The 144,179-nt window shown below is 41.0% G+C and overlaps 4 protein-coding genes across 7 annotated transcripts; 2 read left to right on the top strand and 2 right to left on the bottom strand.

Annotated features, from left to right (window-relative positions):
- Nucleotides 1-6,752: 6,752 nt before the first annotated feature.
- On the top strand, nt 6,753-78,754 carry ZDHHC20 (zinc finger DHHC-type palmitoyltransferase 20). 4 transcript variants are annotated; one of them, XM_061171175.1, is made up of 13 exons: nt 6,753-6,820; nt 34,085-34,111; nt 38,074-38,177; nt 43,770-43,890; nt 52,213-52,282; nt 53,592-53,624; nt 54,215-54,335; nt 63,434-63,566; nt 66,576-66,702; nt 70,779-70,868; nt 72,266-72,381; nt 73,769-73,846; nt 75,260-78,754. In XM_061171175.1, exons 3-12 carry the CDS (start codon nt 38,118-38,120, stop codon nt 73,804-73,806), a joined length of 909 nt encoding a protein of 302 aa, XP_061027158.1. In that variant the 5' UTR covers nt 6,753-6,820; nt 34,085-34,111; nt 38,074-38,117; the 3' UTR covers nt 73,807-73,846; nt 75,260-78,754. The 4 variants fall into 4 exon arrangements, with proteins under 4 accessions (XP_061027158.1, XP_061027155.1, XP_061027156.1 ...); XM_061171172.1 differs by lacking the exon at nt 6,753-6,820 and adding an exon at nt 7,555-7,811; XM_061171173.1 differs by lacking the exons at nt 6,753-6,820; nt 73,769-73,846 and adding an exon at nt 7,555-7,811.
- MRPL57 (mitochondrial ribosomal protein L57) lies at nt 78,488-80,156 on the bottom strand. Its single transcript, XM_061171177.1, has 2 exons — nt 80,044-80,156; nt 78,488-79,933 (listed from the first exon to the last, which is right to left on the bottom strand). The coding sequence occupies exon 2, from the start codon at nt 79,926-79,928 to the stop codon at nt 79,620-79,622; it is 309 nt and encodes a 102-aa protein (XP_061027160.1). The 5' UTR covers nt 79,929-79,933; nt 80,044-80,156; the 3' UTR covers nt 78,488-79,619.
- Nucleotides 80,157-80,244: 88 nt separating this feature from the next.
- SKA3 (spindle and kinetochore associated complex subunit 3) lies at nt 80,245-101,751 on the top strand. Its single transcript, XM_061171171.1, has 9 exons — nt 80,245-80,363; nt 83,512-83,573; nt 83,681-83,846; nt 86,997-87,396; nt 90,953-91,038; nt 96,795-96,880; nt 98,128-98,331; nt 99,745-99,875; nt 101,585-101,751. The coding sequence occupies exons 1-8, from the start codon at nt 80,261-80,263 to the stop codon at nt 99,871-99,873; spliced, it is 1,236 nt and encodes a 411-aa protein (XP_061027154.1). The 5' UTR covers nt 80,245-80,260; the 3' UTR covers nt 99,874-99,875; nt 101,585-101,751.
- Nucleotides 101,752-105,687: 3,936 nt separating this feature from the next.
- SAP18 (Sin3A associated protein 18) lies at nt 105,688-112,137 on the bottom strand. Its single transcript, XM_061171176.1, has 4 exons — nt 111,999-112,137; nt 111,759-111,868; nt 107,727-107,849; nt 105,688-107,465 (listed from the first exon to the last, which is right to left on the bottom strand). The coding sequence occupies exons 1-4, from the start codon at nt 112,125-112,127 to the stop codon at nt 107,309-107,311; spliced, it is 519 nt and encodes a 172-aa protein (XP_061027159.1). The 5' UTR covers nt 112,128-112,137; the 3' UTR covers nt 105,688-107,308.
- Nucleotides 112,138-144,179: the final 32,042 nt, after the last annotated feature.

The raw sequence follows: 144,179 nt of genomic DNA on the forward strand, positions 1-144,179 counted from the left end.
TGTGGGATCTTCCTGGACCAGGGCTCAAACCCTTGTCCCCTGCATTGGCAGGCGGATTCCTAACCACTGCGCCCTCAGGGAAGCCCCTTAAAGAAGCTATTTTTTTAAAAACAATGTATGATATGGACAAGGTTAACCAGGGGGTGAATAGTTGAGAAAAAGTATTTGGAAATGAGAAAAGCCAAGAAGGGATTCATATCTACATCTTGGTTCTCCACCAAGTGAGACCTAATATCGTTTCCCCACCACCACCATTTAAAAAAAAATTCTTTTTGTAATGCCCTTATACTATCCTGAAATGAAATTTATATGTAACATAACCTTACATATTTTTAATAACATAAAGCACTAACCTATATTTTTTAATTTACAATAAAATAGCATATAATCAATATGCACATGTTCAGACACTACTATACTAAAAGACCCACCGGGGCCCGCACCACCGTTTGCTCTGTCTGTGCGTCGCTTCCATCCTCTCTGGCTGCGCCAGGCCCAGCGCAGGACCAGGGAAGTGCTGCTTGGCTGCCACCGGGATCAAGGTCCACCCCTGGCCAATCACGTGTGCCCCGAAGGGTGGTGTCTGTACGAACGTGCAGCTTCCTTGACCCCCCCAGGGCTGGAGGGGGCAGAGGAGGATGCTTATGAAAAGGGGGGTGCTGCTCCCACAGAGGGGCGAGGGTGGGCGCTTCCTCCCCACGTGGAGAGTCTAACGGCTGAGACCAGTTTGGGGGTCTCCGGGGGCACGCAGGGCCTATGACTCAGCGCCAGAGATCAGGGGCGATTTCAAGAAGTCGGCTGCCCACTGAGGACTTGCTCCAAGAATTCTCCATATGTAACCCTTTGTCACCAGTATATTTGAAAGTGTTCCCTAAATTAACAGCTACGGAAAAGATTCTCATTTGATTTGTATATTTTATTTTCTCCTCCTTTTACTGGGGCACGTTTTAGACTTTCGTGAGACTTGGGTAAGCAGAGAGGAGCCGGCCAGGCCCTGTAGCCCCGTGTCTTTTCCCTTTGCTAAGCCTCCCAGTGTCCCGTATCCTGCCACCCCTCATCTCCGCCCGCGTGCTGATGAGCGGGGGGAAGAAGGGAGAAAAGGCAGCACCTGCCCTGCAGTACGGGCGCCTGAATCTCCTCTCAGTGACCCGTGAGGCCTTTCTCCAGACGCCGCCCTCTCTGCCGACCTCGTACCGAAGGAAAGCACAAGGTGAGCAGCTGAGCCGACCTCCGGGAACTCAGTCAGTCCGGGACAGAGGCTGGAGCTCAGCGGAGGGTTCCTGATCTCTGGAGGGCTGTTCAACTCCACGGTCTCCCCGCTCTCCTCCTAAGCGACAGGTATTTCCCTCTAAATGGTAACGGTTACGTGGATTTTTAAAGAAATTTCCCCGATCTTCCCTGGGGAGGTACAAAGCAAACAGCAAAATCAGAGTTTGATGCTAAGAAGGAAACAGAGAAGTAGATAAAGGCAGCGCAGGGCAGACGAGGAGCTAAGGTGTGTTTAAGGGAAACGGCACGTCCTCAAAAGCTGGGGGCAAACTGACACCAATAGCATCTCAGTGCCGTAGAATAAATGAGACAGAAAGATGAGATTCAGGGAGAAAATGAGGAGAACCCTGCCCGTCCGGTGAAGTAGCCCCGCAGCTCCTTTAAAATAAAAGAACTGCAACACAAATGTTCCACAAGATGGCACTCTCGCTTTTCCAAAATAGTTTACCTTCCTTGCGCACCAAGCGTGACCTTTAACAGAAAAACCAAGCAAATACCCAGAAAATTACAGAGTATTTCCAAAATGACTTACTTATTAAAGGAGCCCCGTAGGAGACTTTGGCCGGACGAGCCTTGGTTAGATATCCACCAGCTCGTAGAGAAATGAACACAGGGCGCTACCATGGTGCCCATTCACATGAAATTTGTGTTTGGTTATGTTCAGTGAGGAAGGAAGTTAATCTTTGGAGTCTCTAGGTGACACATTGTATTTGGGGTAGGTTATTTCTTCAGCAGCATCAGTATCAAATCTCTATTGAACCTGCTCTATCCAGTGTACTCTGCGAGGTGCTAGTCTTCCTTGTATGGAAGCTTTCTTTCCAAGAGGATGAAACAGGAGAAAATATTTTGCTTATAACATTTATAACACGTGGATTTACATAATATTTAGACATTCAATCTTGGGAGGAAATAGTATTAATTAATAACTCCTTTATGGTTTACAGCATGTCATACAAGCTCTCCCCAGTGACAAAATGTTACAATCCAAAGTGAATTGAAGGAATTTTCATTGCAGCATCATTTCAATTAATACAAATTTAATTTGTATTCATTTGAACTAGCTTGAATGTCCAGCACCATGAAAGTGGTAAATAAATTGTGCTAGAGTTGTACAATGGAATTCCAGGCAGCGGTTAACGTGATGAACGCATCAAATTAAGTTCCGTGATTTTGCTAGTTGCTAAGCTGTTGTCTCTGTTCCCAGCCCTCCCTCCCTCCCGTACACAGTCAGCCTTGTGATGCTGGGTTGGGCCATGCTCCCATCTGCTGCTGTCCTGCCAATGTCCCCAGAGCCCCAGCCGGCACCCTCGCAGCCCTTGGTACCAGTCTCCCACTGTTCTGGTTGCTGTGAACGTCCTGGCACTCCCAGAACCAGATCACTGTGTTCTCCTGGAGAACCAGGACCACTGGCAGGCGTCCCTCACTAAGCAGCCCGGGGCCTTTCCTGAAAGCTCTGGGTCCTAACACACTGCCCCTCTTCTCTTTGTGCCCCAGCCTCAGGGGTGGGGGGCTCTTCCTGCAGGTGCTTCCTCTGTGGGACCTCAGTCCCCTTTGCTGTTTGCTTCTCTAACACCTGTTTAACCACGTCCTTGTAGTAAATTTTCTCTGTCGAAATACTTAATGTGAATCCTAACTGATAAAATGACCATATGTCAGGAACTACAGATACACAAGATAGGTAGACGAGCATACGTATATTCATACTAGTATATATACACACAGTAGATGTATAGGTTCATGTATACATACAAGTACATATATACATATTTTTACATATACTACATATATACCTATATATACATACATTGTATATAAAATTTCATCTAGCCCTCCCACCGTGAGATTGATGCTATTATCTCTGATAGACAGAAGAAACTGAATCTCAGGGAACTTAGATAAATCCCACGATATTATATAGCTAACAAGTGAGGAAGCTGGGGCTTGAATCCAAATATCACTGACACCACAACTCATCTTTTTTCCACTATGCCCAAGTCTATTTATCCTTACTAGTGTTCCACATCATGGTTCCTTCCCTAGGCTGGTCCACAAATGTTTCTTCACCTCATAATATAAATAAGCTTTAACGCTTTTCTAATAATACTAAGAATTTCACCACCATATACAAGACTGGTTCTGTGATCAAAGTTATGGGGAGTTTGAGAAAACTGTGGGGAAAGCATGGACAGCCCTAATTCCAGGTTATGTCAATTAATATGATTCAGTGCCTCTTCTGTGCCTATGTGCTGGGCTCACCATGGAAGCAAAACAGACCTAGTCCCTCTTCAGAAAGCTCACAGTCTGGGGAAACTATCTTTAATTAAATAATCATACATAGGAGAGGTACCTGAGTGTATCATACAGGGGTTTAACATAGAGAGGCTGAATGACTACAGGGCAGTTCCAAATACTGACACCCCCTCACACACACACCCACCTACACACGCATAGACACACACTCAAGAGCTTGGCCTGTGCCCCTCTCCTGTCTGGAATGGCGTGTCCACTCTGCCTTTGCTTGCCAGAAACTTGTCAGTTCTCAATCCAGAGCAATCATAGAGAGATCACAGCAATGCAGACAGTAGAGCTGCGTAATGTTTCCTAAAAACCTGTTCTTTCCTGGTAGGGAGTCGATGTTTCCTGAGGCAGCAGCCAAGCCCAGGCTTTCCCTGTAGCCTAAATGCCGTCAGTAACATGTGCCTGGACTGATCAGTGAACCAGTGGCCCGGAAGCTTTCTGGGGACAGATTCCAGATGAGCAAACACAGATCTAACCAAACCAGAAACTCTTGCAGTCATCAGGGTCAGGAATCTATTTGTCATCCCACCGTGACAGCTAAGTCTCTGGACACACTTTTTGGCTGCATTTCATTAGTCAACAAACAGATCATTAGTCAACTACCCAGCAAAGAAAAAGAAAAAGGCCTGGTGCAGCCAAGGTCCACCGATGGATGTTCAAATTAGTGGGAGAAACTTTGCAGAGAAGCAGGATATTTGCAGAGTCTCAAAGTACCTCCCCCAAAATTGAACAGATGGCCACAAAGTCCTTGACATTCCTCCCTGCAGGAGGTAGAATTTAATTGCTTTCCCTTTGAATGTGGCTGGACTTGACGACTGTTTTCTAATGCATAGTGCAGGGAAAGGGAAATTGTGACTTTACGGTGGACACGGTACCTTAAGCAAGTGATGAAGGTTAATGTCAACAGTAGGCTTGTCGACATCACATCCACCTGCCATGATGAGAAAGGCACACATCTCTGTGCTTTTCTTCCCCAAATCCATAACCGCAGTCTAGTCATGGGAAAACATCAGACAAACCCAGACTGAAGGACATTCTGAAAAATACCTGACCAGTACTTTTTGAAAGTGTTTTTCCATGCAAAGCAAGGAAGACAGACTGGAGGAGACTAAGAAGATGTGGCGACTAAATGCAAAGTGGGATTCTGGGGCAGAAAAGGATATTCGTGGGAAAACTGGTAAAAATCAGTCTGTAGTTTAAAGTGTTGTATCCATGTTAATTTCTTAGTTTTGATAAATACATCATGGTTTTATAAGATGTTAACATTAGGGAGGCTGAGTGAAGGCTATATAGGAACTCTACTATCTTAAAAACTCTTCTGCAAACTTAAAATTGTTTCAAAATAAAAAGATTAAAAAAGAAAAGGGCGGAAAAGCCACCATAAACTGGAACCCATCTCTGCGGATGGATGGAGCATTTCTGATGTTTAAGGGATGGGTAGTGGAAATGTTACTTTTACATTCGGTAAAGTCAAGGTCTGGGGATAAGTTGGTCCTGTGAGATTGGGACCAACTCCTTAGCAGCCAGGCAAGGACAGGCATTAAGGGAAGGCTCCCCTGAGGCAGAGATGGGCCAGGTCTGACGGCGGGGTGGGAGATGCCAGGGTAAGGGGAAGGGCCGGTTCTTTACATTTTCTGCATAGCAATCCCTTATCAGATATATGATTTGCAAATGTTTCTCCCATTCCATTGGTTGCCTTTTCACTTTGCCTTTGCTCTTAAGTGATCATTTCTCTGGCTATAAAATTTAGGGGTATTAATTACTTTCTCTCAGCACTGAAAATACCACTTTGTTGTATTCTGGCATTTGTTATCACTGAGAGGAAGTCAGCTGCCAGTCTAGTTAGTGTTCCTTTGGTTACCAAAGGAAATTTGATTTCTATCTCTGGAATCTGAAAAATCCTAAAGATTTTTCTCTTTATTCTAAATGTTTATAGTTTCACTACTCTCTGTCTAGGTTTTAAGGACTTATGTCTTTCTTCAGTTCTGGAATATTCTCATACTTAACCTTTTCAAAACTCATTTCTTTGACATTCCTCTCATCCTCTTCTTCTGGAACGCTTATCATAAATGTACGTTTAAGTCTGCCAGTATATCTTCCATGCTTTTCATATTTAAAAATTATTCTCTGTGCTGTGTTCTGGATGAATTAGAACCATCTTCCAACTTGCTAAGTCCCTCTTCTCCAGTGTCCAGACTAGAATCTGTCTATTCAGAGTTTCTGACAATATTTTAATATTCTGAAGATTTCTAAATGGTTACTTTTAAAATCCACCTGTTCTTTTCCCAATTTTTCTTATTTTGTTTCAAAAATTTTTGTTATTTTCAGATGGAAATTATTTTTTCATTTACCTCTTTGGGCATGCCATATACTGTTTTTATTATTTTATTTTATTTTATTTACTTTCTGGCCACACCACACACCCAGGCCACGGCAGTGAAAGTGCTGGATTCTAATCACTAGACCACTAGGGAACTTGTGCCATATACTGTTTTTAAAAGCCTTTGTAAAACTGCTTCATAAAATTATTTTCAGTGAATTCAAGTTCTTTTTTTTTTTGGCCACACCACGCGGCATGTGGGATCATAGTTCCCCGACCAGCCCTCCTGCATCGGAAGTGCAGTCTTTACCGCTGGACCACCAGGGAAGTCCCAAATTCAAGTTCTTATTGTTAATTTTTTTTTTTCTTTTTTTTGCGTTCTCTCGTAGTATTAGATTTGTATGTGTGTTTTGGAATTGTGGTTTAATTCTAAATTTATGAGTTTGTGGGTTTTTTTCTTCTTCACTCTCCATATTTACAGCTACATGGCTTCCGGAAACCGTGTCTAATGGTTTCACAGCTACCTCTAGTTGCCCTTATTCTTCCCCAGCCCTCAGCTCAGAACCGGAACTTAAAATGGCATTTTGGAGTTCCTGGGTGGCGGTGACAGTGGGGACTCTGCAGACGCAGTCCTCAGGGCAGCTGCACACTTCCGGGACGGGGAGCTGCCCTGTGCCCTCCAGGCTCTGTTGAAAGCCACGGTCCTGAAGGAAGAAGCTGTCCTACAAGGCGGTATGGGGGAGCCGCCTTGGCTGGGACATGATTTGTCCCCTTTACATGAACTAGAACACATGGTTTAGTGCCTGGCAAACAGGCGTTGTCCATCTGCTTTCGTCACTAAAGAGGAGAACGCGGTACGGGGAGGTGAACGTCCACGCCCTGGGCAGGGCCTGCCCTGTGATGAGTGCCTGCCCTTCCTGTGCTCCCTCCGCGGTAAGGTCCAGCCCAGAGGCCAAGGTCGCGGACTCACTCAACAGGGTCGTCTGTCTCCCTTGAAATCTGCAAGCAGCGAAACTTGAAGGTTCTTTAATGATTACAGGCGTCAATGACTACAGCCGTTGTTACAGCCGTTGTTTAGATTCGCCAGGTATAAACAAATTCTGGAAATTTCAGTAGTTTTTGCCGGGCACGGAGAAGGTTGTTACCCGTTCACAACGCAACCTTAAATTTGGGTTTCAAATCAAACTGACACACTACACGGCTTTCATCCTAAATCACACGCACCTACGGTTTCCATCTCCGAAAACGGAGGGCTTCCGCCCGAAACACGAGCAAATTATTTCAAAGCGCGGGGGTCCCAAGAGGAGAGGCACGTGGGGCCCCTGAGGCCACAGCTCGGGTGGGCGCAGTCGCCGCGCAGGGAGCCTCCCCCGGGAGCCTCAGTCCGCCCCAGCCGCGCCACGCCCGAGCCGGCCGCCAGGAGGCGCTGCGCACCGCGCCTGCGCGCTCCCTCCGCTCACTTCCGCCGCCCGCTACCCCGCCCCTTCCGCCGCCTGCCCAGCAGGCCGCGCCCGTTCATGCCCCGCCCCCACGGGGCGGAGACCCCGCCCCCGGCGGCGGTCGACGCGGACGCAATGCGGGGCGGGGCCGGGCGCGGCGCGGGGCGGGGAGGGGTCGGGGCGGAGGCGAGGGCGGGGCGCCGAGCAGCGGGGAGTGCCCGAGTAGACGCCGCCGCTGCCGCCGCTGCTGCTGTTGCTGTTGCTGCCGCCGCCGCCGCCGCCGTCGTCGCCGCCGCCGTCGCCGCCGCCGGGGGTCTGGCGTGCCCCGCCACCCCGGGCCGCTGGGTGCCGAGGCCGCCGGCGGAACATGGCGCCCTGCACGTTCTGGCGCTGCTGCCAGCGCACCGTGGGCTGGGTGCCGGTGCTCTTTATCACCTTCGTGGTCGTGTGGTCCTACTACGCGTACGTGGTGGAGCTGTGCCTGTGTGAGTACCGGGCGGGGCGGGGGGAGGCCCCTCGGCGCGGCCTCCGGCGCCGGGCAGGCGCGCTCGGTGGGCAGGGCGCTCCCCCGCGCCCGCCGTGTGTCCGCCCGAGCCCGGCCGCGGGGTCCGGTTCAGCCCGTGTGTTTCGGGTCGGTGTCCAGCCTCTTAGACACAATGTGCTTCTGAGGTGAGGGAGCGGCGGCCGCCGGGCCCGGCCTCTGTGTCCCGGCTGTTTGTGGGGTTGACGTTCCCTCCGCCTGGGTTCCGAGGGCGTTCTCCTCGGCCCTGGGCCCTGAGCGCGGGCGGAGGGTCGCCGCGGAGCGCCCGCTCGGGGGCCGTGGTCCAGCCGCCGCTCCCCGGACCCGCCGGCCTCCTCCGCGTCGCTCGGCGTGTCTGCCGCTCCTGTCGGTCCTTGCTGGGAGCTCAGGACCAGAGGCTCCGTGCTGTCGGTAAACCCGGTCCCTTGGTCCCCCAGAATGATCTCGTCTGGGTCTACGCTGAGTCCGCAGTTTTCTGAAGGGCCCAGCAGTGTATACCTTAAGCGGAGAAAAGGCACAGGAGGTAGATGCTAATTGTCTGAATGGGAAGAAGTGGCACCACCCACTACTTGGAAGGGCAGAATCGGGACCCTCGGGTCAGGGCCCTGCGCTGGTACAGCTCGCGAATAAGTACTTGGTTAAAACCGAGTTCTGCACGTGGAAGAGACTGCTTTGGCTCAGAAGTTTTGAGGGTAGGTTTTTAAATGAAAATATCCACCTTTGAGAAAGTTATTTTGTACCTATAAAACACTTAATTTTCAGCGAAACTATCCCTGCAAGTAGATCCAGAATAAATTAGTTGTGGAATACGTTTCCAAATAATAATGGAGTTCATCTGTTGCATATGATTGTTTAGTTTCAGCCTTTTGGATACCGAAATGTTTGCCGAAAATGTTTGCATCAATTAAAATTGACCAGGTTTAGGTATTTCTTAAAGCTACTTCCAGAAAGTGGTCATGGTCATGGGACTCTCAACAGCTTGTGATGATACTTTACCTTCTTTTTTCGACTGCACCCCTCTGGCTTGCGGGATCTTAGTTCCTCCACCAGGGATGGACGCCGTGCCCCCTGAAGTGGAAGCCCAGAGTCCTAACCATTGGACTGCCAGGGAAGTCCCATACCTTATTTACTCCGAAGTGGGAAAAAGATTTATTCCACCAATCTTATTTAATTCTATCAGAAGATTATTCCCTCCCTCTTCTAATTCCATAGTGGTTTTAAAGTAAAGGTTCTGAAGCTTTACTTGAAAATGTGTGTTTATGTTGAAATTGCACATTTAACCTGTAGATGGTTATCATACATATCAAAAGGTGACATCAAACACAAAGGGAGGGACTTCCCTGGCGGTCCAGTGGTTAAGACTTCACCTTCCAATACAGGGGGTGCGGGTTCCATCCCTGGTCGGGGAGCTGGGATTGGGATCCCACATGCCTTGCAGCCAGAAAACCAAAACAGAAGCAATATTGTAACAAATTCAATAAAGACTTTAAAAATGGTCCACATCAGGACTTCCCTGGTGGCGCAGTGGTTAGGAATCTGCCTACCAATGCAGGAGACACAGGTTCGAGCCCTGGTCCAGGAAGATCCCACATGCTGCGGAGCAGCTAAGCCTGTGCCCACAAATGCTGAGCCTGCGCTCTAGAGCCCGCGAGCCACAACTACTGAGCCATGTGCCACAAGTACTGAAGACTGTGCGCCTAGAGCCCGTGCTCCGCAACAGGAGAAGCCACCACAATGAGAAGCCCACGCGTCGCAATGAAGAGCAACCCCGCTCGCCACAACTAGAGAAAGCCCGTGCGCAGCAACGAAGACCCAACGCTGCCAAAAATAAATAAAAAATAAATAAATGTATTTAAAAAAAAACAATGGTCCACATCAAAAAAAAAAAATCTTTAAAAAAAAAAAAACATGAAGGGAAAGGAACATGCATGTGCTAGTAGGGGGAAACATTCCATCGCTCTCCCCTTTACCCCTTTCATGCCTCTGAGCATAGGTGTCTCTACAGATGAAGGGAATGAGACTGGTCCTTTGGTCGGTCACACAGCTGTTGAGTAGCTACAGGGGTGTGACCCACATCTTTCCACTCTGCATATAACTTCTCGTGAGCCAAGAGGGTCACTGGAACTGTAATTGTTCCGTCCACAATGGGGAATTGGGGCGGAGCTAAGTGGTTGCCCTCTTAGGAGATCAATTAGGCTTTAGGCCCGTCATTTAGAGATTACACCCCCAGGATTTCATTAAGTTAAAACATTCTGCAACAGTTAAGGCCCTAATGCTTGGCAGAATTTTAAAATACTCAGTGGTGACAGGTCTTACATAGGGACTGCGTTTACGGCTTCTAAGTTATCAGACTTTAACTAGGGAGCGTTTGGGAGCTCTGCAGTGTCACTGGCCTACATGGTGGAGCATAAAAGCTCATTCACTCTCATATTAAAACGATCCTTTATACTACTTACGTATAATTTATGTTTTCATAAGCACAGATCATCCTACTGAGATATATCAATGTATAACTTTATAGGAGCTTTAAACTGAGTGAAGTGTGAGTTTTCTTTAAAGTGCTGTTTCAATAATTTTTACAGAATTTTCTCAGTTTCTGGTGTTATTTATCAAATTAGATGGGAGAGAATGATAATTGTATCTTTAGTTGTGTTAATTTATTTAATTCTCATAATAACAAAAGTTAAGTGATTTGTGCAGGGTCATACAACTAGTAAATGGCATAACCAGAATTGGAACTCAAGTGGTTTGGCTCCAGGGTCCATGCTTTTATATTTAACTACTGTGCAAGAGTAGTGTACTTGATTATCCAGATCTGGACACTCAGGGCAGATTTCAGTCTTATCTATAGTTATTTATATAAGGTAATTTTTTCCTGAAAGATAGTAGCTGAAGGTTCCTAAATATCTCAGATGGTAAAAATGCATGGCCCACTGTAGGACATTTGAAAAAATAAATTGTTTATGAGAGGCCCTTGTTCCAGCCTAGCCTCTATAACTTCTTAATTCTGCAATTCCATACACATAGACACACACATACACATACACGTAGAAATATATATAATCAGCAATTCCTATTACTGGTAGGAGTAATATTGAGGATAAAGTTGAGTAAGAAGTAATGCATCTGAGATGGCCATCTCACAGGGGTGAAAAGCGGAGAAGTAACGATGGAGTAATTAGTAATATTGGTCCTTGATTTTAAATTAAACTGAAATTCTTCATTTTTTTCCTCAAGGCTAATATTCAGACATATGAGTTTAGTTATGGGTGGATTGACCAACTTTTCCAGCTTGGTGAAGCTGGTTATTGTTGGGGAAAGTGCTAATACAGTTTCCTAGGATTTTATCAGGTCGATTGGAGCTGTTAGTAGTAGATGTGTACCTCTTATTTGGCATTTAGATGATCTGAGACCTTGAAGAGATTTTAGAGATGATCTAATTCAATCCCTTTATTTTACTTCTGAGAAAACTATTACTTGGAAGAGCTGTATGGTTTGTCCAAGGATGGATATGCCTTTTATCTTTTCTCAGAGAGGATACGTAGGATAGAACGGTAACCTCTGAATCTATGTATCTAATAATTCCTATGTCTCCTGCATAGTTTCTTCAGATTTAGAAAGAGACAAGATGAATAGCTTAAACATCAACCTTGAGCACACTGTCTTGACACAGTTGACTCCAGTGTATTTTATTGATTTCAAAAGAACCAGCTTTTGATTTCACTTATTTTTCTCTACTGTTTTTCTGTTTTCTATTTCACTGATTTCTTGTCTGGTATTATTTCCCTTTCTCTTTTACTTTGGGATTAACTTGCTCTTTTTCTAGTTTCTCAATATGCAAATTGAACTAATTGATTCGAGCCCTTTTTTAAGTGTTTACTCCTATATATCTACCCCAAATACTGCTTTATTCACATCCCGTGAATGTTGATATATTGTATTTTCATTTAAATTCAATTAAAATTATTTTCTAATTTCCTTTTTCATTTCACTTTTGACCCATAGGTTATTTTATAAGTGTGCTGTTTAGTTTGCAGTTACTTGGGGATTTTTCACATCTCTTTTTGTTACTGATTTCAAATGTAATTCCATGTGGTCAGAGAACATACCTTTATGACTTGTCCTTTAAAATGTATTCAGCCTTGTTTTATGGCCCAGAATGTGGTCTGTCTTTGAAGCATTCCATGTGCATTTGAGAAAAATGTATTCTGTATTCAGCAGTGTATTTTGCTGTTTGTTGTTGGGTATTCTGTTATGTCATAATGCTCCATAAATGTCAGTTAAGGCAGGTTGGTTGATAGAGTTCGAATTTTCTGTGTTCTTGCTGATTTTCTATTTGTTTTATCAGTTAATTACTCAGAGAGGTATAACAATAATTGGATTTGTCTCTTTCTCCTAGTAGTTCTCTCAGTTTTTGCTTCATGTATTTTGCAGCTCCGTAATTAGGTACATAAAATGTTTAGGATTGTTGTGTCTTCTTCATGAATTGACCCTTTATCATTATGAAGTGACTTTCTTATCCCTGGTGATATTGTTTGCTTTGAAATCTACTTTGGCAGATATTAACATGTCCACTAATCTTTCTTTTGATTAGTATTAGCATGATATGTCCTTTTACTTTCACCTGTTTAATCTTTTTATTTAAAATGCATTTCTTGTAAGCAGCATATAGTTGGGTCTTGCTTTTTTAATCCAGTCTGAAAATATCTGCCCTTTCTTTTCTTTTTTTAAATTGAGCTTTAATTGACATATAACATTCATTTCAGGTGTCCAGCATAATGAGTCAATATATGTATGTATTGCAAAATGATCACCACAAGAAGATTAGTTAGCATCCATCACCACACATAGCTACAAAGTTCTTTCCTTGTGATGCGAACTTTTAAAATTTACTCTCTTAGCAACTCTCAAATACAACGATAGTCACCGTGCTGTACCATCTCTGCCTTTTAAGTGGCCTGTTTTGACCATTTGCATTTAACGTGATTGTTGATGTGGGTAACTTTAAGTCTTATCATTTGCTTTTTAAAAAATCTGTCCTGTCCTTTTTTCCCTTTTCCTCCTCGTCCTGCCTTCTTTTGAATTAATCAATTTTCAAAAGATTTTAAATTATTTTGTATGATTCTGTTTTCTCTCCTTTGTTGGCTTATTAGCTGTAACTCTGTTATTTTAGTGGTTGCTTTAAGGTTTATAGCATACATATTTAATTTATCATAATCTACCTTCCATTGATATACCAGTTCACATACAGTACCCTATAAAAACGTTCTATTTCTTCCCTCATAGCCTTTATGCTGTTGTTGTCAGCATTTTATATGCTTTGAAACTAACACTATATTGCTATTATTTTGTTTAGACAGTTTATTATCTTTTAAAAATATTTAAATAAGTAAACAAATCTTATATGTTTACCTATGTAGTTATCATTTCTGGTATACTTCATTCTTTTTTATAAATCCGTATTTCCAACTGGTGTCATTTTCTTCTGCCTGAGGGCTTTCTTTAACATTTGTTGTAATGCAGGTCAATTGGTGATAAGTTATTTCTGCTTGTGTATGTCTGTAAAAGTTTTTATTTTGCCTTTTTTTCAAAAAGCAACTTTATTGAAGTATAATTTACATACCATAAAATGTATTCATTTGTAGTGATTTTTAGAATACTTAACCAAGTTATGCAGTCATTACGACCATCCATTTTTGGAACATTTTTCATCACCCCAGTCAGATCCCTTGTGACCATTTGTGGTTAATTCCTGTTCCCATCCCCAGTCGCAGGCAACGCTAATCAACGCTCTGTCTCTGCATGCCTTTTCTGGACATCTCATATAAATGAAGTCAAACAGTAAGTGGTCTTTTGTGCCTGGTGTCTTTCACATGTTTTTGAGGTTCATCTGTATTGTAGCATATATCAGTATTTCTCCCTTTATTCTCTACTTCACATTCTAATTTGTATTTTTTTCTGTTTCTAAAATGCAGTTTTATTTAAGAATATATTTCTAGTAAGCCTCCATAGATCACTTGTGCATTGAATTAGAATATTAATAAAAACCGTACACTTTATTACGTTTAAGTATTTTAAAAATCCTGTTTTTAAGATTGATAGTATGGTTGGGTCCTATTCATCTTTGTATCCACTAGAGAATCTGGTTACTAGTAGACTTTCAATAAATATGTGTTGAATCGAATGGAATCATACTCCTATAAACTCACTTGAATTATGTTTGAATATGTTGAACAAACATCCACAATGACAATCAAATTATAATTACCAACATATATTTCAACATTCTTTGGGGTTAAAGGCTACATGATATTGCTTATCGGTTTTGCAGTCTCTGTTTTGGATTTTGAAACAGTGATTCTTTGAAATTATTATGATACTGTTTTGAAAAAATCTGGCTCCCTGAATCTCATCCTCAATAGAGGACATAATTATAGGAATGACATGAATTAGAGTATTTTTTAAAACGTTTTAATTTTGTTATTTCATATCTGTTTTTAGATATAGTGTTCTGCAGACTTCATTATTTACATTCTTCATTATCCTGGGCTTTTTCTTTTTTTTTTTGAAGAACAATTTTTTTTTCCTTATGACTGCTAGTGATTTAATCTGTCCTGGTAGCATTTTCTGTTGATGCTAGAAAGCAGATTGGTCTGAGAGAACTCTGTAGATAATACCCCAAAAAACCCAAGCCCAAACGAACAAAAAGAGCTTTTATATTTTCTTCCATATAAACTGAACCTTCTTTGGGCCTTTACTGCTTTCTTATAAGTCAAGGAACATGGAAGAGGTGCTGGACAACTTAGAAACCAGGTTAGACTATTTGGAAGAACAACATTATGCCCTAGTCACATGGATAAAACTTTTTTTCTCTGCTGGTCACTTCCACTTTGTGGCAAAGAAGACATCGCATGCTAAACTCCAGCCTCTAATGTCTGTTTTCTTGACATCTCTGCTCAGATATCTTAGAGGCATCTCAGACTTATTGTCCAAAACAAAACTCTTTTGAGTTTTTTTCTCTCTGCTGAACTGCTCCTCCTATCTTAGCTCAGTAAATGGCAGTTTCATCCTTTCAGTTCCCTGGTTGGAAAGTCATTTTACATCCCATTAATCAGCAAATCCTGTCATCAAGTGTACCAAAATCCCGTTGCTTCTCACCACCACCACTGCAGCTATATTTCTTCAAGCCACCATGATCTCTGTCATGTGTAGTAGATTGAAAAACGTGGCCACAATAATTTGTACTTCCTCCCCAGAGGTGGAGTCTTTTGCCCACCCAGTGAATCTGGGCTGGCTTTGTACCTGCTTTGACTAGTAGAACGTGGTGGGAGTGATGTGTGAGATCCGGAGCCTAGGCTCAAAACAGCATGCATTGTCCATGTTAACTCTTCTGGAACGTTCATGGAGACAGAGGCCAAGGCAAGATGAGTTAAGCACCAAAGCCCCTGATGCGTGGATGAGCTCCTGCCCCAGTCTAGCTGCCTGTTGACTGCAGCTGGTAGAAAAACAGCCCAGCTGATCACAGCCTGAACTGCCGATCCGCACGATTGTAGGAAATAATAAATGGTGGTTGTTTAAAGTCACTAAGGTTGGGGGATTTCCCTGGTGGTCCAGTGGTTAAGACTCCACACTTCTACTGCAGGGGGTGCGGGTTCAACCCCTGGTTGGGGAGCTACGATCCTGCATGCTGTGCTGTGCAGCCAGAGAAAAAATGATAATAAAGTCACTAAGTTTGAGGTGGTTTGTTATGCCATATTATCACTTATATTATTGTAGCACCCTTATGTCTTGTCTCTTCCTCCTCATTTCACCCCGATCTTCCCACCTGTACCCCGTCTTCCACAAAGCAGCCAGAATGATCCCTTTAAAACTAATACCAGAGGGCTTCCCTGGTGGCGCAATGGTTGAGAATCTGCCTGCCAATTCAGGGGACACGGGTTCGAGCCCTGGTCTGGGAAGATCCCACATGCCGCGGAGCAACTAGGCCCGTGAGCCACAACTACTGAGCCTGCGCGTCTGGAGCCTGTGCTCCGCAACAAGAGAGGCCGCGATAGTGAGAGGCCCGCGCACCGCGATGAAGAGTGGCCCCCGCTTGCCACAACTGGAGAAAGCCCTCGCACAGAAACGAAGACCCAACACAGCCACAAATAAATAAAAATTAAAAAAAAAAAAATTAAAAAAAAAAAAAACCTAATACCAGATTTGTCACTCCTCTAATGAAAACCTTGGCTGGCTTCCTCTCTTGTTCAGTGGAGCTCCTAACGTCCTTACCATGGCCTCTTCCCCTCATTACTTCTCTGATGTAATTTCCTTTCCACTCTTTTAGTTGTTCTGCAGCTGCCACACTGGCCTCCTTGCTGTACCTTTTTACTTGTTGAATGATCTTAATAACTTATTTATCCTCTCTGAATTTGTCCCTATGGTATAAAACGGGGTAATGCCTGTCTTACAGAATCATGTAACGTTCTTAGCAGAGTAGGCTTTCAAGTGTTACTGGTGGTGGGGAGAAATGTAAATAGCCGCGAGCATACTTTTTCTTGCCTTCCCTTTTTCGTCGGGAAGTGTTTTTGTTTTTTAATTCTTAGAGTTGTGTTCCCCCCATGCCCACACACAGTCTTAAGTGAGTGAAGGAGCACATTCTCACACTTTTTAAAAAACTGGCTGCATTTGAAGATCATATTGTAAAAGTGGGTTCCTGTTTTGCTATGAGCTTGTGGTAGTGTCAGTAGTGTGCATGTGGGAGAACTGTTGTCAAAGGGGGGGAGCCCGCCACACCGTCGTCACGTGGGACTTTAAGAAGATTAGTACCTGGTACTATTCCGGGGATCAGATAAGCTACACAGATTTACATACTGCTGAAACATGCAGCACATCTTCTTGAGCAGACGGGCACCTACACTTAAATAACTGAAATAGTCACAAATGATGGGGATTATGGTTTTATGAAGAATAGATTTCTCTAAGACAGAGATCCGTAAGTCTTGATGATAAAGATTTTTTTAAATTGTTTTTAAAACATTTCTATTCTCTCTGTTCTTCCACTCTTCCCGGTGCTGCATTATACACACTAACGTGAACTTTGGCCCACCCAGTTGGAATCATAGGAGGAACAGTTATTATTAACATACTAATTGAACAAACATGAGCTTATTAAATGTGAAGTCTTCAGGGAAGCTTTTTAAACTAAGTGCATGGAAACGATATCATCAGCACCTGAAGGAAATAATACTAACACACCAAAATGTTAGCAGTGTGTGTCATTGGTGTAAGCGTTAATAAAGGAGGTGTAGCGTTGTGGCTGTGGCACACATCATGGACACATGTGCCCTGGCCTCCTAACAGTCCGCTCTTCCCCCACCCTCCAGAAAGCCAGAGTGAATCTTTTAAGGCCCAAGTCAAGATCCTTAGTCCTCTGCATGCTCCAGTGGCTTCCTCCTTTGCTCTTAATGAAATCCAGAGCTCTTTCCGTAGCCTGTGAGGCCCTAAGTGCCTTGGCCCGCCCCTGCTTCTGACTCATCTCTTCCTTCACTCATTCTGCTTCAACCAGGCAGCCCTCCTTGCATCTCTCAGGCCTTGCATGGTCCCACCTGAGAACCTTTGTACTTACTGTTCCTTCTGCCTGGAATGCTTTCCTCCCAGATTTCCACAAGCCTAGCTCTCTCACTTCATCTAGATTTCTGTTGAGATATTCCCCCATCAAAGAGGCTTTCCTGACTACCCTATATAAAATAAGTACTTCCTCTTTCACTTTCTCCTTACCCTGCTTTGTGGTTCCTCATAGCACTTATTAATTCTTGACATGTAGTTGTTTGTGTTTCTCTCCTGATAAGTGTGTTCACTTATTTCCAGAACCTAGAACAGGTCCTGTGTAATATGTACTCAATAGATTCATTGAATGAGTGAATTAATTGTGTTTCTGCCACTTCCCGTCCTAGCACAAGAGGGAGAATTGGAATGTATTTACATAGTAGATAACCCACAATTTCAAATACAGATACTCTCCTGACCTTAAAAACATCTCTCTGTTTATTTCAACCTAAATAAAATGTGAATTTTGTTTAAGAAAAAAAAATCTCTATGTTATTTTAGTAATGTAACAAACATGGAATGTTTACAGTGTTCCAGGTACTGTATTTGACACTGTGAATTCAAAAATGTATAAATGCACATTGTCAGATTCATTTGGACTTTATATAATAGTCTCTATCGTTATTTTCACAGTGCTCATTTGCACATTACACATTTTAAGAAGCCCTGCTGTAACTAAGTATGTAACTTTGTTTAATCCAGTATTTTTCTAAATTCTAAATTTTTCTAAATTGCACACACACAAAATACTTAATTTCCACTAAAACCAGCAGTAAATACGTATCACTATGTCCATTGCTATGTTTTGAATAACGTTGTATTGACAAAACCAGTTACCACATTCAATCAAGAGAGAATAATTAGAAGCATAAGACATTGGAAAGGAAGAGGGAAAGCTGTTTCTACATGCAGATGACGTGATAGTATATGTTGAAAAGCCAAGAGAGTCAATAACAACAGAACACCTAAACAAAAGGAATTGAGTAAAATGGCAGGATATAGAATTAGCGAACAAAACCGAATATACGTACACAATAAAGAAAATAATGAATAATTGAAAATATGGTAGAAGTCAAGTCTCCATTTCCAATAACATCAAAAAGATAAAATACTTAATAAACTCAAGAAAAATGCCACGTCTATAGGAGGAAAACATTTCTGAAAAACATAGAAGTAGACGAACAAATGAAAAGACATTACGTATTTCATGTTCATGAATAGAATAACTCTGCATTACAAAGACTTCAGTTCTCCCCAAGTTAATGCATAAATCCCGTCCCAGTAAATGGTTTCTTGTTTTGTTTTGTTTTTTCTGGCACTAGACAAGTTGATCCTAAAGGTCACATGGAAAAATAAACAAGAAAGAGCAACCAAGAAATCCCTGAAAGAATGATAAAGAGCACAAAACCCCACCTGATTTTAAACCACAAATCTCTATAATTTAAATTGTGAGAGCAGGGGGTGTAAATAAGAACTCTCTCTACTTTCTGTTCAGTTTTGCTATGAACCTAAACTGCTCTAAAAAATAAAATCTGTGGGGCTTCCCTGGTGGCGCAGTGGTTGAGAATCTGCCTGCCAATGCAGGGGACACGGGTTCGAGCCCTGGTCTGGGAAGATCCCACGTGCCGCGGAGCGACTAGGCTCGTGAGCCACAATTGCTGAGCTTGCGCGTCTGGAGCCTGTGCTCCGCAACAAAAGAGGCCGCGATAGTGAGAGGCCCGCGCATCGCGATGAAGAGTGGCCCCCACTTGCCGCAACTAGAGAAAGCCCTCACACAGAAACGAAGACCCAACACAGCCATAAATAAATAAATAAATAAATAAATAAATAATTTTAATAAAATCTGTTATAAAAATTGTGTACCAATTGTATGGTATGATGTGTGGACAGACATATTGGCCAATGGAACAGAATAGAATGTCCAGAAATAGACAGTAAATATAGAAATTTAGAATAAAGTAGCACCTCAAATCACAGAGGAGAAGGTGGGACAACTGGATAGATATTTGGTAAGAGATAAAATTGGGTCCATATCTCACACTGTATTCCAAGATAAACTACAAATGAATAAAAAAATTTTTTTCTTATATTTTACACTTTTTATTTTAAAATAATTTTAGACTTGTGAAAAATAATACAAAGAATTTTCATATATCCTTCACCCAGATTCCCTAAAGGTTATCATTTGCTACATGCTTTATCATTTATTCATTCTGTCTCTGAAATATTTGAGAGTAAGTTGCAGACCTTATGTCCCTTTACCTGTAAATACATCAATGTTCTAAAAACAAGAGTGTCTTAGTCTGTTCAGGTTCTTTAACAGAATACCATAGACTTATGGTGGTGGCTTATAAACAGTAGAAATTTATTTCTCACACTTAGGGAGACTGGAAGTCTAAGATCAAGGTGCCAGCAGGGGTCTGGTGAGGGCTCACTTCTTGGTTCATAGATGGCCATCTTTTCACTGTATTGTCACATGACGGAAGGAGTGAGGGATCTCTTTCTTATTAGGGCACTAATCCCATTCATGAGAGCCTCACTCTCATGATGTCATCACGTCCCAAAGGCCCCACCTTCAAATACTATTACACTGGGCATTAGGATTTAACATGAATTTTGGGGGAACACAAACATTCAGTCTATAGCAGAGAACATTCTCTTATATAATCAGAGTACATATATCAAGATCAGGAAATTAGCATGATAAAATGCTACTCTCTAATCTGTAAGCCTTACTGGGACTTCTCCAGTTGTCCCACTAAACCATTGTTCTGCTCCACAGACCAGGCCAGGCTCACACATTGCAGTTAGGTGTCAGGTCTCTCTAGTGTCCTTTGATCTGGAAGAGCGCCTCAGTCTTGTTTTGTGTTTCATGACCGTGACATTTTTGAAGAGTACAGGCTTCTTGTGTAGAATGTCCCTCAAATTAGGTATGTCTGATGTTTCCTCATGTATACATTTTTAGCATGAATACCACAAAAGTAATACTGTATCATTGATTGTACTGTCTTGGGAACTGTTTACTTTGGTCACCACGTAAGCTGGTATCTGCCAGGTTTCTCCATTCTGTAAAGGTACAGTTTTCCTTGTAATTAATAAGTATTCTGGTAGACCCAGACAACCCACACATATCCCTCTTTGAGGAAGGACTTGCTCAGTTGTGGCACGTGCGGTCAGCAGACAGCTTCCAGCAGTCAGCTCTCAGCTCGTTCAGTGTGACTCAACTCACCCAAGGTCACACCCTTCCTGGGCAGTGGCATGCAGTGCTGAGTGAGAAGGGGTGGACTTCTTCAGAGCTCCCTGCCTGTGGCCAAAGCTTGAATAGGCCTGCACTATAGTGAGACGTCTACCTCTGCCCAATTCTGCTTCCCCCACTTCCTTTCACATGTGTTGATGCCTAGTGAGTACCTTGCACCCCAAACTCTGTCTCAGCACCTGATTCCAGAGAACCCAACCTACGACAGGTATCTTTGTGGGAAAATCTGTTCATGATTACTTGCACTTACTCTTTTTTAGCATCTGTTGAGGACTCTTGCTTGAAACAATTACTGTGCTGGTTGCCAAATGGTGATTTTTTAAATTCTATGAGTTCTTCTACATTTAATAATTAGAATTAAACTGAAAGGAAGAGCTTTCCCTCCTCCCCATTTATTTATTTATTCATTCATTTACATCGTCGTGCTCTCATGGATTCTTATTTTATGGGTTATAACGTATCATTTATTTTTTATAAATTTATTTTTTATTTATTTATTTTTGGCTGCATTGGGTCTTTGTTGCTGCGTGCGGGCTTTCTCTAGTTACAGCGAGCAGGGGCTACTCTTCATTGCGGTGTGCAGGCTTCTCTTTGAGGTGGCTTCTCTTGTAGTGGAGCACGGGCTCTAGGCGCACGGGCTTCAGTAGTTGTGGCACGCAGGCTTCAGTAGTTGTGGCTCACGGGCTCTAGAGCACAGGCTCAGTAGTTGTGGTGCACAGGCTTAGTTGCTCCGCGGCATGTGGGATCTTCCCAGACCAGGGCTCGAACCCGTGTCCCCTGCATTGGCAGGCCGATTCTTAACCACTGCGCCACCAGGGAAATCCCTGTATCATTTATTTTGTTGCTCAAATTGTCCCAGATTTAGCCAGTAGGAGCCCTTTTAGTTTGGTTTCTGTGTCCTTTTGACATGTCGCCATCATTTTTCTTTCCTTATCTTCAGGTGCCAGGAGATTTTTTTTAGGCTTATCTGATACTTTTCCTACCCCTGGAATCTGCCATTTCAAAATGGACCAAATCTGAATATAAAAAATAAACCTTCCAACACTAAGAGAAAACATGGCTGGACGATCTTACAACGAGGGAGTGAGGAAAGCCTGATTAAAAAAATTTTTTAAACGGATGTGACATAGACAGTTCATAGGGAAAAAAAACAAAAATGGCTTATAAACATATGAGAAGATGCTTACCCTAATTTATTTAATGCAAAGTAAAATTACCCTGTAGTATCAAAAGTCTGAAGATATTTTATTGTAGAGAAATAAGCAGCCTCATGCATTGCTTGTAGGAGTATCAAAATGGTACAACCCCTATAATTGAGTTTGGGGAAAGCAGACAGATTTACTTTCAGTCCAGTAATCGCACTGTTAGAAATCTACACTGAAGATAAACTTCCACAAGTAAACAACACATGCATAGGGTTATTCATTGCTGCACTGTTTGCAACAGCAGAAGATTGGAGACAACCCAGATGGCTATCAATAGAGGCCTGGTTGTATAACTGGAACACCCACACAGTGGAATACCATGAAGTGCTTTAAAAAGGAAACAATGGTTGTCTCTGTGTACTAATGTGTAGTGATTTCTAGGGTATAAGTGAAAAAAGCAAGGTGTAGACCAAGATATTTAAAAGAAGAAATTAGAAATACATACTTACTTGCTTATTTTGCTAAAAGAAGCAGTGGAAGGATAAAACAAACACTAATAAAAATGATTATCTGGGGTGAGGGGGTGAGGAATGAAAACCAGGCCTTTCTGAGTACCTTTTTACATAGTTTTTTTTAACTTTTAAACATTTATATTTGTTACATATCCAAAATAGAAATAAAACAAAGAGGGGTAAAAGCAAACTGTAAAATTTGAAATCATGAAACAAATGAACTTAATTTTATGAAGTTGGTACTACAACTACACAGAGGAGAGAATTCTTTCTAGTGAGTTTTGAAAGTAACACAGGACTCCTTAGTTGGATGTAGTTTAAAGCCAAAACAGAATAAAACAAAAAAACTGCAAAGAAATCTTAAACTAGTATGTAGTTTTTAAACTGTTTTATGTATATTTTAGGATAAACTGAATAAATAAGTAAATTACTTAGGAACTAAGATTTTCATTGTGAAAGTAAAGAGATACAAATATAATGCCAAGAAATTAAGAAAAAACTCTGTAATGTTCTATTTGAATTGGAAATATCAGTGTGAATATAAATATAAATATATAATACTCCTTCTGTAACCCAAAGGGCCTAAAAGCAATGAAACTCCAGTAGCTGTGAGCACCCTGAGAATTCAAAGCTTGGTTTCTAAATATCATTAAAAGAAACCAGTGGCCCTTGAAGAAGTGGCTAATGTCAGGTCCAGGGGAGGAAAATATAAAATGAGCCTGGGACATCTTGTGCTGTGCAAGGAACTGCTCAGAGTCTAATGGGATGATCAAGACGCTACAGGAGTCAGCTGGAAGAGGCATTAGCCAAGTGAGACAATTTGAACATAAAAATAACGAGTGCACTTGATGACACATCTAGTAAATAAAATCCATAAGTTTCTGTATTGATATTCAAGAAGAGAAAAACTCAGTGAACTATATTCAGAGTAGAATTTATTCATTTAATAAATATACATGGTACTTAGTATTTGCCAGGCACTATTATAAGTGATTTATACACAGTAATTAATTTAGCTAATATTTCCTCTCTATAGGGCTGAATAATCAGATCCTAGAAATAAAGTCTGAATAAAAAGAGGTGCATAGATTTCTATGGATATTTTGCAAGAAATGTGTAACATTTTTTCATAGTAATAACACCTTATTACTCATTCTAAAAGGCCCATTTTATATGCTTTATAAAATAAACCCCTTTCATCCTCAAAAAAAAAAAAAAGAAGAGAAAAACTAAATTTATTTGCTAACAATGGAGGTGAATTTTTAAAATTTATTTATTTATTTATGGCTGCATTGGGTCTTTGTTGCTGCGCGTGGGCTTTCTCTAGTCGCGGCAAGCTGGGGCTACTCTTGGTTGCAGAGCGCAGGCTTCTCGTTGCGGTGGCTTCTCTTGTTGCAGAGCATGGGCTGTAGGCGCAGGCTTCAGTAGTTGTGGCACACGGGCTCAGTGGTTGTGGCTCGCAGGCTCTAGAGCACAGGCTCAGTAGTTGTGGCGCACGGGCTTAGTTGCTCCGTGGCATGTGGGATCTTTCTGGACCAGGGCCCGAACCCGTGTCCTCTGCATTGGCAGGGGGATGCTTAACCACTGTGCCACCAGGGAAGTCCTGGAGGTAAATATTATACCAAATTTTTATTCTGAAAATGGGTAATTAAAGGGAAATAATTATGTTTTTGTACTGCCTTTTTAGAAGGACTCTAGTTCTTCTCCAGTGAAGGAAAGCTCTTTACAGAAGAATGCCAGCTTAAAACTATGGAAGTAAATAATAGAGGGCTTTTAATGGTGATTTTCTAATTCTATGAAATAATAGATTCAGGCAAGGCATATCAGTGATGCTAAAACCGTTAGGGGAAGAAGATATTCACATACCCTTAACGTTTTACTCCACAAAAGATTTCATGATTGTCAAAGTGAAAAATGGACCTTTACAAAGGAGACATTTGGTGGTTACTGCCTTACCAAATGGCCCAAACGTAGCATCACTGATAGTGACAAACTTAAATAATGTGTCTCCTGAGTATCTCCTTAAATACTATACAGTACCCAGATGAGTATTCTTGTCCATCCTCTCCCACCTGCTCCCTCAAATTATACTCAAGCCATTAGACTTTGAATGGAATGGTAGGAGGAGGAGGAGGTTGGGGTAGATGAAGAAGTGAAGGACACCAAAAAGAAACAAGTTCAGAATGTAGCACATTTCACAAGACATATGGCCTCCTCTCTTCAAAAAGTCACTGTCATTTGGGATTCTGGGAAGATGATGGTAACGGTTTATTATTTTTGAGTCTCCCCCAAATCACTGCATATAAACAGAACAACTTGAATTGTATCTACAACAAAACCAGTTTGCTAGGGAATGGGGATGAGCTTTAGACAGCCCAAATGACCACAGAGACAGCAACTTAAACTATGATATGAACATTAAATATGTACATATGTTCTTATAGACCTAAGTGAGGAGAGTTATAAGGAAGAGAAAAATATAATTTGTAATGGTTATTTGCTCTAACAAATTAGATATGGTACAGCTATTAGAGAATGTAGAGCATATATACAACAAATTATTTAAACCTTTCAGTAATCATATTACTGGCAGTACTAATGGTCTCATTGATTGAAATAATATCAGGCATCTTATCTGACCACAATACTATGAGACTAGAAGTCAACTACAAGAAAAAAACTGCAAAAACACAAGTGGAGGCTAGAAAATATGCTACTAGACAACCAATGGATCACTGAAGAAATAAAAAAAAATATGGAGACAAGTGAAAACAAGAACACAGTGATCCAAAATCTATGGGATGCAGCAACAGCAGTTGTAAGAGGGAAGTTTATAGTGATAAAAGCCTACCTCAGGAAACAAGAAAAATCTCAAATAAGCAACTTAACCTTACGAGAAAGGGTGAGAAAAACAAGAACAAAACCCAAAGTTAGTAGAAGGAAAGAAGTCAAAAATCAGAGCAGAAATAAATGAAATAGAGACTTAAGAAAATAGAACAGATCAATGAAACAAAGAGCTGGTTCTTTGAAAATATTTTTAAAAATTGATAAACCTTTAGTCAGACTCATAAGAAAAAAAGAGAGGGCCTGAATCAATAAAATCAGAAATTAAAAAGGAAGTTAAAACTGACACCACAGAAATACAAGAGGTCATAGTAGATTATTACGAACAACAATATGCCAATAAAGTGGATAACCTAGAAGAAGTAGACAGATTACTAGAAGTGTACAATCTCCCAAGGCTGAAGCAAGAAGAAATAGAAAATATGAACAGGCCAGTTACCAGTAATGAAATTGAATCAGTAATAAAAGAAATCCCCAACAAACAAACGTCCATGACCAGATGGCCTCACAGGTGAATTCTACCAAATTTGAGAAGACTTAACACCTATCCTTCTCAGACTATTCTAAAAAACTGCAGAGGATGGAGTGCTTCTGAACTCATTCTGTGAGGCCAGTATCACCCTGATACCAAAACCAGACAAAGATATCACAAAAAAGGAAAATCACAGGCCAGTATCACTGATGGACATAGATGCAAAAATCCTCAACAAAGTATTAGCAAGTCAAATTCAACAATACATTAAAAGGATCATTTACCATGATCAAGTGGGATTTATTCCAGGGATGCAAGGATAGATCAGTATCCACAAATCAATCAGTGTGATACATGATATTAACAAATTGAAGAATAAAAACCATATGATCATCTCAACATATGCAGAAAAAGCTTTTGACAAAATTCAACATCCATTTATGATAAAAACTCTCCAGAAAGTGGGTACAGAGGGAACATACCACAACATAATAAAGGCCATATATGATAATCCCACAGCTAATATCATACACAACAATGAAAAGCTGAAATCATTCCTCTAAGGTCAGGAACAAGACAAGAATGCCACTCTCACCATTTTTATTAAACGTAGTATTGGAAGTTCTAGCCACAGCAGTCAGAGAAGAAAAAGAAATAAAAGGCACCCAAATCGGAAAGTAAAACTGTCACTGTTTTCAGACTACATGGTACTATACATAGAAAATCCTAAAGACCCCAGCAAAAAAACTACTAAAGCTCATCAGTGAATTTGGTAAAGTTGCAGGATACAAAACAAATATCAGAAATCTGTTGCATTTCTATATAGTAACAACAAACTAACAGAGAAATTAAGGAAACTTGCATTTACCATCGCGTTAAAAAAAAACCCAAAAACCTAGGAATAAACCTACCTAAGAAGATAAAAGATCTGTACTCAGAAAACTATGAGATACTGATGAAAGAAATTGAAGATGACACAAACAGATGGAAAGATGTATTATTTTCATGGACTGAAAGAATTAATATTGTTAAAATGACCATATTACCCAGGGCAATCTATGGATTCAGTGCAATCCCTATCAAAATACCAAGGGCATTTTTCATAAGACTGGAACAAATAAGTTTAAAATTTGTGTGGAGACACAAAAGACCCCAAATAGCCAAAACAATCTTGAGAAAGAACAGAGCTGGAGGAATCACGCTCCCTGACTTCAGACTATACTACAAAGCTACGGTGATCAAAACTATGGTACTGGCACAAAAACAGACACATAAATCAATGGAACAGGATAGAGAGCCCAGAAATAAACCCACTCACTTATTGTTAATTAACCTATGACAAATGGGGCAAGAATATATAATGGGGAAAAGACAGTCTCTTCAAAAGTGGTGCTATAAAAACTGGACAGCTACATGTGAAAGAATGAAATTAAAACATTTTCTTGCACCAGGTACAAAGATAAACTCAAAATGGATGAAAGACCTAAATGTAAGACCTCAAACCATAAAACTCCTAGAAGAAAACATAGGCAGAACACTCTTTGACATAAATTGTGGCAGTATTTTTTTGGATCTATCTCCTAAGGCAAAGAAAATAAAAGCAAACATAAACAAATGGGACCTAATTAGGGGACTTTCCTGGCGGTCCAGTAGTTAAGACTCTGCACTTCCACTGCAGTGGGCACAGGTTAGATCCCTGGTCAGGGAACTAAGATCCTGCATGCTGTGAGGTATGGCCAAAAAAAAGGAAGGAGGGGGACTAATTAAACTTACAAGATTTTGCACAGCAATGGAAACCATCGATAAAATGAAGAGACAAGCTACTGCATGGCAGGAAATATTTGGAAATGTTATGACCAATAAAGGGGTTAATATCTAAGATATATAAATAGCTCATACAACTCAACATCAAAAAAAAACCTGATTAAAAAATGGGCAGAAGACCTGAATAGACAATTTTCCAAAGAAGACATACAGATGGCCAACATCTGGCACATGAAAAGATTCTCAACATTGCTAATCATCAGAGAAATGCAAATCAAAACCACAGTGAGATATCACCTCACACTTGTCAGAATGTCTATCATCAAAAAGACCACAAATGACAAATGTCGGCAAGGATGTGGAGAAAAGGGAGCCCCTGTACACTGTTGGTGGGAATGGAAATTGGTGCAGACACTGTGGAAAACAGTATGGAGGGTCCTCAAAAATTAAATATAGAGCTACCATATGATCCAGCAGTTCTACTCCTGGGTATATATTCTAAGTAAATGAAAACACTAATTTGGAAAGATACATGCACCCCAGTGTTCATAGCAGTATTACTTACAATAGCCAAGATATGGAAGCAACTTAAGTGTCCATCAACAGATGAATAGATAAAGAAGATGAGGTATATATATTACAATGGAATACCACTTCATCATGAAAAATAATGAAATTTTGCCATTTGCAATGACATGGATGGAACTGGAAGATATTATGCTTAGTGAAATAAGTCAGAGGAAGATACTAAATGTTATCCCTTATATGGGGAATCTAAAAGAAAAAAAAAACTAGTCAGTATAACAAAAAAGAAACAGACTTGGAGATATAGGAGAACAAACTAGAGGTTACCAGTGGGGAGAGGGAAGGAAGGAAGGGTAACAACTGATGGAGGATTAAGAGGTACAAATGACTATGTATAAAATAAATAAGCTACAAGGATATATTGTACAGCACAGGGAATATAACCAATGTTTTATAGTAACTATAAATGGAGTGTAATCTTTAAAAATTGTGAATCACTATGTTGTACACCTGAAGCATACAATATTGTAAATCAACTATACCTCAATTTTTAAAATGCTGATTTATAATTGGATCAAAAAATTAAATAAAAGGGATAAATCTAACAAAATATGTGCAAGGTTTGTGTATTGATCAGGTAAAATCTAAAGTGAAGAGATATGCTGTGATCATGGAATAGAAGACAATATTATAAAGATATCAGTTCTTTCTAAAGTGATCTATAGAGTCAATACAATACCAGCCAAAAATCCCAGCAGGCTTTTTTTTTTTTTTTTATCCATAAGATGAGCTTAAAATTTATATGGAAATGCAAAGGACCTAAAATAGCCAAAACACTTTTGAAAAAGAAGCTGGAGGAGTCATACTGTCTGATTTCAGGATTTTCTAAAGCTGCTTGGAATCAAGTCAGGGTGGTGTTAGAGTAGGAGTGGAGTATAGATCAATGGGGCAGAATAGAGACTTCAGAAATAAACCCTTACAAATATAGCTGATTAATTTTCATGAGACAATCCAGGGTAACTCAGTAGAGAAAGTATAGTTTTGTTGGCTAACGATATTGGAACTATTGTCCATCTCTAGGCAAAAAAATTAACCTCAATCCTCACTTCATACCATATTTTATTAAAATCAGCATTTAAAATCTATTACAGACCTAAATGTAAAACCTATAAACCTTACAGAAGTGAACATATGAGAAAGTCTGTGTGACTTTCGGTTGACAAAGATGTAGAGAAGAGCCATCTTTAGAACTGGAAATTTTAGAACTGAAAAATACAATAGCCAAATTAAAAAACTCATAAAAGTCTGCTCAGTAGCAGAATGGAGAGGGCAGAGGAAAGAATCAGTGAACTTAAAGATGGAATAAAAATTACCCAGGGTGAACAACAGAAGAAATTAAACTGAGAAATAAAGATGAATAGATCATCAGGGACTTGTGAAACTATTAAAAAAAAAAAATCTAAACTATGTGTCATCAGAGTTCCAGAAGGAGAGAAGAATGAGAGCGTGGCTGAAAAAGTACTTGAAGGAATAATAGCTTAAATTTTTGCAAATGTGACAAAAGACGTAAACCTACAGGTTCTAGAAGCTGAGTGAATGCTAAACAAGATAAAGAAATCCATGCCAAGACACATCATAACCAAACTTGTGAAAACTAAAGACAGATAAAATCTTGAAAACAGTGACAAAAGTTTACCTTACCTATGGGGGAAAATTAGAACAACAGCAGGTTTTTCATCAGAAACTGTGGAGGCCAAAAGGAAGTGCTATGGCATTTTTCAAGTGTTAAATGAAAAGAACTGTCAACCCAGAATCCTGTATCCAGCAAATATTCTTCCCTCAAGGTTGAACGTTGGCAGTTACAGATTGTCAGCACATCCTTACATTATAAGTATGCAAAGCAAAAACAGGATGAAGGCAGTAATAATGGCTTTCTCCTCACATGCTTCTCACTTGTCAAGGAAGAAAAAGTTTTTTCCACCATAACTTTTCCTTTTCCAAAGATGTATCCATTAGCCAGAACTGTATCACATGGCCACAGTAGATGCAAAGGATGGTGGTAAAGTGAGAGTATCTGGGATTTTCAATCTCAATTAGTGGGGAGTAGGTGAGAAAAGGGGGCAGTTAAGTGGAGAAGAGCATGTGGCCAGCTCTCAGGTTCACATAGAAACTTAAATTTAGATTAATATTATCTGCAAATGAGATTATACATGGTCACTGACATGATTGAAAAAAGGACATTCATTATACCTTTACAAGGCACATGTAACCATTAGTATGTGTAATGTTTTTTATAGTTCTGGCTTTATCATCAAAAGAACTTTTAAAACTATATTGGGATCCTCAGAAAATGGAATATCCCTCTGTGAGGCCAGAGGCTCTGCAGACGGCCCAGCGTTCGTTGTCCCTAACTGTCCTTTGTGTAGTCGGAGGGGCAGCTGACAGATCCTGGGGGCTGGTTCCACTCCACCGTGTGCCAGGCGTTGGTGACTCAGTCGCGTCCCTTCCTCCAAGAAAAATCTGGAAGGAACTACAGATTAGAAACGAGTAATTACATACCAGTGTCAGGAGTGTTATGATAAGGGAATTAAATAGTGCTGTGGGAATGTATGCTAAGGAGATTTATTTACCCCACTCCTGTGGTCAGGAAAGCCCTCTTGACGAACTAGTTCTGGTCATTCTTGGTTTGTGTAGCTTTGTTTTTGGTATGGAACAATTTTGTTGTTTCCTGTAGTTGCGTGCTGTCCTAGTGGGAAGTTGGAAGAGGCAGCCAGCAGAAACTGTTAGCCAGATGCAATTTAAATCAGAACTCTGCTCTGACAAGTGTGATCACACAGTATGTTATCAACTTTTGATCTTTACTAATGTGATTACTAAAAATGGTATCTTCATGTAGTTTTACTTTGGATTTCTGTTATGAATGAGGTTGACCATCTTTTTTATGTTTGAGATGTTTGTATTTCCTTTTCTGTGAAAAAGTGGGTTGTTTAAAAAAAAACTTATTGATTTGTCGTACTCTTTAAACAGAGAAATTAGTTTTTAGTCCATAGTAAGAATTGTGAGTATTTTTTCCTAGTTTCTTGTTGTCTTGTAGTGATTTTTTTCGAGCATTTGTTTTTACTTTTATGCAGTCAAATATATCAATATTTTCCTATGGCTTCTGTGTTCTCTGTCATACTCTGAAATACCTACTCAGCTCCAAAAGTGTATATATTTTAAAATTTCCCTTGTTTCATGTAGTACATGCATGATTTTGTTTTTATTTTTATTTTTTGCATTTAAATCTTTGATACATTTGGGATTTATCCTGACCTGTGTTGTGAATCTCAATGGTATCTTTTTTCAACATGGCTACCCATTTATTCTGATGCTATTTATTGGCTCTATCCACACTGATTTGAAATCCCATGTTTATCATATAGTGAATTCTTATATGCATTTGGTTCCATTTGGGAGCTTTCTGTTCTGTTCCAGTGATTTATTTATTCATGAGCCAGTACAACTGTTTTAATAATTGGGGCATTTGTAATATTTTTAAAATACTGTGCTCTAGGATTTGACTTGACTAGTGCTACTTCGTTATTCATCTCTTTCAAAATTTTCCTACTTCATCATGTAAGTTTATTTTTCCACAAATGAACTTTGGAATCTGACTACTTAAAAAATAAAAGCACTTTTATTGAGATGACACTAAATTTATAAGAATAACCTCAAGAGAATTGCCATTTTAATGATGACTCTTCTATGTAAGAATATAAGCCTTTCCACTTCTTCAAATTTTTATTAGTGTCCCTCAGAAACATCAAAGTGTTTCTTTTTGTATAGATCTTGCTCAATTCTTACATTTACTCCTAGGAACATTATTTTTTTAGGTGGCTTTGTAAATAGAACTTTCTTTTATTATAACTTCTACATAGTGATTACGTGTATATTGGGAATCTACTGATTTCTGTATATCAGTTTTTGTACACTATCACCTCTTACTTATAATAGTTTTACAGTTGGTTTTCTTTGACTATAAAAGAATGTAGTCATATAATCTACAAGTAGTGATACATATGTCTTCTTTTCAATTTCTATACGATTAATTTATTTCTCTTTTATAATTGTGTGGCTACTGTAGTGCTTCCCAATCATTTCATATATGGCACCTAATGAAAATTATATTTTTAGTAGTGTACACTAGCATAAAGGGGAAATGCTTTGTGAGGCCAGAGGGGACCAGCTCAGGGTTTAACTGCCCCAGACCATACCTGAATGACCTAAGATGGGCTGGAAAAAGCCCTATGCCTCTCTGAAACAATGTTTGAAAAAAAAAAAAAAAAAAGTAATGATCATGAACCTGCTTGTTATGTTCCTGACTTTAGTGGGAATACTTCTATTGTGTTTTCTCGTTAAATTATGTTGGTTTGGGGATTGAGATAGATATATTTTAGTTTATTAAGGAAGTATCCAGATACTCCTATTTTATCAAGAGATTTTAGTCAAAAATGGATATTGAATTAATAAACATTTCTTAAGCATTGTTGCTGTATGCCAGGCTTTGGAACTAAAACACTGAATAAAATGAAACACACTCCAGGAAAGAATACAAGTCCAAATACACTTGAGTTCAGATTTTTTTTTTTTTAATTAATTTTATTTATTTATTTTTGGCTGCGTTGGGTCTTCGTTGCTGCGCGCGGGCTTTCTCTAGTTGCGGCGAGCGGGGGCTACTCTTCGTTGCGGTGCACGGGCTTCTCATTGCGGTGGCTTCTCTTGTTGCAGAGCACGGGCTCTAGGCGCGCGGGCTTCAGTAGTTGTGGCGCGAGGGCTCAATAGTTGTGGTGCCCAGGCTTAGCTGCTCCGTGGCATGTGGGATCTTCCTGGACCAGGGCTTGAACCCGTGTCCCCTGCATTGGCAGGCGGATTCTTAGCCACTGCACCACCAGGGAAGCCCTTGAGTTCAGATCTTATCTACACTGCATGTACTAGCTCTGTGGCCTCAGGGACGTCCTTTAATTATTTTGTGTCTTAGTTTATCTGTAAGAGGGAACTAATGATAACTGTTAGGGTTGTTATTGTTCTAAGACATGATCCCACACTAATGCAGTCCAGCAGGGTGAGACAGACATGTCAACAAGTAATTGCGAAAAATGAGGTGGTATGGTAGAGATGGAGGGGTGAGCAACGTTGAAATAAAGGAGTGACCCGCTCTGCCTAGAGTGGGACTCAGGAAGGCTTTGCCAAGGAGGGAGTGTATACACCGGGTCTTGAAGGATGAATAGGGGAAGCAACAGTGTGTGAAACAGCCTGATGTATTTAGGAAACTGCAGTTTTTTTCAGGATAATTAGACCGTGGGTATGGGCAAATGACAAGAGACTGGAGAGGTGGACAGATTGTAGATCACAGAGGGCCTGTAGTGTTTGCTCCTCTGAAGACTGTGGACTTTTTTCTGTAAGTGACTGGTGGGTGTTGATTTGCTGGTGGTGAGGATGTTGTTCAACTGCAAGTAGAGTTGCTTTAAGCTATCGCATTTGAGAAGGTCCTAAAACAAGGCAATGGGAGAAATGGGAGGGGGAGGCGGATGTAAAGAGAGTTAGGTAGTAGAATCAACAGGACCCAGAGGCCATTGGACTATCCAGAGCGGAGGAATAAGGAGCAGTTCCCAGGGTTTCAAACTAGGAAGAAAAGCGCTCTAAAAATTACAGGATAAGTTCCTCTTTTTTTTTTTTTTTCTGTAGAAAAATAACAATGTGTTTTGTGTGTAGCTTTTACAAAAAGTTTGGTAAATTACATCACAGACTACTTAATTAAGTGCCATGTGAGTGCCATAGAGGAGAGTTCCACTCATTCTGTAGGTAGCATTAAGAAAAGAGCTAAAGAAAACATCATAACTATAACCATATTGATACGCTTAAAATTAACAAAGGTCTGAAGAAAAATTTTAATGTAATTGCAATGTTTATGATAAAGAAGAATTTGAATTTTAATGTTTCCATGGTTTTTGAGTGTGCAATTCTGAATTTGCATTATTGTTTACATTTTACAACTAAATTTTATGAAAGTGATACTAAGGTGAATAGTCAACCTGAAATAAAGTTTATACACAAGTGTTTAAAATATATTCACTGTGTTTTCTTCTATTCTAGTTACACTTTCTGGAAATGGAGAAAACGGTAAGGCACTTTTAACTTTTACTCTCAAGTTAAGTAGACTACTTATGGTGTCTTAATTACAACCCATATACTTGTTATTTAGTGATGACTGTGTGTGTTTTGGTTTCCAGAAAGAAAATATATATTCTTAAAGCTTAAGTGATTAAAAGGAGATGTGTTATTAGATTTATTTTTATACATTCAGTATATTCTCATTTGTGTTATTTATGTAAATTGAAGTTGCTGTTATTTTGTAAGGCATCTAGTACCCAAACTTCTTTGATGTATTTATATACATATTTTTGCCTTGTATATTCTTCAGAACTCTTTGTAGTAACGATTCAAAGATTTTTAATATCAGTTCTAGCTAAGTTTGAGGAGGAGGTGTTGTTTCATGACGTCTAAATTTTATTGGTGGTTCTCTTGTTTATGCATTCGTTTAAAATAGTACTTTACTACTCATAGTCATTTAATTAAGTAACCAGACTCTGAATTTGTAAATTGTATTACTAGTTCATTTTGAAATGGAATTAAAGTTTTAATGACTAATCAAAGAGACCGTGTCTAGAGAGAAAAATCATTACTCAAAATTTTATTGAGATAAAAGAAAATTTTAGGTCCTTTGAGATCAAATTTCAAAAATAAAATTTGATTTGAGATATGAAAATCCAGAGGGTTTCTAAAACAGTTGAATAGTTAGAAACTTTTTTTTTGTGGTGGTTGTCTTTTTGGCCGAGCTGCGTAGTTTGCAGCATCTTAGTTCCCCGACCAGGGATCGAACCCGTGCCCCCTGCAGAGGAAGCGCTGAGTCCTATCCACTGGACCGCAAGGGAAGTCCCTAGAAATTATTAATAAATATTCTTATTGGTGAAAAGAGAAGGCATTAAGCATGTAAATCTCAAGTTGACTTTGGATCTAACTTCTCAGTAACAGAATAAATCTAGACTCTATCTTGGTGGGCTTGTTTTTCTTGCTTAAAATCAAAACTGTTTCCTGTGTGTTGAAAGCACAGATATAGAAAGCAGAGAATTTCTGAAGTTCTTATAAAAGAACTTTTAACTTGGATCATTATGTCTTGGGGCTATTTTCCCCATGTCTTTCAGAGAGCCTTTCAGTAAAGTTTTTTGTTTGCTTATTTGCTTGTTTCTTAATTCAGTTACAGGTGATTTTTGAGTCAGACTTTTTGATTTATAGGTTCAGTTTTTCTTTGAACTTTGATTCAATTTGATGAGTTAAGCTTTTGCTTTAAGTATTACTTCTAACCAATAGTTTATAGCATATATATGGGATTATTAGTAGTCACACTAATTTGAACTTATTTAAAAACAATATTTCCTGTTATTATTTATAATTTGATAACTACCGTCTATTAAGTGCTTACTATATTCCAGGCAATATACTAAGAGATTTATTTTATCTTTTCTTTCTTTAACTGAAGGTTAAGATTTTTTAAGGCAAAAACCATGTGTTTTTGTTCTTATGGAGAGCAAAAATATTCTAAAAAAATATTAAATGTTTAAAAAATGTTAAAGTATATTGTTCTATATTCTAGCCTTAGTTGTAAGTAACTCAATGATTAAGAAGTTTAAAGTTAAAGTAACCAAGCTATGCAATAATATGTAGATGAGGATTGACATACTTGATTGAATATGGGGGCAAGGCAATAATATAAAAAAGTGAAATGAGCTAGGTGAAGATAAAATTGCAGACTTGATAAATGGTTTCAGTGTTGGTGTAACTGGAGACTGAGCTCCAGCCTGTTTTTCCAAAGGAGAAACAAATGAAAGGATGCTATTGAATCCATTGGTTAGACCATGGGGTTTAGCCTAGAGGGAGCTGGAATAATAGAGAATGCAGATTTTGCGAAACCACAATTTTTAATGAGGATGACAATCAGTTTTTGTGAAAGTGAAAAGAAAGCATATTTGAGAATAGAAGGAAGTTGTGGTTAGGGCTTCATCTTGGCACCAGATGTTATCTCTGAAGTAGGATGTGACCACTAAGATAATAATTTAAAAAGCGGAGGAAAATTAGTTTAGATATGACACGGTGAGAAAGACCTTGGGTTTTTATCAAGCGTATATGGGTTTGAATTCTGGCTTTATCATTTAGTAAGTAAGTAACACTGGGCAAAATACTAAATTCTCTGAACCTTCGATTTCACATTTGTAAACTGAAAGAATACCTACGAGACCATTGTGAGGGCTAGAAATAAGGTAACGTTATATGTCTTCTAGTAGACTTTCAGTAGGTAGAAGTGCTGATTTGAGTAGCTATAGTTAAAATAAATATGGTTACTAGGAAGTTCCAGAGTTTTAGAATGCATTCATTAGTCATGTAGATGGAGCTATTTCCCAGGAATTTCATAGCCAACGGGGATAAGAAACGGTGAGCCACATATTTTACGCTGGCCACTGAGATGGGTTGGAAGCAAGAGACTGGAAGGCAAGGGCGCCCATTGGCCTGTGCAGTGACCCAAATGACATGAGCAACAATTTAAGAACTGTTGCACTAGCAGTGAAAAGAATGAGAAGTTTACTTTGAAGGAGATATTAGGAGCTAGAAGTTGAAGTACGCGCTCCGTGCTGATTAGCCAGCCATGCGTTGTGAGGGTCATCGAGCCCTGGCTTCCTGCATCAGTCATCTGTGTCTCAGGGTTCTGTTCTGTTAGACCAGGCATGGACCAGTATAATGGCAGAAGAAAATGCTGGGGTCCAGCAAGTTGTCAATTTCGTATCATTATTTTATGTGAAAACATTTTTTAAAAACCAAAAACATAAGGAAAAGTAACCTCAGACCAAAAGAAGGACAGTACCTCAAATTGAATACATGTTAGCTTTATAAAAACTTCACTACCTTGTTCTTAATGTTTCTCATTTAACTGCAGACCAGTGAAAACTTTTATCAGTCTCTATACTTGGGTAACACTGAAATAGGGAATGCACAAGAAGAACCAGTTTTTGAGAAGAAGGGACTGCTATACTTGGACAGCAATGATAATAATAGCCAATATTTATTGAGGATTTATTATGTGTCAGACACTGTTCTAAGTGTTTTGCATTCATTAACTCATCAATATTAAGCAGCTAACCTAAAGGAAACACATTAAGTGCTTTAATTGAAGTCTGAGTAAATTATTTGGGGAGATAGTATGAAGGGATAATAAATTCTGAAAGTAATGGAGGAGGCTTTTGGAAAAAGTAATATTGGATCCGAACTTTAAAAATGAGTAGAATCTCAAACTTTTATGCTCATCTGTGCTTTGTTTTCTTCAGTGCGTTTGTGGTGCTGCATTCCAAACTGAAAAAGAATTTAAGCACTTGGTAACTAGTTCTGGCTTCTTAATGGAAACCAGTCCCACTTCTTACAGATAGAAAAACCACAGAACACAACAAAGTTTTTAGTTATATCAGTGAGTGAATATTGGAGATAAAGATGTTGGAATGTTACACTAATCCACTTAGGAAACAGTTATGGCAGAAATTCAGAGTGGCTAAAATTTTTTCATTACCCTGTGTTGAAAAGGACAATGGAATTTAGGATACCTTTCCTGACAGTCCAGGAATTGAGTTGCTTATTTTCAGTATATAGTTCCTTGGATTTAATGATCATAGTGAACATTAAATAATAATTTTTAAGTCATTTAAAATCTAACTTTTAGGAAGTGCTTTTGAAGGAGGTGCTCATAAGATGTCAGCTTAAATCTTCAGCAACTTAATGAAATCAAATCTCATCTCAGAATACAGTCTTTACTTATAAACCAGGCCAATAACCCTTAAATGCAGGAATAGAATGTTTTTTCATATCTGTAATGTTAACGTCATGCAGATAAAGGAATGTATATATTTGATGTTTTTAGTACATTTTAATTAAATTTTTTATTGGATCGAGCCTCCTGACCCTAAATATTGTGTTTTAATATATAATGCTTTTTCCTGTTTTCACCTGGATTCAATGAAATGTTATTTGTTTTTATTTACCAGGAAAGGCCGTTGTTTACCTTGTGGCTTTCCATCTGTTCATTGTTATGTTTGTATGGTCCTATTGGATGACAATTTTCACATCTCCCGCTTCCCCCTCCAAAGAGGTAAATTTAATGTTGGTAAATTACCAAATGCTTTCACTAATTATGGAATTATTTTCCCTGTGTTACCTTTGTTAAAACTTTATTACATAATGCATTTGTTCTGTTTTCATTCATAAATTGCTTGGTAACTCTGCATTGTGAGTGTGAGTCATCAGCGTATCCCTTCGATACAGCCCACTGACGTAGCATCGTAAAAGATGGATGATGGCGCTAAGGTTTAGCTGTGCTAATATTCTTCTGCCATGCTATGTTTTCTTAAATTAAAGATGTACTTTATGTCACTGGAGTGAATAATCTTAAGGGACAGAATTGAGTTAGGAAAGTAGAGTTTATTTTTAGAAACTCTCAACATTTATTTTTTCTCAGGCCTGAACAGATAAGCTGCAACTAAATAAAGTGTTTTGATTGTGGGAAACAAATTGTCTATGCTGTGGCTTGTTACACCTAGTGTGGCTAGTGTTTTTTCTACTTGGAGGTTCCACTTGGAAATAATGTGAGTGCACATTTATGTGGAGTAAAGCTGAAGACCACTATGTCTCTTTTGCCTTGTTATAGCTGACTGAATTCTCTTCACCTGAAGTTTAGAATAGCTAGATAGATAAGAATATATTCTCTAGAGTTAGGACTGCCTGAGTTTGATTTTCTGCTCTAACACATTATTTAATGAATCCAAGGCTTAGTTTTCTATTTGGAAAGTGGAGCTAACAGTCATGCCTGTCTCTGTAGGATGTTTGTGAGGATTAAGTGAGATTCATTCATGTAAAGCTTTTAACACAGGACCTGCCATATGGTTAGCACTCAAATATTAGATGATGGTAATAATGTAATTGTTTCCCTTTGTATTAAATTCATCAGAATCCATTAAAAATTATAGACGAATGTTTAAAGATATCAACTTCCATTTCACTTTTTATAGAACATATATGCAGAAAACTCTACATGCCATAAATGTACACTTGATGAATTTTCATGAACTGGACACGTGAGTAACCAGCACCCAGTTCCAGAAGCAGAACATGACTGGTTTCCCGTGAGCCTCCTCACACGCCCCCCAGTCACTGCTCACGAGACACAGCTCTCCTGCTCCCCCGACCCCTACCCACCCAGTAGCATCAACTGGCTCTGCCTGGTCTGCACTTCACGTGGATGGAGTCATACAGGACGTGTGCTTGCGTGTCTGGCTTCTTTCATTAACGTTCTCTTCGTGTGCCATTCATCCATGTTGTTGTATACAGTTGTGGCTCCCTCCTCTGCTGTGTTATATAACACAGTTTACTTATCTGGTCTACTGTTGATGGGCATGGGCCGTTGGGCAGCCTGCAGTCTCAGGCTGCTACACATAGGACTGCCATCAACATTTTAGCACATGTACGTACATACATAGTTCTTAGGGGCAGATGCCCAGGAGGAGAATTGCTGGGGGCTGCACGTACATTCAGCAGTAGTGGGTAACGCCAAACTCTCATTGCCCATTGTTTCTACTGGGGGCTTTTGTTTTAAGGGATAATGTAAACCACTCATCACGCTTACTGTTTCTTCAAATATATTCTTCAAACATTTGCTAATAATTAGTCAGCCCTTAAAGTTATATTACAAATTGCCATCCATATCTTAATCTCAAGTTGAAAAGGACCTAATTTTATCTAATCAATTACTAGTAGTGATGGCTGTTGGAAACATAGCATGTGTGAAAGTAAATAGTTTTTATTACAGGAAATAAAAAATATAATAAGAAAAACAATTGGTAATACTTTTGAGAAGCAGGATAGTACAGAGGTTCAGAACTCAGCCCCCAACTCCAGACCGCCTCGTCTGCCTCATGCCTCTGCGTATCTAGCCGCGTGACGTTGGACACGCTCCTTAGCTGTCTGTACCTCAGGTACGTCCTCTGTGAAGTGAGGGTAGTAGTCGTATGCACCTTATTGGATTGCTGTATGGGTTAAATAAGTTAATCATACGTACATGTGATTGATGGTATTTATAATGATATATAATTAATGCTATAGGGAAAGTGCTTAAAAGAATGCCTAGCACATAAGTGCCATCTAACTTATTTTTTTCTTTTTTGGTTGTTGTATTTGCAATGTTGTACCCATTTAGCATTTAGCCCAGTGCTTAATTAAGCCTTTACGTCCACGCCATCCTTCATGCTCCCCTATTCCTGTAAGTGTAACTGTAAGTGTAACTGACAGCCTGTGTCCAGTGGCCCTTCTGTGGCACGATCTACCTTCCCTGTCATGGACCTTGTCATCTAGTATTGTAATTGCCTGCTTACCTGTATGCATCACCTTATTAAGTTGTCGGTTGTTTAAGGGCAGGGATCATTTCTGTCGTGTTCTCCACTATATCCCTCTCCCACTATCTGGTACATAGTGGGCATCAGTAAGTATTGAATGGATTGATTATTCAATCATGAAGGGCCAGCTAAGCTAGGCTGCAGTGACAGCCAGGAACAGGAATGTAAGATTATCTTTCTGAATAAGCTTACTCTGGGCTGCCTGAGTAGCTCTTGATAAGAAATTGCATAGTTGTGAGATAGGTGTTCATGACCGCATTAAAAGGACTCTAAATGTAGAGGCTTGAGCAACACTTCGGGCTTGGATCTAGGGGGATTGGTTGGGTCTAAAAAGCAAAAACATTTTTAGGGAAGTTAAGTTATAAAGGTAAGCATTTTTTTTTTCATTCTTTCAGGCAGCAAGTATTTACTGAGCATCTGCTCTTTGTCAGACTGTGGTGGCCTCTGGGAGGAAAAAGAACAAGACAAACATGAAATGTTATAAATCGTGATACATGTAGAAAAAGAACGCGATGATGTGGCAGAGCATAACAATAAAAGCTATTAGGAAAAAAGCTATTTTAGATAGTGTGATCAAAGAAATCTCTGAAGAAGTGGTATTAAAGCTGAGACCTGTATAAGTTATCTCTTCCACTAAAGGATAAGCTTTTTGAAGGAAGGCTCTTTGTTATTTACTGCTGTATCTTCATTGCCTAGAATCAGACCTAGTATATAATAGATTGCTAAATACTTGAATGAATGAATGGTAAGGAGGAAGCAGCATAAGAAAAGCTGGTAGGCATCTTCCATCACTAAGTGTCATCTTTCTAAAAAGAAAATATGGTTCCGTCGCTTCTCTGGCATTCCTGCAGAGGTTGCCAGTGGGCTGGTCATTTGCCTGGTACACAGACCCTTCACGAGCTGAAGTCTTACTTCATGTCCATTGCTTCTTCCTGGAACTCTGTATTCAAGTAGTGTGTTGCCCTGAATATACTATTTTCACCTCTTTGTGTTTTCCATATGCCGCTTCTTTTGCCAAAATTTTCTTTCCTGCTTTGTCTTCCTGGACGATTCCTGTTTATCTTTCTAAACCCCGTTTAGGTACCACTTCTTCCAAGAAACTTTCATTGACAGCCCTCACCCCTCCTGAGGGAGCTTTGATCACACCTTGCAAAGAATTGCTGATTTGTAATTCTTTGTTTACATGGTTAACATTCGTACTGAACTATAGGAATGTGTTTCTGAAGGCAAAGGCTGCATTTTTATTCATCTTTGGATCCCTGGTACCTGGGACAGTGCCAAGCTCTTAATTGGTGTGTAACAGATACTTAAATTGAACCATTCGAACACTAAATTTAAGATAATGGCATTTCATAGTTTGAATTCTGTTCAGTAGTATTTAATGAAAAATAGACAGGAATAATTTCAAAAATCTGGTTCATTTTAAGTTTTGTTTTGTTCCATTCCTCATCGAAAATCCTGGTGTCTCTTGAGATTTTCCTTTGGTTTAAGCTTTTCATAATTTATAACCATAGTTCTTACGGAAAAGTAATGATTTTGAGGCCTGGCTAGAAACAGTTCAGCCCAGGAAAATTCTGTTCAGATTTTACAAGGAAACTGTAAAATTTGATTAGAGCATCTTTTTTTCCAAATATATATTTAACGTTATACCATATGATTTTTATTCTCTGTTTTGAATGTTTCAGAGATGCATCATGTCAGGGAAGAACTTTCTAGCAAGTTACAGTTCTCTTAAAAGAGAATGGGCCGTCTTACAAAGTAGGAAAGTATTTTTGTACCTGAAAGTATTCGAGGGGGTGGATCTCAGAAATGTCTGAAGATTCCAGCCTGCCTGGGAGTTTAGATAAGTGACCTCCAGAGTCTCCACTTTAAGATTGTGTGTAATTTTTTCTGATTTTTTTCTGTCCTGTTCATATGTCCATGTTACTTCTTGTCCTTTATAAGTAAATTGGGGATTTCTTGTGTGCCATCAAGATTTAGTTGTGGGAGCTAGGCTAGGTAATCTAAATGGACTCTTCTACTTCTTAAGCCATCGTGTTTTGGTCAGGTTAGAGTCACAAGTCTGTAAAAAGAAAGAACACGTATTTCACATTAGCAACACAGAGGGAAACATACTAGCGTAGAACTCAAGAGACTTGTGTTTTTATATCAGCTCTGCCAGTAACGCTGCAGCCTTAGAAAATTCCCTGAGCTGCTTGGGGTCACAGTTTCCTCACCCCAGAGCTCTTAATCCTGCCTGTGCCGCACTATCGCCCCGTTTGTAACAGAAGAGGCTGCATCAAGAAGGCAGTGCCATTATTGACAATGAGGCATTGAGAGTGTGGAAGCCTTGGTACTTGAGTTCGCAGGTAGACCAAAATACTCAAATTTTAAAAGATAAAGTTTTAGTCATGACTCCTTAGACCTTTTCAAGCAAAACCCTGTAAGTAAATAAAAATTGAGGAACAGTATTGTTAGAGTATGAACTATGATCAAGGACATGTCTAGGCCGTTTTTTTGTTTTTTAAAAAAATCTGTGAAATAAAGACCAATAGAAACTGAAAAAAAACTCTTGGTTACATAAAATAGAGGCATAAAACTGAGGTCCTGGAGATGCTGGGATGACATGAAAAGAAGAGCAACTGAACAAGTCCTTTGTAGGAAAATGCTATTTAAAGAAGTAGGCTGCCCACACACGGGAATTAGAACTTCAGAAGTGGAAACTGGAAACAACTCTATAAAGGAATCTCTCCTTGAGAAAAGGAGATTGTGCTTACCTTGGCAATCCTTAATAATTCTGGAGAAAGCACCCTGATGATTAGCTTTTTAAAAGCAAAAACAAAGTAGTAAAAGAAGGACTTGTTGTCCTTATTGAGAAATTTGGCCAGAAAATAGTAGGGCCCCATGCCTGTGATTTAGCCTGTTACACAAAGCAAGTGACTCTTTGGACATCCTTCCATATCTCTTGACACTAACTTTCAAACACCAGAATTTTTACTAACAGAAAATATATATTAAGCCCTTTTTGATGGGGAAAGTTAATCTTCTCTGTAAAAAACAAAAATGCAGAAAAGATTTAGTTCATGTTCTTTGCCATCATTAGTATGGAGGACAAATATTTCTCAGTCTGTCAAAGGTATGTGGTTTTGTTAAAATGTGCTTGATTTAGCTTCCTAAACAAATTCGAAGACAAGTTTTGCCTTTATAGAAGGAAATATTTTTGTTTTTTCTGTTCTGGATAAAACTTTGTTTTTCTGAGCCTGATAGTTAATAGTCATGGGATTAAAAAGAATTAATAGTTATTTCTCCTTTTATAGTTCTGCTTGTCCAATTCTGAAAAGGAACGTTACGAAAAGGAATTCAGCCAAGAAAGACAGCAAGAAATTTTGAGAAGAGCAGCAAGGGACTTACCTATCTATACCACATCAGCTTCAAAGAGTAAGAAAAACAAATCTTCAGCTTTTCTTCCCAAAGAATTTTTAAAATATGGTAATTTTTGCCAAGATATATTTGCATGATTTGACTATTAAGTGGATATTGTGGTTGCCACAAATAACATCTGTGGGAACAGGATTTTCATGTGTTGTGTATCTTACATGGTATTTCAGATGACAGGTATGTACATATGTTGATATAGATTTTTTAAATGAATTTATTTATTTATGGCTGCGTTGGGTCTTCGTTGATGCGCACGGGCTTTCTCTAGTTGCAGCGAGTGGCAACTCTTTGTTGCGGTGCACAGGCTTCTCATTGCGGTGGCTTCTCTTGTTGTGGAGCATAGGCTCTAGGCACGTGGGCTCATTGGTTGTGGCACGTGGGCTCAGTAGTTGTGGCTCACGGGGCTTAGCTGCTCCGCGGCATGTGGGATCTTCCCGGACCAGGGCTCAAACCGTTGTCCCCTGCATTGGCAGGTGGATTCTTAACCACTGCGCCACCAGGGAAGTCCCCTGATATAGATTTTTTAAGGGGCTCACTTTAATGTGGATCTCTTTTTTCTGCATTTCTTTTTTTTTCCCAACTCAATCTTCATGGGTAAAAATTTCATGTATAATTTTTAGTAAACCATCATTTGGAAATCCTGGTTTGCATTTGAATATTTTGTGTCATCACTGAGTAATCTTTTAAAAAATCAAGAATGTGCTAACTTAGAATGGGGAGAAATAAAAGACATCAAGGGGAAGAAGCTTGTTCAAGGTTATAAAGCTAGTATTCAGAGAGCCAGAATTTGAAGTCAGGTTTGTCTGGTTCCGAAGCCGTGTCTGTTCCACTGGCCCCCTTGACGTTTGTGATTGCAGCAGCTTCCTTTTCTCAGGGGCAGAGCCTTACTGATAGGGATGGACCTGTGAGCGGCCAGACTGGTCATTTAAGTATAGGAAATTGTTTTAAATTATGTATTATACATCTCACTAATTCATGCAAATACCAGATAATGGTGATAGCTAACAGTTATTCTGACCCCAAGTTCTTTACACATATAGACTCATTTAAACTTCACACCAGCCTGCGAGGGAGACACTGCTCTCTCCATTTTACAGACGAGGGAACGGAGACAGGTTAAGTAACTTGTTGAAGGTCATACAAGTAGTCATACAGGTAGTATGTGAAAAGGTGCTCTGCCTATAGAACCCCTATGCTTCTCAACTCTGAGGGGAAATAAAAGGAGCTTTACCTTTGTATAATTATGTACACATTCTGACTTAAAATTTTAAATTTGTGCAAGATTTTAGGAGGGGATATTTGACCGACATTTAAATTTTTCATGCATTTCATATAGGCACACCTTGGAGATATTGTAGGTTCGGTTCCAGACCAGTGCAATAAGGTGAATATCACAATAAAGCAAGTCACATGAACTTTTTGGTTTCCCGGTGCATATAACCGCTATGTTTACACTGTACTGTAGCCTATTGAGTGTGCAGTAGCATTATGTCAGAAAAACACGTACATACCTTAATTTAAAAATACATTATTGCTAAAAAATGCTAACCATCATCTGAGCCTTCAGCAAATCATAGCAGTAATATCAAAGATCACTGATCACAGATCATCATAACAAATAAAATAATAATGAAGCTTGAAATATTTTGAGAATTACCAGAATGTGACACAGAGACACAAAGTGAGCAAATGCTGCTGGGAAAATGGCACCAGTAGACTTGCTCGATGCAGGGTTGCCACAGACCTTCAATTTGTAAAAAAAAAAAAACAAAACAAAAAAACGCAGTATCTGTGAAGCACAATAAAACGAGGTATGCCTATACTATCCCTTTGCATAACCAATATATTACCGTATAGAATGAAAACATGGATTTCAGATCAAACCCCAGCTTTTCCATTGCTAGTGCAATGAGAGTCACTTAAACTTTCTAAGCCCTGGTTTCCTCATTTTAAAATGAGAATAATAGTCTCTAAATCTCTGGAAGTATACATAAATGAGACAAGCACTTAGTATAGATCTCAGTGTACAATAATAAATTTTCAGTAAATGAGAGCTTATTTATTTATTTATTTTTAACGTTTATTTATTTTTGGCTGCGTTGGGTCTTCGTTGCTGCCCACGGGCTTTCTCTAGTTGCGGCGAGCAGGGGTTACTCTTCGTTGCAGTGTGCGGGCTTCTCATTACCGTGGCTTCTCTTGTTGCGGAGCAAGGGCTCTACGCGCGCCGGCTTCAGTAGTTGCAGCATGTGGGCTTCAGTAGTTGTGGCGAGTGGGCTCAGTAACTGTGGCTTGTGGGCTCTAGAGCGCAGGCTCAGTAGTTGTGGCACACAGGCTTAGTTGCTCCGTGGTATGTGGGATCTTCCCTGACCAGGGCTCGAACCCGTGTCCCCTGCAATGGCAGGCAGATTCTTAACCACTGCGCCACCAGGGAAGTCCGAGAGCTAATTTAAAGTAATCCCTTTTTATATTCAATTATAAAATGTCTAGTTTACAACAGTTGTTAGTAGCTGCAGTTATGTAGATAAGATTTTTTTTTTTTTTGGCCGCGCTGCGGGGCATGCGGGATCTTAATTCCCTGACAGGCGAGCGAACCCGTGTGCCCTGCAGTGGAAGCGCGGAGTCTGAACCACTGGACCGCCAGGAAATTCCCTGGGTGTTTTTAACCCAAAGTCCCAGGATTTCAGAGAATTAATGAAACCGTGAGATTAAACACAAAATTTTGGGTACTTTTTGAAGTAGCCTATTCTTTTGATTTTCAGAGCAGTACCTATGCCCCAAAGAGTTAAAAGCTGCTAATGTAAAAACTTTACCCTTAAAGCTTTATTACTTTTCATTAATTTTAATGGCTTTCCACTACTCTGAAAAATACCCTTCGTCTGTTGAATAGTGCACCAGAATTTTGCTGAGCACTTTATGGTGATTATTTACACCCCTCTGAGACAGTGCAGCACTTATCCCCACATTAGAGACGAAGAAGTGAGACACAGGGAGGGCCCTGAAGTCCCCGAGTGGCAAGGTCTGGGATTTACACCTTATCTTCTGACTGCAGGGTCCCTGCCCTTGAGCACCATTTTATACTGCATTTCTACTGCTTAGAATCCCAAAGAACATTGGGGGTTTTTCTTCTTTTTTTCTTATTATAGAAATAATATCATGCATTCTTTAAAAAATGAAATTAAAGAACCACATGTTATAGAAAGTGGATCTTTCTTAGACCAGAGATTAGTGAAAGTGGCGGAGCTGCCTTCATGGAGGGGCATGGGGACTGTCACTGAGCTCCTTTTGTGCTTTTCTGAACCCCGTGGACATCTCATCTATTAAGGAAACAAAATGAGTCTTTGTAAACCTCTGCCCTCCGCAGTCTGGATACAACCAATGTCTCTCTTTAGCTTTCTCCTGCTCCATTTCCCTGTGTCAACTCTGCTAAAACTCTGTCCTTCCCCACCTTTTATTTTTACGTCTTTTTCTCTTCCTAGAATGATTATTTTCTCCTCCCTAAATCTACTTTAAAGTTTTAATTCACTGTCCAACTTTCTTCACCCATTTCTGTTCACTTAAACAAGAAGAGATTTTTAAAATCTTCTCTGAACTTCTCACATTCTTACCTTGTAGATCTCAGTTCACTGTCTGCTGGTTGTCTGTGCTCCTCACACCTTGACTCTGGCCTGAGGCTCTGGCCCTGGGCTCTCCGTCCATGGCCGTAACACAGCAGTACGTCACCCCCCAGGCCCCCAGGAGGCGTTTGTGGGGTGAATCTGTTCCTGGGTGTTCTCCGTAATGGCTGCTTATACACTTGAAAGATCTCCCTAGTTTTCTCCCCTTCGCTAATCTTTCCCATCCTAGAGGCTCACTTTATGTTTTATCAAAAATAATAATATTATTGTAACGATAATAACTGCTTTACTGGGAATTTGATATGTTCCAGATTTTTTTTTTGATCTGCACAATAGTCCTTTGCGCTTGATATCATTTGCATTTACAAAAGAGGAAATTGAGGCTTTCAGAAAGTGAGTTACTGACCCAAGGTCACAAGCTAGTAAGTAGGAGAGAACCAGTATGAAACATGGCGGCAGAGTCCCAGCTGCCTCCAGGCTCGGGGGCTGCCCTGCACCTGCACACACTTGGCTGTCCCTCAGGACCTCGCTTCCTTCTTGGGGTCTGCATTCTTGTCCTTTATTAAACTTGCATAAAGATTGCTGACCTTTTTCTTCCCTTCTCCCACAGTTTGCTCCTAAAAATCTTGCTTCTTCACTTAATAATTTCCAACCCATTTCTTCCCTCTGCTTTCAGGTGTACTTCAAAGTGTATCTCCTCTTAAAAACAACAACAAAAATTTGGTTCTGACGTGTTCCAACTACCATTCTATTTTCTCTTCCCTTTGACTGTAGGTCCCCTCGTAAGTCGTCTGTACCCTGGGCCTCTTTTCCTTCCCAGCAGATTCCAGGCAGCTGGCTTTCATTCTTCCTAACCAAGTTCGGTGGCTTTTTGTCATTCTAACTGCTTGAAAAACTTTCTTCTTTGTGCTTTTCCATTGTAGTTGTTTTTGCATCTTTGAATGTTTATTCTTCCTCCTACATTTTTTTAACCCCACTTTACAAGCGTGCCTTGTCCCAATTCTTTTTGTACTGTTCCTTCAGCTGTTTTTAACCATGGAATTCTGACACCACGATATTGTGATCGTTGGTTCACTGTGTCTCAAACGATTTGTTTTCTTTAATAGTTTTCAGACTGAGTTATCTTTTCTTACTGTGAACTAGCAGACTGAGGGATGTTGTCACACGAGCCTGCGCTTGCTGCCCAAACCCTTCCCTGTTGTCAGGCAGAGGGGTGGACTGCGGCTGCGCCTTCAGAGGGACGAGGCTGCCTTGCCCTCCCCCAGGGCCCTTGGAGACCCTTGTCGGGGCTTTGGCACTCCGCTTGGCACGTGCGCCCGCTAGAGCTCCATTCTCGTGTCTCCACCTTCCGAAGGGTAGCTGTACCTGAGTGACCCGTTATCCCAGTTCAAGTCAAGCAAAACCTAACACCGTGGGGGCAGGAGGGAAGTCTGTCTTGTTCAACTTTATATTCTCAGCATGAAGCCGTGTTTGTCACAGGGTAGAGACTGAATATTTGTTGAATGAATGAACGAAAGAAAGAAAAACAACCTAACCCCCCTCCCTCCACCCGCCACCATCAAGCTTGTTTCTGTCATTGGCAGCATCATTCTTCTGGCCACCCCTCCTGGAAACCGCAGTTTTCTTTGACTGCTGCTTTTACTTCAGTTCTTCTATCTACGCAGTCATCAAGACCCTTAAAAAGGCTTCTTGAAAAGTCTGTTTAGTTTCATCTCATCTCAGAGCAGTGGCAGAGTTCTGAGTGGAGGAGATGCGGAGGGAAAGGAAAGTAAGACCCTGGGCTTCTGGTCCCCATCTGACCGCTCAGAGAGAGAGAGGGAGGGGGATGATCTTGGGCAAACTACTTTTCTTCTCTTTAGGTTTTGGGGTGTTTCTAACCTAAAAAATGAGAGGTTGAGTTAGGAGACCTCTCAGGTCCTTTATATACCTGCTCTGCTTTTTCTACCTTGTATGGTTTCACTTCCCTAGTGTCCAGTCTAGCCAGGGTACTACAGAAGGCCCTCCGTAAGGTATAGCTTATTCATTTAATAAGCGGGTATTTGTATAAATTCCTTTCATCTTGAAGTTTGGTTTAAATTATAAAAGTAATACAGGAACATGATTTTAAAAAAATTTTTTAAGGATACCAAATGAGAAGTGTCTGCCCCTCACCCTGGCATTACTCCCCAGAGGTTGCCACCCTTCTTGTATATCCTTGCAGAAATTTTTTATATATAACAGAATATTGCAAAACTTACATACAATCAATTAACATTTTAACAATGAGAGTGGATAGGTATTAACCAGTACAGATTTGGTTACCTGGGTAGCTTGCCTTCTAGCAGGTGTAACTTCTAACACTGCTTCAAAATAACACTTTGTGTCTCCCTTATATATGTTAATTCAAGTCTGAAGGTGGATACATTGTATTGGGATGTGTAAAGAGAAAAATACATATATTCTTCTCCCCCTCAGAGATATGAAACATGCTGCATATCAAACTATTCTGCAGTTTGCTTTTTTCCACTTAATATGTTTGCACTTTTCCAGTTTAGGATATGTGTCTATTTTGTATGGAGAATTCTTGTTAAAGTCTACGTAGTGTATCGTAAAATGCTTAACTATCTTCATAATTCGTTACTCCTAGTGTTTTGTTATTGAAACCATGTTGTGGTGAGAGCGTGTCTATAGAATAAATTTTCTAGCGGCAGAGATCCCGGGCAGAGAGTGTGCATGCCTTACGCTTTTAGAGATACGGCCAAATTCTTTTCCAAAAACACTAACACATGACGTGGTCCATCTACTTTTTAGAGGGTATGTTTAATTTAAATTTTTATTTGAACCTGTTTTCTGTGCTGTTACTGTGTTTGTTAGCCCTAATGATCACAAGTAACAGACAACAGCTTAAGCTTTTTAACTCCCCCTTCCCCGCAAAAGAAACTAGCATAACATACAGGCTGGTGTAAGAAAGTGGTGGGTGTTTCCTGTGCCCCAAGGGCAGGACTGCAAGGAAGAACTGGAGCAGAGAACCGGGAGCCACAGGGGCTCCTGCAGCTGTCCCTGCTGCCCCCTGGCATCTGCTCCCTTTCTACACTGTTGCCCTTAAAGTGATTTTCCCTTTCTTACCCCATCCACGTGGCGAAGCGTGGCCATCGCGTGTTACTCACTTCCACCCCCTGAGATACAGCTCACTGCCCCTCAGCCCTGATTCGTAGGCGAGAGCGTGGACCAGAAGCGGGAGGTGGGTGGCTTCACACAGTCCAGGTAGAAGAAGGGTCTGAAATCATTTCCTGGAAAGAGAGCAGCCTACAGACCAGCCGGATACCCCCAAAAGAAGTCCACCGCACTTACAGTAGATCCCGTAGAGTATTTATTAGTCAAATGCTCTAAATCTGTGAAAGTTTCAGCTCTAGTGAAAGACCCATAGTAATTTGTCTTGTTGCCAAGAAGCATTTGTTTGCTTTGGAGGCCATGATATGGAAAAAGGTTAGCATCTCACTGTAATTTTATTATTCTCTATTCATCCAAAATAATGGTTTGAAAGAATTATTGATTTGTGAAGTCTTGGGACATTTCCCTCATAAATCTCAAAGAACTATTTTGTCACTTACTTAGATTTCAAAAACCAGAACCTGAGGCTCTGAATGTTCTGCAGGTTCTGGTGGAGCTCTTCGTTCAGTTGGCTTTTTGTTTTTGCCTGTGCTGTGTGGCATGCAGGATCCTCGTTCCCCGACCAGGGATGGAACCCGCACCCCTGCGTTGGGAGCACGGAGTCCTAACCACTGGACCGCCAGGAAGTCCCCTCCAGTTGGCTTTTTTTCTCTCAGAGTACTTGAGCGGAGTGGGGAGGACAAGCCTTGCCTGACCCAGCTTCTCTGACCCTGCCTCGTGCCCTCCTCCTTTCCTCTCTGCTCCAGGCACACCGGCCCCTCACTGTTCCTGCACACTGAACACCCTCCCACCCGAGGCCTGTTGCCTCTCCTCAGATTCCTCTTTCCCCACAGATCTGTGTGACTGACCAGCTCCCTTCTTTCAGTTTCAGTTTTCTCAAATGACTCTAAAATTACAGTACCCCAACTCCCCTTCCCTGCTTTATTTTTCCTGTCAGCACCTATCACTAATATACTACTTACTTTGTTACCTTGCCTTGCTTATTACTCCCCGTCTTTTTCAATAGAGTGTAAGTTCCGTGAAGGCGCGGATTTATGCCGAGAGCAATATCTGGCCCCTAGTAGGTGCTCATTATGTTCTGAATGAATGAAGATACAAACTGTATATATTAGAATTTAGTGGGAAGAAGTTTAGAGTTTTTTGCAATAGTATGTTTGCAATTTTGCTATTTATCTGGGATGGGGTGGGAGATAATTGAGAACGTTTTGATATTTTACTACAGACATCGTGGTACAGTAGGAGAAAATACTTGATTTAGGTCTTAGTGTATCTGAGTTTTGCCGCTAAACTACATGTTTGACTTTATACCAGTTCCTTATTTCCTTGGATCTCCTTATTCATCTGAACATTGCTGGGCCAGCTACATTTCTGAGGTTCCCTTCTGCCTCCTGACATGTGGATTTCATAAGCTCTCCAATGAACTTTGGTATTATTTTAAAATTATTAGTTGTCAGTTTCCTAAAGTTGTTTGTAAGAAATGAAAGCAAATTTTATAGTCAAATTAACTCAACTCTAAACATACATTCTTCAACAACTTCCTTTTAATTCTTAAATGTAGCCGTCAGATATTGTGAAAGATGTCAGCTGATTAAGCCTGACCGCGCGCATCACTGCTCAGCATGTGACATGTAAGTGTTTCTCTTTGGCTTTCATTTAACCCCAGTACTGGAACTGGAGATGGGAGAACAGAAAGTGAAGGAACTTAGCAAAAATACTGCATCCTCTCCCATTATTTGCTCTGTATGCAGAGCTAACATAAATATGTATATAGCTAGAATATACTTTGAAGTAATCTTTGATAACAGTTCCTGTACCAGTTAGAATTTTCTTTAAGTATGTGTACTTCTTGTGCATATGCTTAATGTAATATTGATGACCAAGTAAGTAATACCCCCCTCCTTGAGAAAGATAACTTTAATTCCTGGATTAAAAAGACCATCATGACACTTTTCTTGTTTTTATTATTAATGTTGGTATTAAAGCCTAACAAACCACAGAAATATTACTTTCTTTTTTTAATATTTATTTATGTATTTATTTGGCTGCACCGGCTCTTAGTTGCAACACGCAGGATCTTTAGTTGTGGCATGCAGGATCTAGTTCCCTGACTAGGGATCGAACCCTGGTCCCCTGCATTGGGAGCATGCAGTCTTAACCACTGGACCACCAGAGAAGTCCCATTATTACTTTCAGTTACCACCTCTGAAGTTGTTCCCCAAAAAATTTCAAAGATTTTATCCCTTATGCTCTTGTGAGAAGGTAGTGTGTTGAAAGAAAGACCCCTAGTATGGGAATTCCAGTGAGTCCTTGAACTTGAGTGAGACAAGTCATTTAACCTTTTGGGTATCAGTTTACGTATTTGTTGTATTACTTGAAATGATCCATTGTCTAACTTTGTGCAAATATACATTACGTATACTGGTGGGGAGGCAAATTTGGGGTTTTTTTTTTCTGATTATAAAAATACAGTGGTTCTTATACATGGGATAGAATTGTATAAAATCTGTGGAAAAAAATAACCACCTACAAGCCCATCAGTGTTAATATTTTAACAATATTTGCTTCTAAAGTTTTATCACTTGCACATGTTTAAAATAACTTTCATTTTACTTTCCTCAGCTGACTTTGTAAACTAGATCTAGCTAATGTACCAAGTGCTATATGCACCATATCTGTATATTAAAATGTTATTTGATGTGGTCCAAGTCAGCTGGCTATGCTCAGCTGAATTCTCAGTGTGAAAAATCATTACTTCTTACCTACAAAAGTATTTGTGGAAATAACAGAAATTGTCTCTAACCTAATGTCTACTGGGTTGGTTTTTCTAAGATGTATTGCTAAAGGGAAAATTTTAAGTAAAAAAAAAAAAAAAATTATCAGAAATTAGAATCAGGGAAATTTTCTACATGGATTTTCTTATGTTCGTTTGTTTCTTAGGTGTATCCTTAAGATGGATCATCACTGTCCTTGGTACGTATAAAACCCAGAGGAAATGACGTGGCGGGGAGAGGTGGGAGGGGAGTATTTGGAGTGGTTACCTCAGCATTCCTAAATGTTGAAGGTCAGGTTAATTACTCATAGATATCAAGATTGATCTAGTTTTATGTTTCTGCTACATGTTTTCCTTTAAAAATATATTCTGATGTTATTAACCCAAATAATTGTCTACTAAGAATTAACATTGAAATTCCAAATTCCGTACAGAATTTATTTAAAACACACATCCATAATTAAGACACTGCTCCCTACTTCCCAAATGACCCATTTTCTAGTTATAGTGATTTTAAGTTTTTTCATCTGTCCTATTTGTTAATTATTATGGTAAAAAAACATTACATTTGCCATCTTAGCCATTTTTAAGTGTACAGTTCAGCAGTGTTAAGTACGTTCACATTGTTTTGCAGCCAGTGTCCAGAACTTTTTCATCTTGCAAAACTGAAACTCTGTACCCATTAAACACTCCCCACTCCCCTCCCCTCAGCCCCTGGCAAACACCATTCTAGTTTTTGTTTCTGTGAGTTTGTCTTATTTTTACAGTGTGATTTTCTTTATTCTTCTAGGGTGAATAACTGTGTGGGATTTTCTAATTACAAATTCTTCCTGCTATTTTTATTGTACTCTCTATTATATTGCCTTTTCGTGGCTACAACAGTTTTACAGTACTTTATAAAATTTTGGACGGTAAGTCTTTTTTTCTATCTTAAAACATATATTTAGGACTTTTTAAGATGCTATTTCATAAATCCTTCATTCTTTATTATAAGTAGACGTACTTAATTTTACTAGTTAGAGTTTATAATGGCTCAGAAGACAGATGGAGTTAAAATTTACCTTCATATATACATGTTTGTAAATAAATGAATATTAAACAGGATATAGTGAGCTTCTTTTAGTAATCCAAACTGTTTCCAACCATACTATCAGTTTTAGGGAAGTAATTACTTTATTTCAGATGATGAGACTTACTGCCGTTTTACAGTAATAAAAGTGAAATCCCCAGCCCCAGGTAACCACTAATCTGTTTCCTGTCTCTGGAGATATTAATCCTTTTTCTGTTGTGAGTTGCAAATGTTTTTCCACAATTTTGATCGATGTCTTGTAACCCTGTTTGCTTTTGTTTTTACTAAATCAAAATTTTATATTTTTAAAGCAGTACTTTTAAATTATGATTTCTGGCTTTATTCTGTTCACTGTAAATTTATACAGATATTTACCCAGCTTTTCTTCTGGCATTTTTATTGTGGTTTTTATTCCTCCCTCCATTTAAATCTTTGATTTTGAAGGTGGGGGTTATTGTGGTTAAAGGTACTTTTGTATTTACTCTTCCTAAAAACCCTATGAAGGTATTTTATTTTATTTTATTTTATTTATTTATTTTTGGCTGCGTTGAGTCTTTGTTGCGGTGCGCGGGCTTCTCATTGCGGTGGCTTCTCTTTGTTGCACAGCATGGGCTCTAGGCGTGTGGGCTCAGTAGTTGTGGCTCACGGGCTCTAGAGCGCAGGCTCAGTAGTTGTGGCGCACAGGCTTAGTTGCTCCGTGGCATGTGGGATCTTCCCGGACCAGGGCTCGAACCCATGTCCCCTGCATTGGCAGGCCGATTCGTAACCACTGTGCCACCAGGGAAGTCCCTATGATGGTATTTTAAAATGTAGGTTTTATTATTATTCAGGTATGGTGAAGCTGACAGATCAGGAGATGATAACCATTGAAAAGATAGTTTGTTACTCACAGTTCCAAGGGAGGGTTCATGCCACCCCGTGCAGGGCCACACAGGGAAGCACCAGAGTTGCTCAGGAAGCAGAAGGCACAGGGCCCATGGGAAAACATGGTGAGGCAGGGTAAATGCACTTAGGGTTAGCTAGTTTGAATAATTTCAGTGGTCTCTGAGGATACAGGCTGTCCCTGGTTGTCTGGTGTGATTAGGGCAGGGTAGTATTGCCCCCTGGAGTGTGAGAGCCAGAGAAAGGAGGTGTTTTGGAGTATGGGCTCTGGATTGATTAGTTTGTATATGAGAGGTACATTCCTTGCTATCTCTGTAAGAATTGGATGGCCCTGGGAGAGGCACTCTCTCCCCAGTCAGCAAGGCTCCAGATGCCAGAGCATCAAGAATACAGAAAGGAAGAAAATATAATGAATGCAGAAGGAGCTATTATTATTCCAGTTTTCAGAGTTGGAAACTGAGGTTGGAAAAGTTAGGTAACTAACAAGGTCACATACTTAATAGTATAGGAAACCAAAATTTTAACTTAGATCTTTCTCTTCCAACATCCAGATACTTGAGTCATCAAACAGAATTAATTTTCCAGGAAATGTCTAATACATTTTAGAAGGATTTTCATTAAAACATCATTAGACTTTTAAAGTTTGGGTATTTAAAACCAGGGTGTGCTAGCACTTGCAGTCCCTCTGTGCATATTAGAAACGAGCACCTCAGTTCTGTGTGCTATCAGCCTAATGAATTTTAGCCTCTGTTGTTCCCCTAGTTGGGCAGCTTTGTTCAGTTTACAACCTACTTCACCATACTCAGTGGTCCTATTTAAATGAAGATGAGGGAATTCCCTGGTGGTCCAGTGGTTAGGACCGCTGCTTTCACTGCTATGGCCCCAGGGTTCAATCCCTGGTTTGGGAACTAAGATCCTGCAAGCTGTGCAGCACGGCCAAAAATTTTTTTTAAATAATAAATGAAGATGAATCTGTGCCAGATGAATGAAGTCCAAATTGTAGAATTTCCCATTTCTTTATCAGAAACTTACGTTTGCATGTAATGATTTATTAATTAAAAAATAAATATTTTAAAACTTTTTGAGGGCTTCCCTGGTGGCGCATTGGTTAAGAATCCGCCTGCCAATGCAGGGGACACGGGTTCGAGCCCTGGTCTGGGAAGATCCCACATGCTGCGGAGCAACTAAGCCCATGTGCCACAACTACTGAGCCTGCGCTCTAGAGCCCGCGAGCCGCAACTACTGAAGCCCGCGCGCCTAGAGCCCGTGCTCCGCAACAAGAGAAGTCACTGCATTGAGAAGCCTGCGCACCACAACAAAGAGTAGCCCCTGCTCGCCCCAACTAGAGAAAGCCCGCGCGCAGCAACAAAGACCCAACGCAGCCAAAAATGATAATAAATAAATTAAAAAAAAAAAAAAGTTTTTGAGATTCATCATGAGTAAGGAAAGACTAATAAACTTAAGTCTACTTTTTTCTCCATTCTTCAACAATTACTATGTGCCAGGCACATATGTTCTAGGCACTTGGAATATATCAATATCCAGAAGAGGCAAAGAGATCGGTCTTTGTAGAATGTACTTTTGAGAAAGGGGAAACAAATAATAAACATAATAAATAAGTAAATTATATTGTATATTAGAAAGTAAATGCTGTGAACAACGAGTAGAGCAGAGTAAGAGATTTCACAAGTGTGTGGGGAGGGAGGTGTGACGGGCGCAGGTTATAGCACTAAAGAGAGTGATAATGGCAGACCTCCGTAAGAAGATTAAATTAGAGCAAGACTTGAAGGAAGTTAGTGGATATCTGAGATAAGAATATTTATGCGGGATTTCTCTGGCGTTCCAGTGGTTAAGACTCCACGCTTCCAATGCAGGGGGTGTGGGTTCGATCCCTGGTCAGGGAACCAAGATCCCACATGCCACACGGCACAGGGGAAAAAAAAAAAAAAAAACAAAACATTTATGCACCCAACGAAGGAGCACCTAAATATATAAAGCAGATATTAACAGAAGTAAAGGGAGAAATAAGACAGCAAGACAATAATAGTAAGGGACTTTAATACCCCACTTTCATCAATGGATGAATCATCTAGACAGAAATGAAATAAAGAAACATTGGACTTAAATGACACTTTAGTCCAAATGGACTTAACAAATTTATACAGAACACTTCATCCAAAAGCAACAGGATACACATTTTTCTCAAGTGCATATGGAACGTCCTCCATGATAGGTTACGTGTTAGGTCACAAAACAAGTCTTGCCAATTTAGGAATATTGAAATCATAGCAAGCATCTTTTCTAAGTACAGTGATATGAAACTAGAAATCAATTCCAAGAAAAAAAACGAAAATTCACAAATATGTTTAAACATGCAACTGAACAACCAATGGATGAAAGAAGGAATCAAAAAATATCTTGAGACAAATGAAAATGGAAATACAACATAACAAAACGTATGGGATGCAGCAGAAGCAGTTCTAAGAGGGACGTTCATAGAGATAAACCTGTGTTAAGAAGTAAGAAAGATCTCAAGTAACCTAACTTTACACTTCAAGGAACTAGAAAAAGAACAAAGCCTGAAGTTAGGGACTTCCCTGGTGGTCCAGTGGTTAAGACTCCGTGCTTCCACTGCAGGCGGCTTGAGTTCGATCCCTGACTGGGGAACTAAGATCCCACATGCCGTGCAGGGCGGCCAAAAATAAAATTTAAAAAAAAGCCCTAAAAGGAAGGAAATAAAGATCAGAGTGAAAATAAATGGAACAGAAACTAAAAAGATAGTAGAAAAGATGAGTGAAACTAAGAGCTGTTTTTTTGGTTTTTTGTTATGTTTATTTCTGGCTGAGTTGGGTCTTTGTTGCTGCACGCGGGCTTTCTCTAGTGGTGGTGAACAGGGGCTACTCCTTGTAGTGCACAGGCTTCTCATTGTGGTGGCTTCTCTTGTGTGGAGCACAGGCTCTAGGTGTGCGGGCTTCAGTAGTTGTGGCACACGGACTTCAGTAGTTGTGGCACGCGGGCTCAGTAGTTGTGGCACGCGGGCTCAGTAGTTGTGGCTCGCGGGCTCAGTAGTTGTGGCTCGTGGGCTCTAGAGCATAGGCTCAGTAGTTGCAGCGCACGGGCTTAGTTGCTCCACGGTAAGTGGGATCTTCACGGACCAGGGATCGAACTCATGTCCCCTGCATTGGCAGGCAGACTCTTAACCATTGTGCCACCAGGGAAGTCCTCCTCTTTCATTTCTGATTTTGAGTCCTCTCTTTTTTTCTTGGTGAGACAAGGGAAAGGCCTGTCTATTCTGTTTATCTTTACAAGAACCCAGCTCTTAGGGCTTCCCTGGTGGTGCAACTAGAGAACCTAGAGAAAGCCCATGCACAGCAACGAAGATCCAACACGGCCAAAAATAAATATTTAAAATAAAAAAAAAAAGGGAGACATTACAACTGATAAATACAAAGGATCAAAGAGATTTCTATGAACAATTATATGCCAAATAATTGGATAACCTAGAAAAAATGGATAAATTCCTAGAAACATATAACCTACCAAGACTGAATCATGAAGAAATAGAAAATCTGAACAGACTGATTAATAGTAAGGAGATTGAATAAGTAATCAAAAACCTCCCAACAAACAAAAGTCCCAGACCAGGTGGCCTCACAGGTGAAGAGTTAACATCTGTCCTTCTCAGACTTCCCAAAAATGGAAGAGGGAACACTTCCAGACTCATTTTATGAGGTCAGTGTCACCCCAATAGTAAAACCAGACAAGGTCACCACAAGAAAATTAAAGGCCAGTATCCCTGATGAACATAGATTTAAAAATGCTCAACAAAATACTAGCAAACCAAATTCAACAATACATTAAAAGGACCATACACTATGATCAAGTGGGATTTATTCCAGGGATGCAAGGATGGTTCAACATCTGCATATCAGTCAACATGATACACCACATTAACAGAATGAAGGATAAAAATTACATGATCATCTCAGTAGATGCAGAAAAAGCATTTGTCAAAATTCAGCATCCATTTATGATAAAAACTGCCAACAAAATGGGTATAGAGGGAACGCACCTCAGCCTAATAAAGGCCATATATTGACAAGCCTACAGCTAACATCATACTCAGTGGTGAAAAGCTGAAAGCTTTTCCTCTAATATCAGGAACAAGACAAGGTTGCCTATTCTCACCACTTTTATTCAACATAGTATAGAAAGTCTTAGCCAGCCAGGACAGTTAGGCAAGTAAAAGAAATAAAATGCATCCAGATAGGAAAGGAAGAAGTTAAACTGTCTCTATTTTCAAGTGACATATTAGAAAATCATAGAGTCTACAAAAAAACTGTCAGAACTAATAAATTCAGTGAAGTTGCAGGTTACAAAATCAATATACAAAAATCTGTTGCATCTCTATACACTAATAACAAAGTGTCAGAAAGGGAAGTTAAGAAAACAGTCCTATTTACAATTGCATCAAAAAGAATAAAATACCTAGGAATAACTCTAAACAAGGATATGAAAGATCTCTACACTGGAGAGTATGAGACATTGATGACAGCAAATGAAGAAGACACAAAGAAATGGAAAAATAATCTGTGATTATGGGTTGGAAGAATTCATATTGTTTAAAATGTCCATACTACCCAAAGCAATCTACGGAGTCAATGCAATCCCCATCAAAATTCCAATGCCATTTTTCACAGAAATAGAACAATCCTAAAATGTGTATAGAACCACAAAAGAGCCAAATAACCAAAACAGTCTTGAAGAAAAAGAACAAAGCTAGAGACATCTCACTTCCTGATTTCAAATTATATTACACATCTGTGGTAATCAAAACAGTATGTTATTGGCATAAAAACAGACACATAGATCAGTGGAATAGAATAAGAGAGCACAGAAATCAACCCATGCACATACAGTCAGTTAATTTATGACAAGGAGCCAAGAAGATACAATGGGGAAAGGACAGTCTCTTCAGTAAATGGTGTTGGGAAACCTGGGCAGCCACATGCAAAAGAATGAAACTGAACCTCAGTCCTACATCACAGGCAAAAATCAGTTCCAAATGGATTAAAGACTTGAACATGAGACCTGAAATCATAAATCTCCTAGAAGAAAATACAGGTGGTAAGCTCCTTGACTTCAGCCTGGGCAATGATTTTTTGGATTTGACATCAAATGCAAAAGCCACAAAAGCAAAACTAAACAAGTGGGACCATGTCACACTAGAAGCTTCTGCACAGAAAAGGAAATCATTAACAAAATGAAAAGGCAGCCTACTGAATGGAAGAAAATATTTGCAAATTATGTATCTGATAAGGAGTAATATTCAAAATATATAAAGAACTCATACAACTTAATAGCAAAAACAAAACAATCAGATTAAAAAATGGTCAGAAGATCTGAATAGACATTTTTCCAATGAAGACATGCAGATGGCCAACAGACACATGAAAAGATGCTCAACGTCACTGATCATCAGGGAAATGCAAATCAAAACCACAGCAAGATACCACCTCACACCTTTTAGAATGGCTATTATCAAAAAGACAAGAAATAACAAGTTTTGGCAAGGATGTGGAGAAAAGGGAGCCCTTGTGTGCTGTTGGTGGGAGTGTAAATTAGCGTGGCCATTATGGAGAATGGTACGGAGAGTCCTCAAAAAATTAAAATTAGAACTATTATACAATCCAGAAATTCCACTGCTGGGAGTATATCCAAAGGAAAGGAAAACACTAACTCAAAAAGATATCTGCATCCCTGTGTTCATTGCAGCATTGTTTATAACAGCCAAGACATGAAAACACTCTTAAGTTTACATTGGTGGATGAAGAAATTGTGGTATAAATATGCAACGGAATTTATACCGTTGCATAAATGGTATAAATTCTGCCATAGAACAAGAAGGAAATGTTGCCGTTTTTGACAACTCAGATGGACCTTGAGGGCATTATAATAAGGGAATAAAGTCAGACAGAGAAAGACAAATACCATATTATCTAACTTTTATGTGGAATAAAAAAAAAACCCCATAGATACAAAGAACATTTTGGTGGTTGTCAGAGGTGTGGGGTGGGGGATGGGTGAAGTGGGAGAAGGTGGCAGAATAAGCCTGGGGCTGTAATGTACAACATGGTGACTATGGCTAATAAGTATATTTGAAAGTGTCTAAGAGTTAGGTCTTGAAAGATCTCCTCACAAGAAAAAAGTTTTTGTGACTCTGTGTGGTGATGGATGTGAACTAGACTTATTGTGGTGATCATTTTGCCATATAGACATATATGGAATCATTATGTTGAACTCGTGAAACTAAAATAACATTATATGTCAATTACATCTGAATTTTTTTTAAGAGTGATCGTGGTAGGCCTCAGTAAGAAGGTAAAGCTGAGCGAAGACTTGACGGGACTTAGTGGATACCTGAGAGAAGAGTCTTTCAAACAGAGGAGACATCTGACCTTTAGAGTAAAGGCCCAGAAGGAGCGGCACCATGCCAGGCAGCTGGCAAGGCTGGAGTAGATGAGCAGGGGAACAGGGGGTCCAGGAGGCGGCCGGGGATGCAGGGTCTTTACGGGCGTTGCAAGGGCCGTGGAATGGGGAGCAGGGGGTAGCGCCATCGGCCTTATAAAGGGTCCCTCTGGCTGCTGTGTGGAAAGTAGACTGGAGGGGAGGAGATGGCACCCCTTGGAAGGCTACTGCAGTACCAGTGAGGCAGGTGAGAAATTATTAGATCTAGTTTTTAGAAACTAGTCATCAGAAGTTTTTAAAAACCTGTTTGCTAAAAAAATCAATTTTATGCTTTCCTAGATACAAATCTCTGTTTTAAAAACTTTGTGGAAAGGTGTGTAAAGTGTACCCTAAACGTGCTTGGAGGGCAGAATGTTCTTGTCTTTCGTGGTTTTTGAGAAAACGTTGTTGATGATCTTTAGAGAGCCACGTCTTAGTGGTCCTTCCAAACGTGAAAGGTTTATGACAATAGTGCGCAGGATAATTTTGTATAAAAAGTGGTTTCTTAATGCGTTGTCTCTATTTGTACAAGCTTTGCCGCAGGAAATCTACAGAGAGTTGTCCAAAGGTAAAATACATCATTGCCATGACAGTCTTGCCATCTTTTTTGTGACATTGATAGTGAGTATGTATAGTACTCATTTGTTTCACAAGATGGGGAGATAGAAGAATCACTTGATGTATTTAAAAGGTATTGCGGTTACTCTGGAAGAGAAGAGGAGAAGATAGATATCAGAATCACCTAATGCTAAAAACCTTCCTCTTAGCCTGTAAACAGTGTTTAAATCAAGCAGGAGCAGCTCTTGTTCTGTGAGGCTGTGGTTGGCTGTGCGGCTTTGTCGTGAGAGCGAATGCTTAAAGGCTTCCTTCTAATTCTCTTGCTAGAGACTGACTTCTTCTGGGTTAACACTTTGCTTCTGTTGAAATGAATCTAGCCATTAGAATGGGTAACAGAAGCTGTTTTTGTTCACTAATGCCTTGTGGCAAATTGACATACCAAAATCGGTAATTACCAAAACAGGCTCTGTAGGAAAGGAGCAAGGATTAAAAAGGTAGGAATGAAAGCAGCTGAAGGGATGGCTGTGTGCAATGGTGTTCCGAAGATAGAGACTAGGGAAGTCCAAAAATAAATTTTTCACAATTAGTTTCTGGTTATATAATTAAAACAAGCAAATAGTAGCGTAGATGGAGAAAACCCTCGTGTATCCTGGATGCTGGAGAAAGCTTGAATATATGTATAGAGTACAAAAGAAAAACGCTGGGTAAAAACGTCCATCTTTTTATTTTATTACTGAAACTATTGCTAAAATTTAAGAGCGGTTTTTAAAGTGACTCTTTCTGACATGTTATGTAAGCAAGCCCCTCTGATAATACCAGTTCTCTGCTTTGGGAAATGTTGCTTTTGGATATATTATCTAATTTATTTTATTACTTCTCATATCTGGCAATTTTTTGGCGAATTCAACAATCTTCAGGAAGAACCAAATTTGTAAGAGTATATTTTGGAGGTTGACTATTCTGAAAAGGAAGTCTTCTTTTTTCTTTCCTCAGAATGAACTCTCAGATACACGTGCAAAATTCCACATACTTTTTCTTTTCTTTGTGTCGACGATGTTCTTCATCAGTGTGTTGTCACTTCTCAGCTACCACTGCTGGCTAGTTGGAAAAAACAGAACAACCATAGGTAAGTAGGTTAAAATAAAGCATAATTATTTAGGAAAATGGCCACAAATGAACATGAAGTCTAGAGAAGGACAAAAGATGATAAAGATAAAATAATTCTGTATTAAAATTAACTTGGACTGGATAGGAACAATGGCTGTTTAATAAATGTAAAGGTTCATAATTTTGTGACGGTTGAGGAAGTAAGATTGACTTTTATATATTTTTTCAGTAATGTGTTGTATATAAAAGTAGAGAACTGACTATATTTTATAAATTTTAATAAAAGCTGTTTCCTGCCTTTGTTGTATCACTAATGTTAGCACTTACGTCCCGTTTTTGCTCATTTTTTTAAAATGAAAATATTGGGGAAGAATTCAGTAAGGTATTCCAATAATTGGACACACGCTTCTTAAACAGCAGTGGTGTGGCATTGCTCAGACTAAACCATTGGCATGTAAGCAGCAACACCAGCCATAACTGGAATATTGAGGTATTGGCTAACGAAACAGGGATCTGCCACAGTGTTTCGAAAGAAAGTTAAACACTCGCTGCTGTCTAAAGGAGAGGTGGACGTATTTTAACATAGAAAGATGCAGACATTGCAGGGAGATCCTTAGGTACTCTGACACGTGGACCCCTTTCATCTCGTGTCTTGTGGAGTCCTGTAAGACGTGACGGGCCTCCAGGGCAAAGGGTTCGGTGCCCCGCCTTTCCCAGCTTACGCCGCTGTTGCCTCCTCCAGTTCCCACGCCTGCATCCCTTTTCCGTGTGACTAAGCTTCCTTATGTCAATTAATTTATCATCGTCACAGAATATCCTGTCATCTCTTCACCTTTAACCCGAGGTCACAGAAGGCAGCCCACATGCAAAGCCTAGCTCTTCAGACCTCCCAAGCAGCTGGACACTGAGAGATTTCACACAGAAAAGGAGATTTCTTCTTTTCAAAACTGATGACTCTGGTGGCCCTCTTTTCCCACCTGGCGTCATTCGGTAGGAGCTCAGTGGTGGCTGACTGCTTCCGGGGGCCGCGAGCATTTAATTGGCCGCGGTTCCCACCCTGCTTCACTTGTTTCCCGCCCAAACCCTCTAGGTGTCTGAGAGGTGCGTGCTTGCTTCCTGGGAAACACATTGTTCTCTTAAAAACAACCTTTTTCAAACGTTTTGACCAGTGACTGCAGTAAGAAATGCATCATTTTATATCACTACCTAGTGCATGCACACACATTTATAAAATTATGTAATTAGAATAAGCAAAATCTTCGTAAAACATCATTAATGTCTACTATGTCCAATGTACTCTAATATTTTCTGTTCTAGTTCTTTAAAAAGAAATGCTGGTTTCAAAGCACTGAATTGATTTTACAGCCTATTAAGATGTTTAAACCCACACTTTGAAAAACCTTCCCCTAACACACCACTCCCCGCACACCCTGGTGTTACCCAGCTCCGCACTGCTGCTTCCAGATGTCCTTTGGGGCATCACTTGTACCTTCCTCATAGCTGTCACCTGCCTACCTTGAATCATTTCTCATGTTACAGAGTTTCTATCAATACATTCAAACTGCTGCTGTCACCCCAGACAGGCTGGTTGGTCTCTTTGATCCTGATAGCCTGTCATTCCTGTACCCAAACACTGAACCTTTCATCGCTTGAAACTGAAGAGGCCTCACGTTTTCACCTTGAAGTTTCCATTCTCTGACCACAGTCTTTATCCGTCCAGCCCTCCAATTCCGTGCTCCAGTGCGCGCCCTTTTTAGCTTAATTACTGAGTCCTCCACACTCCACCACTTTTCTCCCACGTTTCTTTCCCTCTGGTTTCGTCTCTCACCCTTTTCCATTCTAGATCCTATAATAAATGCCCTCAAGCTCCCAGCAGCACCCTCGCATTACACATGCCCCTAGGTGCCTCTTCTCCCATAACGCCTTTGCCAGTCCCTGACCCAGGTTATTCCAGCGATGCGTCCTTCTCCCAGTGCGATGGGACTGGAGAGAGCTGGTGAAGACCGTCTCACTCCCACAGAGGTGGTCACAACTACAGATTCAAAGTCTCAGACCTCACTTAGGCCCTCAGCTCTATTTGGCAGTAATGTCACGTGTTTCTGATCAGGTTTGCCACCTTATTACCCACAATAGGTATTCCAGACTTTCATCATTCTCCCTAATTTCCTTACCTATTTTGTGAACGCTTCATAGAAAAATTAGAAGTCGCCACAAGTAAATTCTTATCGTCTCACCTTTATAACCTCACACAACATTTCTACTTTCAAACCCATCACTGTCGCCCTCTTTCTAATTTCTACGGACACGATGTCTTTTCTGGTATCTATGGTTAATCTTTAGAACTTTTCTAAAGGCCATCCCATTTCTTCTAGAACTTTCTTCCATCAGTTTTTACTTCACTTTTCTGTGTCATCAACCTTTCCCAATCCGTCTCTCCCTGGCTCCTTCTTATCCATAGCTTATAAAACATTCTGAAATGCATTCTATCTTTAAACAGAGATCCTAGGCTCTGGCCGCCATCAGCTTCCTCACTTGTTATTATTCATAGCTCAGGATCGAGCTCAGGCGTTACCTCCTGCATGTTTCACCTTCCTTGGCCACCACCCCCAACACTCGCATGTATCTCTATCACACTGTCATTCTGATAGGCTTTTGTTAGACTGTGGGTTCTTTGGTCAGAATTTCATCTACTTTACCTTGGGATCCCAAAACCTGGTGCTTTGCCATGAGGCACGTAGTAGGAAATTGATAAATAATGAATGAATGAAGTTGCAAGAGATAGAATATCTTTAAAAAAAAAAAAAAGAAAAAGGCTAAGGTGTATTGAACATTCTTCAGTCGATTTTCCTTAATATCACATAATTATTTTGACATTTTCATTTTATAAGGGTGATGAAATATTCAAGAGGTTATATTTTTTCCCAAAAAAGTTTAAAAAAAAAAAAGGAAAAAAAATTGGTACTTTCCTTCCCTCCTGTAATTTTCGAATAGGTTAACTCTTCTTTTTTGTAATATATATCTGTAACAGAATCATTCCGTGCACCCACATTTTCATATGGACCTGATGGAAACGGTTTCTCGCTTGGATGCAGTAAAAATTGGAGACAAGTCTTTGGCGATGAAAAGAAATATTGGCTACTTCCAATATTTTCAAGGTAGTTTATAAAATGCACGTCTCAGAAATTATGAAACCTGTGACAGTCTCTGTCTCTCTGATTAAATGATTCAGAGAATATAGTATATTATGACATTATGAGCCTTAAGAATGAAAACTCAGAATATCTTGATTACATGAAATATTTTATTTTTCATGTTTTTTATAAGGGTGAAGGAGAGTTTGGGCATATATTTGAATGAGAAAAAAAGATGATTCATAGAAAATAAGAATCACTCTTTTTCTTTCAAAATGAAAATAAGTTTGTGAAGTAAAGAATCATAAGAATTTATATTTATTAGCCATATCTTCAAAGATTTCCAGTACAGGTTATGTATTCTGTTGTGTCTTAAATCAAAGGAGACCCAACACAGAATGCAGTTTTTACCTGCATTTAAATTTAAATGAGAATATATACTCAAGATGATTCATAATTTCCTTTTCTCCCAAATTCTTAGCCATCCTAGGCCATCTATATACCAAAAGTCATTATAGAGAAGGAAAAAGTATTTGAAATTCAAGTACCATATTTGTAAGTGTTGTGGGTTTTTTTCCTTTTTTCCCTTAACAAGGAACTGTATTGCTTGTTATTTTGTCTGAAAATGACATATTTGCATTCTTTCTTTTTTTTTTTTTTTTTTTTTTGCCACGCCACATGGGATCTTAGTTCCCTGACCAGAGCTTGAACCCAGGCCCCAGCAGTGAAAGTTCAGAGTCCTAACCACTGGACGGCCAGGGAATTCCCAATTGCCTTCATTTTTGAAAGACATTTTGCTTGGTATAGAATTGTAGATGCTGCTTGCATTTTTTCTGATGAGAAGTTTGTGGATAGTATGTTTATTACTATTTGTGTAATATGACATTTTTCTCTGGCTGCTTTTAAGATTTTGTTTATCACTAGTTTCTTGCAATTTGATTATGACATGCCTGGTGTCGTTTTCTTCATGATTCTCGTGCTTAGGATTGTTGAGCTTCTTGGATCTGTAATTTTTAAACTTTCATCAGATTTGGAAAGTACTTTTAACCACACTGTCTCTTCAAGTATTTCTTCTGTCGCCTCCCTCCCCTTGTCCCTGCAGGGACCCCAGCTACATGTCTGTGGCTCCTCGGGAGGCTCCACCACGGCTCACTGGTGGCTGCTCACTTTCTGTTCAGTCTTTTTCCTGAGTTTCATCTTCAAGTGCGCCAGTCTCTTCTGTGCGCTTTATCTGTTGTCTCTTATATTCAGGTGTTTCCACTCCGACTGGTTGGAACATAGACTATTATTTTTTAAGGTTATTTTCTCTAAACAGAAATTTCAATGTTGGCAGTTGGGTTTTTTGTCTTTGTTTTTTCTTTCCCCCTCTTTAAAGATGTTGTTCCATTATCATCTGGCTTGTGTTGTTTGTGTCAATAAATCAGCCTCTCTCTTATCTTTATTCCACTGTTTGTACAGGCACACCTCGGAGATTATTGCAGGTTTGGTTCCAGACCACCGCAGTAAAGCAAATATCATAGTAAAGTGAATCATACGAATTTTTTGGTTTCCCAGTGCATATAACAGTCTATAACCATAGACTGTTAAGTGTTCAATAGCATTATGTCTAAAAAAAAAAAAAACAATGTACATACCTTGATTTAAAAATACTTTATTGCTAAAAACTGCTAATCGTTATCTGAGCCTTCAGCAAGTCATAATCTTTTTGCTGGTGGAGGGTTTGAAATATTGTGAGAATTGCCAATATGTGGCCCAGAGACGCAAAGTGAGCAAATGCCGTTGGAAAAATGGCACCGATAGACTTGCTCAATGTAGGGTTGCCTCAAACCTTTAATTTCTAAAAATCACAGTATCTGCAAAGCACAGTAAAATGAAACACAATAGAACGAGGTATGCTTGTAAATTACTATGTCTTTTTTCCCCTGTGGCTACTTTTAAGATTTTATCTTTATCACTGGTTTTAAGTAGTCTGATGATGATGTTCCTTAGTATGGTTTGCCTTGTGTTTATCCTCTTTGGAGTTCATTAGGCTTCTTGGATCTATGAATTTGTAGTTTTCATCAAATCTGAATTATTTATTCATTTATTTATTTATTTGGCTGTGTTGGGTCTTCGTTGCTGTGCGCAGGCTTTCTCTAGTTGCAGCGAGCAGGGGCTACTCTTTGTTGCTGTGTGCGGGCTTCTCATTTAGTGGCTTCTGTTTGTTGCGGAGCACAGGCTCTAGGCACACGGGCTCAGTAGTTGTGGCTCGCAGGCTCCAGAGCGCAGGCTCAGTAGTTGTGGCGCCCGGGCTTAGTTGCTCCATGGCATGTGGGATCTTCCCGGACCAGGGCTCGAACCTGTGTCCCCTGCATTGGCAGGAGGATTCTTAACCACTGTGCCACCAGGGAAGTCCAATCTGAATAATTTTGAAATAATTTTCAATTGTTTTTTTCTGCCTGCTTCCCTCTTCCTGTGCCCTTCCCCCCTAGCTTTTCAGGTTCTCTTAAATATATGTCGTGACCCACCGGTCATTGCTGTTGTCCCTCCCTTCTCCCCCTCCATCTTTTTTCTCTCTTTGCTTCAAATTGGATCATTTCTATTGTTATGTCTGTGAGTTCACTTATCTTTTCTTCTGTAATGTCTACTGTTAAGCTCATCCAGTGAATTTCTTATTTCAGATATTATATTTTTCAGCTCCAGAAGTTCAATTTGGTTCTTTTTTAATATTTTACATTTCTTTTTTCTTTATATCCACTTTTTCCAGTTAATTCATGGACATATTTATAATCACTGTTTTAACGTCTTTGTTTCAAGTGGTCATCGTCATTTCTAAATCTTTTCTATTGACTTTTTTTTCTCTCAGTTGTGATCACATTTTACTGCTTTTTATGCTAGTAATTTTTGATTGGATGGTGGACATTTTGAATTCTGAATGTTTAAATTTTGTCTCCCTTTAAAGAATGTTGAATTTTGTTTTGGCAGACTTCTGTTTCAGCTTAGTCCTCCTGACGCTTGTTTAAACCTTTGTTTGGTTGGGTGTAAAGTAGCATTTTCTCTAGGGCAAGTTTAATCCTACAGCAAAGGTGAGAGCCTGCTGCGGTCTCTGCCATATCCACATGTTCAGTGAGGTCTCTCTGCTCTGGCAGGTCGAATGCAAATGGCTTTCAGTGCTGTGCAGGCTCTGAATTGTTCAGCTTACACTCCCCAGTTGTTCTTTTCCCAGATTCACATGTGTGGCTTAGTATTCATCAGAAGACTCAAGTAAAACCCTGTGCAGATTTCTGTAGCCCTTTCTCTGCACATATCCCTCTTCCTCAGCTCTGTCCGATAGAAGGAAGCCTCCTCATCTTCTCGAAACTCCCATCTCTGTCACCTTAATTCAGTGAGACCACCTTGCTCTGCACATCCCCCTGTTGGTGCTCAAGTTCTGGCAGAAGCTGCAACTCCTTGGTTGGTTTCTCTTCTTTCAGACACCACAGTTCTGTGCTGCCTGTTTTGAAAAGAGTTGTTGTATATACTGTTCAACAGGAGGTCAAATGTACCGGTTAATCCATCTTGGCTGGAAGTGGAATTCCCTGCGGTACACAGTTTTGATGTTTTTAGAATGTGGAAGGCATAGCTGTACTTTTTTTTAAGTTGTGAACTTCTTGAAGGCAGACATTTTCTTTTCTTTTGTTCAGTGGTATATCCCTAGCACTTCAAATGGTACTCGGAACATCCAGTATATTTTCGCTTAATGAATGTTGTTGAATAAATAAATATGTGGAACTTACATCTTGAATTTCAGTTTGAGCGTTTATGATATCTTAAATGATTGTGATAAGCAGGTCAGTTAACCAAATATTTGAATATGTATGTTTATCATAACTTTAATAGACATGATCATTTTAATAGTCATGGAAGATACTGTTTTTAACTATATGTAAATTATAAAAGAAAAAGACTTATTTCCTCAGTGGAGTCTAATAACCCTCTAAATTAGAAATCTTAGAAATCATTCTCTGAAATGACAAGTTGTGATAATTTTATACCATGCCTCTGGAAAATAGGTGTTAAATTTGACCACTTTGATTTAACTGAACATGATTAAATTATTACTGATATTTTTCATTATGCAGTCAGGGTGATGGCTGCAGTTTTCCAACTCGTCTTGTGGGGACGGATCCAGAACAAGCTTCTGTTTCAAACCACAGTGAAAATACCAGAAGGTGTGCTTCTTGTCATTAAGTTTTTCAGAATTCATTATAGAGCAAACTGTGTGTGTGTGTGTGTGTGTGTGTGTGTGTGTGTGTTATACATAGTTAAATACAGTAGTAATGTAGCAAGCCAGCATAGATAAAGAGAAATTCTATTCAGTTTTTTTAACTGAGGGTTAAAATGTGGATATAGCTGATATGCTCAGGATAACCATATTTTTTATCATTCAAACCAGAACACTTTTGAGAGTAAGAAAGTGAACGCTTGCTGTTAGTAGTTGAAGCAGGACAGTCTCATGTCACTGGACGCGTCTGGCAGGGTAGGAAGCACGGCTACCCTACCTGTGCTGCGTCTTCCTAGAAACGAAGACTCTTTCAAGATTTGATTATGTTGGTTTATATCAGTTATATTTTCAAAGAAGTTAGTCATTGTACTATTGACCATTTTATTTTGATAAACAGATTTTAACTGCAGCGTGAAAATAATATTAATGAGGATTCAAAAATACAAATACAAAATTTTTCTTCTTCATCTTAGAGGATATTTTCTCAGAGTTTGTATGGCGAGCACACTGATTCATAAATTCAGAGAAATAGTTCATTTTTAATGAAATTTTAAAGGAGATAGAGATGCTTCTGTCAAATTGAAACACTTGAAACTTACTCCAGAAATAAGTTGTGGGGGAGGAGGGATTATAAATTCCAAGCTAGCGGATTAATTTTGGAAGAACATAGGCCTTAGAACCTAGGACCTCAGAGCTCGAAGAAGTTACTTAAACTGTCTGAGCCTCAGCTGCCAGCTCTATGAGAGGAGGATTTGTACTCCCTTCGGGGGTTATTGTGAAGATTGCGATGGTGTGTAGAAAGCACCCAGCACAGCGTCTGCCCATAGTGGGTCCCCAACAATACTAGTTCCCTTTTCCTCCTCCTTTTTTTCCTCCATTCCCTCCCTCCCTGGATCTCTTAGCTAGAAAACTAAGTCTACGCTAAATCACTAAATCATTTTTTCCCCTTAGATCTATACTGCAGAGGTAGAAAGCAGAAAACTTGGGAAATGACAGGTAATCTTTTTGTCCTGGCCACAGACATAGATCCTCACCTGTCCTTGTGCTACCTTATGGCTCTTGATTAACATGTTAAAAATGTTTCAGATTGGCCTCTGAAGCTGTTTTTCTTTTATCTAATTGTTTTCATTGGCAGTGCTGAGTACAGATTCTTGGGTCTAGGAGCCATTTAATGCGGGGGGTTGGGGGCACATTTTCTCTTGAAGATGGAGTCTTTTCAGAGTGGTGAGATCTCATGAGTTGCCCTCACATATTTAGGAGAAGGAATACTAATTTGCTGCTTATTAACTAAGTATCATTAATTGAGCGTTAGACTATTTACTAAATTATTTGCTCCTCTTTCAGTATTGGCTCAAATCCACCCTTTCCTATCAAACCGCTTAGTGAATCAAAAAACCGCTTGTTGGACAGTGAACCTCAGTGGCTAGAGAATGGATCTGAAGAAGGTGTCGTCAGATCAGGTAATGCTCGTCATCTGAAAACATTGCTTTGTCTGGTTAAAATGAAAATCACCAGATTTAATAAATGTGGAAAAATTAAAATACATTATGTGCTATTTTAAAATACTAAAATATTTGAAACTTTTTAATGAAATATCTTATACGTGGGCCGTTAGTGTTTACTGGTAGCTTTCACGGAGGCAAAGGTTGAGTGAGGAAGTGTAGTGGCTGCTGCTGTGTTTTTTCTGTTCATAATTTTGTTTTTCCTTGTTGTTACCCAGCCATGTATTTTGTCACCTCAGATGTAGAAAATTCTTTTGGCATAATATTCTGGATAATGCTTAAGCAAGGTTATTCTTTGGGGTCATAGCTTTTGCTTATTTGAAAATAATTTTGAAATGCCTTGTACTCTTTGGCTGTCTTGTCTTAGTATAAAAAGAGTGCACTGAATGTATTTGAACCATGATGACTCTTAATCATTTCATGAATTGTGGTACATTATACAACAGTTTATAAGATAGAAGTGGGCCTTTGAATCAGGCCTCGGTTTATAATATAGTCTGGCCACTCACTAGCATTATAGCTTAAAACATATCTGTGGTTCTTAATAATACTAGTAATAACATTCTTCTTGCACTGTAGGAAGATGGTTTGGTACTAACTCTAGGAAACACCCTAAAACTTGAAAGCTTGCTGTCACAATTTCTGATTTGCTGTTATTGTCATTTTGGCTTTCAGCAGCATTTAAATTCTCTTAAATTAGTTTCACTAAGACCTTCATTCAGGGGACTTCCCTGGTGGCCCAGGGGTTAGGAATCCGCCTGCCAATGCAGGGGACACGGGTTCGAGCCCTGGTCCAGGAGGATCCCACATGCCGTGGAGCAACTGAGCCCATGTGCTGCAGCTGCTGGGCCTGTGCTCTGGAGCCCGCGAGCCACAACTACTGAGCCCGTGTGCCACAACTACTGAAGCCCACGTGCCTGGAGCCCATGCTCCGCAACAAGAGAGGCCACTGCAGTGAGAAGCCCGTGCACCACAACAAAGACCCAACACAGCCAAAAATAAATAAATAAAGTAAAATAAATTTTTTTAAAAAGACCTTCATTCAGGTCATTAGACCCTCAGTATAAAATCAAGGGAAAAATCCATTTGTGGACTTGAAATTATTGCTCCTGAACATCTTTAGAGCCAATGGACGTTTTTACAAAGATAAGCATAAAACCAGACTTTCAGATTTTAGCACTGCTTTCCTTCCTTCTGGGTTCTAACAGAAGGCAAATGGTTGGCACCAGAAGCCTATTTAGTGCTTACATAATACTTGCTTTTACTGTAATCATCAATTTTACCATTTAGCCAGAAACTTAATATTTCTTTTTTTGTCATGTCATATATAATTATGTGCTTACAGGGACAAATAACCATGTAACAGTGGCAATAGAAAATTGAGTACCACTTGTTCATAACTAACCAGTTGAATAAGAGCAAGGTAAGACAGTATAAAGGTAATTTCTCCAAAAATTAGTTTATTTGCATGTCATAATCTCAAAACAATTTGCAATTCAGTCTTTTTTACTCTTTCCATTATATCAGCAAAATCAGGTCGTTCAGGAGAGATTGGAAGGTAACATCTGCCTAACTCCCATTTTTCTTACCACTCCTAGCATGATCTTACTGGATACTTGTTGGTAGATTAATGAAGAAACTAATAAAAATTGTTAGGATTGGTATATGGACAACTAACCTTTTCACTGAATGGTACCTTATTAATTAGTTTAAGGAAAAAAGGTGACTTTTGCCCACTACTGAAGAAATTTGATCCAGAGAAGAGTGACTAAGATTAAAGACTGAAAAAAAGACTTAAGAGGTTCACTGATGTTATTTAGTTGGTAGAAGATATAGCAGAAGAGCAGTTTACTGTAGCCAAGTACATGGATCAGTGATGCCTTGTCTGTGTGCCCAGAGGCAGTAGCCAGAGGAGGCTGATCGGAGTAGGGATAGAAGCCCTTCCCGACGGACCAGCAGGAGCAGTGAGGGCAGTGCTAAAACACTGACACTGAACCGCAGGGGTGGAGTGAGCTCTCCTGCTGCTTACAGAGACGACAGCTGTACACGTTCGAGTCAGACGCTAAGCTCGCTGGCTCAGCAGCATCACGCGCAGCTATTAGATTTTTGAAAACCTACGTGTAGTGTTTCTTGGCTACCTATTGCTACCTAACAAATTATCACACACTTAGCAGCTTAAGACAACACACCTTTATTACCTCAGTTGCTTTGTTCTCATCTGTAGTCTCATCTAGGGGACATCTGCTTCCTTGCTTGGTGTTTGTCATTAGCATTCAGTTCCTTACAAGGACCTGGAGGCCATGTCCAAGTCACAGCCAGAGCCTAAGACTCAGAGAGCATCAGAAACAGCCCCCGGTGGGGCTCCCGGCAGGCAGAGGGCAGCAGGAGCTGCAGGCGGTGATCACGTGTCATTGGCAGCCCCACCCAGAGCTGGTCCTCAGACGGGGCTCCCGGGTCCTGGCTCCGGGCGTCTTCTCTCCGTGTAGGCGGAATAATGGTTGATGCTCGTGGTGGTTGAGAATCCTCACTGAAATTCCCATAAACATCTGATAGCAGTCTTCTCAGATTATGCCCAAGTTAACACTAAGGGAAAAGTGTAAGGATCTCCCTGTATTAAAATGCTCACTTAATGGCTTCAGGAAAAGTCAGTGATCTGTCCCTTATTTACAGCGTCTAAAAACCTTTATTATTATTAGAATATTAGTAATATTAAAGTATTTCTTTCCTTTTGTGTTGTATTAGCAGCTTTATACCTTAGCCCAAAGAACTATTTAATAAATTTTATTTTCAGAAATATAAAATCAAGTTTTAACAATAATTGTTTCTGGTTTTATAGGTTTATAAAAACATGGACTGAATATTTTCAGTTTTATATGCAAGAAGATGATCAATGGAATTAAATAATTGAAGTAAATAATTGAAGTATAAATGAAGATATATTTTTTAAAAAAGGAAACCTTTGTACAGATTGTTGGATCCACAGAAGCACTACTCCAGAGCTGGAAGATGCCTTAATCTTAAATGAGCCCATTTGTTCAACACTGACTTACAGCTACAAAAGTGACTTAATTTTACTTTGGAAATAACATTTACTCATAATAACGTATTATGATATGCTATAATATGAGCTGTCAGGTCACATGTTAACATGGCGTATGTATTCTTTTGATACCTGAGTTACATTATTAGAGTTGTTTCTTAGTATCCATATAAATTTTCACTCCAGAAACACAAGGTGAAAACTTGTCTTAAGTGAAGTACATCTAGGTCAGTATGGTGGCTGAAAGTGCTTGTACTGTGTAAGAAAAAGAAAATAATTGCTTTAAAAACAACTTGGTGTTTGCTAATTTATAGTTACTGTTTTATACTTTTCAACATTTTTACTAAAGATTTTTTTTTATTGTTGGCTATAAAATAACACTCAGAAGGATTTAGATACCTAATCATTTAAAACATGGAGCGTATTTGTATAATTCATTGAAGGCTTAGTTCTAAGCATTAATTAAACCATGTGCAGTGTTGTGCCCAAGGCTTAAAGAAAATTTGGCAGTATAAGAAATTTTTTTGTTTCTCTCTGCTTTTAATATACTCTTTTGTTGAACTTTCATGGGTATTTATACAGGTAGGGAAACAAAGGTTACGTGTGCTATAGAAATATTGGACACAGCAGGATTGGGTAGAAGGGGCTAGAAGAAAAGTAAAGCGAAAGACAAGCTACAGAAAGCTATTAAAGTATGTTTTCAGAGTGCTGCCTGCTGCTGAGTTGACTTTCAAATTTCAATTTAGGTAATGACTGAAATTTGCTTTGAAACTTTTTACAGTAATCCTATAATAGCTTAAACAGCAACATAAAATACAATGTGAACTAGGGTAAAACTGTTTAGCATAACACTGCTCTCAAGAAGGAAATTCTCACTTGAGTAGTCATTCAGAACTTCCATTCTCTGAGAGGTGGATTCCACTCTTATATGCAGGATTTTAAATCTGACTTCCTAACAGCAACCCCTTTCTGCCTAGACACTTATCCCCCTTTTCCTTTTGAAATCCAGTCTAAGTGACAGGGATCGTTGCATTAATTCTAAAGAAAAATACAGTGTCCTATAGCGGAGAAACAATATACAGATGTTACTCCTGCTTTATACTCTGCTTAGTCAGCCACACACAAGCTAAAATGATTGCTTCCAGTAGTGGGTGGAGATCAGTTTCAACCAGCGTCTGTAAAAACATGTTATAGTTTCCTTGTCTATAAAACAGGGTTGGGGAGAGGGGTGTTACGAATGATTTCGACTGGACGACCTTTAACATTCAATTTCTAATTTTGCACAATACCTTACTTAACATTCGTCCAACAGATATTTTTGGAGTTCCTTCTGGACGCCAAACAATATACTGGGGATAGCTCTATAATCTCCTAATGTAGCATAAATTTTATAGCCTACTATTCCAGGTTTATAATTTATAGGATTTGTCTAATTCCATGGGCTATATTAATATTAGATGTTAAAAGGAAGTAATTTTTTTCCTCTTTGAACTAGAGGAATGAGTTAGCTTTGAAAATATAGTTTGGAATACTATAATACAGCTTCTACTTTATTTCAACACTGTAGTCTTAATAATCTTGATTCTAGAAAACTTATGAGAGTTAAGGGATATCGATTTACCAACCAGAAACATCAGTTTGGCAGTTTGAGTATTGTAAGGAAATAGTAGATGTTTAAACGTAAGTGACTGCTTTCAGAAATGTCCTGGTACTTCTTGTGGGTATTTTTACATTCAGGTCAGAGGATTTGCATGCACCTGATTAACAACTGAGGAAACTTAATTTTCCCTTTAACCTATTTGGGTGCTTTTGTGGTGTTTCTGTCTTTTTCAGTTCTTTCAGTATCTGTTAACATCATCTTAATAGCATAGTAAACACCTTTTCAGGAATTTTCAGCTAAAGCCTTTTTAATTTAGTTACCTTTGGTTTAATTAATTTATGGCCAACATTTGCCACGTTCTAAATATCTGGCTTCGTTTAGTTGTACATATTAATGACTGTTCAGCAAGGGCCTACAAGTGGTATGGGAATCAGGGAAAGGCTGCCTCTTTGGTATTTCTCTGGGATTGATTAGTGCTGCCAACCTTTGCGGAGAAATGGTCAAAATGAAGCCCTGTCAAAATTTATTAGTACTGTCTCTGTTCCTTCAGACACTTGAACAGTTGTGATATTTAAGGAAAATAAAGTTGAATTTCAGGTCTTGCCATTGCCAATAAAAACAAATTAGACAGGAAACTTGGTTTGACGTGGGTACAAACTTACTTGAATATTCAGTACCTGAGGCATCTGACCACTGTCACTGTGCCAAACCAAAGAGCAGCTACAGCTTAGTGGTCACTGAACTTGCACCGCTTACATAGTATAGTTTCATCTTTGCATATGGATGATTTTTTAAAATCCTTTTACATATTTAGTGGTTATGATCCAATGTGTCATAAGTTAATTTAACTTAGTTTAAATCAAATGTGCAATGTTTACTTGAATTTATTTCTATTAATAGCAAATTTTGACTGTTTGTAGGATTTTCAGATTTTCAGTCATGTGAGATTTCCCTTCAGTCATCTTTAAAGCAGATGCATATTAAGGGCTTAGTGTTAGGATCTGCATATTTGCGGCACTGAAAAGACAAGTGACTTACAAATATGTTTTGCTTACATTTTGTTCTAGGACTAGCACTGCTATCAATGGAAAGTATTTTTAACTAATCTGTTAGAGAAATTAACCATATTTTTGCATTTCAGCCAAAATAAAGGCCGTATCTCATATTTTGTAAGATACAGCTAATATGTAAATCTGAAATTCATGTGTTTATGATCTGAACTATATTTTCCAACTTAAATTAAAAATGCAAGATAGATTCAGCAAGGTCCATATTTTTCTAACGACTTCACTTTATAATTTTGTTGAGTTGCATAAAGAAGCAAGGAACTGTATTTGTATTAAAAGCTTCAGAAAGCTGTTGAGTTTATCACATTGTACATGATTGCAGGTTAGTCTATGCCCATTTACAGAAAAGGTGGACACTATTTTAAAGTGATCTTTAATATGTTTTTATATAAACAAATTTGAAATACAGTTTACTTTGGTTGTTTTTACATATCATGTCCCGTAAATCTTGTATTTGTTTCTCATAAGTGTAACGCTGGACCATGACTTAATGTTATCTTTGCTTTGTCTTTTGGGTGGCCTAACCTACATTAACACGAAGGCTGAACATTTTAAAACTTGTTTTTCCAAAAATCATAATAATGATTACTTTATTAATAAATAAAGTCCTGTATTTGAACAGCTGCTGTTGTTGTTGTTAGGGGATGACTGTTGCTTTAGTCACCTAGCAAGTGTGGCAAGGTACAGTGCTGCCTTGGGAAGGCGATGGGGCTGATCCTTCGGGCAACCACGGGGACGACCCGAGTGCGACGACACTGTGGTCTACCTACGCCAGAGCACACGCGGCTTTATCAAACAGGTTTTAATTTAGTTTTTATTAAACAATTTTCAATTGTCCCCTTCATCAAACCTAAGAACTTCCGTTCTTTGAAAGACATTCTGTTAAAACAATGAAAAGTCGAAGACTGGAAAAAGAATACCTGAAAAAGGACTCATATCCAAAATACATAAATCATCCTTAAATTTCAATACTGAGGTGACAACCTGATTTTTTTTAAATAGACTATTCTGTTTGGTTTGTTTTTTGGCTGCGCCGGCTGGCTTAAAGGGTCTTAGTTCCGGGGGAAGTCCCCCAAAATAGACGATGTCCAATTGTCTACCTTTAGGAGCAAATCTCACCAGAAACCGCTATTTTTAGGAGCGCGTTTAACTGGAAAAGTAGATTTTTTCATGTCCGCTTAAGCAAGACCTGTCGACAGAAGGTAAGCGAGCATGCACGGCAAAGCCCCCGGCGGAATCTCGCACCGAGGCCCAGATGCCAGAGCGCGGTCGGCAGCTTCATTGCAGCTGCGCGCAGGTTGCGTTCCGCATGCCGTGTGACGCGGACGGCGCCCGGTTCCGTCCTCAGGGCAGAGAGGCGAGACGCGATCCGACCGAGACACACTGCGGGCGGTGGGGAGCGCGGGCCCGGGGCCTCCGTCGCAGACACTCGCTCGGCTTGGCCGGGGCTCCCGCTCGTCGCCGCAGGACGCAGGCGGCGTGGCGCGGGTCAGGACCACTTCCCGGTGACCTTGAGGTGGCCGAGCTGGTCCTCCAGCCGTCGGTGCGCGGGGAACCTGGCCACCTGCGCCGCCTTGAGCGCCTGGAAGGCGGCCGCCCGGCGGGCCGCCGCGTGGCCGCGCTCCTGCTCGACCGTGAGGAAGGGCCGGCTCAGCCAGTAGTGGTTCTCCGCCTCGACCTCCAGGCGGCGGACCATGTTCTGCTTCGCCTGCGCCGACACGGGCCGCGGCCGCCGGTGCTTCCCGATCCACTGCCGGCCGGGGATGCGGCCGCGGCGCAGGAGCGCGGTCAGAAACATGGCGCCTACCGAGAGCACAGAAGCGGGAGTCGGCGGCGCGCCGGCCGCGGGGAGAAGGGAGAGGGGAGCCCCACCGCCGCGCGTAGGCCAACCCGACCCGCGCCCCAACACTCACCAGCCGCGCCTCAGGGCCGCCCTCCGCACGCCGGCACACGACGCCGGAAGCAGGAAGCTGGAAGCCGGAAGCGCGCTTTCCGGACGCGCCGCCCGTCTCCTCGCGCGAAGCTTCAGCTCTCGCGAGAAGGGCCTTGCGCGAGTCGCGGAACCAATGGCGTTTTCGGCGCCGGGATTCAAACGTGCGCGGGTGCTGAGGACGAGCGCCGGGCTCGTCCATGGATCTGATCCGGGGCTTCTGCGGGAAGCTGCGGTCTCTGGCCGTCACCCTGGACGGCGAGACGGCCCGGCTGCAGCGAGCGCTGGACGGAGAGGACAGCGGTGAGTGAGCCGCGTGAGGGACGCTGGCGCGCGCGCTGGCCGACCGACAGGCGGCTGACTGTGAGGAGCCCTCCCGGGGGAGGCGGCGGCGCCCTTCGCCCCAGCACCCCCGGGCCCGCCCAGCGCTGCGCGCAGCCTCTGCCCCGCCAGGGACGCGGGGCGGAGAAACAGCCGCACTTAGGAACCAAAGCCCTAATCGAGCCGGCAGGCTGGGCTCGCGATGCACGCGCTCGTTTACACACGACGAGCTTTCAAGTGCACATAGTGGGGGCTTATCACGAAAAATACGAGCAAGAGAAGATGAAACGTTTCTTCTAACAGCAGCCGCTCAGCCCTGTTCTTGACATGTAGAGTGACTTTGGTCTCACCCAGATGGTCCACAGTTGCCGTGTATTTTCCCCAACAAACCGTACTGCCAAAACGAAAGCTAATACGCAGTACTGCTTTTTAATATAAGTAAAGCAAAATTCTCCACCACTAACGTTTGTATTAGAGACTTTCTGAAGTTGTTGCAAGAGTAGTGCAGATTTTGAGATTATTTTGTGCGTCATAACTGTAATCCGCCTTAAAATTTCGCACCCTGTAGACGCAGACTCATTTTCCTTTAACTGTATTATGAATAGTTTTCCAGCCATTTAAAAATGTTTATGCTTGTGCCTGTGAAAGCAATATATGTGCACGGCAAAAAATTTGAGGTAACGCAGAAGTAGTTCTTTGCTATAACTTAACCGTCAGAAGACACAGCTATTAATAGTTCAGTACCTTTTCTACCATCCTTACTTTTAGCGTTGCTTTGTTTTGCTTGACTTTGTTTACGTAGTTGAGATAACGCTAGAAGACACAAAACTGTATTAATGGTTTTGGATTTTTTAGACATAGCTGAATAGTTTTCCATAAAGCTTGTGCTAATTTATCTCCTTACCAATCTATTGCCTGGTTACACACATTCTTTTTTTCCTTTTCGTTTTACAAGAAAAAGTTGGAATAATTTTTTCAATTCCTGGCCCGCATGTATTACGGAAAATATGGAATTGTGATAATTAGAGAAAATGAACATCCCCCAAAATCGCCTTCTATGATCACAGTTATGAATCTCATAAAATTCACCATGTTAAAGGATACAATTCAGTGGTTTTCAGTATCTTCACAGAGGTGTGCAACCATCATCACACTTTGAGTTTAGATTTTCATAATCCCCCAAAACAAACCCCGGCGACTGTTAACAGCCACTCCCCGGAATCTTGCTCCCACCTGCCGCACTGCTTTATGCAGCCGCTAATCTACTTTCTCTCTCGATCTGCCTATTCTGGGCATCTCCTATAAATGGAATTGTACAATCTGTAGTCTTTTGTGACTGACATTTCACTTAGCGAAGTGTTGCAAGGTTCATCCCTGTCATGGTAGCATGTATCAGTATTTCATTACATTTTATTGCTGAATAATATTTCATTGTATGGATATACCACATTTTGTTTATCTGTTCATCAGCTGATGAACATTTGGGTCGTTTCTACTTTGGCTATTATGAGTAATGCTGTTGTAAACACTCGTGTGCCAACGCTTTATGTGAACGTAATGTTTTCAGTTCTCTTTGGTGTGCATTTAGAAGTGGAATTGCTGGGTCATGTGGTAAATCTGTGTTTAGCTTTTTGAGGAACGACCAAATTGTTTACCAAAGTGCACCACTGTACATTTCCACCAGCAATGAATGAGGGTTGCAATTTCTCCACAGCCTCATCAACATTTGTTATTGTCTGTCTTTTTAATTATAGTCATTCTAGTGGTGTGAAATACAATATCATTGTGTTGTTGATTTGCATTTTCCTAACGAAAATTGGTCAACTCTTTTTTTTATACAGCAGGTTCTTATTAGTTATCCATTTTATACATATTAGTGTATACATGTCAATCCCAATCTCCCAATTCATCCCACCACCACCACCACCCACCCCCGCTTTCCCCCCTTGGTGTCCATACGTTTGTTCTCTACATCTGCGTCTACTTCTGCCCTGCAAACCGGTTCATCTGTACTATTTTTCTAGATTACACATATATGCGTTAATATACGATAGTTGTTTTTCTCTTTCTGACTTACTTCACTCTGTATGACAGCCTCTAGGTCCATCCACATCTCTACAAATGTGAAAATTGGTCAACTTTTAACAGGTGGAAGGAGATGGTCTTGAAAGGAGGCATGTTTTAGAAAAGAGAAATCTTTTTAAAAACTGCTTCTATGTTAGGTATATGCCCAACTGATTAATAAGAAAGGTGATGGTACAGTGGGTAAAGGATGTCTTTTCAGTGCCAGGTCAATTGCACACTCATATGGAAAAAAAAGAATGGATCTTGATCCTTACCTCTTGCCATACACAAAAATCAATTCCTGATGTATTGTCGCTCTAAATGCAAAAGGCCAGGACTTCCCTGGTGGTGCAGTGGTTAAGAATCCACCTGCCAATGCGGGGGACACGGGTTCGAGCCCTGGTCCCGGAAGATCCTACATGCTGTGGAGCAACTAAGCCCATGCACCGCAACTCCTGAGCCCGCGTGCCACAACTACTGAAGCCCGTGCGCCTAGAGCCCATGCTCTACAACAAGAGAAGCCACTGCAATGAGAAGCCCACACACCGCAATGAAGAGTAGCCCCTGCTCGCCGCAACTAGAGAAAGCCCACGTGCAGCAACGAAGACCCAATGCAGCAAAAAATAAATTAATTAATTTAATTAAATTAATGCAAAAGGCCAAACAATAAAGCTTTTAGAAGAAAACTAAAGCATTGTCACTGGCAAAGATTTTAAAAATAGGAACCAAAACGTGCTCACCATAAAGGAAAAACAGCTAAGTAGGACTGCATTCCCTCTTCCTTCCTCCAGTCCCTGATCTGAGTGCTGATTACATAGGTATGTTCACTTTGAAAGTTCATCAAACTATATACTTATGATTTCTATACTTTTCTGTATGTATGTTATAGTTTAATAAAAATTTTAAAGAAAAGTCTTAACACTTTTCTTTGCAAATGACAGGATATAAATTATAAATAAGTATCTACAAGGATTTTATAATTCTAAAAAACTATACTAAATTACATTTTCTTTCTTTTTCCTCCTTTTCCTTGTTATACTTTTTTCTTTCAATATTCATATTGAAGACTTTGAAGATTATCCAATGAGAGTTTTACATGACCTTCATTCAGAAGTCCGAACTCTAAAGGTATCAATCCTACAATATTAATTTATCATTTTTATGTGGTAATTTAAAAAAACTAAATAGACTTAGTCAAAAGTTAAATTAAAATGTACTTTCTTTCCTCATAAAAGGATGATGTCAGTATTCTTCTTGATGAAGCAAGCTTGGAAAGTCAAGAAAGCATTGGTTTCATAAAGGCAACAAAAGTACTGATGAAAAAAAATTCAATGGATATCATGAAAATAAGAGAGTTTTTCCAGAAGTATGGATATAATCCACGTGCCAAGGAAAATTCAGGTGTGAATAACTTGCATTTTATAGCATTTGTTTTAGTATTAAGGAAAAAAGGCAGCATGATTAAGACTACTATAGGCTTGGCCATTGTTTCTAGTTCTGACTCTGCCATTATGTGATAGTCCTTTGATCATTTATTCAGCAATCACTGTGTTCTGGATGCAGTGCTAATCAGTGGTGCAATATAAAGACAGTCCTTGCTCTCCTTTGCAAATGCTAGATGAGAACCAACACAATGCTAGATGAAAGAAGGGTACAAGATAAATCTACATGACTTGAGGATAGTTGGTTTCTGGTCAGCTCTGCCAGTAAACAGCTGAGAGACCAACCTTAAGGCATGCTATTTCACTTTTCTCGTTCTCAGTTTCTTCTTCCATAGAATGAGAGATTTTTGGCTATATAAATTCATAAAGTCCTTTTTAGTTCTAAAATTCTAATGAAGGGTAGGATAGCATGATGGTTTAGAATTTAGAGTCAAACTGCCTGAGTTCACATCTCTAACTTCACCACTTACTAGCTATATGAATCTTTGACCAGTTACTTAACTTCGTACCTCACTTTCTCATCTATAAGTGAGAGAATTTTTTTTGTTTTTGGCTGCGCCGCATGGCTTGCAGTATCTTAGTTCCCCGACCAGGAACTGAGCCCAGGATCACGGCAGTGAAACCACCGAGTCCTAACCACTGGACCACCAGGGAAGTCCTATAAAGTAGATATGTTTAATAGTATCTACCTCTGAGGCTGTATAAAGATTAAATGAGATAAAATTTGCTTAGAACAGTACCTCGTATGCTAATCACCCATTGTTAACTGTTGTTATTGTTATACCCATAACTGTGAGTAACTAATTTCAATATGCTTCAGTGTCTTCATTTCTGTTATGAGAGTCTTTGTACATAAATAAAACATTAATTAGATTCAACAAATATGTATATATCGAGGATATATATGAAGGTATATTAAATAATCCGCATGGTATAATGGAAAGAATTCAGTTGACTTTGGTGTGGACAGGTTGACTTTGTTTACTCAGAAACTGGTTCCACCAGTTACTACATGTGTGACCTTGGATAATTTCTCTAAATTGCTTTTCCTCACTAGTGAACTAGAGATGCTAATACCTCCCTAAGAGGTAGTAATAATGGTGATTATTTTGTTAAACTCATCAGTGACAGCCTTGTAATAAATTCAACAATAGGTTTTTTGGTAGTTCTTGTAACATTTCTCAAAATTAACAGAAAGCACAATGCCAAAACAGCTCTGAATCAGCAGCTCTTCCAAGGGCCAAAAGCCACGAAATCAAAGTTTATAAGTTTTTTTTTTTAATGGTGCATCCTTCACATTTAACATGTCGTGGCTTATCATGCACAAAAAAACAGTATCCTATCCTAATTCATTTCGGTTGCCAATCAAAACAAGGAAAGTAATATCTTCATAGAAAAAGTGTGTACCTCTTCACCTTCTTCAATCCTTCACTTCCTTCAATCTGTAATGACTCCTAAAAAAAAAAAAGTATAAGTATTTTCTTTTTAATATTTATTTATTTATTTATTTATTTATTTGGCTGCGTTGGTCTTAGTTGCAGCATGTGGAATCTAGCTTCCTGACCAGGGATGAAACCTGGGCCCCCTGCACTGGGAGCACAGAGTTTTAGCCACTGGACCACCAGGGAAGTCCCTTCCCGGTATTTTCTTAAAAAAGATGCAACAAACAGGAAATTTTAGAAAATTTTATTTCCCATTTCTTTCAATAAATATGTATGATTGTTACAATTAATATTTTCCATTTAGCATCCAAATGTTATCTGTTCAAAATCATCTAAAACAAATCTCTTTATTAACTCCCTCTGAATGCTTAAACATATGGCAGCATTTAGAATCAAAAGATGTGGGTTCAGATCTTGGCTCTTTAAATTCTATCAGCTGAATGTTCTCCAAAATGTTGTTAAGTACCTTAATTTTTTAAATGAGGAAAAAATATTCAAAGATTTTTTTGTGCTTGGAGCAGTTAATATGAAAATTAAATGGAGTAAAAATTAAATATAAAAATGCCTATTCCATCGGGGATTCTAAATACATTTTAGTTTCTCTTCCTTCATCTTACTCTCTCCTCTGTCTCTTCTTTCTATCAGCCCTTTCCAATTACTGGTTAATTTTCCTTCTCTACTTCATACTACATTTCTTTAATACACATTTTATATTTGTCATTCTGCATTTTCTTCCACCATTCCATTCTCTACTTTATACCTTGCTGTCTCACTGTCTCACCGAAGCCCTATCATTTGCTAAATTAATCTCTGCCCAAATCCTGACCAAATCCACTTACCTTCTTTCTAGGTATCCTCTTTCACTTTCTGTTGTCTCTCACACCAAAAACTAGTATTTCTCCTTCTTGAACTCTTTCTTGGCATTGTAAGTGCTATCCTGGATCCAACCTAAGTTCCACACCAAACTTATTAACCACTGGTATACCCAGGAAATGGCAGAGGACTGTGGGAAAAAGTATAGTTGTTAGTAAAGTTATTTAGTCTGAAATGTACAGTGTAGTGGTTAAGCATATGGGGGTCTGGAGTCAGATATAACCTATTAAAGATTGAGAAACTACTTGTCTCACTAACTTCTCCTCTGATTTCTCTCAACTAGGTTTTTGATACAGGTGTTCCTGACTGACTTAGGTTAAAAATTTATATTTGTGTAACAGTCTTTCCTTTTTACCTTAGACCATCTGTAAATTAGAAATCTAAAATAATATTTTACTTTGTGTTAAATCTAGATTGTAGTTAATTCCACACTGTAATTAAATGTCATTACATGATAAGATAGTTTCATAATATGTTAAGAAAGACTGGTAAATCACATTAACTGAGAAAGTAAGGAAATGACACTTTTATTTGTGAGTATTGTTTTTTCATCTTTTAACATTTTCGTTTACTCCCCTTCTCTAATGTGTCACCTAGATGAGATATGGGTGGACGAGGCGGTACATGTCAGAAATTTAAAGGGACAATTGACATAAAACCTTAGAAAATAAGGAGAGAGCCAGGACCTTTGCTGATTTGGGACATTTCAAATGGAGCTGTCTTATGTGGTTTTAGTATATGACATTTTCTAGTCTGATGTTTGACCAGAATATGACCTTGATTTGTCCTCCCAGTGGATGAGCAAGAAGTCATTGACTCTAAACCAGAGTCCAGTAAACGTGACAATCCTGAGAAGCCTGATGTGAAGGGTGATTTGTCGGATTCTGCTCCTCCAAGCAGTTCTGTTTCTGAGAAGCCTCCGCGTAGTCCACAACTTTCTGATTTTGGACTTGAGCGGTACATGATATCCCAAGTTCTGCCAAACCCTCCCCAAGCAGTAAACAACGAGAAGGAAGAGCCAAAAATTTTAACTCCATTTTCCAAACGGCCACTAGTAAAAACTCCCAAATGTGCACTAAAGATGGATGATTTTGAGTGTGTGACTCCTAAATTAGAACACTTTGGTATCTCTGAATATACTATGTGTTTAAATGAAGATTACACAATGGGACTTAAAAATGTGAAGAATAACAGGTAAGCAGCTTTCTTAAAAGGAGCATTTTATCTACCTTTCTAAATCTTTTGTATTTATTGATTTTTCTTCCCTAGAAGAAATACGTCTCAGACAATATCTTTCCTTCAGAGATTTTTCAGATACTTCATATTTCAAACTTCTCTGAATCACCAATTCCATCAGTAAAGTGTGAGCTATTAGTTTCCTCAGGTTAGAAGATATAGAAGGAATGGTAAGAGCCTGAAAACAGATGGTATATGGTAGGATAGAGAAGAAGAGATAAAATAAAAAGTAAAGTTATTAAAAACTTACGACTGATTCGGTATGGAGACTTGGGAAGAGAAGAGGATCTTGGGTAAATCACAGATTTCTGTTTTGTTGCCTGAAGTGATGCTAGGGAACTAAAATAGGAATACCTGCAGCTTGGGATGCAGTAAAGGTGATGAGTTTCCTTACATGTTGGTTTTGAGGTGCTCTTAAGCTTAGGTATTTTAATATGAATTTGAAGCGCAGTGATGAATTCCATACTAGACTAAAGAGATGGGGAGTGATTAGTATGGAAGTGGTAATTAATGAGTTACAATGAAAATGAAAATACCGCATATCACAGTACCACATATAAATCCATACCTTTAAGAACTGTAGTTATTAAAGAAGGAAAATAAACATTCAACTCAAAGTGTCAGAAAAAAAACCCACAATTGTGGGGAAAAGTGAAGGGAGTAAACACTAAAGATAAAATGTCATTACAAAATATTTTCAGAAGGGTAAAATTGATATGTTGAAGAATTGGTTCTTATTTAAACATTAATGCAAATGGCAAAATTAGGAACTATGGGCTATATTTTTTATTTTTCAAGCTATTAGAAATACTATAGGGTATAATATTGGGAAATTTAGAAAATTCAGATAAATGAAAAAGTTTTGAAAACAACACAAAATTATCAAAACAGACTTGAATTAGAAAACCTGTATAGACCAAAAATCAGAGAAGAAAACTAGAAAAGTTATCAGAGAAGTAGCTCCATAAAGCTCTGGGCACAGATGGTTTCCTGGATGAATCCTTTCATAATTTCAGAGAACATATACCTTCCATCTTACATAAAAGTTCTTTTTCTGAGAAGGAGACATATGTTCTAGTTCAGATGCCAACACCTAACCTGGGAACCTTCAGACTCAACAAACGCTAGTGAAATGGATACAACCATACCCATCCTGCTTACATACAGTTAGTGGGGTATAATGGATAAAAAATTATAAACTGCCTTAAGAATGAGATACTATGAAAATAATGATTTTTAAAAAGAACTGACATTCTCAGGGGTCTTCAAACTATAGCCAGAGACCAACCCAGCCTACTGCCTATTTTTTGTAAATAAAATTTTATTGGAACACACACTCAAAAAAAAGTATTTTTCTAAAACTAGAATAAGACAGAAAACTCTGCAGTTCAGTTTGAGATTGATATACCCTTGATACAAACACAGAAAGAGCACACTAAAGGAAGCTATGGCCCAATCTAATTGTGAATATAGATGTTAAAATCCCAATTAAAATACTCATAAATTGCATTCTACAGGATAGTAAAACTATAATGCATAACTTCCACATTAAGCTTATCCCAGGAATGCAAATATAGTTTAATATTTGGGAATATTAAAATACACCATAAAATACACCATTTCTATGATTCAACAAGAAAAAAAAGTAGAGGACTTAACCTGGTGGTACAGTGGTTAAGGAACCGCCTGCCAGTGCAGGCAGGGGACACGGGTTCGAGCACTGGTCCGGGAAGATCCCACATGCCGCGGAGCATCTGGGCCCGTGAGCCACAACTGCTGAAGCCTGCGCACCTAGAGCCCATGCTCTGCAACAAGAGAAGCCACCACAATGAGAAGCACATGCACCACAACAAAGAGTAGCCCCTGCTCGCCGCAACTAGAGAAGGCCCGTGCGCAGCAACGAAGAGCCAACGCAGCCAAAAATAAAATTAATTAATTAATTAAAAACTAGGATAATCTCAATAGATTATCCTATTATTATTCCTCAGTAAGGAATTTTATGAAATTTGACACCTGTTCTTCATTTAAATTGTTTGGTCAAACTCTAAGTGGAAAGATACTTCATTAACATAATAAACAATATGAATATCTAACTTAATAGTGAAGCTATCTGTTACCATTATTAAACATCATTTTTTTTTTTAATGTCATTCTTGATGTTCTGGCCAATGTAATGAGATAGGAAACAGAAATAAGTATTACTCTGATGTATTTCTAGGCCATGTTTTGTGCCTGGGCAACTCGAGAAAGTCACATCTAAAATTTCTAGAAATAATAAAAGTTCAAGAAAGAAGCTGATATATTGATAAGATATATTTTTTATAGTTATAACTATTTCATATGCTTTCCTATTTTATTAATAACTAATTGGTAAATACAGGGGGAAAATCATTCAAATTTGAAACAGCAAGGTAAAATACTCATGCCAATTGTATGTAAAAGACCTATATGAATAAAACCATTAAATATTTCTGAGTTATATAAAGGGAAAACTAGGATGAAAAAATATACCTTATTCCTGAATAGAATGACTGACTATTATTAAGATGTTCAATCATATCAAGTTAATTTATGGATATCATACAATTACAATAAAACCTCTTTGGGATTTTTTTTTAAGGTAGAAAGGGATATTTGACAGAATTCTAAAATTATTTGGAAGAATAAAAAGTAAGGATAACTAAGAAAATAATGAAAAATAACAGTAATGAGGGGACTTAACCTACTAGTTATTAAAATATATAAAGCTACAGTAAGTAAAGCAGTATAAAATTGTGACAGAATGGACCGTTTGCAGGAACAGACTAGCCCAGAAACAGCCTCTAATTTACATAAGAACTTAATATATACTGAAGGTGTTTTTGAAGTAAAGATTATTCAGTAAATTACACTAGGACAGTTGGTTAATTGAACCATCTTCTAGTATTCAGTGATATTCTTCTTTGTAACTGTATTTCAGACATCTGGGTAATTGGCTAGAACTACCTTAAGATGGCAGGATCAGTCTTCTTAGTCTAAAAAAATGTTCTTAATCTCTATCTGTATACTGGTATAAAATTCCACTTTATGATTTTGAAGCCATGAGCTATACAATTCCTATATTTGAACTAATGAGTTGAACTCATAGCTTTCCTTTAAGTCAAAGTTTTTTTTGGTTTTTTTTGGCTGCACGGCATGTGGGATCCTAGTTCCCCGACCAGGGATCGAACCTGTGCCCCCTGCAGTGGAAGCGCAGAGTCCCAACCACTGGACTGCCAGGGAAGTCCCTACGTTAAAGACTTTCAACCCACTTCTAAGTCAAAACTGTCAACACAAAATGGTTCTTAACCTTTTTTTGAGCCATGGATATACATTTAAAAACAAAAAAACAATTTGTTCCGTGGGACTACTGTTCCATAAAACATAACTGAATATTTGTCCAGACTTGATGATATATAGTAAGATTAAATTTTTTTCCAGAGGTTTAATATTAACTTTTTTTTTGACCTTATTATTTCCTTATGAATCACGCCAGTGAGGAGGCCATAGAAACAGAACCAGTGACCAACAATAATTTCTTTGCCACTCCTGGCCCCATAACCCAGCCATTGGAGAAAAATGGTAAGTGTGAAAATCAAGTTACTTCTCAGCTGTACTCTTTTCAGACTATCTTTGTACAAAAAAATGGTTCTATCCCCTTAGGCATTCTAACAGCCTTCTGCATCTTCTCGGTTCATAATATTGAATTATAGGAAGTGCCATTCCATTCAGGTTCAGCATGATTTCATACAAGAGAAATATAATTTTCTGGTATGTTTTTCGTACTCTTCCTGATTGTATTCAGTATTTTTCAGCTTGTTTGTTTGTTTTGAACATTTTAACTTAAAACATATAAATATATATTCATTCACCAATCTTTTGATGTAGAGCCAATAATATCTTTTTTTGTTTTAGTTTAGCTTCAGCCTATTGATTAGAGTTCTACATTATCTTCCTTACGTAAACCACACCCAGAATACATCAGCTACCATTTCAAATTTTGAGTTTTTTTAATAGTACAAAAACTTAAAATCATTTTCATGTAGTGTTTTCATATTTGTCCCAGCAAACATGAAAACACTGGTTTTCACATAATATAAAATGAAAAATCCTGGAGTTTTATGATTTCTCTGAATAATTATTTATAATCATCTGATCTATACCAAATTTATTGGAAAATTTTTTAAAGTAACTTGTCTATCAGGTCTTTCCAAAGTTTTGGACATGTTTTCAGAAAAATTCTTTTTGTGCTAATTGCACTGACTTGTTATTAAATTAACAAATATTGCTGGTATAAACAGGTTTGAAAAAATACAACTGACTCATAGTAAGCTGAGCTCAAATTATAAGACCATGATTATATTGAATAGAAGCCTTTTTTTTTTTTTAAATAAAGAGAAAGAATGAACCACTACCTCCTTCACATCATACTCAGAAATCAATTCCCAGTGGACTATAAACTTTTTAGAAACTGATAAAGGAGAATATCTTTAGGCCTTCTGAAGTGGGATGGATTTTCTAAAGAATAGCTTACCAACTGAAATCCTTTAATATACCATCAGCAGTATATTTCACGGACGGAACAGAATGCTTACATTTACCCATTAGTAATTTTGTTACGTGGAGGCTTGTTAATAGAGTTTCTATTGTATTTAGTTTGACCCTATTTTTATGCCACAAAAGTGTCATTATTACAGTTTTTATAGTCTCTACTTACTAAAATTTAGTAATTTGTTTACCATTGCTTCTTTTATCCCACTCATTCCTTCTGGGTTTAGATTTCCCTTTTTTTGTGTCACTCATTCCTTTTTTTTTTTTCCCCCTGTGCTATCATTTATGTTATTTACTTATTTTAAAATTTTTATTGAAGTATAGTTGATTTACAATGTCGTCACTCATTCTTGAATGATAATTTAGCTGGATATAGATGACTAGATTGACAGCTTGTTTTTCTTGAACGTTTTAAAGAAAGTATTCCATTGTGACCTGGTATCTATTGCTGCTGGTGAGCAGAGTGCTATTGGTCTGATTAGCTTTCTTTTGTGGAAAATCTGTCTTTTTTTTCCTGGTAGTCTATAAGATTTTTATTTATTATGTTTAGAATTTAGTATGATTTTTCTTTTTTTTTTTAACATCTTTATTGGAGTATAATTGCTTTACAATGGTGTGTTAGTTTCTGCTTTATAACAAGTGAATCAGCTATACATATACGTATATCCCCATATCTCTTCCCTCTTGTGTCTCCCTCACTCCCACCCTCCCTATCCCACCCCTCTAGGTGGTCACAAAACACCGAGCTGATCTCCCTGTGCTATGCGGCTGCTTCCCACTAGCTATCTATTTTACATTTGGTAGTGTATGTATGTCCATGCCACTCTCTCACTTCGTCCCAGCTTACCCATCCCCCTCCCCATGTCCTCAAGTCCATTCTCTAGTAGGTCTGCGTCTTTATTCCCATCCTGCCCCTAGGTTCTTCATGACCTTTTTTTTTTTAGATTCCATATATGTTAGCATACGGTATTTGTTTTTCTCTTTCTGACTTACTTTACTCTGTATGACAGACTCTAGGTCGATCCACCTCACTACAAATAACTCAATTTCGTTTCTTTTTATGGCTGAGTAATATTCCATTGTATATATGTGCCACATCTTCTTTATCCATTCATCTGTCAGTGGACACTTAGGTTTCTTCCATGTCCTGGCTATTGTAGACAGAGCTTCAATGAACATTGTGGTACGTGACTCTTTATGAATTATGGTTTTCTCAGGGTATATATATGCCCAGTAGTGAGATTGCTGGGTCGTATGGTAGTTCTGTTTTTAGTTTTTTAAGGAACCTCCATACTGTTCTCCATAGTGGCTGTTTCAATTTACATTCCCACCAACAGTGCAAGAGGGTTCCCTTTTCTCCACACCCTCTCCAGCATTTATTGTTTGTAGATTTTTTGATGATGGCCATTCTGACTGGTGTGGGATGATATCTCATTGTAGTTTTGATTTGCATTTCTCTAATGATTAATGATGTTGAGCATTCTTTTATGTGTTTGTCAGCAATCTGTATATCTTCTTTGGAGAAATGTCTGTTTAGGTTTTCTGCCCATTTTTGGATTGGGGTGTTTGTTTTTTTGATATTGAGCTTCATGAGCTGCTTGTAAATTTTGGAGATTAATCCTTTGTCAGTTGCTTCATTTGCAAATATTTTCTCCCATTCTGAGGGTTGTCTTTTCGTCTTGTTTATGGTTTCCTTTGCTGTGCAAATGCTTTTAAGTTTCATTACGTCCCATTTGTCTATTTTTGTTTTTATTTCCATTTCTCTAGGAGGTGGGTCAAAAGGATCTTGCTGTGATTTATATCATAGAGTGCTCTGCCTATGTTTTCCTCTAAGAGTTTGATAGTGTCTGGCCTACATTTAGGTCTTCAATCCATTTTGAGTTTATTTTTGTTTATGGTGTTAGGGAGTGTTCTCATTTCATTCTTTTACATGTAGCTGTCCAGTTTTCCCAGCACCACTTATTGAAGAGGCTGTCTTTTCTCCATTGTATATTCTTGCCTCCTTTATCAAAGATATGTTGACCATATGTGCGTGGGTTTATCTCTGGGCTTTCTATCCTGTTCCATTGATCTATATTTCTGTTTTTGTGCCAGTACCATACTGTCTTGATTACTGTAGCTTTGTAGTATAGTCTGAAGCCAGGGAGCCTGATTCCTCCAGCTCCGTTTTTCTTTCTCAAGATTGCGTTGGCTATTCGGGGTCTTTTGTGTTTCCATACAATTGTGAAATTTTTTGTTCTAGTTCTGTGAGAAATGCCATTGATAGTTTGATAGGGATTGCATTGAATCTGTAGATTGCTTTGGGTAGTATAGTCATTTTCACACTGTTGATTCTTCCAATCCAAGAACATGGTATATCTCTCCATCTATTTGTATCATCTTTAATTTCTTTCATCAGTGTCTTATAATTTTCTACATACAGGTCTTTTGTCTCCTTAGGTAGGTTTATTCCTAGGTATTTTATTCTTTTTGTTGCAATGGTAAATGGAAGTGTTTTCTTAATTTCACTTTCAGATTTTTCATCATTAGTGTATAGGAATGCGAGAGATTTCTGTGCATTAATTTTGTATCCTGCTACTTTACCAAATTCATTCATTAGCTCTAGTAGTTTTCTGGTAGCATCTTCAGGATTCTCTATGTATAGTATCATGTCACCTGCAAACAGTGACAGCTTTACTTCTTCTTTTCCAATTTGGATTCCTTTTGTTTCCTTTTCTTCTCTGATTGCTGTGGCCAAAACTTCCAAAACCATGTTGAATAATAGTGGTGAGAGTGGGCAACCTTGTCTTGTTCCTGATCTTAGTGGAAATGGTTTCAGTTTTTCACCATTGGGGACGATGTTGGCTGTGGGTTTGTCATACATGGCCTTTATTATGTTGAGGTAAGTTCCCTCTATGCCTACTTTCTGGAGGGTTTCTATCATAAATGGGTGTTGAATTTTGTCAAAAGCTTTCTCTGCATCTATTGAGATGATCATATGGTTTTCCTCCTTCAATTTGTTAATATGGTGTATCACATTGATTGATTTGCGTATATTGAAGAATCCTTGCATTCCTGGGATAAACCCCACTTGATCATGGTGTATGATCCTTTTAATGTGCTGTTGGATTCTCTTGGCTAGTATTTTGTTGAGGATTTTTGCATCTATGTTCATCAGTGATATTGGCCTGTAGTTTTCTTTCTTTGTGACATCTTTGTCTGGTTTTGGTATCAGGATGATGGTGGCCTCATAGAATGAGTTTGGGAGTGTTCCTCCCTCTGCTATATTTTGGAAGAGTTTGAGAAGGATAGGTGTTAGCTCTTCTCTAAATGTTTGATAGAATTCGCCTGTGAAGCCATGATTTTTCAAGCTAAGGACTCATGTCCTTAATTCTGGAAAGTTCTCTGACATTACCTCTTTAATAATATTACTTCTCTCCTAATTCCTCGATTTTTTTCCTCAGATTCCTGTAAGATATATTTTAGAATGTTATCCTTCAGCCTCCTTGGTTTTCTGTTTTGTGTTGTTTTTTTGTTTTTATAATTTTATTTATTTTTGGCTGCATTGGGTCTTCATTGCTATGCGTGGGCTTTCTCTAGTTGCAGCAAGCAGGGGCTACTCTTCATTGTGGTGTGCGGGCTTCTTATTGCGGTGGCTTCTCTTGTTGTGGAGCACAGGCTCTAGGCGCGTGGGCTTAAATAGTTGTGGCATGCGGGCTCAGTAGTTGTGGCTCACAGGCTGTAGAGCGCAGGCTCAGTAGTTCTGGCACATGGGCTTAGTTGCTCCGTGGCATGTGGGATCTTCCCGGACCAGGGCTCGAACCTGTGTCCCCTGCATTGGCAGGCAGATTCTTAACCACTGCACCATCAGGGAAGTCCCTATTCATTTGTTTCTTAAGGGATAGTTAAATTGTTTTTTTTGTTTGTTTTTTTGTTTACTATTACAGGCAGTGCTCTAGTTAAATTGTCCTTTGGACACATGTCTCTCACATCTTGGAGTAGAATTTCTAGATCAAAGGGGATGCACATCTTTACTTATTCTAGAAAATGCTAAATTGTCACTGTAGAGTGGCTATTGTGGTTTATTCTCACCAACAGTGTTTGAGTTCCTGTTTCTCCATCTTTTTCAGCACTTGATGATTAGACTTAATAAACTTTTGCCAGTTTGATCATTTTGCTAACATGTTTACTTTTTCTCTTTGGTATTTTTAGGGTGCTTGCATACTTTGTTACAGATAGCAAATGTCCATATACACATGTTCTTGTTTCTAGGTTCTCTCTTCCGTTCCAGTAGCCAGTTCTTCCATCCTTGGCCAGTGTTACACTGCTTTTAGTTACTACAGCTTTAGAGGAAGTCCTTATATCTTGGAGGGCAAGTGGCCTTCCTTGCCCTCTTCCTCCTCCTTTTTCTTCTTCAGAAATTTGATTTTCCCATAAAGGTCTTACACAGTTTTTAACAGATTTATATGTAGGTATCTTATCTTTTTTGTTGCTATTGTGAAAAATATTCTTTTTCAAATATATTTTTTATTGTTTGTTGATCTTATACTAGAACTATTCATTTTTGTGTATTGCATTTGCATCTTGCAACCCTGCTGAACTTTTACTAGTGCTAATGATAATTAGATTGTGAATATGACAGTTTTGTTTTTTCTTGTCCAGTCAAGTATACAATAGTTATAATTTCTTAAGTTATTAAAAATAAAGTGCACAAATTAAACTGACAAAGATTATAATATAAAAGTTAAAATCTTTATTTCAACCTTATTTTCAAATATGTATTTCATGCCATTGTATGTGTCTTCTAGATGCCGAGCATACACATTCTCCCGTGGCACCCACATTCTGCACTCCTGGTTTGAAAATCCCTTCTACAAAGAACAGCACAGCTTTGGTAAACTTCCATAAAATTGAAAGCGCTAATCTTCTCCCTAGTGAATCCGATACACTATTTCCAGACTCAAACAGTCTGTTTAAAAAACGTAGACTGTTGTAGCCTTTGGGAGTATATTTACAGTGTTTCCGGAGGGTCATTCGGCAGCAAATATCAAGAGCTTTAAAATTTTTCCATACCCTTTAACCAGAATTTATTCTAAGGCACATTGGGACAAAGATTTATAACAATGAAGTTATAGAGGGAAGAATAGCATTATTTATAAGAGCAGAATATGGGAACAAACTAAATGTCAAATGATAAACGGGAAGCAAAATATATTACGGTAAATCCATAAGAGCCAGTGTCATGTGACTAGGATGTTTTGAAAAACAGATAAGAACATATAGAAAGAATGTCTTCAAGAAATATTTAATGATATGGAAAATGATATATATGTGTATGTATATAAATACACACATACACATATATTTTATTTTAAGGAATAAGAATGGATAGAAACACACCAAAAAGTGGTTATCTGTGGGTGATTTTTATGCCTTTTTTTCCAAATTTTTCCCATTGAACAAATTTACTATGTAATCAGAACCTCAGCCCTGTTTAAAGTTGGTATGAACACTTAAGACAACCAATATGGTAGATTGGGCCGTCCAGTGGATCTTCCAGCAGTGATGGAAATGTTCTGTAATCTGTGCTATCCAGTGTGGTAGCTAGCTGCTGAGCACGTAAAATGTGGCTGGTGCATCCGAGGAGCTAATTTTCAGTTTTTTAAATTTTATTAATGTATAATTAAAGTTAAATAGCACCATGCGACTTGTGGTAATCCACTGCTTATGTTCCTGGCCTCATTGCTGACGCTGCCCTAGGGAGACAGGCCGGGTTGGCATGAATGGGCTTTCTCCCTGGCAGCAGTGAGGGTGTAGCTCATCCTCCTACGACTCTTACCTGGCCCAGGATAGTGTTGCCTGAGTCTGGGTGGTGAATCCGTCTAACTCTGGGGTTCAGCCAACAGGCCTATTTAGATTTCACATGGAGCTCTTGCTCAGCCTTCAGTAATGACGATGGTACTTTTTCCTCCATATGCCATTTCTTTGTGTCCTTGATTTTATTTAGTTCTCGGTCAGGGGAGAGGGGGTCATTTTGGGGCCTACTTAGAGATCACAACAGAACTAACAATTGACTAACAATTTTTATTTACTATATTACTTTATACCACCATAATTTAATTATTTCTTTTTATGCTATAGGTATCCACAGATTATCCATTATCAAAAACAAATAGTTCATCAAATGACTTGGAAATGAAAGACAGCACATCGTTAGTTTTAAATTCAGACGAGTGCTTTGAGAATTTTGCGGATCCCCCTTCTCCTACGATTTCTTCTTATGAGAATCTGCTCAGAACACCTACACCTCCAGAAGTAACTACAATTCCAGAAGATATTCGCCAGGTTATTTTTCTAGGCTATTGTTTTCTGCGAAAATACCTGAAAATGATATTTAACTGTGTTACTTATCATTGGGCTAATGTGCTGGTTTGGATCTAAATCTAAATTCTGGGCTGTTAAGCCTGTCTAAGACCACCTGGCTAAGGCTCTTCAGAGCTGAGCACAAGCTAGTGATGTCACCATGCCTTTGTTCCCTCTTGAGGCATTTTCTCTTTAACTTCATGTTCTGAAATGTATTCTTATAATATTTTCTAATCATTGTTCAAATGTGATCACCATGGTGACCATTGTTTCCATTGGTGTTTCTAGCAAAGTCAGAAATGTCATTTACCCTCCAGTTCTCCAGAGTTGCGGAGTATCATGAATAACTTGTATCAGTGTTTCTTGAACTTGAGATGTCTTGGGCTTCAGTTTGAGAAACATTTGTTTAAATATATTAGAATATCTGATTCTTTTTCTTTTTTTGGCCACCACAAGGTTGGTGGGATCTTAGTTCCCTGGCGAGGGATTGAACCAAGGCCCCAGCATTGAAAGCGCCAAGTCCTAACCACTGGAACGCCAGGGAATTCCCATAGAATATTTGATTCTTTAGTACAACATAATTTACCAGTAGTCTGTTACTGGTTTATAGCAACTACCGACTCTACTAAATAACCACCAGCCTGATTCTTTGAGCATCCCCTCTTGATAAAAGTTACAGTGTTGGGGAGTTATTGCTTAAGCAAATGGAATTCTTAATAACCATTCTAGAGACCTTCCTAGCTTATGGAGAAGGATAAAGCTACTTGGGGAAATACCCAAATGCCATTGGAAGGGACTCATCCTAAGATATCAGTAAAGTATTTGTTATCCTTCTTTCTCTGTCTTTTCTGCTTTCGTGGCACTATAATAAACTGAGGGAGGAAGGAGCATCTTCTGTCTATAGGCATTATATACAGTTTCCAGTTTGCCATAGTGATCCTTCTCTCTTCATTTCTGTGTTAAAGGAGGGAAACCTTGCATTTAATGTATTACCTCTTTGTGAAAATATCATAGTTGATATTTCAGATTCTTGTTTTTATAATCTTTATAGCTGGCGATCTTTCTCTTGAGCATTTATTTCACCTCTTTCCTATATAGATTTCCCTCGCGTCTTTGTAAAGGCTTGATCTGCTCTCAGGGCTGCACTGCTGCTTGCTTCCCTTAACCCAGCCGTACATTTAGAAGCTTTAGCAATCCCCGCTACACCCAAGTTAAACTTCTAATATCTCCATCTCTGTGCCGCTGAACGTCTGTGCTGCTAAATATTCTGACTGTTTTAAATAACCCAGATCTTCAAATTTTCCTTGGCTTTTTCTTGAATGTTTTATAACAGCTTCCAAATTTATATTATGTTGTTCATATGACTTGGTGAAAGGAGTTTTGCTTTTCTTTTAGATTTTATCAAAATACAACTCAAACCTAGCTACTCTGGTAGCAGTTAGAGAAGTGCCACCCAGCAAAGTGTTCCTTCCTCGGTGTGAAGGACAGGACGTCCGAAACGCTGGCAACAGAGAAAACTGGTGAAAGTGAGTATGTTCCCATCCTAAGGGACTAGATGTGTTATCTGAGGAGAATACTGGAATGGTAATAAACATCTGTAATTGACATCTGCCAGCTAGGTAACAGCCCATCTCTCTTTTGGTCCAGAATTCGTGATCCCTGCATCTCAGGCTCCCACACTACCATGTTTTACAGTGTCACTGGGAATCTACTCCCAACCATATTATGAGTGTAAAAGTAGATGGCTTCAGTGTCATGTCATTTGTTCCGTTGAAGGCTATTGGTTATACCTAATTGATATTTTCTATTTGTATCTTTCTACAGAAATTGTAGTGGATCCATCCTTCCATTATAGAAACTGAACAGAATGAGATGAAAGCAAATCTGCTCTTACTTTGTTTTTCACATTCCCCGACATCTTTCCCCTTTTGAAAATCCAACTCATATTAAATATGAGCATGGACACTGATGTCCTAAAATGCTTTTTATTAAGTTTGACTTAGTCTAACCTCAGGCTTGTTGGCGTGTAGTTCAGTTACTCAGTTTTGAAAGATCATTTACTATTTCACTGATTTCAAATTTACCCTGCCTAATGGAAGAGTATGGTTTAAGTAACATTAGGAAGCAGGACAAATTTTTGAAATTTAAACGTTACTGTTTGCTACTCAGATAAGGCCACCTTCAGTCTTCTTGGGCTAGACAGTTGTTGCTAGACCTGGGCTTCCTTGGGTCTAGCTCTGCCCTTCTGTCTCCTCTCATGACTATCCCAAGTCTTTTACACCTTTTATTTCGACAATGCTCTATTAAGGCACTGTTGTTTACAAATCACAGCTTAAATTAATTTAGGAAGAGAGGAATTTACAGGCCTAGGTAACTATACTGAAGTAGGTGTCTCGGACATTTGGAATTAGACACTTGCCTGCTGTCAGGACGGATGTTTTATTTTTACTTGTCAGTTTCATCCTTTCAAATCACCTCTTCCCAACACATGGCTGCAACCTCTCCAGGTCCCCGTCCAGCTCGGCGGCCCAACAGCCTGAGCCTCACACTCTGTGGAGTGTCCCAGGACTCCTCCTGGCCAGGTGCTCATCTCTGGACTGTCCGCTGTGCCTCTAGAGCTGTCTGAGAGCTCCAGGCTGCCCTGTCCATGGAGCCCAAGATCCTTCCGGTCTAAGTAAAGTTGATGCAGCAAAGATTATCCTCTTTTATGGTTGGGCCTTGAAAGTCAAATGTGAAGACTTGTCACATTGTGAATCTTCGTTTTGTCAGAAAATTGTCACTAAAACAAAACAATTTATTCTTTGTTCTAGGAACTACTGTGTAATAATTTTTGCTAAATATTGATACAATGTAAAATTCAAGATACTTAGTTTTATTTTTCCAGGTAAGCTCTGGTCAGCCTTGTATACAATGGTGACTCCCAAATTATATCAGCCTTTTATACACTATTTACCATGGCTCTGTGTACCTAAGTCCACGGAGTGGACAGATTGCTTGAAGGAGGGAGTATATTCAAAGTGCATGCAGGGCTGAGTCCTGGAGTTCCATTTTAGAAGATGGAAAGAGGCAGAAAAATCTAGCAAAGGAGACGAAGAAGCAGCTGGTGAAGTAGGAAGGAAATACTTCAAGCCGAGTGATTGATTCTATCAATATTGCTGAGAATCCAAGACAAGACAGAATTACCACTGGACTTGGCAAAATTGCTGTTACTGACAGCACTGATTAATTCCGACAGGGTGCTCAGGACGGATGCCTGGAGCGGACTGGAAAGGTCGGAGGTGAGGAAGCAAAGCTCATGGACCGAGACGGCTCCTTTCATGAGTTCTGCTCAAGAAGGGAGAGAAGAAATGGTGCTGCAGCCAGAGGGGGTGTGAGTGAAACCAGGTTTTTAAAGATGGGAAATAAAGAACGTTCCATTAATCATTTCTGACGGCCTGCTGGGTGTGTCCACCTGTCTTGTGATGGCCCCTCAATTCAGTCTGTCCAGAATTTCTCTTTCCCTGGCCCTTACCACTCTCCTCCTGTGATCTTAGTTTCTGTTCCCTAGAACTAGGATGCTTCTGGCTTATCAGCCTTCAAACGTTACCCTTCAGTGTCTTCCCACTGCTCTCAAGGTGAATCCAGGGTCCCAGCGTGGCCTCCAGGGCCGCCCCGTGTGACTCGACCCTCAGCTGCTCCTCCCTCTGGTCTCAAAACCTGGGCTCCAGCCGGCAGCCGGCCTTTCCTCTCCTTCCCTGCTTTCCTGCCCTGGGTTTCACACGCCCCGGGCTTCACATGTGCTCTCTCTGCCCAAATGGCTTCTCCCACCCACTCTGCTCAGCTGACTATCCCTCACATCCTTATGCTGGAGATACTTGACATTTCTGCCCACCACTCCTACCCCCTTAAAGGAAAACGCTCCGATTTTCCCTGAACTCAGCCCAGTTCCAAGACCAACCAAGCAGGGCACAGTCCCTGACCAGTTGGTATTGGGCACGTGATCCACGTCATATCCAAGAGAGCCAATTCTGGGACTTTGGGGAACTACTAGGAAGAGCAGCACGTTTTTCTGGACGTGCAGAGATGCGCACCCAGAGCCACGAAGGGAGAGGCCAAAGGTGGAGCTGCCGCAGAAGCTCCAGCAGGGGACGTGTGAGAGCTTGGAGGCCAGCTCCAACCCCAGTTCTTCAGGTACATGATTCATAAATTCCTTGTCTTCTCGTTACGTGAAGCTCTTGACAGTCCTGCCTCATCTGCTTCAGGTCTCAGATTAAATGTCATTTTATCAAAGATTTTACCGATCTTCCCAGTCAGCACCCTATTCTCATCCTTTATAGTACTTGGTAGAATCTGTAACAGAATATTTGAGGGTACATTTATTTAATGTTCATTGCCCCACTGGACCATAAGGTCAGTGTGGACAAGGACCTCATCTGCTTGCCTTGTTCATTATGACACTGGTACCTGCCAACTTAAAATATTTATTGGTTAGTGATAACATCAAACACTTACTGAGGTCTTACTATGCTAGGCATGGTTCTAAGTACATTCATTAACCCATTTCATTCTTAAAAAGTAACTCTTAGCAAATAGGTGCTAGCATTTCGACTTTTCAGATGAGGAAATTGAGGCTTTAATGCTGGACTTCTCTTTCCACGTCCCATTTCCCAGCCCAGATCTTGCTGACCACCTCTGAGATGTGTTCCCTCCCCCGCCCCGCCCCCGTCCTCCGCCCGCCCCCGCTTGTCACCTGAGGGCAGAAGCATCTTCTGGTCCTCTTCATCCAGATCTCTGATCAAACTCCTGGTGAGTGCTCCGGGTGTTCCTGCTGTTTCCGCTTCAATGCCTTTGTTCACGCCACACCCTTTATCTACTGGGAGCCTAAATCCAAGCCCTGTGGGCGCTGAACAAGGTCACGTGCCATCCTCAGCAGCAACTTCTCATGACACCTTCTTATCCGCCTTTGATCATCGGGCATTTACACCTTTTGTTACCAGACTAAGGCTTTCTGAGGAAGGGTCTGTGTGTCAGGTTTGTCTGCACCCCCAGGCCCACGGCATTCATCCCATATTTTATTCCCTGGAAGTGTGGGAGGAGCTAGTAATACTACAAATTCTGACAGTTTCCAATAATGTATGCAGGTTTTGAAAATGCCTCAGGTGGTTCACCTCAGTCACAGTTTAAACTGCCGTAATTTCATCCTCTGTGGGACATTTTCTGAGGAGTTGGTTGCAGCTGGGCTGGCCTGCTAGCGTGGGAAGGAGCAGGAAATTCTGACAGCCGAAGGCATGAAGTGAGGGGGCTACAAATGCCTTTCTTCTTTGTTTTTAAAACAGCTGTTTATTGAACATTCCCTCTCTACCATGCCCCTCCTCTAAGCCCCCTTTCATTCGGCTCTTCTCAACGATGTTCTGAGGTAGGCGTGTGATTAGAACACCTTTATACAGTAAACTCCTCACGACATTCCCAGGCTGATGCGTTTTGCTTATTAAAATTATCTTAGTATTTATTTAGTATTAAAATTGCTTTTTAGGTTTCAGCTTATTCCTCCTAGGGATTACGGGGGTGGGGGAGAGATCAATGACTGTCTTCATAGAAGAGTTGCCTAGTTCATGATTAATCCTAACAATAAATATGCTTCCTTCAAGCTTGTTCCGTTACAGGTTCCAAGAAACTGTAGCAATTTGTAAGAACAACCTATATCTAAGCAATACAATGCACCAGAACACTCACACCTCACCTGGAAACCATGACCATTATCATTTCCTTAAAAGACAGGTGTTTTGGTTTGTACCAAAACTGAAGCAGGTCCACGTACTCTGGATGACGGTCCCCTGGCAGAAGTCTGCAATGCAGAGGACATCTTCACCGCAAGAGCAGTACCAGTGCAGCGGGCGGAAGCCAGCTGGCAGTGAGCTGAGGACAGCACAACACTGTTTTTGGAAACGTATGTTTCAAGTCATCTATTGTTGGCTCCCTAGCTTCCCAGCCCACTTGCGAGCTGTTACTTAAAGCGGGCCTCCACTTCCGCTGAAGTGAAAATGGTAGCCGCTGCCTGCACCTCAGTGCTGAAGGTTACATGAGGTCAGGCACACCCGAGCTCCCAGCACAGCCCCGCACTCAAATTATAAGCTGCTCAATTTCACAACAGCTAAGTTTGGAGTTTGTGATAGAACAGAAACAGGTAGGCTGAGTTCTGCTCTATATAAGAGTAACAAGAGTTTGCCTAACAGTTTAACAGCTTTCTTTCCCCTTCACAGCTGCCCCTACATGCACACACACACACACAGCTGACATCTGAAACATCCCCTGAGCCAGCGCCCAGGATGGTAATGAAAATTTAAATATAAACTTAACATCGACTCCCTACCGAGGATCCGGTAAATAGCTGAAAATGCCAAGCTCCTGTACGCTGTGAGAAAACTGAAGATACCACCCTCCGCAGGGAAAACACTTCAAGAGCCTGTGAGGCAGTCAGGACACTGAAGGCTGAGCACGTGCTGTCACGGTGACCGTGACACAGCTCGGCTGCTCACTCAATGCCGTACTGTCACAGCCAGAGGAGAATAAGGACCAAGTACAAGTCTTTTCATTCTTAGCATTATATTCAATGATAAATTCACTAGGGATTCTTTAACTGTACTTCTGGTGGAAGATTGCAATCTTTAAAGGAAAAATTCCATGTTGAGACATAGAGGTGGCCAACAGACACATGGAAAGGTGCTCAACATCACTAATCATCAGGGAAATGCAAATCAAAACCACAAAAATAACACCTGACACTTGTCAAAAAGACGAGGGATGGTAAGTGTTGGCAAGGGTGTGGAGAAAAGCTATCTGCACCCCCATGTTTACTAAGGAATTATTTATAATAGCCATGGTACGGAAACAACCTTAAGGGTCCGTGGGTGGATGAATGGATAAGAAAGTTGTGAGATACATACAGACACATACATACACATATATACATGCAATGAAATATTACTCAGCCATAAAAAAGAAGGAAGTCTTGCCATTAGCAACAACTTGGATCTAGAGGGCATTATGCTGAATGAAATTAGAGAAAGGTATCAAGTACCACATGATCTCACTTAGATGTAGAATCCAAAACACAAAACCAACCAACCAACAAGACAAAACCAAACTCACAGATACAGAGAACAAATTGGTGGTTATCAGTGGTGACGGGGGTAGGGGTGGGCAAAAGGGTAAAGGGGGTCAACTGTATGGTAACAGATGGTAACTATAGACTTGTGGTGGTGATCAATTTGTAGTGCATACAAATAATGAATTATGTGGTATACCTGAGACTAATATATTGTTATGTACCAATTTTACCTAAAAAAAAAAAAATCCACGTTGGAACCAAGCAAATAAACCGCTTTATTTTCAACTTGCCTGGAATTACAGGCAAAGCCCCCATTGTAGGAGTTCACACCGTTGTGAAACGTTGGCTTTCAGAGTCCTTTAATGAGTTCCTGCCTTCTTGATCTGCATAGTACGTATCTTCTCCATAAACAGGAAGGTAATCATGGCTTCTCTTCTCCAAAAAATTAGGTTTAAGTTAATTGTGTGACTTAAGAAGCTCAAGCCTATCTAATGTGAATGAATAAAGAATCTAAGGGTTTGGGCAAACTTCAGCGGAGAAGAGGCCCTAGATCTGGGTTCCAGGCTTGCATCTGTCACCTGTTGACTGCACCAGGGACCCCAATCCTATAATCATTAGATTTAAAAGGCTGCTTTTGTATGTACAAGATCAAATTACTGCAATTTTACTTTGCTAGTACATTTTTTCAAATTTTGGAATACACATTCTCAAAATTTTCTACTGCAGTAGACGAAAGGTAATTGGCCTTATGACATACTGCACACTGTTTATAAACTTCAAAATGAGACTTTAACAGTGCCATGGTAGAGATGGCACCCGTTCTGACTGAACTCTACTTTATAGCTAACTTTGTTTCTTACATGTCAGGCACTATTCTAAGCCCTTTGCAAACATTTAATTAGTCTTCACAATCCTATGGGCTGTTACCTCCATTTTACAAATTTTAAACAAACAAAAAAAACAGGTTCAAGTAACTTGTCCAAGGTTGCTGTTAGTGTGATCAGGATTTAAATGTTCAGCCCAACTGGTTTTAACCACTGTGCATACCACCTCTCAAATCAGACACGAGTCAGCCCCAGCACTGAACAGGGCGCGTGAACATCCCCTGCTTGACCTCATCCCTGACCTTCTCCCTTGATCTTAAGATTCTTCTTTCATTCCTCCCTGTATTTTCAGATCTTCAAGGTAAACCTTCCCATCCTTATCCTAAGTTCTAACCCTTGTTCCTCTATACTACTTCCTGCCCTCAGAATGCCCCATTCTCACCATTTTTAAAACATAAAAAGGCCTCACTGTGGCACCCATTCTCCTTTTCTCTAACTTGTCATCACACCTTGATTCAGGCAGGCCGCTCCCTTCAAACAGACAGCTTCTTCAGCTTGCCTCAGCTCAGACTGTTCCGAAACGCCTCAGCTGCCCCTCCCACCTTCCCAAAGGTCTTCTTCCCAACTCCATACAACCTTCTGGGCGACAAACTCCTGCTCTATTTAATACAATCTCATGGCTTTCTTGTTCTGCCCCATTTGGGCTTAAACATACCAACTCCACTACTTAGCATAAACCCCCAATACTAAATTAAACCCTGAACCCATGCCCCGTTAACTTTCACACTCAAAGTGACTGCAACATATATTTAACAAAACAGTTCTACATATAATGCTAAGAGCACTTTTCATATTTTACAGAAGAACGTGAAACATGGACTTTCTATTAATATTCATACCACAGCAAAGCCAAATCTAACTCCTAAATAGATGCATTACAATTTGTTTAGAGTTTAAAGGCTTAATGGCAATAAGGGGAGGAGGAAAAAGCAAAAGTTTATTTTACATAACTGAATGGAAAATAAATTCAAGAAATAGTAAATAAAATTCAGTATGGCCTCATGCGCCCTGAAGGAGGTGGTGCCCGATTTGGAGGAGTGATTGCTATGTCCAGATAGTCTCCGATTTGGAACTTCTGCGACTGCAGCGTCATGGAGTCGTCAGTCCCCTTTCTCCCAGACATGGTGCTGCCAATCTCCTTTACTCTGCAGGGAAGGAGACCAACTGTTAAAGGGTGGCTGGTCAATGCCAGTGTGTGCTACAAAGTGACCGTGGGGCCGGACTTGCTCCATTATCTTACAGCACAGTTAAAATGTAAGTACTATATTAATCTAAACCAGATATTAAGATGTATAAATCTGTAGTTCCCCCTCCACTAAAGAGATTCGTTGAAGGGATTATCCCTATCAGTTAAAACATACTGAAATCAAAGAGATTATAGGAATTAAGAATGAAAAGTTACCTACCGATAGCCAGGCCTTTTAAGATCTGTAAAAACAATTGCAAAATTGAAGTGTGTGCCCTTCTTTCTGGCTTCTGGGTAGACTTCTTTTACTAAACTAGTCAGTTCTTTCAAGGTTGCATCCATCCTGAATTTTTTTTTTTAGAAAAAAAGACATTACATTTGATTAATCAGCAATGATGTAACCAAGGATACTGACACACAGTGAGTTAATTACATGTGTCTCAATTGCAACTTTACAGTTTTTAGAAACTGTCAGGGTCTTACAACTGAGTTAATTTTAAAGCACCTACTAATACTATTTGCCCCCAAATATTCCCCTTACCAGCCTCAGTGTTTGAAATTTTCATGAATTAAGGTCAGACTGGTAATATGCTAAAAGGGACTTCAGAATTACATATGCTATCTTTTGTTGCTATGTAACATCTCACTGGCCTAGTGATTTACCCACTTAAGGATAACTAGTCCAAATTAATCCAAATTCTTAAAATAATTGTTTTGCATTATTTCAAAGACATACTTTTCTACATTTTAGCATCTCCTTTCTAAGATTAAAGGTTCTGATGAGTTTTACAATAGATGGACTCCTAAAGCCAATGAAACCTATGGAATTTTCAAGACTAAGCATAGGCTCCTTTCACAATATATATTCTTGCCCTGCCAACTTCTATTTGAACTCAGAATTTAATATAGTCCCTTGAGCTAATATGGCACAATCTGGAAAAACCTTTTAAAATATAAGCATCTTGTATTATAAGCAACAGTCTAAGTTACTGAATTGTTTTCTTCCCTGACAACTGGGAACATGAAACGGAGGACTTGGAACTTGAAGCAACACGGCCTGCAGAGTGCTATACGATGACCCTGGATACAAGGCACCTGTAAAGATGAGAACTCCAACGGACAGCATCGAGCAGGGAATCAAACACCCAAGACATCATCTAGTTTTAACTCTGCACCCTATTTACACCATCTCTACCACATCATCCTCAAGTAGAACCATGGCTTCAACTGCAGTGAGAACAAAAACATCCATGATGACCAGATCAACTTCTCTTCTCTCCTGCTGCTGAGTCCTCCTCAATATGCCCATAACAGAACTCAACGGTGTCCCCCGCAAAACATGCCCTTCCTCTCATATTACCCTCAAAACTACCATCACCACTTAGATGCCCAGGTCACAAACCTAAGCACTGTTCAGTTCTTCCCATCTCTATCCTGTTGTTTCTACCTCCCAAAGACAGATCAAACTGGACTTCCCTGGCGGTCCAGTGGTTAAGACTCCACGCTTCCACTGCAGTAGATGCAGGGTCAATCCCTGGTCGGGAACCTAAGATCCCACATGCCACGTGGCACAGCCAAAAGACAGATCAAATCTATTTTTTTCTCTATCTCCACCATCACAGCTTTATTTCAACCTCTCATTATTCAAATCTCTGTATGTTGCTTCCAACTCATCTCAACTTTTTTTTTTTACCTGACATTCTAATGATGTTTATTCTGTGTCAATTATTCCCTGGTGTGTACAGTGCATACTTATGATATGTACCAGAAAGGACTCTTTCTTCCTCTCCAACAACATTTCCCACATACTGTCATCTTGCTCATAATGAACGTGGGGAATTCGGTTCACACCTTTCGTCAGTCCTTAGTGTGAGTCCTCCACAAGCTTCCCACCTGCTGAGGACTATCCCCAGACCAACAGCTGGCGTGCCAAGTGTTGCTTTCTGACTAGCAGTCTAAAGGGTGAGTACACAGGTGACAAATGCAAGAGCTCTCTCGGGGTTGAAGCCTTTGATAGGTGACTGTGAGGGTCAGTTTTATGTGTCAATTTCGAGAAGCTACAGCCCCTAGTTATTCAAACACTAAGGTAGGTGTTGTGTAAGGTGTTCTTTAGATGGGATTAAAGTCTATAATCAGTTGACTTTAAGGCAGATTATCCTAGATAATCTGAGTAAACCTCTTTCAATCAATGAGTGAGCCTCATGCAATCAGTTGAAAAGGCCTTCAGAGCAGAGCTACGACTTCCCTGAAGAAATTCAGCAGCTTATGCTGGAGAGTTCCAGCCTGCCCTTCATCATAACCTGCACCACAGGTTATGCACCACAGACTAGGGACTTGGGTACCTAAGCAGTCCCCACAGCTGTGTGAACCAATTCTTTGCTATAAATCTCTCTACATCTCCTATTGGTCCGTTTTCTGATTGAACCCTGTTACAGTGATCTACATAATTCTCCTCCAATAACCTGTTTAGTGACCACCCAAGCACAGGACGCATCTCTCCTGTGACATAATTCTCCTCCAATAACCTGTTTAGTGACCACCCAAGCACAGGACGCATCTCTCCTGTGGTGCGTGGCTGTTCCCACAGCGCCACACGGTGCCCTGAACCTCAGCAAACTCAACCAGCCTCTGCTGGGCTCCTCTGGACCTCACTCCTTTTCCCTGACTTTCCCTCCTACTTTGGCCCCTCAGTCTACTTCTACAAACTGAGAATTCCCAATCTTCCCTCATTACTGCTTCTGGGAGTGGCAGCAGGGCTCTGTGCTACCCCTCACTAACCATCCTGTCTTTCTTTGGCCACCATTTTGAGGTATAACATAAGGTTGTCTTTCCTAGTTTGGTTGCAGTTTATGGACAGGACAGTTTAGGAAGGGACATTTTTGTAATTTCTTTCTTGAGAGAGTCTGTGGAACAATCTCACCCTGCCATCTCCACCCTAAAGTCTTAATTAGCATTTATTTCATCTGCTTTCTCTCTGAGATTGTGTTTACTCTAGAGAGGGGCAGTACCCCCTTTATACCCTCTGGGTCTAAGCAAAGCACCTGGCAAATACGAACTTCTAATTTGTTGGAGTAAATATAGACTTTAACATCTGAACAGAGGTGTTCATCAATCTATTGATAACAGTTCTTCCCTATAAGTTAAATCAACCTTCCTGAACTTTTATCCTGGAATAATATTGAACTAGAATCATACTACATAAATTTCGCTGAAAGGTGGAAACAACCCCTGAAGTGTTCATCAACAGACAAGTGGACAGACAAAATGTAGCACATCCTTCCAATGAAATATAATTCAACCCTAAGAAAGAATGACTTTTTGTTATATACTAAACCATGATGAACCTTGTAAACGTAAGTGAAATAAGCCAGACACAACAGGACAAATCCGATATGAGAGCACTTATATGAAATACTTAGAATAGGCAAATTCATATAGACATAGAGGATTGTCTACCAGGGACTGGGGTAAGGGAGGAATTCCCATTGTTACTACTTACTGGGTACAGAATTTCTGTTGGGGGGAATTTAAAAGTTTTGGAAATAGTGGTAATGGTTGCACAATGTGAATATATTTAATGCCATCAAATTGTACCCATAAACAAAATGGCAAATATCACATATATTTTACCATATTAGATGTATTTTTAAAAATTATACACCTTTTACTGCTACTAAAAAGCCACGATAATGTCCAACCAAGGAGCTGCATGCAGCTTGCTGTATGTGATGCTCCTAGTCAGACGCGGGGTAGGAAAGGTACACTTGAGGGGGAAACGCTCAGGGGCAGGTCTTCAGGAAACACACATCAAAAGCTTCTCCATTAAGCACCACAACAAAAACCACGCGGTTCTGTTTTCTTCCATGTTACGACACCTAAGGCTTAGTATTATATGCAGACGCTCTACGAGGACGACAAATATCACCCAACAGCACCACTCCCCCTCCCCATGTTATTCTAGCACCACAAACTCGACCAAGTTTAGGGGCGGCTACCGCACTGAACGACCTACGTGTCACTTTCGTACCAAGCAGCCACGACAGTGACAGCAACATTGGCTCAATTCTTTACAACCCAAAAGTTTCAACCTCAGACATAAAAGCGCCACAAGATAAGCAAATACCCATTTCTCCAACAGCTGAGACCTCGACTTCCCGCGAGTTGCGCCCAGAGGCCCCGAGGGCTGGAGAAACCGAAAACGCGGCAGGCGGGCCCCCAGCGACCCCCGCCCCGACGCCAGGCCCTGACTCACCAGGTGTAGATCTGCAGCTCGCTGGACGGCACGTTTCCGCGGGAGAACTCGTCCATGCGGTGGTGGCGGCCGTTGTTGGTGGTGAAGACGCGCAGCAACAGCGGGCAGGTCTGGGGGCGGGAGAGGCGAGAGTCAGGCGGCGGCGAGCGCGGCCCCTTCCTTCCTCTCCATCCCCGCACGGCCGCCCCCTCCCGGCCGCCCCTCCGCCCCGGGGCCCCCTCTACCTCTCCAGACCCGCACCTTCTCCCGATCGATGGGCTTCTCGGGCTCCTTCTTAATCTCCTCCTGAGTAACGCGCGACTCCACCGCCATCTTCCTCCTGCGGCCCGCTAGACGCTCGCCCTGACCTCCGACCCCAACAGCGAGCATAAGAACCAAGGGTCTCGCGAGGAGACGCTCGAGAATTTATAGACGACCGGCTTGGGGGCGGGGCGCCTCTCGGCGCAGGCGCACTAGGCGGTGCGGGGGGCCCGGCGGGCGCGCCTGCGCGCTGCGTCCCGGGAAAAGGCGGGCGCCGGCGTCGCGGGCGAGACGCTGAGGGGCGGGCTCGCGCGCGGAGGGGCTGCTTGAGGGGGGCGGACGACGGGTTACGGAAGGTAAGGGTGAGGGCGCGCTCGGAATAACTGTGGGCTGCCTTCACGGCCAAGGGGTGGGTTGCGTGGTACTACAAGCGCTAACGGGGGAAGGCTGGCAAATCTGACTAAAGTGAAAAAAAAAGAAAAAAAAAACTTCTCAGAGAAACAAGCCGCAGGCCCGGAGGAGACGCCCAAGAGGCGTGTGGTGGCTGTAAAGCTAGTGTCCGGGAGGCCCAAGGACTCCTGGAGAAAAGCACAGCCATCCCGGTGGGAAGTGGGCAGAAGAGTTGGGCAAGTGCTTTAAAACAGAGGAAGCCAGGTGGCCGGTCAACGCAGAAGGCGTTCGGGCGCAGTGCTAACCCGGGGACGCGTTAAAACCACAGGGACCGGCTTAGGCTAGTTGTATTCTAGACACACTGCACCCGCTGGCTTGGCGGAAATGAGACGCTCTGACCGCCGTGGGTGGCCCGCGGGGATCCTCTGACGCTGGCGGCGGCGTAGGCCGTGCGCCCACTCTGGGCGGTTGAGGGTCGTGAAGCAGAGGTGAAGGTGCGTGTACTCCCGATCTAACAATTCCGCTCTGTGGTATTTACCCTAGAGAAAACCTGGTTCAAGGACACCCGGAGATGCTACAGGAATATTCCTGGCTGCGTCGTTAATAAGGACGAAGTCTGGAAACCCCCCAAGTGTCCGAGGCGACGATACTAAAGTGAATTGTGGTAGACCGTGCAGCAGCACAACCCCCCAACAGCAGTGGGTGGCGTACGCAACCAGGATGAACAGACGGTTGGGGTGGCCAAGAAGTTCATTCGTTTTTTCCGGTAAGCTGGTTGTCTTTCACTTCATTGGAAACAGTTTTGTTAGATTGTATGTGACAGCTGTCATATCAGCATGCATTTAAAAAAAGACTTACAAAAATTGGTGAATTTTTGTGTAGCCATCTTAATGTTGAAGATGGAAGGAAAAAAGGCAATATTTTCGGCATGTTACGCTTTATTATTTCAAGAAAGGTAAAAATGCAGCTGAAACGCACAAAAAGATTTGTGCAGCATTTGGAGACGGTGCTGTGACGGATCAAACGTGTCAAAAGTGGTTTGCAAAATTTGTCGCTTGGGTTAGACCAGTTGAAGTTGATAGCAGTCAAATCGAGACATTAATGGAGGACAGTCAACATTATACCACGCGGGAGATAGACAGCATACTCAAAATATCCAGATCAAGCGTTGAAAATCCTCTGCACCATCTGGGTTATGCGAATCGCTTTGATGTTTGGGTTCCACGTAAGTTAAGCGAAAGACACATTTTTGACCATATTTCCGCATGCGATTCTCTACTTAAAGATAACGAAAACATTGTTTTTAAAACAAATTGTGACGGGCGATGAAAAGCGGATACTGTACAATAATGTGGAATGGAAGAGATCGTGGGGCAAGCGAAATGAACCACCGCCAACCACACCAAAGGCCAGTCTTCATCCAAAGAAGGTGATGTCGCGTATATGGTGGGATTGGAAGGGAGTCCTCTACTATGAGCTCCTTCCAGAAAAACCAAACAATTTCAACAACTACTGCTCCCAATTAGACCAACTGAAAGGAGCACTCGAAGAAAAATGTCTGGAATTAGTCAACAAAAAATGCATACTCTTCCATCAGCATAATGCAAGGCTGCATGTATCTTTGATGACCAGGCAAAAACTGTTACAGCTTGGCTGGGAAGTTCTGATTCATCCGCCGTTTTCACCAGACATTGATTGCACCTTCGGATTTCCATTTATTTCAGTCTTTACAAAATTCTCTTAATGGAAAAAATTTCAATTCCCTGGAAGGCTGTGAAAGGCACCCGGAAAAGTTCTTTGCTCAAAAAGATAAAAAGTTTTGGGAAGATGGAATTATGAAGTTGCCTGAAAAATGGCAGAAGGTAGTGGAACAAAAGGGTGAATGGGTTGTTCAATAAAGTTCTTGGTGAAAATGAAAAATGTGTCTTTTATTTTTGCTTTAAAACTGAAGGAACTTTTTGGCCAACCAGTAGCTACATGAAACAGCATGAAATTCGCAAACATAGTTCTGGGTGTAAGAAGCCAAAGACAAAGGAATATTTACTGTGGGAATCCATTTTAACATCCAGAAGTAGGCAGTACTAAACTATGTTGTTCAGGATGCATTTCCAGGTGATGTAGTTATAAAGAGAAAAACAATGAAGTAATTACTACAAAAGTCAGAATGGTAGTTACCTCTGAGCAAAGAAGGGGACTGTGACCAGGGAGGGTCAGAGGAGGTGCTTCGGGAGTGTTGAGAACATTCTGTTTTTTGACCTAGGTGGTGGTTACACAGTTGTTTGATTTTAAATTATTCTTTAAACAGTGCTTTCGTGTTGTGCATACTCTTCTCCATGAATGTTATTTCTTGCTCTTTTTAAAAAATAGCACCTTAAAGAAAAAACGAATGCCTATGAGTCAGTAAGGAAAAGACAATCCAATAGAAAAGTGGGAAAAGACGTGATAGGCATTTCATAGGAGAGAAAACACAAATTACATGGAAACATGGAAAAGATGCCCAACCTCATGAATAATCATAATGCACATTTAAACCACAATGAGATAACATTTCACTCTACTAGATTGGCGGGAATGTAAAAGTCCGATGACCAAGTGCTGGCAAGGATTTGGAGGAAAGGGAATTATTATGGGCTACTCTCATCCACTTTGGAAAAACCGGCATTACCTGGAAAGACTAGATATGCGCACCCCTTAAGACTCATGTATTGCGCTCCTATTAGTATACCCTAGGGGAACTGTTACACATGAGCACCAGGCAACATGTTGAATAATGTTCTAAAATCTTTATTCATAATAACTAGAAACAATCTGAATGTCTATCAAGACTATTTATAAAGTGGAGTACCATAAAGACTTGAAAGTGAACAAATGAATCAACATGCTTTCTGAAAAGGTAGAATAAAAAAAGCAAGTCACAGAAGACACAATAAGATTCAATCTATGAAAAGTTCAAAAATAGGAACGCACCCCCCCCCAAAAATACTATATAGGGAAGCAAACACAAGTGTTAAAACTATAATGAGAAGCAAGGGGATGAAAACACTAAATTCAGGACAGTGTTACCTCTGAGAGTAAGCTTCATGCAATTTATGAAGGGCATCCAGGGAGTTTCTAAGGCACTAGTAATGTACTCTTTCTCACTAAAAGGGGTGTGGTTTTTCATTCTTTACATTGTAGCTATACATTTTAGATTGTCTTTTATGCATGTGATTTACATCACTAAAAAAAAATTTTTTTTAAGACGCTTAGGGGTGGGACCTTGCATGCAGTCAACTTTTTAAACGATGATGCTTAAATTTCCTCCCCAGTTCTGATTCCAATATTAAATCTTTTTCAAAACCACTGTAGTATAAAAATACAGACACATGAGGGCACTCTAGTCAATCAGTTAAAGGGAAAACATTGAAACTGTGAAAATGAAGAAGCTCACAAGCTTTTATTGGTGATATTGGGGAGGTTTAGTTTCTTAGATATAAACTCTCATTTTGAACCTTTCCAAATAATAAGCTCTCATCAAAACAGAATTTCCCAATACCTTGAGTCAGTGGAACTATAGTTTTATTATAGAACAGTTAAGGTAGCTTTTCAGGCATCCCTCAATCCACCCAACTTGGCCTTCTAGGTCCAGCTCTGAACATACGTTTTAATATTTAAGTGTATGCATCCGTTCTCTTTTTCTTCAGAATTTACTCAAATGAGTATTACACTTCCAGGTATATACTGAAAAGAATTGAAAGCAGGGACAGAAACAGCTATTTGAACACCAATGTTCATAGCAGCATTGTTCACAATAGTCAAAAAGTGGAAATAACTAAGTGTCAACAGATGAATGGTGGATATAAATACTATGGAATATTATGCAGCCTCAAAAAGGAATGAAGTGGACTTCCCTGGTGGCACAGTGGTTAACAAGCTGCCTGCCAATGCAGGGGACACAGGTTCGATCCCTGGTCCAGGAAGATCCCACATGCCTCAGAGTAACTAAGACCGTGTGCCACAACTACTGAGCCCGCATGCCACAACTACCGAAGCCCGCGTGCCTAGAGCCTATGCTTTGCAACAAGAGAAGCCACTGCAGTGAGAAGCCTGCGCACCAAAATGAAGAGTAACCCCCATTCTCCGCAACTAGAGAAAGCCTGCGTGCAGCAACGAAGACCCAACGCAGCAAAAAATAAATAAGTAAATAAAATTTTTAAAAAAAGGAAGGAAGTACTGGTACTAGCCACCATAGTGATGAACCTTGAAAACATTATGCCAAGTGAAATAATCCAGACACAAAGGAGCAAATATTGTATGATTCCACTTATATGAGGCACCTATAATTGGCAACTTCATAGGTACAAAAAGTAGAATAGAGGTAACCTGGGCCTGGCAGGAGATGGGACTGAGGAGTTATTATTTAGTGGGTACAGAGTTTCTGTTTGGGACAATGAAAATTTCTGGAAACGGACAGTGGTGATGGTTGCACAACATTATGAATATACTTACTGTTACTGAATTGTACACCTAAAACTAGTTAAAATCATACATTTTATGTTATATATGTTTTACCAGAAAACTTTTTTAAAGAGTGAACATTTGAGGTATGTGAAAATAGGTCATCAAGCTTTCTTCACTTTTCCTTTTCTCCCTCTTTCTTTTAACATATTCCGGCATTTCGAATTGAGAGAAAGGTAAATTATCCTAATTAAAATCAGAAATATGTAATGTGAAGTTTTATGGAATACTCCTTAGTCAGTGACTATAGCTCCATGGCAATTTCTGATGCTGAGATTAAGGACAGCTTCTGGTGGCAGGAAAATAGGCATTCATGAATATGTACAAAACATGTTTCTGGAAAAGATTTAATAGAATATATTTTTTATAGAATTTTCTGACTCTTGATAAAAGTTGTGGATTGTAAATTTGAACCTCTCTGGGGACGTTATTAAACTTTTCAAATTTTTCCTTCATGTGCATCTGTGGGAGACCAGGTGTATGGCATTTATAAGCACAATATTTATTTATGGGTTTCTATTTCAGAAAAAGGTGTATGTAAACACTCTCAGTAAAGCATCTGCTTGTTACCAAGAGTAGAAAAAAATATATGCATTTCCATAACCATTCCTACAAGAATTAAGCCTAGAGGCAGTATAATTATTACTTAGAAGATAGGTTGTTTTATATTACCCTAAAAAGTGTATTTTTTACAAATGAGCATACGTGCCTGCTTGGCAATAGCACTACAAGCAATGCTGCCATGAACCAGTCCTGATGTTCCTAAGTGGTCTTGCTGTGTCATCTCTAGTCATTCTTCGCATTACAGCTCGGGGTGGTTGGTAGCAGTTTTTTTGTTTTGTTTTGTTTTTTTAATTTATTTATTTATTTATTCATTTATTTATTTATAAGCACAATACACTGGGATTTGGGAGTCCATTTTTTAACCCCTTCCCTGGTTCTCAGAACCATCTCATTTACAGTACATTTTAAGCCAATGAAACAGAATGTGGGGTCACATTTGCTTTTCAGAGAGTTGAAATATCTCTCACTTTTTTAAGTGACCCCCTGTTTTAAGCATTTAAATGGTTAGATTGAAAATTATTTTTTATAAAAATTTATTTATTTTATTTTATTTATTTCTGGCTGTGTTGGGTCTTCATTGCTGCACGTGGGTTTTCTCTAGTTGCGGCGAGCGGGGGCTACTCTTCATTGTGGTACGTGGGCCTCTCATTGCGGTGGCTTCTCTTGTTGCGGAGCACAGGCTCTAAGCGCGCGGGCTTCAGTAGTTGTGGCTCGCAGGCTCTAGAGCGCAGGCTCAGTAGTTGTGGCGCACGGGCTTAGTTGCTCCACGGCATGTGGGATCTTCCAGGACCAGGGCTCGAACCCTTGTTCCTGGCATTGGCAGGCGGATTCTTAACCACTGCGCCACCAGGGAAGCCCCCTGAAAGTGATTTTTAAACAGATATCCTATTCTTCAAGAACCTGCAGAGTGTCAACAGTGTATTTACCAGAAGCAAGTTGTGGAAGGCAACTAAAAAGCTTAATTAATGGTTAAAAAGCTTAGGCTTTGAAGTTAGATAGATCTTAAGTTTAAACTTCAGCTCAGTTGCTAGCTGGTTAATCTTGAATCACTTAACTGCTCCAACTCAGATTCCTGATCCATATTAGGATAACAGAATACCAAATAACCTGTTATGAGAAATAAATGCATCTAAAATAGTTGGCATAGTGTCTGCTATATATACTAAGCACTCAACAAATGTGAGCCATTGTAATCACCATCATCATCTTGTAGATTCTGTTTCATTTTGCAATGAGGCAAGGGGGACAAAATAAGAGACTAATTTCCCGTCAACTCCCTCTATTGCCCAAGGGTAGCTGATTTCATGAAAACTTCATGAAAAAAATAGCATTGCTGCGATAATTACTTAATTATACATTTCTGCCAATTCACTACCATGCACATTCAAATAAAGATGTACTAATCTTGGGATTAAGACGGTCCAGTGGTTAAGATTTCACGCTTCCACTGCACAGGGCGTGTGATCTATCCCTGGTTGGGATCTTCATGCCTGGGAAGCGGCACAGCCAAAAAAAAGAAAATTTTAAAAATATTTTTATTTTTTATTTTCATGTGGGAAATGGTATTTTTTTAAAATATTTATTTATTCTTTTATTTATTTGGCTACGCTGGGTCTTAATTGAGGCATGCAGGATCTTTTAGTTGTGGCATGCGGGATCTAGTTCCCTGACCAGGAATCACACCCGGGCCTCCTGCATTGGGAGCGTGGAGTCTTAACCACTGGACCACCAGGGAAGTCCCAAAAAAATATTAAAAAAAAAAAAAAAGGTTACACATGAAGAAAGATCTCCAGTAATTTATTTGTTAGTTCTTTGGGATTAGGAAATGTATGTGAATAGATTTCTTTGTGGTATTGATGTCCACCATGGCCTGAATATTAAGACTCTGCTTTATATTTATGAGACAGTAAAATATGTGTTAAATGCTTAAAGACATTTTAAAGTGCTTAGATAAGTATCCCAGTATCATAGTCTCACCTTTTAGATTTATATGGCAGTAATAATAATAGTATTTAATCATCACTGTATCAGTTATCTTTTTATTGCTGTGTAACAACCACCTGAAAACCTAGAAGCTAAAGTAACAACCATTTTATTTGGGCTGGTCTCAGCTAGGCAGTTCCAGTCTCGCCTGGTTTCCCTCATGTAATTGTGGTTATCTGAGAGCTCAGCTTGGAGGAAGGGGGTTAGGTGGTCTAAGGTACTTCACCTCCCTATCTAGCTGATGGCTATGGCTGTTGTCTGGGCCATGTGTCTTTCATATCATGGTCTCAGGGTTCCAGTAGAGTCAGACCAGAAGCTGCAAGGCATAGTAAGCACTTGGCTCATTAGCTACACAACTTCATTTTTGCCACATTCTGTTGGCCAAAGCAAGTCACAAAGCCATGCCAAGAATCAAGGAAGTGGAGAAATAGAGTTTACTTCCTGGTCGGTTATAGCTAAGACACACTACAAAAGGGCATGCACATAGGATGGAGGAATTTATGGCCATTTTTAACAATCTACATGCTAGGCACTTTACACATGTTTGCATGCGTTATCTCATTTATTTTTCACAACTGTCCTATGAGATGTGTATATTATTGAACCTATTTTACACATGAGAAAACTGAAACACAGAGATGTTATGTAAGTTAACATTTCTAATTTAGAAAATGTTTATTAAGAGTTCTTAATGACTAAAACTATGCTGGTAATAGAATGTTACATTTAAAGGAAGGATAAAATATTATAAATAAAGTAATTCAATTATGTTTTTAAAATATATGCACACATACACACAAACATTCTGGGAGGAAATATTCAAAAATATTAACAAATTCTTCTGAGTTGGAAAGTAATGGATAATTGTGATTTCCATCTTTTTTTGTTTTCCACATTTTTTATGAGTATATATTTACTTTTAGAAATTAAAAGTAATGTTTAAAAAGTAAATCTCTATGAAAACTCACAAGAAGAAATAGATGATCTGAATGGACCTTTGTCTATTATAATGAATTGAATCAGTAACTAATAACCTTCTAAAACAGAAAGCACCAGGCCCACATGGGTTCACTGGTGAATTCTACCAAACACTTAAGGAAGAAAGTATATAAATTCTCTACAATCTCTTCCAGAAAATAGAAGAAGAGAGAACACTTCTTAACTCATTCTGTAAGGCCAGCATTACCCTAATACCCAAACCAGACAAAGACATTACAAGAAAGAAAAACAACAGACTAATATTTCTCATAAGCATAGATGCAAAAATCCTTAACAAATGTTAGCAAATCAAATCCAACAATGTATAAAAAGTTATACAGTATGACCAAGTGGGATTTATCCCAGATAGGCAAATCAGGGAGCATGATCCCTCCAGCTTTATTCTTCTTTCTCAAGATTGCTTGGCTCTTCAGGCTCTTTTGTGGTTCCATACAAATTTTAGGATTGTTTGTTCTATTTCTGTAAAAAATGCCATTGGAATTTTTATAGGGATTGCTTTTAATCTGTGGATTGCTTTGGGTAGTATGGATATTTTAACTATTAATTCTTCTAATCCATGAGTATAGAATATTTTTCCGTTTAGCTGTGTCTTCTTCAATTTCTTTTCTGAATGTCTTATAGTTTTCAGTATGTAGGTCTTTGACCTCCTTGGTTGAATTTATTCCTAGGTATTTTATTCTTTTTGATGCAATTGTAAATGAGATTGTTTTCTTAATTTCCTCAATGTCTTACAGCTTTCTTTCCAGCTTAAAGAAGTCCCTTTAACATTTCTTTTAAGGCTGGTTTAATGGTGATGAACTCCTTGAGCTTTTGCTTTCTGGAAAACTCTTTATCCTTCAATTCTGAATGATAACTTTGTCAGGTGGAGTATTCTTGGTTGCAAGTTTTTTCCCCTTTCAGCTCTTTGAATATATCATGACACTCCCTTCTGGCCTGAAAAGTTTTTTTCTGCTGATAGTCTTATGGGGGTTCCCTTGTATGTAACAAGTTATTTTTCTCCTTCTATTTGCTGCTGCTGAGTTTCACTGCCTTGTCTTCATGTTCACTGATTCTTTCGACTGCTTCATCTTGTCTGCTGTTGAACCCTTAAGTGTATTTTTCAGTTATTATATTCTTCAGCTCTGTTACTTCTGTTTGGTACTTTCTTATATTTTCCATCTCTCTGTTGAAATTCTCACTGTGTTCATCTATTCTTCTCTTCAGTTCAGTAAGCATCTTTATGACCATTAGTTTTAATTTTTTATCAGGTAAATTACTTCTCTCTGTTTCATTAAGTTTCCTTCTGAGATTTTATCTTATTTTTTCATTTGGAACATATTCCTCTGTTTCTTCATTTTGCTTGACTTTCTGTGTTGGTTTCTGTACAGTAGATAAAACAACTACCTCTCCCAGTCTTGAAGGAGTGGCCTCGTGCTGGAGGTGAAATTTGTCATTCAACCCTGCCCCAGCTCTTGGCTGTCTCTCAAACCTTGTGCTTGTCCAAACAGCTTATTATTTTTTTTATTCAAGCATAGTTGACTTACAATGTTGTGTAAATTAATTTCTGCTGTACAGCAAAGTGATTCAGTTATACATATATATACATTCTTTTTCATATTCTTTTCTATTATGGTTTATCACAGGATATTGAATATAGTTCCCTGTGCTCTACAGTAGGACCTTGTTGTTTATCCATTTTATATATAATAGTTTGCATCTGCTAATCCCAAACTCCCAAACAATCCCTCCCCCCACACCCCTCCCCCTTGGCAACCACAAGTCTGTTCTCTATGTCTGTGTGTCTGTTTCTGTTTCGTAGATAAGTTCATTTGTGTCATTATATGTGTCATACCACATATAAGTGATATCATATGGTATTTGTCTTTCTCTTTCTGACCTACTTCACCTAGTATGATAATCTCTAGGTCTATCCATGTTGCTGCAAATAGCATTATTTCATTCTTTTTTATGGCTGAGTAGTATTCCATTGTATGTAGGTACCACATCTTCTTTATCCATTCATCTGTCAATGGACATTTAGGTTGTTTCCGTGTCTTGCCTATTGTAAATAGTGCTGCTATGAACCTTGCGGTGCATGTACCTTTTTGAATTACAGTTTTGTCCAGATATTTGTCCAGAAGTGGGATTGCTGGATCATATGGCAACTCTATTTTTAGCTTTTTGAGGAACCTCCATACTGTTCTCCATACTGTTTTCCACAGTGCCTACACCAATATACATTCCCACCAACAGTGCAGGAGTGTTCCCTTTTCTCCACAGCCTCTCCAGCATTTGTTATTTGTAGATTTTTTTTTTAACTTATTTATTTATTTTTACTTTTGGCTGCATTGGGTCTTCATTGCTATGCGCAGGCTTTCTCTAGTTGCGGTGAGAGGGGACTGCTCTTTGTTGCAGTGCGCGGGCTTCTCATGGTGGCTTCTCTTGTTGCAAAGCATGGACTCTAGGTGCACAGGCTTCAGTAGTTGTGGCACATGGGCTCAGTAGTTGTGGCTTGCAGGCTCTAGAGCACAGGCTCAATAGTTGTGGTGCACAGGCTTAGTTGCTCTGCAGCATGTGGGATCTTCCCAGGCCAGGGCTTGAACCCGTGTCCCCTGCATTGGCAGGCAGATTCTTAACCACTGTGCCACCAGGGAAGCCCCTGTAGATTTTTTAATGATGGCCATTCTGACCGGTGTGATATGGCAACTCATTGTAGTTTTGATTTACATTTCTCTAATAATTAGCAATGTTGAGTACCTTTTCATGTGCCTGTTGGCCATTTGTATGTCTTCTTTGGAGAAATGTCTATTTAGGTCTTCTTCCCATTTTTGTTTTTTTTTTTCTTTTTAAATGCCTGCCTAGAAAATGCACAGGCAAAAACTAAGTAGATGAAATTTTTTGTGTGGTTTTTTTTTTTTTTAATGAAGAGGGTTTTCTTTTCTTTTTATTTATTTATTTATTTATTTATTTTTGGCTGCGTTGAGTCTTTGTTGCTGCACACGAGCTTTTTCTAGTTGCGGCGAGCAGGGCTACTCTTCCTTGCGGTGCACGGGCTTCTCATTGTGGTGGCTTCTCTTGTTGTGGAGCATGGACTCTAGGCGTGCAGGCTTCAGTAGTTGTGGCAAGTGGGCTCAGTAGTTGTGGCTCACGGGCTCTAGCACGCAGGCTCAGTAGTTGTGGCACATGGGCTTGGTTGCTCCACGGCATGTGGGATCTTCCCAGACCAGGGCTTGAACCCGTGTCCCCTGCATTGGCAGGAGGATTCTCAACCACTGCACCACCAGAGAAGCCCTTCTGCCTATTTTTTGACTGGGTTGTTTGTTTTTGTTTTTGTTGTTGTTGTTGAATTGTATGAGCTGTTTGTGTATCTTGGAAATTAATACTTTGTCAGTCGCATCATTTGCAAATATTTTCTCCCAGTCTGTAGGTTGTCTTTTCATTTTGTTTATGGTCTCCTTTGCTGTACAAAAGCTTGTAAGTTTGATTAGGTCCCATTTTTGCTTTTATTTCTATTGGGTTGGCAGACTGACCTAAGAAAACATTGGTACAACTTATGTAAGAGAATGTTTTGCCTATGTTTTCTTCTAGGAGTTTTATGGTGTCATGTCTTATATTTAAGTCTTTAAGCTATGTTGAGTTTATTTTTGTATAGGGCGTGAGGGTGTGTTCTCAGTTCATTGATTTACATGCACCTCAAACAGCCTATGATATTTTTACTTGCTCCCAGTAAAAGGTGTGTGCCAAGACTTGTCAGTGTCCCAAAGGGGAGGGTCTCAGCACCTGGATTCAGGCTGACTGGAAGCCAGACCCTCAGGCAGCAGCTTTTAAAAGAATGCAATGTATACAGCCCTGTGGGACTGCAAGTGTAAGCCCCACTGGCCACCAGAGCCAGGCTATCTGGAGGTGTCCCCTGGGCAGCAGTTGCAAAAACTGGGGCTCCAGACAAGTGTATAAGCTCTTTTCTGGGAGATGCCAGTGAGCTAGAGAAAGGTAGAGGGAGCATGCCCAAATGATCCACAGCCCTCGTTCATTTCATTTTGTTTTGTTTTAATAGTGGTCACCCACTATTAAAGTGATATCTTATTATGGCTTAGATTTTCATTTACCTAGTGATTAGTGATGTTGAGCATCTTTTCATATGCTTCTTGGCCAGGTATCTGGGTTTTAAACTGTTATAGAGTGCTGAATTGTAGCTGTTTTCAGCCAATCCTTGTGTCTTTTGTAAGACTACATAACAAAAATAGCTCACAAACAATCTAGAGACCAATGAGCTTTTTAAGATGCCTCAGAAGTTGAGCCCATGTCACTCAGTTGGGTTCTAACACTGTTGGGTTGGAGACCTTCAATGTGGCCCAAAGCATGTAGCAGTTCTAGTTCAATCACTGTTTAAGTAGGTGGATGAATACTCACTCAGAAGGATATAAAAGCCTCTTAAAAGAGAAGGAATGTCTTATTACATATAGAAAACTCTAGGCGTACATGGTTCCACTGCTATATTCTTCCATCCATTTAAGGAAGAAATTAGACCAACTCTACACAAATGTTTCCAGAAAGTAGAACACTTCCCAACTCATATTATGAGGCTGGCATTGCTCTGATCCCAAAGCCAGACAAACGCTCTCTGCAGAGGGCCCTCAGACCTCCTTCCTAAAGCGCACTCACTGACTGGTGCCAGTGGGAGCGTGACTGGTGAAGCTGGGCCTGGAGCTCAGTGCTGGAAAGGGGGTGGGGAGGTGGTACAGGCTGGGGTGCCGTGGGAGTGCAGTCAGGACGAGCACCCTGAATGGAACTTTACAGAAGCGCAAGTTCTCTGGGTCCCGTGTGCGACGCAGCGGGAGGGGCCTCCTTCAAAGGAGCTCGCTCATGCTGTGCAGTGTCTTTTTCCTTCTTTAAGTTTATTTTTGTGTCCCGTTGAGTGAAATGCACCTTCCCACTGTACGGAACAGAAGGAATAGTTACTCTTCTTTTTCATCAAATGAGAATTTTTCTGGCAGTTTTGCAGTGATTGACGTGGCTTAGCCATTTTCACACAATTCCTCCCCATTCCTTTTACGCCTGTTTTGTCCTGAGTCCTTAGGTTTCTGTGGTCCCCGAGGTCCATGCACTTGGCCTGCTCCCCTGGCTGTGGAAGAAGAGGGGGCTCCTGCTGTCTTCCCCCCAGCTCTGTCTGCTGTGCTGCCTGCCGGGTGGAGTGAAGGCCACGTGGGACCATCAAAGCCCTTTCCATCATCTTAGATCCTGACCTTCCCATGAACCCTGCCCAGGAGGAGGGGGTGACACCAAGAAGAGGGAGAAAAGCTGGAACTGGAGTAAATGCTAGGACCTGCAGGTGAGCTTCGAGGAGAGATGTGGGCTGGGACACGGCGGGGACAAGCCCGGAGGTGTGAACGCCGGGTGCTTGGCCCTCCCGGCTCTTAGCAACTGGCGGTTAGGCAACCACAGGGCTGGGATTTCTGGCAAAGTTTTCTCCATTTTACTCATCTGTGAGGGCTCCGCACTTCTCATGAATGAGTGCATGGAAGGCTCACAAAAACCTTGCGAAGTAAATACGACCCTTCTTCCTTTTTCTTTCAGGTGTGGAGACCCTGAGGCCCGGCTGGGAGCCCAAGGACGCAGGCAGGGTCCCAGCGAGGGCGGCTCAAGACGCCTTCCCTTGGCATCCTTGTCAGCGCAGCTCAGGAACTGCCCAAGAGCACACAAGGCGGGTCCAAACCCGGACCTAATGCAGGACGCACCCCGCGGGGCACCCACAGGCCCTCTGCGAGGAGCGTGTGCCCCCCCGGAAGGCTGTGCCGTGCTTGCCAGAACTGGAGAGGCTGCCTGGAAGCACCTTCTTTCCTGCCTTTAGAAACGTGCTTGCACTTCCTAGAAAATATACATTATATATATTTTTTTATATGTAAAAATATAAATGTACACACATATTCAGATGTCTCCCTTGAAGCTGTGATGCCCGCACGCTCCCATTCTCATCTTACACAGAGAGCGCTTGGCTTGCGGGTAGAACTACCTGTGTGCTAAGTCGGCAGCTGTGGGTTGTCTTGCCCCTTAGCTTTCAGATCTGCCTGGCCCTGTGATGCACCAGGCTCCCCTGGGCTTTGATGTCAGAAGAACTTGAGGTGCCCTGTCCCTCGCTCGGGTCCCCGCAGCCTGGAGCCTCAGCTCCTCCATCTCTGCTTACCTGGCGCGAGATGCAGAGTGCCCGCAGTGGCTCGGCGCCAACGGACAGAAACTCCTTTAAGCAGCTCCCGGCTTTGGAGGACCCGACAGATCCACCTTTTTCCATTTTATACTCAATGTGCAAGTATACTGAACATGAATCGTATTCATTTATCACCCAAGTGAGAAAACATGGATCTTTTAAAAACCTACCAAATGTAAACTTTTCCTAAGACCTCATCTATACAAAGAAGTAACTACTAGTTGGACTGATCTTTCAAGACCTTTCTTTATGATTACTTATTTCCCAAAATGTTTTATTTTTTATTAAAATAACATGTGTTGCACAAAATTCAGAAGAAAATATCAAAGTGAAAGAAGAAATTTTTTAAATTATCCATAACCCTGTCAGGTAGAGTGATAACAACTATGAATATTTTGGTGTTTTTCATTCATTTTGTGTGGATACACATATATATAAATAAATACGTGCCAATGTGGAATGATGTGGTAACATTTATTTGATAATCTTTTTCTAAACATTTCATCAATATATACTAGAGAAAAATGCACAACCTCCTTTTATATGCAATACATGACAATCATCTTAACCTAGCATTAAATCCTCTTCTATAGCAGAGTGTTTGCTAACTGCAGATTTCCTCTGTGAACCTGCTGCCTCTCCGGGATTCCGGAATTGCCTGAGGTCAAACAACCTTCTGATATGAATTTCAGTTCTTCAGTAAGACTCTTTTTTTTTTTTTTTTTTTTGGCCTTGCCACGTGGCTTGCAGGATCTTGGTTTCCCCACCAGGGATTGAACCTGTGCCCTCAGCACCTCGCCGGTGAAAGCACGGCGTCCTAACCACTGGACTGCCAGGGAATTCTCCAGTAGGACTCTTATTTCAAGGTCCTGCACACTCTCCCAGGTCATCTATGGAAACCCATGGGCCTTAGGACCACCTGTATCAGGACCCTGGGGCTCTTGATTAAAATGCAGATTCTTGAGTTCCCACCTCAGCCTTGCTGAATAAGAATGTCTGGGTTTGGGGCCCAGGAATATTCATTTTAAATAAGCCCATCAAGAAATTCTTATGAGCATTAAAGTCTGAGTGACCCTGGCCTCTGACCAGTTTCATGTGAGCATTTCTTCTTGGGGTGTTGTTTTCCAGAATTGTTGAGGAGGTCTAGCCCTCGCATTCTTCATGAAAGGGGCTTTGTGTTCCTCAGTGACGCCTAGATTGTAGGGTCTCTGCTTAACAGGAGGTTGTGTGGAGATGAGATGCCTTGGTGACGGGGGAGACGAGCTGGCTGCATTACCTACTCAACCACTTTCACCCCTCGGAGCCTGGATTTTCTCACTGCAAAACGGTGGTGAAAATAATTATCTCATGGGGTTGCTCCAAGGACTGCATGAGATAACGTTTGGGAAAGTCTCTGCAAACCAAAATCTGCTCTACAATATTATTGTTGTTATCCACAGCTCAACACATTTCCCTCTCAGCCATGGGGGGTCCTGGTTAACCATTGCTCCTACACGTGGGATGCCCTTATACGGTAGCCACTAGCCACATGTGACTTGAACATTTAAAATGTGGATAGTCTGGGGAATTCCCCGGCACTCCAGTGGTTAGGACTCCGCGCTTCCACTGCAGGGAGCCTGGGTTCGATCCCTGGTCGGGGAACTAAGATCCCACATGCCGTGCAGTGTGGCCAGAAGAAAAAAAAGTGGCTAGTCTGAATATTGTTAGTTTTTTTTTTTTATATTTATTGAAATAGAGTTGATTTACAAAGTTGCATTAGTTTCAGGTGTACAGCAAAGTGATTCAGTTATACCTATATATATATGTTCTTTTTTAGATTCTTTTCCATTATAGGTTATTATAAGATATTGAATATAGTTCCCTGTATTATATAGTAGATCCTTGTTGGTTATCTGTTTTATATATAGTAGTGTGTATCTGTTAATCCCAAACTCATAATTTATCCCTCCCCCCTTTTCCCCTCTGGTAACCATAAGTTTGTTTTCTATGTCTATGAGTCTATTTCTGTTTCATAAATAAGTTCATTTGTATCATTTTTTTAGATTCCGCATATAAGCGATATCATATGATACTTGTCTTTCTCTGACTTCACATAGTATGATAATCTTTAGGTTCATCTGTTGCTGCAAATGGTATTATTTCATTCTTTTTTATGGCTGAGTAGTATTCCATTATATATATGTACCACATCTTCTTTATCCATTCATCTGTCAGTGGACATTTAGGTTGCTTCCATGTCTTGGCTGTTGGACATAGTGCTGCTATGAACATTGGTGTACATGTATCTTTTTTTTTTTTTTAATTTATTTTTGGCTACGATGGGTCTTCGCTGCTACCCACGGGCTTTCTCTAGTTGCGGCGAGTGGGGGCCACTCCTCGTTGCAGTGCACAGGCCTCTCACTGCAGTGGCCTCTCTTGTTGCGGAGCACGGGCTCCAGGCGAGCAGGCTTCGGTAGTTGTGGTGCACGGGCTTCAGTAGTTGTGGCTCGTGGGCTCTAGAGCGCAGGCTCAGTAGTTGTGGCGCATGGGCTTAGTTGCTCCGTGGCATGTGGGATCTTCCCGGACCAGGGCTCGAACCCATGTCCCCTGCATTGGCAGGCGGATTCTTAACCTCTGCGCCACCAGGGAAGCCCTATCTTTTCGAATTATAGTTTTCTCCAGATATATGCCCAGGAGTGGGATTGCTGGATCATATGGTAGTTCTATTTTTAGTTTTTTAAGGAACCTCCATACTGTTCTCCATAGTGGCTGCACCAGCTTACATCCACACCAACAGTGTAGAAGGGTCCCCTTTTCACCATACCCTCTCCAGCATCTGTTATTTGTAGACTTTTTGATGATGACCATTCTGACTGGTGTGAGGTGATACCTCATTGTGGTTTTGATTTGCATTTCTCTAATAATTAGCAGTGTTGAGCATTTTTTCACGTGCCTGTTGGCCATCTGTATGTCTTCTTTGGAGAAATGTTTATTTAGATCTTTTGTCCATTTTTTGATTGGATTGTTTGTTTTTTGGGTTATTGAGATGTATGAGCTGTTTGTATATTTTGGCAATTAATCCCTTGTTGGCTGCATCATTCGCAAATATTTGCTCCCATTCCATATGTTGTCTTTTTGTTTTGTTTATGGTTTCCTTTGGTCTGAATATTATAATAGATATACTGTAAGTTAAAATACACACCAGACTTTGAAGGCTCAGTGCAAAAAAACAAAGTAAATATCTCAATAAATGTTTAATATTGACTACATGTTGAAATAGTATTTGGGGTTAAGAAAAATATATAATTAAAATCTATTTCACTTTTTTTCATTTTTTCTAATGTGGCTAACTAGAAAACCTTTAATTGCATATGTGATTTGCACTATATTTTTGTGGGTAGTGCTTTTCTAGAGACCTTTTCAATAAAATACGTGAAGTAAAATTCACAAGTAAAAAAGGATGTCAATAAGTAAGAAAACAACCCAATTTTAAAAATGGGCCAAAGACCTTAACAGACATCTCATCAAAGAAGACATACAGATGGCAAATAAGCCTATGAAGAGATGGTCCACATCATGTCATCAGGGAAATGCAAATTAAAGCAATGAGATACCACTACACCCCTACGAGAAGGGCCAAAATCCAGAACACCGACAACACCCAATGCTGGCGAGGATGTGGGGCAGCAGGCGCTCTCGTCACTGGTGGCGGAACGCAGGATGGTGCAGCCCCCTTTGGAAGACAGTTTGTGCGCCCCTCCTCGAAGCTGCTGGCCCGGCCCGGCTCCCGAGTGGCGGTCAAAGTACCACATTCAGGAACCTCCACACGACACGCCTGACTGGCTGGAAGCTGGACTGACCGGGGGCACCTCCGTTTTCTTGTGGATCTGTCTCATCAGATAACATAATGAAGATGTTTCAGAGTATTTAAAAATGCGTTGGAATAAACTTGAACTACTAACACAGCATGCTCTGTATAGTGATTATAGTCGTCCCTCTGGATTCACCAAGCTGTTGAGTCGTAAACGTGAGGGAACGAGTTCCACGTGAGTGTGTGACAAGTCAGCATTTGTATTTTACACAATTAAATGGAAAAAATAAATTTTAAAAAAGTCTTTAAAGGAAAAGAAGAATGTGTTGGCCTGAAGGAGAAATTGGCCGAAGAGTAGGGTAACGTTATAATTATAATTTCACATTCTCAGCCCTGCCGGCCACCCGTGGAGTCACAGAGCACTCTGTCCTAAGCGTTACTAGGAGGAGGCCGAGGGAGGGGACAGAGACCCAGGCTTCATGGAGTCATTTTAAGGAAGTGATAGCTACAGAGTAGAAAACATGACTAAGGCCCAGGGAAGGTGAGGTGCCGGTCGCTGCTAAGGCCAGAGTCCAGCACACAGCATTCTCTCGAGGGCGGCTGTTAGGAGATTTTTTAATTATTAATTAATTCATTAATTTTTGGCTGCATTGTGTCTTCATTGCTGTATGCGGGCTTTCTCTAGTTGCAGCAAGCGGGGGCTACTCTTCATTGTGGTACACAGGCTTCTCATTGCGGTGGCTTCTCTTGTTGCGGAGCACAGGCTCTAGGCGCACGGGCTTCAGTAGTTGTAGCACACAGGCTCAGTAGTTGTGGCGCACGGGCTTAGTTGCTCCGTGGCATGTGGGATCTTCCCGAACCAGGGCTCGAACCCGTGTCCCCCTGCATTGGCAGGCGGATTCTTAACCACTGCGCCACCAGGGAAGCCCCGTTATTCACCTTAAAATACTCCAATGCAGCCGGTGTGATATCACGTGTGTGCCAATCAGCTTCACATCTAATTCTGAGAATGTGCAGCCAACCGCCTGCTACCAGCACTAAAACACAGCTCAGCCATCACCGGAGTGAGCCACCCACAAGGCAGCTCAGTCTCCGTTCTGTGTGCTCGGGGACACGGCTGCACAGCACCTAGGGCCTTCCGGAAAAGGCGACTCTCAGGTAGATCAGTGCACAAATGGACTTATCTACCAAACAGAAACAGAATCACACACAGAACAGACCTGTGGTCACCAAGGGGGAGGGGGTGGAGGGAGGGACGGACTGGAAAGTTGGGGTCAGCAGATGCAAACTGGTACATACAGGACGGATAAACAACAAGGTCCCACTGTACAGCACAGGGAACTGTATTCAATATTCTGTGATAAACCATCGTGGAAAAGGATATAAAAAAGAACATATATAGGGACTTCCCTGGAGGTCCAGTGGTTACGACGCCGCGCTTCCACTGCAGGGGGCACAGGTTTGATTTCCAGTCAGGGAACTAAGATCCTACATGCTGCACGGCGCAGCCAAAAACACAACCGAAAAAACAAAAAAAATACCCAAAAAACAAACAAAAAGAACGTATATATGTATAACTGAGTCACTTTGCTGTACAGCAGAAATTAACACAACATTGTAAATCAAACTATACTTCAATAAAATTTAAAAAAACAAAACAAAAAACAGATCAGTGGCCACCCGGGGCTCGAAGTTACTACAAAGGGGCTTAACGAACGTTTTATATCATAGGAAAAGTTGTATATCTTGACTGTGGTGCCCAGCTTAGACATTTGTCTAAACTCATAGAGGGGAGTTCCCTGGTGGCCTAGAGGTTAGGACTTGGTGCCTTCACTGCCGAGGGCCCGGGTTCAATCCCTGGTCAGGGAACTGAGATCCTGCAAGCTGCACGGCCAAAAAATTAACACAAACAAAGTCACAGAACCCTATACTGAAAAGGGGTATTTTTGCTATATGTAAATTATATTTCAGTAAACTTAAAAAGACTGCACAGTCCACATTTCACTGTAAATTTTTCTTCAAAAAATCCATTTTGGAATATTGGGGTCTAGTTGATGTCCTGTTGGCACGTTTAGGGGTGCTGGGCTGAGGCCTGCCACCTGCCCCGAAATGTAGCAGAAGTGAGAGGGAGGACGGGAAGGTCAGACACAGATGTGCACAGACGTGCAACAAAGTAAATGTGGCAAAACTTTCAGGTAGCACCAAGGTCTGTGGTTCCCTAAGCGCTGTGCCAGACCAGCAGCATAGCCTCACCTGGAAACTTGTTAGAAATGCACATTTTTCAGCCCAGAGCCGCTGCTGAATCAGAAGTGGAGGGAGGCCCCGCCCTGTGTGTTTTCACAAGCCTCGGAGGTGATTCCGACGCAGGCTGCAGCCTGAGAACCGTTGATTAGAGGCTGGTGTGTTGGTGTTCGTCGTACAGTTCTTCCAAGTTTTCTGCATGTTTGAAAATCTTCATGACGAAGTGTTGGAGCAGAGACTGTGTACGCCTGGGAGCTGCTCCCCCCCCCCCCCCCGCCCCCGGCCCCTGCCCCACACTGACTCAGGAAGGGACACCCTCGGGGTGGGGCTCTCGCCAGCCCTCCCGTCTCCCGACTCCATCAACAGCCTGGGCTTCTCTCATCAGCATCCTGGCTGTCCAAAACGGGGTTTTGTGGGTAGAAGTGGTGTCTTGTTACTTAGCACGATAAATGCCAAAAATGGGCTCGTGTTGGTGAAATTAAAGGTATTTAAGTAGGGATCAGTCAAACTGCCAGAGCAGGCATGGGAGTGTGGAGGCCCGTGGCCTGTGCCCCTCAGGCTGGGCCTGGGGCGGGGCCTCATGGGGGCTCAGCCTTTGCATCTCAGGAATGATGCATCTGCGGGTGTGGGACGGACGGACTTACGGGCAGAGGACTGAGAGCTGGCACTTCTTTGAGCCTCCAGAGCAGGTTGTAGGAACTATTCTGTGCCTGTGTTCTAACCAATGTCTCGTAAATGCCTGTTTGTATCTGAATCCAGTCTGAGACTCACTTTCATTTTGACCCAGGGGTGAGATGTGGGTGGGCCTCACTCCAACCACTTCAAAATTCTGTGTCCTGGGCTCTCCTGTGGGCGCAGAGGTTGAGAACCCGCCTGCCAGTGCAGGGGACACGGGGTCGAGCCCTGGCCCGGGAAGATCCCACACGCCACGGAGCAACCAAGCCCGTGCACCACAACTACTGAGCCTGCGCTCTAGAGCCCGTGAGCCACAACTACTGAACCCGCATGCCACAACTACTGAAGCCCGCGCGCCTAGAGCCCGTGCTCCGCAACAAGAGAAGCCACCGCAATGAGAAGCCCGTGCACCGCAACGAAGAGCAGCCCCCGCTCGCAGCAACGAAGACCCAAAGCAGCCAAATAAAAAAAATTCTGTGGCAGCCGTCACCCCCCAGAGGAACAGAGGGGCTGTGTGTGACCACATGAACTCAGACCAGGTGTAGCAGCAGGGGACAGATCACTTGATAGCTGGATAGTTTAGGAAATGTCACGTGGTTGCCTGACCACAAGTTCAGCCATTTGCCGTCAGTACTTTAAGAATTCCGTCTTAATTAGTCATTGCAGGCATCTATGGCTTCTAGACTTTCTTTGATTCCTGGTTAGCCTTCATTACAGCCTTCTTTTGTTAGCGGGACTTGTCCTTTTTCCCCAAATTTTGCAAAATAGTTACTGATTACTCCAGAAAGCTCATTCCACATGGAAGGAAATCTAATGACGTGAGATGTATCGTGATCACCGCTAACATTTCATTCTGCATTGAGCCTCCTTCCAGGCTGGCCCTTCGTGCAGGGGACCCGAGTCCAGGGCTCTTCATCTGAGGGTCACAGATCCCAAAAGTCTGTGGATCGAACTCAAGAGGCTTGTGAACTTGGACGGGGAAAAGTTACGTCTTTATCTTCTCCAACTTCGAACTGAAACTTAGCATTTCCTTCCAATTACGAATGTGGGCAGCACGATACAGGCAGGCTAGCAGAACCTGTGCCTTTGTCTCCAGTAGAAATCATAGATATTTTCACATCACATGACAATTTTGTAGTTATTCTTGAAAGACCATTTATGGTCATCACTGCCTCAAAACTAGGGAAGTTGTTAGATCTGCCAACCGATCTTAATGCATGAACGAAGAAACACATATATTACTATATCACCAGATTTCTAAAATATTTGATCACTGTATTTCAATAAAACTGGTTTCCTTTGGAATCATATGTATTTTATTTTATGCCTTAGAAAATATTCTGAGAAGGAGTCCACTGGCTTCCCCAGACTGTTAAAGAAGTTCCTGGCTCAAAAAAGATGAAAAAAATCCTGCTTAGGCCAGATTGAGGGATGTTATTTATTTCTGAAATTTATTTCTGAAACATGTAAGGGTTGGAAACCCACCCCCACCATGGCTCTCAGGGCACTGCCAGCCCGACTTCAACAATTGCTCGGAATTCAAAGGAGCTGAAGGGAGGGGAGGTGGCCAAGGGCAGGGCAGTGGAAACAACACTTGCTTAGGGACCAGCCCTCCCATCTGGGCCTGGGGATTTGCTGGTATTTCATCATCACGGTGACAGCCTTTGCTCTTAAAGATAATAATCTTCAAATTCCTCAGTTTTGGTGTGAGCCTCAGTATTTTCACTGGCTCCAAAACAAAAGTAGATTTACTGCAAATGTACTGCATAGTTTTCAGTGAAGCTCAACCTTGGCCCGTTGTACAGAAACGCATGAAACGGCCCCTGCTTTGCTGGCTATAAAACCCAACTGGAAGCTGTTCCAAGCTCAGGAGGAAGACGGTTGTTTAATAAAGAGGAGGAGGAGGAGCGGAAGCAGGAGAGAGCCCTGTCAACTCTCTTAGAGACACTGAGAAGATGGGCACTGGCCGGCCGGCAGGCTCTAGTTATAGCACGCAGGGAACCAGATCTGGATTTGAAACCTGGGTTAGCCACTTGCTAACTAGATTTGGGGTGAATTAAAGTCTTTGAGCCTCCTTTTCATCTCTGTGAAATGCAGTTTATCAGTGGATATTTTGGTTGCTTGAGCGTGTTAAATTTCACTGATCTCCACTCAACTACACCACTTCCACCAAAAAAAGGCTGTGAAGCCAAGCATAAGTGGCTGAGCCCGTTTTTAAACCAGTATTCCACTTGTTCATGCCTTTTGTCCTATCATGTACCACATGTTTAAGAATAAATTGTCTTCGAACTAAATGTCAGTCAACTGTGCAACATCACACAAACCAATTTTTTGTCTTTTACATGGAAATAACAGTTCAATAGTAGCAGATACTTTTTTTAGAATACAATAAGAAAAAATATTTAATTCTTCCTTCTAGATCGGGGGGTGAAATGATAGGTCTCTGAGCCTAATTCTCGGGAACTATCTTAAAATCATGTTGCCAAGCCCCCGGGCCTCTCACCAGAGCGGGCCCCCTAGCACCTCATTTGTGTTTTCCACAGCTGCCCGCATTTGAACTTCAGATTCCAGCTGTGATACCCCGTGAGCATTCAGCCCTTGCTCTGTTAGTCTATTACTTTGAACTCCTGTCCTGATGCTGCTCTGTAAATAGCGCTCCGTTACGATTCCTCTTCCACGTGGGTGGGGGGGTGTCCCTCCATCAGTCCTCTGTGTTCATTCTGTTCGAGCCCTTGGCACAGAAGTGCTCAGCGGACACTACCGGCTGCCACGCAGTCCTGTCCCGCCATAGTCAACAGCGCACCCACGGAAACGGAGTGTTACATGACTATGGGATCCTGGGCCTTTTAAACAATACAGTAACCCGCGTCCCCCAGACCTGTGCTCAGCGCTTAGCACTGGAATCAGGAAGGCAACTTCAAATATGAAAGCTGTTCTCAGCTGAGCAGAAAAGTACTTGTTTTTCACACAGATGAACCCCATGCGTCAGTGTTTTGCCAGTTGTACTCTGCAGCGCTTACGTGTGATGACCTCACTGCACAGTAACGCCCAGCACTGCCAGGGAATTCTCAGGGCTGAGCCCCTTGGACTGGTGTCTGGGCTCAGGTGGCTCACGTGGCACTTTAGACCATGCCCGTCAGGAGAGCTGCTTCCTGGAAGCGAAAGGGCAACTTCCTCCACGCAGTCCTCACGGTGGGGGTATTGCTCCTCTTGGGGAAGAAACTGAAATCAGCTGACCATCTCTCTTCACCCCTAGTCTCAGGTTGCTGACATTCTGAGAGGTTTTCAGTGACACGTTCCGATGGGCGTGTGACCTGCCCACACAGGGTGTGGCCTCGGAGTCCCCCTCTGAACCGGCCTGACCTCCGTTTCCAGCTGAGATCGAGGCCATCTTGTGTGTGTGCACGCGTGCGTGTGTGTTTGACAAACGATAGGGCTCGACTTTGATCAATTCAGCTCATTATGCAATGAGTGTAAAAACACTCAAAAAAAGGTGGAGTGGTGACATAATACTATCGGACGTCAACAAGTTCAAAGTCATCTGCATATTCCCAGTCTAACCTGTAAACCCCACGTTTCTTCTCTTTGTATAATAGCATTAAAAGAAAACTAGGACTATCCCTGAACCAGAACCCTGAATTTCAGAGACCATCCATAACATGTCGCTCTGCTCTCACCAAACAAAATATTTGTCAGGCCTTAAAATGGCTGAGAATTAATTCCACAGCTGGTAGTTGTGATGTTCACCCTGTGGTATTCCTTCCTGAGGTTAGGGAAATTCCATTCAAAGTCCCCAAATTCTTCTATTGTTTTCAGTATGTACAGCATGTAGAATTTAATATAGCTAAATAGTTTTACAAAACAAAATTCACTATCTGTAGGATGTTGGTCACAAAATCATGACAAATGCCTGTTTTAGACTTTCTGATCATGATTCCTAAGAAGGCACCGCTACGGGCTGTAACTGGGGGCAGACGGCGCTGTCACATTCTGTAGACGTGCACTTCCCTCCCCAAATGTGACATGAATAATTTGACTCATTAGATGGAAAACTGACAGAAAGATTATTGGCTCTACCCTCCCTTCTAAATAGGACGTTCTTTTCCCTCTTGATATCTGGTAAGCTCCAGCTCTTCAGGATTTTTCCTTGGATAAAAGTTTCAACGAACACCTACCGTATGCTGGGGACTTCACACCTATGTCTCTCTCCTTTGGTTCTCATGACACCATGGGACAGATATGAATCCCTGCTCTGTAAAGGAGGAAACCAGGGCTCTGAAAAGTTCCAAGAAACTGGGTCAAGATCTCATTACTAACCAGATCCGTTGGCTCCAAAGGCTGGGTCTTTCCAGTCCACTCAGCTGCCTCCTGGACCAGAGGTCATGTGCTTGCAATCCAGGATCAAGGAAGGCTTCCTGGAGGAGGTGGCAGGATGGGGAGCTGATTGAAGATCAGGGTGATGGAGCTTTCAGAGCAATGAGTGGGAAAAAGAATTAAGGATCAAAATCACAAGGAAAATAATTAGAAACACAACGTACACATAGCGTTCCTGGGCACCTGCTAATCACCCCGTTGGACAGCAGTTAACGTCAATCGTTCTACCACATTTATTGGTCACTGCCCATGTGCCAGCCCCTGTTCTGGGCGCTGAGGATGGAACTAAGGCTGAACGGTTCCAGCGCTGTTGGCCGCAGCGGGGTAAGGCCTCTCGTTCCTTCGCCTTCACCTACTAATCCATCCACCCCTGCCTTTTCCAGGAGCCTCGGAAGCGCGTCCAGGACGCAAAGCTCAGACAGAAGTCTGGCAGCGGAGCAGCGCGAGGAGGGTCTGTCTGTCCTGAGCTGTCACCGGGGGGGTGGGGGGTGGGTCGCGGGAAAGGACCCGCCGGCGCCTGACCAGCTCAGGGTCCACTGGTCCACTGTCTGCGCCTTTGACCGCGCCTGGCCGCCTAGGCCCGGCCCCGGCTCCGCGCCCCCGCACCCGCCTTGCCCGCATCCCAGCCGCATCCCGTCCCTGGGGATGGGGGAGGGCTCTTCTCAGCTGCCTCGGCTCCACGCGGCCCGGGAACAGGCGCCCCAGGCTGGGGACAGAGCCCGAGGGGCCCCCGGCCGCGGAAGGAGCGGGCGCCCGCGACTCTGGCCCGTCCCCTCCCTCTACGCCTCGCTGGCCTCCACGCACCGCCCCGTCGGGTAAGACTCGGAACCAGCCAGCCCGCCTGAGTTTGGTTTCCAGATGGGTTTTGTTTCGTCAGCAAAGTGTTTTCTCAGAAACGGACTCTGCAAATTTCTAGGTGAGTCGCGCCTGCCGCCGTGGGTCGGATGTGGTTCCTTCCTCGGGGGGCCTCACCTGGTGGTCCTCGCAGGTACCTGCACCTCCTGAGCCGCTTGGCAACCCTGAGGGCATGCTGGGCCCATCCCGCGCCAGCAGCCCCCTCGTCCTCCGAGCCCGCGGCTGGGGTTCTAGAGCAGGTTGGCGGAGGCTTCCGACAAAGGACGCGACAGCAAATGCGGCGGCTCTGCGGGCGACACCGTGTCCCTCACAACGGCTGCCGTAGGGCAAAAGCGGCCACAGACAGCACCGAATGGGTGCGCGTCCCTGTGTCCCCCAAAAGCTTCATTCACAGACACTGAAATACGGATTGCATATAATTTTTACGAGTCATGAAATATTCTTTTTCTGATTTTCTCCCCCAATCATTGAAAAATGTAAACACCATTCTTAGCTCATGGACCACATAAGAACCGGTGGCGGGACAGACCTGGCCCGTGGGCCACGGTGTGCTGACCCCTTCCTTGTACTGGTTGAGTTGTGTTCCTCCAGAATTCCTGTTGGAGTCCTCAGCCCCAGGACCTCAGACTGTGACCTCATTTGGAGAGAGGGTCCTTGCAGAGGAAATCAAGCTGAAATGAGGTCTTTAGGGCGGGCCCTAGGCCACATGATTGTGTGTCCGTACAAACAGGGGAAGTCTGAACACAGACACAGACAGAGGAAAATGGTGTGGAGACCCCTGCGGCCACCGAAGCCGGGAGAGTGGCCTGGCACACACTGTCCCACGGCTGTCAGTGGGACCCAGCCCTGCGGACACCTTGATGGCACGCCGCCAGCCTCCAGGGCTGAGAGCCAGGAATTTCCGTCGTTTGAGCCCCCAGCGTGAGGTGCTCTGTTAGGCGGCCCTGCAAACTGCTCCACCCCCCCACCCCCCACCCCCACCCCCCGCATCCTGTCCCCCAACCCCCCCCCCCCCCGCAGATTCTCGAGCCTCAGGGCCTGGGATGCTGCGGGCGCCCGCCCTCCCGGCCCTGTGCCTGGCTAGCGCCACTCCCTCTGGCGCTCAGAGGCCACTTCCTGGGGAAGGCCAGACCCCACGTGATTTGGTTGGAAGTTCACCTCCTGGAGGCTGTAAATTCTACGATGACAGGGTCCTGTCTGGTTTGCTCACCACTGTGATCTCAGCATCCAGCACTGTGCCTGGAATTCAGCACACATGTGGTGGATGAATGAACGAAAAAATATTTATGATTCCTGAAATTCCACCTAAAGAGATTCAGTCTTTTGAACCTTAAAGGCTTTCCATCTCCTGGGTTCCCTCTAAAGCACAAGTACCCAGCGGTTATCAGTTACGGAGGGAATGTAGTCCAGAAGGGCCAGACATGGCCTCCTAAGCGACCACACGTGGGATGTAGAGAACAGCATCTCCTTCCGTGGGAATCAGGCCAGGACTCCAAAGGGCATTTTCAAGGACCCTCCTCTCTTACTTTTGCCCCCCTCTTAGGGCCCGCTAATAAAAAGAACTTGGGCTTGGGAGCATATGTGATCCTACACTATTTTTATTGTACTTAGTAATTAAAAATTAGTCTGGAGAAGAGACTGGTAAACGTGTCCAGAACGGTTCCCCAGTCGGGGGCGGGGGAGGGGTGCGCAGGGGGAGGCGGGGCGCGTGCAGCAGCCTGTGTTTGCAGGAGCGAGTTCCGGGCACTCAGCCCCCTCACAGCCGGTTCCCTCCCAGCGTCCGCCCCCGCCAGCTGCACTTCTTGGCTTCTCCCTCTGTATTCTGCCACTTCTTCCCTTCCTAGCCAGATTTCTTCTACAATTTCTGCAGATTTCTGTAGCTGTGTTCAATATTTGAGTAGTTACACATTTGTTAGAGGGCTCTTCAAGATGCTTCACGTCTTTGCACTTTTAGTTGTGTGTAGAATAGGTGGACGTGAACTTGCCCTTCTTTTTTAAAATAAATTTATTTATTTATTTATTTATTTATGGCTGCGTTGGGTCTTCATTGCTGCACGCGGGCTTTCTCTAGTTGCGGCGAGCGGGGGCTGCTCTTCGTTGCGGTGTGTGGGCTTCTCATTGCGGTGGCTTCTCTTGTTGCAGAGCACGGGCTCTAGGTACACGGGCTTCAGTAGTTGTGGCTCGCGGGCTCTAGAGCACAGGCTCAGTAGTTGTGGTGCACGGTCCCTGAACCTGCCCCTTGATCTGGGGGAAAGCTTTTTTTTAAATCTATTTTTCTCTTTCTGGATCTAAGTACAGCTTATATTCACCGTCACCATCTTCCGTCCATCATAATTTCACCCTGGGAGACACATTAAAATGCAGACTTAGTCCTTCAGGATAAGCCAAGTCCTGTTTCGTGTGAATGTAACTTACTATTATCGGCAGTATTGAGAAAAATAATTCCTTGGTGGTCAGCAGCCATTTACAAGAGAAAGTGTCTCTTTATCCATTCTTATTTAGTACTAATTCCTTAAAGTTCCAAAGTCCTCTTCTGAGGAAAGCCATGAAATAGAACTAAATTAAAACTAATTATATGGGCCTTCCCTGGTGGCGCAGTGGTTAAGAATCCGCCTGCCAATGCAGGGGACACGGGTTCGAGCCCTGGTCCGGGAAGATCCCACATGCCGTGGAGCAATTAAGCCCATGTGCCACAACTACTGAGCCCGGATGCCACAACTACTGAAGCCCACGCACCTAGAGCCCATGCTCTGCAACAAGAGAAGCCACCGCAATGAGAAGCCCGTGCACCGCAACGAAGAGTAGCCCCCGCTCACCGCAACTAGAGAAAGCCTGCGCACAGCAACGAAGACCCAACGCAGCCAAACATACATAAATAAATAAATAAATAAATAAATTTAAAAAATAAATAAAACTAATTACATGACAAGAATAATATTTCTTGTCAACAGAAAATATTCAAATGGTTTTGGGGCCACCGACTAAGGAATGGCTTCTAATTTCAGAGAGATTCTATTTCACCTGAGGGAAACGAGGTGAGAAAGGCCCACTTACTGTGGTTATTTTGTTTCTGCCATGTCCATGGGGACTTCCATGTGCTCATTTATTATGTAAAAAAAATTACTGAGTGACTTCTACATACTAGGCAAGGGGCTAGATAGTTTGGCAGCTACTGTACCCACCCAAACCCTGGGTCCTAACCTCAAGGAGCTGAAAGTCTAACAGGAGAACTAGGACGAGTCTGCAAATAAACACTTCTCAGCAGGTGCCGCTGGGAATTCAAAGGAAAGGAAAGTGGTCCTTTCCAACAGAGACCATCAGGGACAGCTTCTTGGAGATGCTGCAGTAGAACCAGGCCATGACAGAGGGTGTAGTATTGACAGTTTCCTCTTGCTGCCATAACAATTCCACAAACGAGGCTAAAGCATCACAAATTTATCATCTTCCAGTTGTGGAGGCCAGAAGCCCAACACGGGTCTCACTGGCTAAAACCAAGGCGTTGGCAGGGCGGCCTTCAGCCTGGAGACTCTAGGGAGAGTCTGTTTCCTGTCCATTTGGGTTGTTCTTTGTGGTTGTAGGACCCAGGGCCCTGTTTTCTTGCCGGCTGTAGGTTGAGAGCTTTTCAAAGCTTCCGGAGGCTGCACGTGGCCTCTTCTGACCTACCTTCCCATCGTCAGGGAGTAAACATAGGCTTCTTTAAGTCACTACTTTGTGGTAGTTTGTTACAGCAGCGGTAGCAATCTCCCATTAAAAATAAAACTAAATCCTCCCCGTGAACCCTCATTCTCCTCCAGCTGCTACTTGATCACTTTCCTCCCTTTCCAACTGTATGTCTCAGAGTTTTTTGTCTTTTGCTACTTTGTGCTTATCACAATATCTCCCATCTAGCAGCTCCTCTACCAAAAGAGCTCTTTGCTAAGATTCCAGTGGCTGCCACGTCTTTAAATCCAGGAGGCATTTTCCAGCTATCATTTTACTTGCTTCTTAGTAGCCTGTATCTTGATTGATCCCTCCCTCCTTGAAACACTCTTCCTTTTGTTTCTGAGAAGCCCTGTTTTCCTCCAGCCCCCGGCAGCTGATCTGTTTCCTGTGCAGACTCCCCCTGCGCTTCACCATGAATGTTGCATTTCCTCAGCGTCACGGCCCCTCCCATTCCATCTACACTGTCTGCGAGGCTCTTCCTCCACACCTTATCCACGGTACCTGTAGGGCAACTCACATGTTCGCATCTCCCCTGCTACAAATCAGTGTCCACGACGGCCTTCGTCATCTCCATCCACTCCACAGCGGCTCAGAAGACACCTCCAAAAACAAATTTAAGGTGTCGGTTCCACAGGACGGCACCAGCACCCCAGTTACATAAGTGAGAGCCCAGGAGCCACGCCCTTCTCGCATGGTCCAGACGGTCAACCCATTACTGGGGTCTCAAAGTTTGACCACCGTTATTTCTCCATTTCAGCTACTTTTTCCCTCGTCCATTGTTCCCATCCTGGCTCAAGCTGCATCGCCTCCCTCTGCAACTAGTAACATTCTGGCCTCCTGTCTCCACCACCACCCCCCACTCATTCCCACACAGCCGATCCTGTCATTCCTCTACTTGTGACCCTTTCATGACTCCCACTGTTCTGAGTATTAAGACTGAAATCCTTGAAGTGACCTTAAAGGCCCTGGGTGCCTACCTCTCTTTCCTCACCTCCGATCTCTCCCTGCATCTCTGCACTCCAATCACAAGGGTCTTTTTCAGTGTTTGAGATGCTGGGTCTCGTTCCTTCCACCACAGGGCCTTTGCACACGCAGTGCTTCCCCCCCACCCCACCCCACCCCCTCTCAGAATGCTTTCCCTGTTCGTCTTGTTAATTTCTTCTCTGCTTTTGCATCTCAGCTAAAGTGCTTCCTCATTTCCTACACCAACCAGGTCACATCCCCTCTATGATAAGAGCTCAAGGAGCTGTGTGTCTTTCCTTTACAGTATTAATCACAATCCAAAATTTCCGTGAGTTTGTAGTGTTACCTGGTGATTATTTGCCTCTCCCCCTAGACTTGGAAGCTCCACGATAATGTCTGTTGTCACTGTTTTGTCCCCAGGGCCTAGCACATCTGGGTGCCCAATGATGTTGAACAAATTAGGTGCTGCTGGAGAGGGTGACAAGCCTGGCATATTGTAAGTTCTCAATAAATATTTGTCCTTTTGACTTTCAAAGCTTGTCGAGACACAAACGGGAAAATGTCTAGCAAGTAGTTGGAAGTGTGAAAATGAAAACATCGGATTTTTGTGATGCAGATCATAACTTTCGTGACCCATGAACACACCAAAAATTCCCATTTGTGCAAAATACCAGAGAGAAAGGGTAGGCAAACTCAAGACCTTGCTTTTCCTTGAGGTCGTCTTTCAGTGTAGACATAAACCATCCCCCACCCTTTTGCCCTATGAACCCTGGGCACTGTGACGCCTTCTGCCAGAGTGTAGTCCTCTCACCTCCAACCTCTACTTGAGCTCAGTTGAATTTTCTCTCACCTCCTGTGATAGCTCCCAAATATTTTTTCAGCTCCTCTTTTCCCCAAGGATTGACTCAACAGCACGTGATCACGGAGCTGCCATCCACCTTCCCTCTGCTCTCTCCGAAGCCCACTC

The sequence above is a fragment of the Eubalaena glacialis genome, chromosome 16 (genome assembly GCF_028564815.1).
Source record: "Eubalaena glacialis isolate mEubGla1 chromosome 16, mEubGla1.1.hap2.+ XY, whole genome shotgun sequence".
NCBI lineage: Eukaryota > Metazoa > Chordata > Mammalia > Artiodactyla > Balaenidae > Eubalaena > Eubalaena glacialis.

What these genes read in the sequence shown, in the direction of transcription:
- ZDHHC20 (XM_061171172.1), top strand. Translation starts at nt 7,694, where the DNA reads ATGGCGCCCTGCACGTTCTGGCGCTGCTGCCAGCGCACCGTGGGCTGG. An exon ending in TACCACATCAGCTTCAAAGA is followed by an intron (nt 43,891 to 52,212) that starts GTAAGAAAAACA and finishes TCTTAAATGTAG; the next exon opens with CCGTCAGATATTGTGAAAGA. An exon ending in ACTTTATAAAATTTTGGACG is followed by an intron (nt 54,336 to 63,433) that starts GTAAGTCTTTTT and finishes TTCTTTCCTCAG; the next exon opens with AATGAACTCTCAGATACACG.
- MRPL57 (XM_061171177.1), bottom strand. Translation starts at nt 79,928, where the DNA reads ATGTTTCTGACCGCGCTCCTGCGCCGCGGCCGCATCCCCGGCCGGCAG.
- SKA3 (XM_061171171.1), top strand. Translation starts at nt 80,261, where the DNA reads ATGGATCTGATCCGGGGCTTCTGCGGGAAGCTGCGGTCTCTGGCCGTC. An exon ending in ACGTGCCAAGGAAAATTCAG is followed by an intron (nt 83,847 to 86,996) that starts GTGTGAATAACT and finishes TTGTCCTCCCAG; the next exon opens with TGGATGAGCAAGAAGTCATT. An exon ending in CCAGCCATTGGAGAAAAATG is followed by an intron (nt 91,039 to 96,794) that starts GTAAGTGTGAAA and finishes TGTGTCTTCTAG; the next exon opens with ATGCCGAGCATACACATTCT.
- SAP18 (XM_061171176.1), bottom strand. Translation starts at nt 112,127, where the DNA reads ATGCTCGCTGTTGGGGTCGGAGGTCAGGGCGAGCGTCTAGCGGGCCGC. An exon ending in GAGCTGCAGATCTACACCTG is followed by an intron (nt 107,850 to 111,758) that starts GTGAGTCAGGGC and finishes AAAAAAATTCAG; the next exon opens with GATGGATGCAACCTTGAAAG. An exon ending in CTTAAAAGGCCTGGCTATCG is followed by an intron (nt 107,466 to 107,726) that starts GTAGGTAACTTT and finishes CCTTCCCTGCAG; the next exon opens with AGTAAAGGAGATTGGCAGCA.